Source organism: Miniopterus schreibersii (genome assembly GCF_964146895.1).
Source record: "Miniopterus schreibersii genome assembly, chromosome: 1".
NCBI classification, from domain to species: Eukaryota; Metazoa; Chordata; class Mammalia; order Chiroptera; family Miniopteridae; genus Miniopterus; species Miniopterus schreibersii.
Window position 1 is genome coordinate 51,930,353 of NC_138101.1, and position 138,261 is coordinate 52,068,613.

At 40.5% G+C, this 138,261-nt stretch overlaps 2 protein-coding genes and 2 pseudogenes across 4 annotated transcripts; 1 reads left to right on the forward strand and 3 right to left on the reverse strand.

The window, feature by feature from the left end:
- Positions 1–8,484: 8,484 nt before the first annotated feature.
- On the forward strand, positions 8,485–56,672 carry PKD2 (polycystin 2, transient receptor potential cation channel). Its single transcript, XM_081158210.1, has 15 exons — positions 8,485–9,193; positions 16,400–16,513; positions 25,735–25,868; positions 28,434–28,684; positions 32,583–32,807; positions 35,147–35,375; positions 38,374–38,541; positions 40,230–40,411; positions 41,541–41,661; positions 44,886–44,984; positions 52,596–52,717; positions 52,971–53,088; positions 54,343–54,506; positions 55,131–55,278; positions 55,869–56,672. Exons 1-15 carry the CDS (start codon positions 8,581–8,583, stop codon positions 56,079–56,081), a joined length of 2,901 nt encoding a protein of 966 aa, XP_081014336.1. The 5' UTR covers positions 8,485–8,580; the 3' UTR covers positions 56,082–56,672.
- A 4,736-nt stretch (positions 56,673–61,408) lies between these two features.
- Positions 61,409–110,569, reverse strand: LOC308560607 (broad substrate specificity ATP-binding cassette transporter ABCG2). Its single transcript, XM_081144652.1, has 16 exons — positions 110,100–110,569; positions 101,058–101,279; positions 94,119–94,178; positions 93,396–93,510; positions 92,645–92,797; positions 89,466–89,623; positions 85,312–85,463; positions 83,200–83,304; positions 82,023–82,270; positions 77,746–77,828; positions 69,752–69,841; positions 68,549–68,673; positions 67,203–67,357; positions 64,579–64,668; positions 63,627–63,709; positions 61,409–61,622 (listed from the first exon to the last, which is right to left on the reverse strand). The coding sequence occupies exons 2-16, from the start codon at positions 101,258–101,260 to the stop codon at positions 61,475–61,477; spliced, it is 1,968 nt and encodes a 655-aa protein (XP_081000778.1). The 5' UTR covers positions 101,261–101,279; positions 110,100–110,569; the 3' UTR covers positions 61,409–61,474.
- On the reverse strand, positions 85,908–88,647 carry LOC308562537 (male-enhanced antigen 1 pseudogene; annotated as a pseudogene). The gene is made up of 2 exons: positions 88,643–88,647; positions 85,908–86,397 (listed from the first exon to the last, which is right to left on the reverse strand). The product of its transcript is annotated as a male-enhanced antigen 1 pseudogene (transcript).
- Positions 105,084–105,552, reverse strand: LOC308564574 (ATP synthase subunit d, mitochondrial pseudogene; annotated as a pseudogene). The gene has a single exon. The product of its transcript is annotated as an ATP synthase subunit d, mitochondrial pseudogene (transcript).
- Positions 110,570–138,261: the final 27,692 nt, after the last annotated feature.

A 138,261-nucleotide genomic window follows, 5' to 3' on the forward strand; every position in this document is an offset into this window, starting at 1 on the left:
CAGATTCCAAGCCTGTTCATAAATACCATTCGCAGAGGCCAACTTGACATGATGTTCTGGTTGGCCAGCTCTGAGTTCCACGCTCACCACCTGGAAGCGAGTGGCGGTGTCGTCAGCCACATCTGAAGAGTGGAGTAGAATGGGAAAGGGTGGGTCCCCAAGAAGAATGGAGTCAGAGTGGGAAAGGGTGGGTACCCAAGAAAATTTCGCTGATGAGCTGCTAAACAACAAACCACAGAAGCCAGGTCTCTGCCCTCTAGGCACTTACATTCTTCTCAGAAAAATAACAATGTTAACAAATATTTTCAGTATGAGGTGGTAAATGCTGTAATAAAGGTTACAGGGTAGAGGGGCAAGTAAATTCAATCTGGGGGGTAGGATAATGGCTAAGAGAGTCCCCAGAAAGACATGATGCCTAAGTCTAGAAAGATTCATAAATCTTTACGAGGTATAGAAGAGGGCTCTGGAGTGACGTAAGGATGTTCCCAGATATCCTTGACTTACAAGATTAGGTTCCCTTGAAGGTAGGACTCATGTCTTATCTTTGCCTCCCTAGGATCTAAAATGGTGCCTGGAGACTACTGAACACTCTATGAATTTATTAATATTCCCTCATCATCGCTTCAACAGAAATTCTGTGGGAATTTGGAAGGTCGATATTGAACCTCACTGTTCAGAGAAGGAAACTGAGATAGAGAAACTAGGTCATCAGAATCACAGTGCCAGCCAACCAAGGGCCACAGGAACCCTCACAGAGGCAGGGACACATCCAAACCAAACTCCAGACATGAAGAACAGCATAAATCTTAGCCTCGTATTATTACAGCAGGAGAGTGAGAAATAAAGTAAAAGTTTTAGTATGATTAGCAGTTCTTATAAAGCCCCAAACACCAAATTTTCCTCTAATAATTTCAGATGTCAAGTGGTAAAACATTATTTTACAATGTCCTTGAATAAATAAGGACTGGGGGGAAAAATGATAGGGAAACATGTTTATTTGGGTGGGTTGCTAAGCAACACCACACATGCCAGAGACTCCTTCCCAAGGTGGAATCTGCGAGACCAACTGGTTCTTCAGCCCAGGTCTACTTCATTGGTTGACACTGGAAAATAAAAGCAAACAGGAAACAAACATGCAATTCTAATAATACAGAAGTCAGCCGTGTGGAGAATACTAAGTATTAAATAAGACTGGGCTATTTTTAAAGTTGTCTTTAAAAATAGCTTTTCTGCCCGGCCGGGAGCAGTTGAGCGTCGACCTAGGATCCAGGCAATCGGGGTTCAATTCCCGGTCAGGGCACATGCCCGGGTTGCGAGCTCAATCAATGGCTGTCTCATCATTGATGTTTCTCTCTCTCTCCCCCTCTCCCTTCCTCTCTCTGAAATCAATAAAGATATATTAAAAAAAAAAAAAAAAAAGATTTAAATAAAAATAGCTTTTCTGAGTGTCCACAGTGGCACTGAGACTAAGAGGTGGGGTTTCTATAGCATGTCCCCAGAAGGACCCACCACACAGATGAAATAAAGCCAAATTGCACCCATGCTGTTATCTATCCCACAAGGTGTTTCAGGCCCTATAGATTATTGAAATCTGTGCTGTGGCAATATGATTGTGGCAACTGGACGATGAAAAATATGAGTTTGTACATCTCACCTATCTAAGAAGGGAAAACTTAGCATAAGAAATAGTTTTAAGATGAATATTAAAGGAAGGAATTCTGTGGATAGGGAGCCTCAAGGCCTGCTTCAGCAAAAGCGAGGAGCTCTGAAGGGGGGAAAAAAACATGTCAAGGTAAAAGTACAAAAGAGAACATTAGTAAGCCAGAAAAAATCAATAGGTATTTGAGCATGAAACATATTGGGTGGTTGGTTTTATAAACACTAAGACTGAAATTAGTAGTGAAACTCTTGAAATGTAAGGTTTAGGACACAATGGACCAAATTATATTACACAGGTATTGCTGTGAATTTTTTAAAATTTATGTTTATTGTTAAAAGTATTACATATGTCCCTCTTTCCCTCCCCCCATTAATTCTCTCAACCCTGTACCCCTCCCTCCAGGCCTCCACCCCACTATTTTCTGTGTCCCTGGGTTATGCATATATATTCTTATGTTAATCTCTCCCCACCCACCAAACCCTTCCCTCTGAGACTGATCAGTCTGTTCCATCCTTCTATGTCTCTGGATCTACTTTGTTCATCAGTTTATTTTGTTCATTAGATTCCACATCTGAGTAAGATCATGTGACACTTGTCTTTCTCTGACTCACTTATTTCACTTAGCATAATACTCTCCAGGTCCCACCATGCTGTCTCAAAGGGAAAGGGATCTTTCATTTTTATAGCTGCATAGTATTCCATTGTGTAAATGTCTGAGATGATGCTTGATATGATTTCAATCTTTTTGAACTAGTAGAGACTTGCTTTGTGTCCTAACATGTGGTTTATCTTTGAGAATGTTCCATGTGCACTTCAGGAGAATGTATATTCTGCAACTTTGGAATGGAATGTTCTGTAAATGTCAATTAAATCCATCTGATCTAGTGTGTCATTCAGAGTCACTGTTTCCTTGTTGATTTTTTTATCTGGAAGATCTATCCAGTAAACTCAGTGGGGTGTTAAAGTCCCCTACTATGACTGTATTGCTGTCCATCTCTCCTTTAAAGTCCTCCAGAAGTTTGTTGTTGTTTCCAGCCTGTGTGGGTCTTTTGTTCTAAGGTGGGTCTCTTATAGACAGCATATATTTAGGTCATGTTTTCTTATCCATTCAGCCACCCTAGGTCCTTTGATTGGAACATTTAATCCATTTATATTTAAGTTTATTATTGATAGGTACTTATCTATTGCCATTTTATTTCTTTATGCCTATGTTTCTCATTCTCTCTATTTCAACTTATTACAGCAGTCCCTTTAACATTTCCTGCAATGCTGGTTTGGTGCTGATAAATTTCTTTAGCCTTTTTTTGTCTGGAAAGCTCTTTATTTTACCATCTATTTTGAACGAGTCTTGCTGGATAGAGTAGTCTTGGTTTTAGATCCTTGTTTTGCATTACCTTGAATACTTCATGCCAGTCCCTTCTGGCCCGTAGAGTTTCTGATGAGAAATCAGCTGACAGCCTTATGGGAGCTCCTTTTGTAGGTAACAGATTGCTTTTCTCTTGCTGCCTTTAAGATTCTTTGTTTTGAATTTTTGGCATTTTAATTATGATGTGTCTGGGTGTGGGCCTCTTTGGGTTCTTCTTGCTTGGGACACTCTGTGCTTCCTGAACTTGTGTGACTTTTTCCTTGATTAGTTAGGGAAGTTTTCTGCCATTATTTCTTCAAACAGGTTCTCTAACCCTTGTTTACTTTCAACCTCTTCTGGTGCTCCTATGATGCGAATATTATTACATTTCATGTTGTCCCACAGTTCCCTTAAACTGTCCATTTTTTAATTGTTTTTTCTTTTTGGATCTCTGATTTTTTTCTACCCTGTCTTCTAATTTTCTGATCTGATCCTCAGCTTCCCCTAATCTGCTGTTAATTCCTTCCAATGCAGTTTTTATTTCTACTATATCATTCTTAAATTCCTTCATAGTTTCTATATCTTTTTTCATGCTGTTGAGCATCTTTATGATCAGTGTTCTGAACTGCATAGCTGACAGATTGCTTATCTCCATTTCATTTAGTTCTTCTTCTGGAGAATTCTTTTGTTCTTTCACTTGGGGCTTGTTATTTGTCTCCCCATTTTGGCTGCCTGCTTGGATTTGTTTCTACATATTAGGTAGATCTGCTAGGACTCCCAGTCTTTTGGATGGTCTCTGGTGCAGGCCAATGTCAAATGCTATTTGTGACTGACCTTGAGTACCCTGTTTGAAGTTTTCCACACTCCACAGCTTGTGGTTTCCTCTGCTGGGACTGTGTGTATTCGGACAGGACCAAGATGTACACCAAGGTCTGCTTTACCAAGCCCTGGGTCCAGAAGCAAATCACGCAAAGATTAAAAGCACCCAGAGGCTGTTATTCAGCCTCTTAATGAGCCTCAGCCTTTAGAAACTCCACAGGGTGGGGCAGCTGATTATTATGTCTCTTAAGAAGGTTCAGGCTGTAGCAACTCCACCCGTGGGGCCAGAGGGTTTCCAGCAGGGTGGGGCAACTGCTTCCCCTCCCCTCAAGCAAAAGCTGCTTGTAAGGTAAATGTCTGCCTGAGAAAGATGTCCTCTGCTATATAGGGGAATGACTCAGCACCAGGATCCAGATGGGTGCCCTCTGGTCCCCCAGCGAGCCCCCCTGGATTCTCCTCACACTGTTCTAGTCCACTCTGCCTCCACTGGAGCCCAAGATGAGTGGCTGCACACGAAACTTTGTGCATTGGCCCTTTAAGAGGGTGCCTACATTTCCATGGCAGACAGAAATCCTGCTGCTTTTCATAGCCAGATGGTATGTGGGTACTTTTCTCAGTTCTGGTGCTCTGGGCTGGGAAGCCCAGCTTGGGGTTTAGACCCCCAGATTCCCCACAGCTAAGACATCCCTCCAGACCTTCAGCTGCTGCCTGTGGGAGCCCAGCCAGCCCTGTCACACCTCCACATTTCCTACCAGTCTCTGTGGTCTCCGCTTTTTGTCCCTGGTTATGAGGGTGCTCTCCAGCTAGTCTTCGGTTGCAATTGATTATTCAGGGTGGTTTTTCTATATTTTAGTTGTAATTCCAGTTTGGTGCTGGTAGAGTGTCAGTGTATCTTCAATTTGCCGCCGTCCTGGATCTCACTGCTGTGAATATTTTAAATCACATGTTTTGCAATGATTTGTAATTAGTTGTACGCACACAGCTAATTCTGAATTATGTATGTGTGGACACATTTTCAATCAACTCGAATTCTTTTCCAGAGAAGGGTACAGTCTTAGGAAGAATCTTTCAGATTAAAAAATAAAAATTTGATACTATAAAAAAAGGCATTATTATAAATTACAAAATAAAATCTGTACTTCTTAACATACATCTGGAGTCTTCCTTGATCTGACCCTACCTACTTCCCCCTCCCATGCCTTCCCTCTCTCTTCTCAATCCCCTCTTGTGTTGAAAACCTTCACTATGACTTAATACTAAGTTACATTCCGCCGTCTATTGTTATTTAGACTAAGCACATGTATCTCTCCAATGAGATTATAACTCCCCAAAGGATGTGTTCAAATAGTATTTTGTTTTGTCAAGCATATACTAACTAAAATAATGATGTTATTTTCTATGCACAGTAAAAGTGCAGAATTTGAACCGAATAAATAGATAGTAATTAAATTAACTTGTTTTATTCTATTATTCTTTGATATTATCGTTTTCTCATTCAATATTCTCTACCATAGGTCTCTGGACTGTAGACCTACTAACAAAAAATAGTAAGAACAAACAAGAAATGAACACACTAAGCAGCAGTCTGCTGTATTCTAAACCTTGAACTATGGAAAATAAAAAAAATCTTTGGGAACAAATATCACAAAACTGAAAATAGTATTTTGAGCAGTGACTTTGTCATAGCTTCATGTCATAGCTTAAGCTCCTCTCAGGGCCCTAGGAGCCCAGAGGAGCAGTGCTGGTGTGTAAAAGTTAAAAAGAGCTCTACGTGAAGACTTAGGAAACCCTGCACTTTGTCAAAGGTTTAGCTGTTTAATTGAAAATGATGGCACCTGACCAGATTTATTCATTCCCTCGACAAACCCTCAGAGAATGCAAGTTCCTTGAAGGTCGGGCTTTTTGCCTGATCCATTGATTGCACTCTCTCCTAGTGTTGTGCCTGGTGCATAGTAGTTGCTCAAGAAGTATGTTTTGTGGAATCCTGTGTGCTGGGCATGGAGCCTCTGTCCTCAAGAAGCTCATAGTCTGGTTGGGACAAAGACTTCCAAATGCTCGATTTTAACAGATGAAAATATTTATCATTATTAATATGTAAGAGCTAATAATAGCTAACACGAGCATTTACCATGTGCCAGACAGTATTCCATGTGCCTTGCCTGTATTAATTCACTCAATCCTCACAACAACCCTCTGACCTGAACACTCTATTTCCCTTTTTATAGGCTTAGGAAGAAAAACAATTTGCCCAAGGTCACACAGCTAGGATGTGGCAGAGGAGGATCTGAACCCAGGGTTTCGAGTTAGCACACTGTAGGCACAAGCCAAAGAATAAGTCTGACTCAAGGATCACTGGAGTTTCAAATGAAGCACTAGGAACATGGGATAAATGTTTCATGAAAGCCCATCCATTTGGGACATGTGGTGCTTCTGAAATTCAGGATGCCCCAGAATCCTCTGAAACCCTGGAGATTCTGAATCAATAAGGTTGGAGTGGGGCCCCAGAATCTGTATTTTTAACAAGTGCTGCAAGTGATGCTGATAATCCTGTGATCATGTTTTTAAAACACTGCACTAGATCTATTCTCTAGCAGAACCCTTCAGCTCAGATTCTGTGCTCTCTTTTCAGGCCTGGCGCTCCTCTGGCACGTGCTGGTTCGGAATCCACTGACTATGCAGTCAATAGTGCTGTGCAGGGCCTCGGCATCTCGGGAGAGTTCCTGTATTATAGGCATCATAATTCTGACAGGACAGTTACTTGTGGTTTGTCTGTCTCCTTTTGAGGGCAGAAGCTGTTTCCTATTCTGCTCTACATGCCCAACTTTCAATTCAGTGCACAGCAAATGTCTTCAGAATGAATTGACAGATAGCAGGAGCCATGCCTGTGCTCCAGACTCACAAGCCCTGCCTTAAGCAGAAGACAGATACCTAGCAGGATTAGGGGATAGGTAGCCACGATTACCTAAGAAGCCCCATATTATGAGCACATGGGGGACCAACAAAGGATGTTGCACGTGAATGTACAGGATGGGAAACCATGCTAGAAAAGTAGACGGGAAGTTGTCATGGGTTGAATCATGTGTGTCCCCATCAAGAGGTCATATGTCATATGTTGAAGTCCTAATCCCCAGTACCTCCAAATGAGACTGCATTTGGATATAGGGTCTTTAAAGGGTAACTAAATTAGGATAGGCCTTAATCCAATATGACTGGTGTCCTTATATGAAGAGATTAAGACACTGACGCAGAAAAAGAGATCACATGTAGATAGTGGAGGATAACTGCCACCTACAAGCCAAGGAAAGAGGTGTCAGAAGAAACCGACCTTGCCAACACCTTGAGCTCAGACTTCCAGGGTATAGAATTGTGAGAAAATAAGTTTCTGTTGTTTAAGTCACCCAGTCTGTGCTTTTGTTATGGCAGTGCTAGCAAACAAATACAGGGGCAGATTATGAAAATTTACTAAGCCAACTATGGAAATTAACTTTTATCCTGTAAACTATCAGAAGCCCCCAGAGGTGTCTGAGCATCAACGTGCCATGAGCAGCTTTGATTCTGAAGTATAATTTGGAAACAGTGGAGCCCCTGAAGTGGAGAAACGCAGTAGGATGGACAGATACTTGTTTCAGTGTGGAACGGAACAAGACACAAGGGCCCTGGGCTAAACCATTAACAAGGAGAATGAGAAAACAGAGGCCCTACCAGAGAGACAATGCTGGGGCAGAAATAACAAGATTGGGGGAAAATGAGGCGTGGGATGAGGAGAGATGCAGATCTCATTAAGTGTAGCTGGGGAGTGAGGACAACAATGCCACAAACCTGAACTGGGGACCCAGGGGGTGAAGCAGGCTTAACAGAGGAGGGGAAAGGTAACTAGTTTGGGGTAGGTTAAGTTTCTGACTATTGCAGAGAATAGACGTGGATGTGCTCCGTGGAGTGAGAAAAAAGCTCTGGACCTTGGGCCTGATAGGAGTCTATGTTACTGGGGGCCCCAGCAGGAGTGAGGGGGGCGGGGGGGGCGAATGAGCTCACGCTGGGGGCACCAGCGATCCCAGAGTCCCAAGGCCTAACCATGGGGAGCCACAATGGGTGGAGAGAGGACGGACCACAGACTGAAGAAACAATTCAAAACGCAGCCGAAGATGGAAGAGGGGGCCGTCGAGAGCCAAGGAAGTCAACGCGAGTAGTTTATCGGTAGTTTTCCAAGGAAAGAAAGCTCCGCGTCCCCGCTGCAGACCAGCTCAGGCTGGATCCCACTAGTTCGCACGGTCCCACCGAACGCTCCCCTCTCCGTCCCCGCACTTTGGTAAATCGAGGAAGAACCGGCTGGTTAACGGGGACCGAGCAGTAGCTCGGGGTCTCGCGGACTGTGACAGCCCCGCGAGCCCTGCCCCGCGGCGGCCGGCGGGCGGGCGGGCGGGCGGGTCAGGGACTCCGTCCCCGCCCGGGCCCTTTCACCCGAAAGGAATGCGGGCGCGCAGGACTCCCGCTCCCCTCGGAACGGGCCCGGGGCCGCTCGCCCAGCGCGCCGGCCGCGGGGCGGCTCCCTCGCGCCTCCCCCCGACGCGCGCCCCGGCCGCTGGGCGAGGCGAGGGGGAGGCGGGCCGAGGGGGCGGGCGAGGGACGCGGGGCTGCGGGGAGGTCGGGGGCGGGGAGCAGCAGGCGGCGGGCCCCGGGAAGAAAGGAACATGGCTCCTGCGGCGCGCAGCGCCGAGCGCCGCTCGGGGCGGAGGCGCGCGGGGCGCCAGTGACCGCGATGGTGAACTCGAGCCGCGTGCAGCCGCAGCTGCCCGGGGACGCGAAGCAGCCGCCCGCGCCCCGAGCGGCGGGCCCGGGCCGGCTGATGGCCGGCGGCGCGGCCGTGGGAGCCAGCCTCCCGGCCCCGGGCGGCCTCCGCGAGCAGAGGGGCCTGGAGATCGAGATGGAGCGCATCCGGCAGGCGGCCGCGCGGGACCCCCCGGCCGGAGCCTCGGCCTCGCCCTCCCCTCCGCTCTCGTCGTGCTCGCGGCAGGCGTGGAGTCGCGACAACCCCGGCTTCGAGGCCGAGGAGGAGGAGGAGGAGGAAGAGGAGGAGGAGGAGGTGGAAGGGGAAGAAGGGGGAATGGTGGTGGAGATGGACGTGGAGTGGCGCCCGGGCAGCCGGAGGTCGGCCGCCTCCTCGGCCGTGAGCTCGGCGGGCGGCCGCGGCCGGGGGCTGGGGGGCTACCACGGCACCGGCCACCCGAGCGGGAGGCGGCGCCGGCGAGAGGACCAGAGCCCGCCGAGCCCCGGCCCCGCGGGCGGCGGGGACCCGCTGCATCGCCACCTCCCCCTGGACGGGCAGCCGCCGCGCGTGGCCTGGGCCGAGAGGCTGGTTCGCGGGCTGCGAGGTAAGAGCGCGACCGGCGGCGGCTGGTGCTCAAACCTGAAGCGCGGGCGCCGGCCGCGGGCTGCTTCCCGGGCTCCTCCTCGCGTCCCCCGCGTCCCCGCCTCCCTTGGAAACGCGTCCCCCTCCTCTGCTAACTCCGCTCGGTTTCCGGCCCGGCGCCGAATCCCGCCGCTCGCCGCCGGTGCATGTTTACTGGATGCGTCCTGCTTCGTGCAGAAGAAATGTCAGCGTGTTTTAACTTATGGAAATAAGCGAAAGCCGCATTAAAGCGGAAGGATACACCTCGGCATTAATTTTATTGTAGGGGGAAAATGAATAGTGCCACTAATGGCGGTTGCACTGAATACTTGCTAAGTTAAAACGGAGGTTCTGCATGAGAATCCGTGGGCTGCCGCGGGGCCGGGCCCTCGCCCTCCGCGCCGCTCGCGCAAGGGCGGCCTTCCCCAGGTGGTGGGAGGAGGGCCGTTGGCTTGTCCTTGATGTTGTTTTGATGTGTGTGGTTGTTTCTGGGAGGGGTGCTGTAGAGAACACCGCGAATAGAATAAAAGATCTTTGAAAACAGTTATTTGGCCATTTCTAATTCTAGGCATTTTCCTAAAACAGTTGGGGGAGAAAGTTACATTGTTTAAAAAAACTTGGAAGTATGTTTTTAAATAACTAATGTTCTTTGAAATTCCAACAAAACAGTGAAGTCACCAGATACCAGCTGTGTGTAAATGTGTCAGTTGAGTGCACCCAACTCTCCAAAAGGCAGGAAAGGAATTTTCAGACTTGCCAGTGTCTATTAAGAGGACACAAATTTTCCAAGGGTAGATGGGGATCCTGTTTTTGCAAAGTTTTGTCAGAGGCATCCGTGGAAAAGAGTTGCGTTTGCTCTTACCATCCGAATTATTGTAATCTCCACTTTTAAGAGTTTCCATTCTTAGTTCTTTTGAAAATGTCCTTTCCCTTTTCTAATCTTTCTGTCAGTTTTGGAAATGTTGCACAAAAAACCACCCAGGTATTTTTATAGCAACCCGATTAAGAACAAGTCAGGCCTACATACAGACCCTAGTTCTATTACACATTGACTGTGTGATCTTGAGCAAATTGCTTAACCTCTCTGATCCCCAATTTTTGCATTAATTTTTTTAAAGAGATAATCATATTTGGTTCTTGACTTTGGAGAATTAAATGAGATGAGACATCTAAAATGTATAACAAGTCTCTCTTATGTTGTGAGAACTTTATAAATTAAATAAATTCCAAAAAGTGTACATTTTGCTACTTTTACATTAGTGCTTTCGCTAGTTAATTTGATTAAGAGCATGGAAGAGAACGAAAGATCCTTTTTGAATAACCTGTGTGAGTAGATTACTAAAAAACTAATACTTTTTAAGGTTTAAAACTGGATTCAAACAAATTATATACAGTTGACCCTTGAACAAGCAGGAGTTTGGGGGCACTGACCTTTTCTTACAGCTACAGTCAGTCCTCCCAATGTGTCGGTTCCCAACCGCAGAGTTGACATTTGAACAACTGGATTTAGAGCTGGATGGGTCAATTGGAAAAAAATCCCAGCATAAGTGAATCTGCTCAGTTCAAACTCGTGTTGCTCAAGGGTCAACTGTGTTATTTTACATCGTTTTAAATGTGCTTTTAAAAATATTCACTGAAATGAGGGTAAAGTTTCTTGTAAGTTAATATGTAATAGTAAATCATGATCCTTTTAACTCAGGTAAGCATTTGATAACACATTTAACCTGTGAATAAGCTCTAATGGAATATAATAAAAGGAAATACATATTTTTATGTGAATGTATATACAAGTCAATTTCTTTTAAATTAAACCTTCAGAAAATGTACAATGAATAAGCTCATATTCAAATCATAGCTTACCAATCAATGACCTAATTAGTAGAAGAGCAGACTCAGAAAAATCTTAATTATAGAAAATTTTAGAATAAATTTAATTTTATTACTTTTATGAAGAGCTATAATTGACATTCTTGTCACTTGTTAAATAAATAACATTTGTTAAATACTTAGCACCTACTGTGAAACTAGGACTCTGCTAGGTGCTACAAAAAAGAAATAAACTAAAATAGTGTGTCACCATTTTCCTATACACAAACGCAGAAAAGTAAAATAAATAACCATGAATGAGTTGTGATTTTATTTTTCCCTCTTGGGATACCAATGACAAAAATCTTATATGCATTATGTAAGTAGTGCCCTAAGATCAGAACAGAAAGTGCCTTTCAGTTTCTCAAGTTAGGAGAAATTACTCAAGGTTAGAGTGGTCAGGAGCTTCCCTGGAGGTCTCCTGTCTTTGTGACTTTATACAGCTTACTCAGACTTCCTGGGCCTAAGGTGCTCATTCATAAAATGAAAGAGTTGAACCTTCTAGCTTCAACATACTCTTATATTGTTGCTTAATGACATGAACCCGTGATGGACAACAAATGGTCATTTTTGCTACTTGAATAGTAGCTAAGTAGCTAGATCTGTCTTAGCAGAAGTGAGATAGTAAAGAAGAAATGTTTGAGGCCTGGCTCTAGGAAGCATGCTGAAGGCCTGGGCCAAAAGAAGTGAAGGATGGCTGAAAAATTTAAAGACTGCCCCAAACTTAAAGGTACCCCCAACGATCTTGTTTACTTTCATCTTAGCAAACTCTATTTAGTGCAGAGATAAAATTTGATACTCTACATGAGTTATCAAATTTTCTGAATTTCCAAAGTTGAATGTGTTTTATAGATGAATTTGTGTACCAACTGTTAAAGTCATTTTCTGTTTGTTATTTTAGACATATAAATCATGAAGTACTAGCTGTATTGGTCAGGGCAGGATAAGTTGCTATAACAAATAGATACCTCCCTTCCCATTTGCTATGTTGTTTCACCACTGTCCATTTCCAGAACGTTTTCATCACCCCAAACAGAAACTCTGCAAGCAATAACTCCCCATCCCCTTTCCTTCCTGCCCCTGCTAACTTCTATTCTACTTTCTGTCTCTATGACTTTCCCTATTCTAGGTACCTCGGGTATTAGTGGCATCGTACAGTGTTTGTCCTTTAGTGTTTGGCTTATTTTACTTAGCATAATGCTCCGAAGGTTTATCCATGTTGTAGCATGTATCCGAACTTCATTCCTTTCGATATCTGAATAATATTCCATTGTCTGTACCACATTTTGTTTATCCACTTATCAGTTAATGAACACTTTGGTTGTTTTCACCTTTTGGCTATTGTGACTTTCCCTTTATTATAATCCAAACCTCACTTCATCACTTCTTCCTTTTCCCTTTTTATTTGCACAAATTTGAAGAAATGAGATTTTGCATTTTCATTGCTGTGGGGATTCTTTTGAGGGAGGGTTGCTACTCTCTGATAAGGTTATGCTAGAAACTGAATTTGTGCAGTCAACAAACATTTATGGGGAGTCTCCTTTGTGCTTGGTACTAGCGATACAGAGATGAATAATACAATATCCCAACTTTCAAGGAGCTCCGAGTCTAGTAAGGAAAATAGAGATGTAAGTAAATAACTGCAGTGCCAGGTCTCAGGTGTGGGAGGGACTCAAAGAGGAGAGGACCAGCTCAACCCAGAAAGGCCAGAGGAGGTGAAACATGTTAGGTTTTGAAGGATGGAGGTGGCAAGGGGGGGAACGGACCAGGGTAAAATAGCAGAAGTAAGACCAAGCAAGCCAGTAGCTCTGACACTTTTTCTTGTGGACAGTTAAAGCCAGTGGGGCTTCAAGCAGAAGGCTGATGTGGTCACGTGTCAATGTGAAGATGATTCTAGCAAGAAAGAGAGTAGGGTAAGGTGGATAGCACTGGTTGCTGGGAGAGGTCTGACAGAGGAGGTGATAAAGGGTGCAACAAGGCCATGTGAGCTGAGATGGAAAGAAGTTAAAGACAGGCAGAAACCATCAGAATTGTGGACCATCTCTCTATGAGGGTTAAGAAAAGAGCCTCTTCTAGGATGAAACTCATGTTTTTGGCTTGGTACCATTAACCCAAACAGGTTTCTAGAAAAAGAATGAAAAAGGAAACACTCAGTTTGGGGTATGTGAGTACGAGTTGTCTGTGGAATATGAGGGTCAGAATTGGTGGGTAGCTGTGGCGTATATTGTCTGCACCTCAGGAGAGGGCTGACTAGAATTTGAGATTCAGGAGCCAATATATAAGGTAGCAACTGACTATTCTTTAGAAAATGGACCAATAGTAATAAAAAGTCACTTCTCTGTCTAACGGTGTCCCTGAGATTCAGAAGAATATTAGGGAAGATTATATTTGTCTTTCTAAACAAGGACACATGAATGCAAAAACAGGATTCTTTCATCTAAATGCAATGAGCATTCGGTCAAGCTATTCAGAATGAACTCAAAGTCCATATGGGTTTGGGTCTTTATACTACTCTGACATGTGCGCATCAGAAGTAGGACATTTTATAGACTTGTTTTCTGAAGCATGGACAGGCCTCTTCCAACCACTACGTGTTTCACACATATTTCTCATTCCCAGAGCAGCCCTGCAAAGAGGTACTCTTCTCCCATTTTCAGATGAGGAGTTGGAGGCTCATGACATTAGGGAAGGTCTCAGCTCATAAGCGGCCGAGCTCTCATTTGAACACAACTCCTGACTCCAAATCCCTTCATTGTATCTTGTCATGATCAATAAAATCATCGGGGTTTAGTGTACTTCAAATGGGACAGGGTTAATGTGAGGCAAAAGATCCACACTGAATCTTTTTACCATGGAACTGAATTATTTACAGATGAAATGATACAATAGCTGGGATTAGTTTTAAAATAATTGGGGAGATAGGGTGTGGGCTTAGATGAATCGAGATCGATGTTGAGTTGATAATTGTCGAAGCTGTGTGAGAGATACATAGGAGTTCATTATATTACTCTCATATTTTTTATATTTTGCAAAATAAAAAGGTGAAGCATTTGGATAAAATAGATGCACAGATGGCATTTTTTCAAAGTCAGTTATTTATGTTTGAAACATCTTTTGTGTTTTGGATTACCCATCTCTGATTTCCTCTGTATTCATATTAATAAGTAACACTGCACAAGGGAATAGAAAGACACTGTTTAGATGATGTGGCCTGACTTTGGGCTCTGGCATTAACTCAGCACCCTCTTGAACATGGATGTTGCCCAGTGTCCCCCTCATATCACGTTCTCCCTAAGAGCTGCAGACACCTTAGGTACTGAACATGAGTGCCTGGGATGCTGGGCAGGTCCTCCCTCCACAACTGGGACAATTATGGGAAAAGACAACAGTTGATTTTGAAGAAGGCTGCCCTTTTGAATGTGAACTCTGTCCTTAACCATCCTTACTCTATTAGTTCTGTAAACATGGGAATAGGTAGCAACAGAACAGCTACTTTTTCTATTTGTGGATAGAGCTGCTGCTTACCCGTCAGAATGTAAAGAGGTTCCTGTGCCCTGAGACAGACCCAACCAGTGGGGAAATTAGATGAAATTTTTAAAGCAAATATTTGAGGAGGAAGATAGAGAAATTTAGAAAAAGTAAATGCATAGAAGTATATTATATAAAAGTGTAAATAAAGGGACTGTGGGTTTTTTTCCATTTGAAATGTTTCATTCAAGGGCTAGAGTTTAATTGTCATAGAGCATTACAAGTTTAGCTTGAATAAAATTGGAAAGGAGTTTGGTTTTTCTATTTATAGGTCAAGCAGTACCATTTGTAAATATTGAGAACCGTGATTGTTCCTTAGTGTATAATTGTTTATAAACCATAGGGAAGAGTGAAATCACTGCCAAAGTGAGGCAACAGTCTTTCCTGATGGTTAAGAGACTAACCGTCTCTACTTCTGTGTATATCTTAGGCCTGGCCTCCAAAGGAAATATACCCAAAGAAACGGTGTGGTTGTGTCCAGGGCTACTGAGCCTAACATTTGGCTGCCTCTGTGTTATTCTGAGTTGTAATTTTCCATGTCATATAAATTTGTAATAATTCTTTAATATGATAGTTTCAGCGAACAAACATTCTGCTCGCTGCATTTCTTCTGAGTGAGTAATTCCCTGACAACTACCAGATCTTGGCAGAAGCACGCCTGGTCATAAGTTATGCTCCACTTTCAGTGTGGTGAAATCTATGATGCGTAACACAGTGTCTTTGAATTCAAATGCTGATTTTCCTAAAGGAAATTTGGGAGAAAAAAGGAAAGGAAATGAAATACTCCAATTTAGGAGTAGAACTAATGTATTATTATAAGACTTAAGAATACATAAACACCAGTGATGAAGTCATTTCTTCGAAGTGGAAGACCATGTGCCATTTTCCCCCTGTTCCCTGCGTGGCTGGATTGTGGTTTAAGTAGCTCTGTGAGCTTCAGTGATTCGAGGGGTTAAAGTCTGTGGGATAAAAGTGTGAGGCAACCAGGGACCAGGTTGGCTTCCATTAAAAGCCAACCTAATCTAACTGAAAGGATTGAGAAGCCTGTCTTTTTTGGAAAACATTAAGCTCTTCCGAGTAGCCAGCAATGGGACTTGACCACACTGTTCATTAATGGGAGTTTGGACGGCCACCGCGTCTGTCTGCCAGCCCCAAATTGAGGCAACTCTCTCCGGCAAGCTCGGGAGGGTTATGTCATCTTGGCTCAGCCGGCCCAACACTTTTTCCATCTGTGAAAATATAGAACATGGTTGCTGATTTTATTCTCTCCAGAGACAGAGAAGGGGACTAAGTTGTTGCTTTTAATTTAAAGAGTATATGTTAATTGGCACTTTAAAAATCCGTTAAGCTAAGCACGTGTGGTGTAGCCAGTTGCTCCAGTTTCTTAAAAGACAAAGATGGGTACAGAGCAGAGACCTTTTAGGCCAGTGTGTTAGAAGTTTCCATAGGGAGATGATGCTCCAACCAGGACTTCTTTTCCTCAAGGGTCACCTAGAAGGTATTATTTGCAATGTAGTTTCCTCATGTACTAAGCTTAGTAATAGGATAATTACCATCCAGGGAGAGCTGATGTGTATGCACAGTGATTTGTAGGCTGCACTCATTTCCTCTTCTCTTTCTGCATTTTTACTAAGGTACTCCTGCTAAAACAATTTCCCCATTACATTCAGAGTGTGCTAAAAACAATAATATGGGAGAATCTCCCTTAAAGCTTATACTATTTATTTTATGTGTTTTTCCTTTGCCATTCTTAAAATTTTTTAAAAATAAAGTGACATCTTTCATTATTTTAAAGGTCTCTGGGGAACAAGACTCATGGAGGAAAGCAACACTAACAGAGAGAAATACCTGAAAAGCGTTCTGCGGGAACTGGCCACATACCTCCTTTTTCTCATAGTCTTGTGCATCTGTAAGTAGAACGTTTCCTGCCACTAAAGGAAAGGTTTTGGAAATATTTGACCTGTCAAAATCATAATTCAAAGGAATTGTATATGCACCACATATACAATTAGTTAGTTTAGAAGGTCTCTTCCCTGTTTTCAATTCCAATTTAGAATTTGGTAAAGCTCTCTTCTTATTAAACATTAGTTAAAGCTCAGCATTATCTGATTGGCCAGTTCATTATCATTTGTGACCATGAAACTCTGACATGCATGTGGCATTGCTTTTATGGAGGGGTGTGTGTGTGTGTGTGTGTGTGTGTGTGTGTGTGTGTGTATATATATATATATATATGCAGTCCCTTTCTTTTGGATTTAAATGTGTTGTGTGAGTGCCTTCATTCTTCGGTAATCACTAGATTTTTTGCTCTACAGGAAACTTACTGCAGACTGATCTCTTTCTTTTTTTCTTTCTTCTTTCAATAAGTCCCTGCATCCTCTGTGAGGGGATGGGAGGGAAGCCTTAGCCAGAAACGAGTCTTAGAAACTATTTGCCTCAAAGTCCAGAAAGTCCTGGGCAATGGATTTATCCTTTGAATTAAAAGGTGTTGGATGATGGAGTTCCATTGTGTCCCTTCTAAAACCCTTTCTAAGAATAGACAAGGAAGCAGATTGGTGACCACCAGGACCTCTTACTGTATTCCTCTGTAAAAGAAGTCCTTTCTTACAGTATATACTTCGAAATGCTTAAAAATCCACACCAACCGTAGAAAGAGTTCCCTTCTCTGTAGATGGAGAGAATCACTACTTAATACTTTAATAACGCCATTCTTATTACATTAAAATTGACCTCCTTGAATTTAATTGGATAAGCGCTAAAAGCTTCCTTAAAAAACAACTTTTTATTTACTAGATTTATCAAGAGAATAAAAAGATTTGTAAGTTACTATAAAAAATTAAAGAAACATCAGAGTTTCAATATTTGTAATTTTAAGGAATTGAATATTGATTTATTTCATTTCCCCACACTGGTTTGTACTAATACTGATACGCTCTTAATGAGCTTTAGCAGGGTGTGACTTCTTTTTACATTCTCTGAGACTTCGTCTATCCAAGTAGGAACTTAAGAAAAAAATAAGTTATTTAAGCTAAGAAGTGTATCTATATTAACAACATCCATCGTCTTGGTTTTTTCTTACTAATTTTTGAAAGTTTCTGTTACTAGTTTAGGAAAGAGTGTCTCATTACTTTTTAAAACATGTTATCTAAGACAGAAATGCTGAGAAGTTTAAAATGATCTGTTCATTACATGGAAAGTTATAAAGCAGGAGATGTGATATTTTTAACTTCTTCTAAGCTGGTAGAGCTTAGAAAAATAAAGTTGAGTTTGTTCCCTGCGTAGAAATAGTGCTTAAATACTAAATTACAGTGGCCTTAAATATTAACAAGTTGATTATAATTGTTATTTAAAAAGTTTTAAAGCATGACACAAACATACATACATATTTCTTTTGCAAAATATAAGGGGCCTATAAGTATGTCTAGAATTTTAGTGGTCCTAAAACTGAGCATCACAATCACCAAGATAGTTTTTTAAAATATGCTTTTATTGATTTTAGAGAGAGAGGAAGGGAGAGGGAGAGCAAGAGATAGAAACATTGATGAGAGAGAAACATAGCAAGGCAACCAATAGGTATGTCTCTCTCACATCAATGTTTCTCTTTCTCTCTTTCTCTCTCCCCCCTTCTCTCCCTCCCTCCCTTCCACTCTCTAAAAGTCAATGGGAAAAATATCCTCGGGTGAGAATTTAAAAAAAAAGGAAAGGATCTTAGCAGCCATGTGACCAAACCTCTATTGAATGCTAAAATTCCCCCTGCAGCATCCCTCTCAAATGGTCAGTCATCCTGCCTCTGATTGAGCACGAGTTCCAGGTTAAGAGATTCACTTTCTTGAAATAGTTCAGTACATTGCTCTATAGCTATGTAAGACAGTTCTTCCTTATAGGAAGCCAAAGTCTAGTCCCATCTAACTTCCTTTCTTAGTTCCACTCTCAAAGCCCACATATACCAAGTATCTTTTCCATGTCTCTTCTCCAATTTAGCCCATCAGAAGTTTGGAGACAGACATCCTGTCTCCCCTAGGTTTTCTCAAGGTTAAATCTTTCTAGTTCCTTTAACTTTTTAATATTTTCTTTTTTTTTTTTTTTTTTTAAATATATCTTTGTTGATTTCAGAGAGAGGAAGAGAGAGGGAGAGAGAGCTAGAAACATCAATGATGAAAGAATCATTGATCGGCTGCAGCCCGCAACCCGGGCATGTGCCCTGACCGGGAATCGAACCCTGATCGCCTGGATCCTAGGTTGATGCTCAACCGCTGAGCCACGCCCGGCTGGGCCAGTTCCTTTAACTTTTGATCATGTGGTTGGAGACATGCTTTTGAGTAACCCCCATGATAGAAACTCCCTCTGGCACAGGTTTGTGTGTCACAGTCCCTTTGAAAGCACTGCAGAAGCCTCACATGACAGAGTGGAAAAGTGGGGCCATGAGCACCCTCCTCCAGATACTGCGCTGTGATTCATACACCCTCCATAGCCTGACTCTTCATATAATTCATATGATTCCTTGGTCTCTTCACCCGAAACAATAAAGCGCTGTATTTGAGCACCTCTTCCTGGAACACAGTGGAAGACTTCCCTGTTAGCGCTCTTAAATTTTGTCGGATTAGGATTAGCTCATCAGTCCAGTCTGTTGAAATTGTCTTGGATCTAGATTCATTCATCTCATATATTAGCTTCAGAGTATCAGCAGAGTTGACATCTCCCTGTTCTTATCCTGGTAAATTAATAAATAAATAAAAATTGATTCAAGAACGTCAGTCCATGAGTCAAAGCTCTTCGGGTGGAGTTCACTGAATTACCTTACCATCTAGCTCAGACCGTTCATGAAACAGGATAATAGGACTTTTTCAAATGCCCATCTGAATAACTACCATGTCTGTGGTCTATCAGCTGCTGGCCAAGTGCAAAAGGAAGTGAGGATAAGCGGGCGTGATGAACCCTTCACAAAGTCTTACTGGCTCTTAATGAGTCCTTTCTCCATTGCTCAAAACCATCTTTCTGACTGCTAGTTAAAAATCTTGCCAGCAATATCAATATCAGATAACTGAGGGGCCACTTAATTGTCACATTTTATGTGGTCTTTTCAGCCTTTGTCTGGCATTTGGTCCCATGGCCTTTGACATTCTAGAAACTTCCCTCTTACATATCTATGACTACTTACCCTCTTCACTCTCTGTTTTCTTCTTTCTGAAACATGTTCAGACAGTGATCTTTTCCACAGCTTTCACTGGTGCTTGCATGCTGGTGGCTCCCAAGTCATCCCTGTAGACCTCTCATGAAACTGCATACCTTGTGCCAACTTTTACTGCACATCTCCAGTGGTGTATCTCACAGGTGTTTCATCCTTAACATTCCTAAATTGAACACATCATCCCTCTCATCCAAACTTGCTTCCCTCATGCTCTCTATCTGGGTTAATATTAATTAGCATCACCACACAATGCCCCACCCAAAACCTGGGCATCATCCTAGACGCTTCCCCTTACTCTTCTCATCTGATCATTCCACCTAATTCTTCCTTGTTAGTGCCCCTCAGATCTGTCGTCTTTCATATATCACTATTGTTCCTATTTTAACTTTTATCATCGTTATGTTAGAGTAGTCACTTATTCATTGGACTGTTCAGAAACTTAATTCAAAATTGATGTAGGCCCTGTCCTTAAATGTGGTAAGCGATCTGAAAGAAGACAATTGGGGGAGACGATTTCCCTACTTGGAAGCCCGAAGCAAGAGTGGAGCCAGTCAGCTGAAGAGAGAGCTGCATGAATGAAGAATCTGAAACAGGAAAGGGTTTAGAATATTTCGGAAGCTAAGTAAAGGCAGTTCCTGGAGAAAGTGCCGTAAGATGAGGATGGGAAGGTGGTCAGGGGCCAGACCCTGCAGATCTGGTAGGTGTTGGTAAAGGGGAAGCCAGGATTTTACATAGGGGAGTGACAAGATTTATTTAAATTTTAAGAAGATGACTCTGGATGCCGTCGAACCACAGACTGGATGAGATCTGGCATCTGGACTTTTAGGCCCCCCCGGGCACTGCTTCCAGACTGCTGTGCCTGAAATCAGGTAAAACCAGGTCACTCTTCCATTTAACGGGCTGCAATCACCTCACCTTCAAGGTCAGGCTGCAAATGTGTACATTAATAGACTAGCATTTCACTGCGCGTTCTTTGCTTGCTGCTTCAGACCTACCATTCCCGGTGAACACCTGGCACAGACCACATCTAACCACCTGTCAGCCTGACAGAGGCCTATGCTCCCGCCTTCCTGTTGGTCTAATTCCCCCCTCGTCCTTCAAGATCAGCTCAGAGCCAGCTCCCTGGGAAGCCTTTGTCCACTAGCCCCCCGCTGAGCTGCGCTGATGTTCTGGGGCACCTGCCACAGCGCTCCTCACATCGGATTGTCACACTAGGTCACGCATCTGCCTGTCTCCCTCACACAGGGGGGAGACGGGAATGCTGTTCGGTGCATCTCAGATATGGTACATGGATGTTCTCACCAAATGCTGACAACTCGCCCACTTTCCTTCTGTCTTATCCCCCAGTACTTCCTGCTCACTAACAACTTCCCCTGACACCACAACCAAAGCAGTTCAAGTCTAATCCCGGTGTGATTTATGTACAGCACACTTTGCGGTTATAGACGGCAGTTTGGGTTGGTAGAGCCCCTTTCTGATGTCTTTGTATTTTATCTCCACTGCGCCCCCTTGAGGCTATGGCACAACACGGAGCTGGCAAAGAAGCCGCGTTTCCTGTTCAGGCTGATGGTGCCACTCTGTGGTGGATGGCCTGGAATCCTGGGCCAGGCACCTTGGCTCTACTCTCTTTCTATCTGGTGTATTTATATATGTGTGGCAGTTTTTATTTCGTCTTTAGCCCAAGCATTATTAAGAGAATTTTTTTTAAAAATTCTAAATGGCTTGGTTTTATCTGTATTTTTTTTTTTTTTTTATGTTAATACTCTGCATATGTGGTTTGAAAAATGTTGGCTGGTTGGTTTTTGGTTTTTCTGAGGAGTTTTTTGTTTGGTTTGGAGGTTTGTTTTGTTTTGTGCCTTAAAACAACAGAAATTTACTCTTTCACAGTTCTGGAGGCAAGAGGTCCCAAATCAAGGTGCCTGCACCATAGTGCCTCTGAGACCTGTCGGGGTACCCTTCCTTGCCTCTTCCTAGCTCGTGGCAGTTAGCCGGCAACCCTTGGTGTCGTGGCCTGTAGCTGCCTCACGGCCATTCTCCATCTTCAGAGGGCGTGCTCCCTGTGTCTGTTTCTTCACATGGCCAGCTGCTTATGAGGACACCTGCCTGGTTGAGTCTTAAATTTAGGGATTTACTGATGTTCCCTTTGGTAACCTGGCAAATTACTAATTTTTGTAAATGTTTCCTGGATATTTGAAAAAAAATGTGTGATCTCTTGGTGCAGTATAAAGTTTGATGTATATACATTAAATCACATTTTTAATTAAAAACTCAAATATCCCTGGTTAATTTTTGTCTACTTTCTCTGTCCAAGATTGAGAGAATATAAATTTAAGTTTCCAACTACGATTGTGATTTTGGTAATTCTCCTTATATTGCTAGAAGGTATTGCTTTCTATATCTTGATGTTGTTACTCAGTGCCTAAGAGTTCATTGTAGTTAAGTCGTCATGTATGGTATTATTTATCAGTATAGAATAATCCATTTATTTAGCTCAATACTCACTTTATGATCTTCTTTGTCAGATGATTATGCCACTTAACAAGTTTTAAAATATTTTATCCCTAATATATATCTAATACGTCTTTTTTCATTCCCTTATGTTTTGCTTCATTTTGAGTGGGTCTCATAAAAGTTCTAGAGATGCAATTTTCATTTTTTTTAACCAATATTTAATAAGATTTTGCCATCTAGTAAGTTTAACCTCTTCACATTTCATACATCTGTCAAGTTTTTGTCATCTTTTCCCCTCTCCTTTTATGCCTTCCTGCTAGGTTTCTTTCTTTCCTTTTGTTACACTGGGACACTTTTCTTTGCTTTTTATTATAATGATTTGGGGTTCATTCAGTACAATGTCCTTTATTTTTTTCCTAGTTGAGTTTATATTTTTACAATATTAGGAATACTATAGTACCCACTGCCTATTTTGAAATGAAAGCACGTTTTTAAGACAGTTTTGTTTAATTTACATGCTGATTAGCTGGTGATGCTGTGATGATATTTTTTATTCTGGCTTATTTTATGGAAATGGAACTTGGGAGCTAAGTCAAGGACTAAATAGCAGAAGAAATATATGCGTGTGGGATATATATGTGTCCTTTACATTATATTTTTAAATATTCTCCTTTCTAGTCCTCACTTAAGGTTACCTATTTTATGCTGTAATTATTTTTCTCTCACCATTTAGTTAATTTAAAGAGTGGATGCTACCTTCCAAGTGGGCTTTCTTCATCAGGGACTGAAAGGATATAAGTCTTATGCAAAGATATACATTTCTTTACATAATTTCTCCAGTTGAGCTACACAAAAGCCCTAGATGTTATTATTCCCATTTTCTAGATAATGAAACGGAAGCCCAGAAAAGTTAAGTAGTGCCCAGCCTGTGTGGCTCGGTGGTTGAGTATCCACCCATGAACCGAGGGCACTGGTTTGATTCCCATTCTGGGCACGTGCCTGGGTTGCGGCCTCAATCCCTGGTAGGGGGTGTGCAGGAGGCAGCCGATCTATGGTGTTTTTCTCTCATCGATGTTTCTATCTCTCTATCCCTCTCCCTTTGTCTCTCTAAAAATCAATAAAAACATATTAAAAAAAAAAAAAAGTTAAGTAGTTGCCCAAGATCCCAAGACACTGAGACCAACAACATAGAGGCAGACATTCAAGATGAAGCAACTTGGAAACTCAAACCCAAATCATTCTGACTCCAAATGCAGGGGCCCTTTAGGTACAGCCTAGATGTAGTCATGGTGCATCTGACTCCTGGAGTGTGTGGAGATGTCACTCAAAGATATCCCACGGACCAGCCCAGGGCCTGGCACAAGGGAGGGACTGAATTAATGTTTGCAGATTGGTAATTGAATAATCATTCCCCTCAAAGCTAGATGGCATTGTTTCTCTGAGTGTCCAGCAGGTGGCGCTACATAGCCAAGGGGATCATCACTTCCCTTTTAGTGAAGCCATAAAATTCCATACAGGTCTTGAGTGTTTCAAAAGCAAAACCAAAATTGAAAAATAAGAAATTAAAGGAGATATATTTTTAGATCATTTGCTAAAATTTATGTTTATATGTAACTATACCATTTTTATAAATAAAAAAATTTAAATAAGTTGTCAAAATTCCTTTTAGCAAAACAAAAAGACTCCACAGGTAAAAAATTCCAGAATGATATGCATTAATCAATCCAATACAGATTCCAATTTCAAGTTAACTGAGAAAAATAAACTTATTTAGTTGGCCTTGGGGGGCCTTCACTACTACTCTCTAGCATCATGTCAGCTTTGTTGCCTTGACTGACTGTGGTCTACAGAAGACCTTTGTAGAATACATTTTACCCCACCCATCCCTCTGTGGGGCTGGGTAGGCAGTGTTCTCCCCAGGACTCTGAGCTCCTGTTCTTCAGGGCAGAGATCACATCTTACTCATTTTCATGCCCAACACCTTGTTCCGTAACTGTGAATGGATTAAAAGCCTAAACCCTTAACTCTGCTCCAGTACAGTGTTTGAAAGGTGGCAGGTCATGTAACACTTAAAGAGGACTGTTCCTGTCCTAATTAGAGGGCCATAGGATGACAGAGGAAGAAACCTAACTGAGGAAACTGGAAACCCCCTCTAAATATAGCACACATGTCGTGTGGATTAGGTGTGTTTATGCTCTATTGGCTGCTCGACGTGGACTCTCAGACATACTTCTGTTTCGATCACTATTGTCTACTCTCTTGATAATCTTAATTTTCTGTGATGCTCGGTTGGGAAAGGGGATTATATGAGAGAGATTTTACTAAATAGCATTTAATCCCAAATAATTTAAAACAAGATTTTAAAATGCATTTTATGAAGCCTGAGATTACTGTAGAATCAGCTAAGTATTAATCACCTGCTGGGTGTTGAGAACTATGGCCAAAAGAAGTATAAAATGTGTTTCTTCTGGAAGCTTTTTGTCAGCTAATTATAGGGATTATACATATTATACCTGCAATCATCAGAGTCCAGCATAAGATAGTACTCATTAAAGTGCTGACAGTTGTAATAGATATGTTATAGCAATCTGATTAAGAAGGATGAACCACCATTATTGGATATTTAAGTGTCAGCCACTGAATTGGATAATTCTTAGTTTTTATTTCTATTTAAGCACCAAAAAATCCTATGGAATAGCTAATAATCCTCACTTTACAGAAGAGAAAATTTAAGCTCAGAAAGTTTCAGCAACTTGCACAGATTATATAGCAAGTAAGAGGCATAGTCAAGATTCAAACCCTGACCTGTGATCTATTAAAACCTGTGAATTATTTTCCCACCTCCCTCCTGGACTTTTCAGAATGCGCTGGTCTGATCAGCCAGTCTTCATGGCAGGGGTGGAGCTTGAGTTTAGAGGGTTTCATAGGAGATTTGATAGGTGGGAGGAAGATGTGTCTGTATCTGTCAGCATCCTGAAGGGGAAGATATGAAAAACTGGAAGTGGTAACTAAAGAGAGTTTTAATGAAGGGACATTTATAGAGGTGTGGCATGGTTACGGAGACCAAAAAGGGGAGAGTGGAGAACTGATCTGGGAACAAACAGAGGATGGCCTGCACGTACCATTGTAGGGAGAGTGAGCAGCACCTGCACCGCTGTGGGCCGGGGAGCTGGGTGTGGCCTGCCCTGGGGCCTGTGCAGAGCAGCCTCCCGGGTGCAGAGGGTCTGACCTGGAGGCGCTGGGAGGTGAAGGTGGAGAGGCCTGTTGGAATTCCCAGATGTCGAGGAAACACGCCTGATCTTAATTCAGTACTCAGTAGTGAGCCAGTTCTGTTTCACATATGTCAGTGTTAACGTATTTCCTTTAGAAACCAGGGAGGTAGGGAGCTACCCTAGAAGAGTGCCGGGGAGGGGGAGAGGGCGAGAGCGCAGGCCGGCGGCCGTCTGCCCTGGGCCGGGCCGCGTGCAGCTCACCGGCTCTGTGTGTTCCAGTGACCTACGGGCTGATGAGCTCCAGCGTGTACTACTACACTCGCGTGATGTCACAGCTCTTCCTGGACACCCCAGTGTCCAAAATGGAGAAAACGAACTTTAAAACGCTTTCTTCAATGGAAGACTTCTGGAAGGTATTTACTAATAACTTTGAAAGTACCTCTTTGTCACTGAAAATTGTTCGTTTTGCTTCCTAAGTTCCATTTGGCAGTACCTGCAGGGCCTGCTGTGTAAGATGTGAACGTTATAGTGAGTTGTTAGAAGTATGTAACCTTGCCCCATGCTGAATATTTCAGACCTTAACTTACTTAATCCCCATAGCAGCCATACAAGGTAAACACCGCTATTCCCCAGGTTGTAAGTGAGTCTCAGGTTGATTCAGAGTGATTCCACATGGCCAGGGAGTGAGAAAAGCGGGCTGTGGTCTAGCCCGACGGACACTTCCACACCTGGTTTATAATTCACACAGCCATTCATGATGCAATAACTATCCTGAGTACCTCTCAGGATGTAAGGCCCACAGGGTAAAATTTAGCTGTTTTGTCTTCCTTTGGTTTTTTTTTCTTTTTTGTGTCTGTTGACCATGGCAGGTACCCTAGACCAGTGCTTGCTACAAGGCACTTGATACGAAGATCTCTAATGTAAAATTCAACCCAGCCCCTTCCCAAATTGCCAGATTCCAGCACGGTAGCAGAGGATGAACAATGAATGATACCATAGGGAAAACATGCAAGTAATGTGGAAGATATGGGCTCAGCACCTACAAAAATGGGGGGGAGGGCAGAGGGGGGTTGGAAAAGAAATGATTGTTTCTTCCTGAGGAGATATTTTCTAAAATTCTTAAAAAACCCAGGGATCAGAGCTGTTGATTTAAAAGATAGAGGAAACTGGATTACAGGAACATGTTCATTCTAAAGCCTAAAAATACTTGCCATCCAAAATTGCACTTGAGTAATATGAACATTTTCTTACCTCAGCTGGGCAAATCAGCTTATCTCTGTTGATCATCTGATAAGACACAGAGAATGGCTTGATGTCTTTCCTGTAGGCAAACTAACAAGGAACTTTTCACGCATACACACAGTTCTATGATAATAAATGCCAAGCTCTAAAAGCAGGTGGGCCGGGGTTAGAGAGTTCACCGTATGGAAAAAAGTCCAAACAGTTAAAAGATCCACCAGATGGCAGACTGTTTATCAAAACTAGAGCCTTTTCCTTTCCAAACAAGTTTCAAACCCTGATTATTATTAACTATTTTAATAAAGGAAAGTGAAGTTGATCATGGCTGTGGGTTTATGTAAATAGCCCCCTCTACCCCAGCCTTCAGTCCTAAGGCAAAAGTCAGAGTTTCCCTTTAGTAAGCGCCTACTGTGTGCCTATTATTCTGTGGAGTGATACAGAGAAAATTAGCATGGCCCCTACACAAGGATGACATGCAAATTTGTGAAGTGTTCTATATTTTTTTTAGAAAAGAAATGTACTGTTCATTATTCATTTGAAATATCACATGCACTTTTAAAAATTAAAAGTTTTAAACAATAGCATCCTAGCAATTAGGTGGCAGCAAACAACACACTGCCACAGACAAATATTTTGAAAAGCATTTACAGAAATACATTACACAAAATTCTATCTTGAATCCCTAAAAATAAATTAATACTCAAAATATTACTACCCCAACTCTCAAATTTAGTGGTATATAGGAAATTTTGATTTATATATTTATTCTATAATATATGAAACATCTTTATACATGTTATCCATGTTAACTGCATAGGCATTAGTTCCAGTTTTAACAAGACTGAAAAAATGCTACTTTATGTAGTTTTTGTATATTTAAGGACTATTGTGCAATATGCATAAAACTTCAGAAAACCAGTCAGCACCATTGTTTTACCTTTTACTGAAAATACAGTATTTATGGTATACAAAAAGAGGTCTTAACCCAATAAAACTTAAATAATTTTAAGTTAAAACATCTGTAACACTTTAAGTGCCTTGCAGATATCTCATGTATAAAGTCTGCTCAGTAAAATCGTCTAAATATTAAATAATAACTATAACCAAAATGCGTCTCACAGGAATCTTAGTGAGAATGGCCAGCAGTCATAATAGAAGGCAAATCCCAACTACAGCCAGTAGAAAGTGCTGCTGTAAGAAAAATTGTAATCATAAATTGTAATGGTTTCATGAATTTGCCTCACTAGACACTCTCCTTTGGTAACCATCGGTGGAATAAAAGCATAAGCCTCCGAAAGAGTTAGAGCATGTTAGTGTTTGCTTTCCAGCAAAACTAAAAACAAAACCTGAAAATATCAAAAGATGAGATTTCTTGGTTTCTGTTCATACTGTGAAGTGAAAACTGCAGGGTAATCCCAATAGGTTGAACCTCGTTGAGATCTGAGCACTCTACCTGTTTGTTGAGATCTAGACCATTCTCTTTCAAATCAGATGTAGTAACCATGCAAAAGATGGACATTACAGGTGCAGGAACCCAGGCTCCAAGGAGGATCCTGCTCTGGGCCTCACAACTAGCAAATGATGGAGTAAGAGCCAACTTAAATCTCTCTGACAGCAAAGCCACCCTTGTCACTCTGCTATGTTCACAGTGCTACCCTCTTGGTCATGCAAACATTCCAGGAAGGAGCAAGGCAGCCGCTGAGCTTGGAGCTTTTCAAAAATGTTTTCTGTGCTTTCAGTTCACAGAAGGCGCCTTATTGGATGGGCTCTACTGGAAGACCCAGCCCAGCAACAGAACTGAAGCTGACAACCGAAGCTTCATCTACTACGAGAACCTCCTGTTGGGGGTACCACGGATACGGCAACTCAAAGTCAGGAATGGATCCTGTTCTATCCCCCAGGACTTGAGAGATGAAATTAAAGAGTGCTATGATGTCTACTCTGTCAGTAGTGAAGACAGGGCTCCATTTGGTCTAAGAAATGGAACCGCGTAAGTGTATGTGGCTCATGGCCTTGTGTCCTGGCCTCTCACTGACATTCAGTCATTCATTCATTCATCCATCCATTCTCTGGCTCCTTCATCTAAGAAGATGCTTTCAATGCTTATATTTAAGGTCATGACCAAATTGACCTTTGATTTCTCAAGTTTTCTCTGCTTTTTACCCCCTTTCAGCTTCTACATACATATTTTTCAAAAGGCTAAATCACTGACCAATGGTCCACAAGAAAGAAGCTACTGGGCCTTCAGAGGTTTCTTTTAAGATGCCTGGATCTTATTTTTATATAACCAGTGATATCATTCACTAGGTTATTACTAGGCAGTTTTCTGGTATAGAAATTTTTTGTGAGCTCTTACAAATAAATTTTTGTTCCAAGTGCAGTTATTTAAAGTGGATAATAAGCCTGTGGGGGAGTTTTTCTATCTGGTCTAAAGTCCATGCTTCTCAAAGTGTGTGTATGGTTTTGAATGTATATCTATAATGTGCATATTTACAGGGATTTTTTTATGCTCTTTGATATACATACTTAAAACATTTCGTATATTAAGGGAGGACAGTCATTATTTTTAGAATTATGTAGTTATTAGAAAGAAATGAGAACTCTCAGGCTTTTCCACAGTGGGCCTCTGGGGGTCACTGCCATGGTTAAGTTACTGTGGTGAGAATTGCCATCTGAGCTTTACTAAGCTAATTCTTTCCATTCATCTAGATTCCTTTTCTGGGAGCGCAGGCTCCCAGAATTCCAGATTTGTTCATATACCTTTTCTATGATCAGATTCATTGTCATCTAGTACATACCCTATTTAATGCCAGGCTCCACAAGAAATTTAGTAAAAATCAGAAGATTTAGAGTAAAGAGACTAAACTTAAAAGACTTTTCCCCCCAGGTTATGATAGTGATTTTCCTTTCCAGTGCTCCTTTTTCTAGTTCCCACAAAGCATAAGCATGCCCTTAAACTGTGGAACCTTGTCAAATATTTTACTTTATCTCATATCATAAATAAGAGAATTATGTAGCCACTGCCCCATGCCGGATGCTGTTTAAGAAATGATTTTATCCATTGTCTCATCTACTCACCACGAAACAACTCTGAAGTAGGTAACACCTCCATTTTATAGATGAAAAAACAGAGGCTCGCTTATCCAAAGTGCCACAGGTAGTAAATGGATCCAAGCTGGGATTTAACCAGCTTGACCCCAAAACCTGTGTTTTCTTCTTTCCTGTCAGTTATGTTAAGGTGGCTTCCTGCCACCCTCAGCTCCCCATCATTCTTCAAGCTTCTTGGGGGCAAGGACTCTGTTTTGTTCACTGCCCTGTTCTCAAAGCCTTGAACAGTGCCTGGCCTGGAAAGATGCTCAGTAAATAGCTATTGGGTACGTGGATGAATAAGCGATTTCCATTGAGGGCGGACTGCTGAAGATCTTTCTTGTGTGTGCCTAAGCTGCCCCGTGATCCTACCATATTCTCAAGTTACTCCCATTTCTCCTTCCCTTCAACTCTAGACTTCTTGAAAGAACAGTCTTCACTTGCCACCTCCACTTCCTTACCACCGATTCACCCCTTAAAGCTTAAAATCCTTTCTGTGGAGATCTCTCTTGGAAGCTCCCAGTGACCTCTAGTTAACAGATGCACTGGACAGCTCTCCGTCTTCCTCCTAGTCAGCCTCTGCAGAGTGTGCGGCGCTGATAGCTTGTTCTTTTGACTTCTGTGAGTGACACTGGACTCGGGTTCTCTTAATGCTGCACCCCCTTTCTTTCCTCCCCCCTCCTGTCTTGCTCCCAGGTTCTATATTCAGATCTCTGCCTTTTCTTTCTTTATATTCTTTCCCTTGAAATTCAGATGCCTTCCCCTGTCATCTCTATTTGATGACTCACCATCCCTGAGTGTCCGCATGTGTCTGCATGTTCCCGGTGAGGTCTTCATTTCCTAGCAGGGCCCTGGGGTGGCAGCAGCAGTCAACAAAGCAGAGTCCAATGCCGTGTCTTCACAGATCTTACATTCTAGTGATAGAAGGTAAATTTGCATTCTCCCACACGTCCCCCCAGCTCCTATAGTTCCGTAATCTCCAAACTGAACCTATCACTTTCTTACTGGATTTGCCCTTCCTCCTGTTGCTGGCACCACCATCTTCGCACTATCCCAGAAGAGAGAGCACAGAGTCGTTCTTGAGATATCCCCTCTCCCTTGCCCTAGTTTCCAAGTCAGTTGCCAAGTCCTGTTGACAGTCACTGCAGTGGAGACACTGTCTGTCCTTCCGTCTTCCCACCGTCATTGCTCTGGTTCAGGCCTCACCACCTCTTGATTATTGCAGGGACTGCTGGCTGAGCTGTGTCAGGGCCCCCAGGACCACCCCCAGGTCCAGTGATTCTCTGGAAGGATTCACAACACTCAGCGTATACTCATATTCATGGCCAAGGTTTGTTGCAGCAGAAGGATCATAGAGCAGAAGCAGCAGAAGGTGCGGGCACATGGGGCGACGTCCGGCTGAAACAAAGGGCAGGCTTCCCAAAGCCTTCTCCCAGTAGCCTCACATGGGATAGGATTCATTCCTCCAGTAACCATTTGCAACAGCATGTGTGAAATGTCATCTGTCAGGGAAGCTCATTAGGGGCATAGTGCCCTAGTGTTAACAGGGTGCTGGTCAAATAGGTACCCTCTCCTGGCATGTACCACAATCCCAGGGTCTTAGAAGGAAAGCATGCGTTCAGCCTAAGCCACCTTGTGTGTGCAGACAGCTTGGGCAGGGTAAGGCACTCCTGCCAGTCAGGGAAAGTTATATATCAGTGTAGAGAACTATTTATCAGTCAGGTTCCAGATTCCAACCAAGTCCAACCCTGCAGGCAGGAAAGGCCATCTCAGACCTGCTCTGTTAACTCCTTTCTGCGCATGGGCTCTCTGCTGCTCACCACACCAGTCTTTCCTGCCGCCGCCAGAGTAACCCAGTTCTGAGCCTCTCAGAAACTTTCCCTGTGGTGACTCCATGCTTGCCCTTCACAACTGACCAACTGTCTCCCTTTTGACCCTCTTTTCTTCAAACTACTGGCTGAGTGCCTTGTACTTCTCTGGCCTTGCCTGGCTCCAGCTTGAAGATGCCTTTCCCACCCACCTGTCTGAGCAAGTCCGAACCCTACTCACCTTTCACGGCTGGTTCCAATGTGACTTCTTCCCAAAGCTTATGTGATCCCCCTTTCCCATCACTGGACCTCCAAGCAAAGACAACTTTCTTCTGATCTGAAATTTCTCTATACTGCTCTTTTTATTCTTGTTATCATTTATCTTGTATTTTAATTGTTTAATTACGACTCATCTCTCCCTACTTGTTACAAACTTGGGAGGAAAAAGATCCTGGTTCATCTTTATATCCCCATAAATACCAAAGAAACATCTGGCTCCTAAGTGAGCCTCTGCAAATATTTGTGGATTAAATTCCCAAATGCCGTGTGGAGTCGTAGTTAGTTCATTTGCCAAGAGTGGCACTCGATGAACTTGTACCTCTTTTGGGTGAAGTCTTCTTTGGGGGCCTAGGGTCGTCTAGTCCTAGACTACAGTTACCCACGGAAGGCAGCCATAGGAACTAACGGCTAATAGCTCAGGGTATGGAGCCAGACAGTCCTGATCTGTGTTCCTGACTCTGCTCTCAAAGGTTTTGAGACTAAGTTGACCTCTCTAAGCCTCAGGGCCCTCCTCCCTAAAATGGCAATAATAACTCTATGAGAATTAAGTAAGAAAACACTCATGAAGCACCGTGCCAAGCACATCACCCAACTCGGTAAGACTTACATATTTTTAATTACATACTCTCTCTTACCAGGAACCAACTATCTTTGTAATTACCACAAGTCTTCTACTGATTTTACCTGTTTGTTTTCATTTTGTTTTTTAATTAGTTGGATCTATACAAGCGAAAAAGACTTGAATGGGAGTAGCCACTGGGGCGTGATGGCAACTTATAGTGGAGCTGGCTACTACCTGGATTTGTCAAGAACAAGGGAGGAAACAGCCGCTCAGATTGCTAGCCTCAAGAAAAATGTCTGGCTGGACCGAGGAACCAGGGCAACTTTTATTGACTTTTCAGTGTACAACGCCAACATTAACCTTTTCTGTGTGATCAGGTGTGTACCCAGCGCACACATTTTCGTGTATTTGTAGGTGCATCCCAATCTAGAGGTAGGCCAGAAAACTGCTGCCTGCAGTTGGCTGACTGAATGTCAAGCATCAGAGCTGATAGCAAGGGAGGGGTGAAAACTGAAGGCTTATTGGGGTAAGGATATTGGAGGGAACGGATTTAGGATCCTGAATTCTAATGGGTTGGGAAAACCTTAAGTCTGGTTCAGATTCCTCCCAACAACACTGTTTTGCTAACATCTATTTGTACTCATTGTAAGGCTGATCGGTGCTCCATGCTCCATGACTAAGGCCCCAGCCATCAAATCTTGACTCATTTCCCTGAGTTTCCCAATCCTAGATGATGCCCCTGGTATTAGAACATGAGCACAGTGGTCAGTAACATTTCTGGGTTCAGTAGGATACCCAGGTTATCAGCTTGTATTCAAGATTTGCCACAGGCACATCAAGTTCCTTCTTACAGATCCTGTGGCATTGCCATCATAAGCACTCAAGTGACAGTGAGGACACCAACAGAGATTCCACTCATTTGTCTGGGGCCTCTTATTCATTCATTCACTCAGCAAACATTTATTTAACATTTAATATGGTGCCAGGCACTATTCTAGGTCCTTGGGACACATCAGTGAGCAAGATAAAGGTCCCTGCCCTTGCAGAGCTTTGCATCAATCAGGAAAAGATAGATAGTAGGCAATTAACAAACAAAAAACCCCAACAAATTAATTAAACTATATATTAGAAGGTAATGTGTTATTTAAAAAGAAAGTAGAATAGGCAAGGAGGTCTGGAGCTCACCCACTTGAATCATCCTGGTGACCATTTCGCCAACACCTAAACATCGTCAACATGAATTACTTGCACACATATTTACCTACCAAATAAGGATAAATTTTCATAATATCTTTATTTTGTGATCATTTTTGAGGCTAAACTCAACTTTGCTTTACATGGCCAGTTAGATTTTTCCCAGTCCTTATATTTAACAACTTTTGCAGAAAGTAATATCACATTAAAACAAATAACAATTATTACCAGAAATGAATGAAAATCTATTGCAATTTTTATTGAACATTTTAATGATTCCAGCAAGGATAGGAAGAGGGTAGAAACAGGCTGGCAGTGCTGGTTGACTTTTAAGGAAATGTCTATTTATAGAAGGTCTTGAGTATGTCTTTCTCTTCCTCTCCATACTTTAGGGGTGAATACTGTCAAGGCAATTACTTCATTTCTCTACACTGTTGTCTGAGTTTCTGGAAGGGGTTGACAGATGTAGGGCAAGACAGCCCAGAGAGAGATGACTTGGCATAAAGGCTACTTCCTGACCTTGTGAGTTTGCACTGAGGCTGTCACGAGGCTCTTCATTTCAGTGTTGCTCTCCTGATTTTCTTATAAAAAAGAAAAAAAGCAGGAGAAGAAAGCAGAGACTGACAGTAAAGAGGAAGGAAATATTTTCACAGTTCTGTGACCAATTCTAATTTGCTGTGACCCCTGCCTATATTTGATTACTGCTCATGCATGGGTCTTAGATGCTCAGGTTCTAGATGGAGCTACCCATCCTGTAATAGGAGAAATGGTATGATTAATAGCTGACTAAAGGTCCTTTAAAAGTCTTACAGTTAAGGAGGTAGAGATTCTATTTCCAGTTTGATAGAAAGACTATACCATTGAGTGAATCATTTAACTTTCTCAGTGGGACACCTATAAAATGGCAATTTGACAAGAAATGTCCTCAGTTTAATTGTGTTACCACTAGAGATCAATGCCATCAGTAGAAATGGGGGAAAAATGAGACATTTACTGAGCACCTATTAACTGTAAGGCTCTGGGAAGGGAAGCAGAAAAGTACTCCCAGGGTAAATTATTCGATTCAAATGAGTGTTACCAAATGAATGAATGGGAAACTCTGACCCTCTCTTTATATATGTACAAAACATACAATTCTCAACCAGATTATACATGTTTTGAGTGCATTGACTTATATTTCTTATTTCTTCATTGCCTACTAGAATGACTTGCATTTAATAAAAGGCCTAGAAAGGCTTGTTTGTTGATTAACTTTTACATTACAAAAAAAATGTATATAGCATTTTCCAAGTAACCAGAAGTAAAGGGGAGACTTATCTTTTACCTTTTGTTATATAAAATTCTTCAAGTCTAGAGTCACTGGCTTTGATTAAAAAAATGTTTTGCGACTAGTTTGGGGTGACATGTGGTTATGATTTTATTACCTCACAGTGCAGGGACAGAACAGATGGACGTCCTGTCCTGGACGCATCTGTATGTTGTTGTTATTGTTACTGTCTTAATTGTTCTTATTACAATGCAGGTTATTGGTTGAATTCCCAGCAACAGGCGGTGTGATTCCATCTTGGCAATTTCAGCCTGTAAAGCTGATCCGCTATGTCACAACTTTTGATTTCTTCCTGGCGGCCTGTGAGATTATCTTTTGTTTCTTTACCCTCTACTATGTGGTGGAAGAGATATTGGAGATACGCATTCACAAGCTACACTATTTCAGGAGTTTCTGGAATTGTCTGGACGTTGTGATCATTGTGGTAGGTTCAGGACCACCAAATCCCACCTCTGTTATAAAAACTTGTCAGTGAGAGTCTCTGCCTCCTCCGCAGGTGCACCTGAAACTTCTCTGTCACACCAACTCTGCTGTTACTAGTCGTTTCCTCAATTTGCATGAGTAACCCTCTGAATATGGAAGTAAAGGGCCATTTACAGTAACCTCTCAAGTAGCCACACTAATAACAAAAACAATAATAACTCATATTTGCCTTTGTTGTGCCATGAGATATGGGGGGGAAAACAATGTTTTGTGTTGTTGATTCTGTTTTTTGTTCATGATATTTTTCTTCAACTGCTAGTAAAAATTGATGTATATTTTTCTACACGTGTGTAACGTTACAGCAAGAAGTATCCTGAAATAGTTTGGGTGGCAGAGAAAGTCTCTCACTATTTACATTTTTCTGCAAAAGGCCCACAGTGTACAGAATGTATGGCGAGCAAGATTTTCTCTATGAGGTGCAAGAAATCGTAAGAGTTATGACAGAGTCAAGGCTATGACACCTGCAAACCCCCTGCCTGCCCCTGGCTGTATTATAACCTCTAACATTTCGTTCAAGATGGTTCCCTTCAGCATCAGCCACTTCCTTCCAGAAGCCTCAGGGTAGAAACGTATGTTTGCAAGCTTTTCTCCCTTCTGCAATACCAGTCTGTTGCTAAGCCCTGTTACACAGTTAAGCATCTAATAACATGCGTAGTTGTCACATGTTAAAGGTCGACCAGCAGAGGTGCCCCTCTGACACCTCAGGAAGTGATGCGTCACTGCTGTCTCATCCTCTCTTCTAGTTTTCTACTCGCTGGTCAGTGTTCTTCCCCCGCAGCCAGAAAGTCATTTGTGAAGCATTTACATCAAGTTATTATCAAATCATCCGTAGGATTAGTTTAGTAAAATATAGACAATATGTTATCGAATATTATCAATACGTTAACATATTATGTTATTAAATGTAAAAAATATTAATATGTGAATAAAAGAATACTTAAGACATAAAAAGAGCTATAAGACATAAAAAGGAGCTATTATTGCATGGCAATAATAATATGGACAGGAGCAATAATAGTAACATTTGGTATCACTTTAGAAACCATATGTGCTGAGCACAGTCCCAAGAGCTTTTCATATATAGAAGTTCATTTAATCCTCACAAGAACCATCTTAACCACTCTGTCACTGCTCATAAACCATGTACATGTGTACTTGAGAAGAGCTTTTAATTCTACAGAACACAGTGGAACTGATCCAACCCTGATGCGGTTAGAAGTGCATCCCTTCTTTCACGACGGTCCTGTTAACATCACCCAGTTCCTGTGGGTGAACTCTTGATCCTGACATTCTCAGCGGATTAATAATGAACACGGTTACCAAAAAATGTGCAGTATTCAAGGAAGCTGGAAAGCTGATGATACTAGAAATAATTTTCCAAAATATTTTGTACTGTGGGATGGCTGACAGTAGTCCGTATACATTAAAAATTATTCCAGAAGACAATTATTGTTTGGAACTCTAAAGATGCTAAACCTAGTGATTTGGTTTATATGAATTATTTATATTTAGGTCATTGAGGATAATGGTGAAAAGATGCATGTAATTTATGCTAATTAATAGCAATCTTCTTTTTAACTGCATTACTTCAGTATCAGCAAAAGGCTAGTCAGTGGTATTCAGCTTTTTGTGATTATGGACGCCTGTCAGAAAACTTTGATGACACATCCTAATGTATTTGTTTATAAAGTGTGTGTGTGTGTGTGTGTGTGTGTGTGTGTATTGGTATAACAGGTACATTTGTAAGCAGTACACAAGATAGAATGAAAGATTGGGATAAAAATAAATAGAAATAGAATTCTAGCACTTTCTCATCAACTGCCTAGAAGCTTTAATATATTCTTCCCACACCCCAGTGAATTGCCTCCTCCCCCATTTGGAGACCACTGGACAAAGCAGCTGATGATATCATTGGAGTTGAGGATAGTTTCTTTGGCTCAGCAGCCACAACATTTTGCAAGTATTTCTTTGAAAACTTACTTCACTGTGCTGTTCTTATTATTTTAACTCTTAGTGCTGCCAAGACAACAGTTCAGACGGAGTGCTTTTAAAAAGAACAAGGAAGGACCACTGGAATCTCACTTCGTCAAACCTTCCTGGCCCAGTGGGAATAAAGGCACTTTCTGCTCACCCCCCCTCATTGCCCGGTGTTCCATCAGACCTTGAACCCTCGGAAAGGAGCCAGAGCTTTTTTGTTTTATCTGGCCCAAATTTGCTTGCCCACCTGACTTGAAAAAAGTCCAACTGAAACTTAAAATGATATCCTAAATATAAATATAACATCTTAGAATCATTTTGAAAATATTTCCTCTATTTTTGTGGTTTTTTCTAACACTCTGAAGTCTACAGGCTTACTTCAGTCACCCATTTGTCCTAAGCAATAGTCTTTCAAAACTAGCAGAATTACTGAAAAAAGGAAGACTACCTTCCTTAAAGACAGAGTTTGTGTGTTTGACTTCTGTTGCTTCCTCTTGGCCCCCAGCACAGTGCTGAGCACATAAACGTCCACTATGTATTGGTTGAATAGAGGAAAGAATGGATGGCTAGAAATGGAAGAAAAGATCATAGACAAAAACAGAAAGCAATATGAGGCAGAGAAGGCAGAAGGGTAGAAAGTGCTTTAAATGAGGGTGGCAAAAAAAACAGAAGTCATCCGTGTTTGAATTTAATTTTGAAACATGGCAACATCTTGTGTGTGCACTCATTGAAGTCCTATTCCTAACTTAGGGAAATGCAAAAAGCCAACATATTGTTTTACTTGTTTTATGACAGTGCTCAACACTTTCCGTGTGTGTGAGTGACTTTTGTGGACGCCATTAGGAGAGCAGAACGTTGAGCCCTAGAATTAATACAGTGCAAAGAGAAATAAACTAGTCATTTTAGGGTAAGTTACATATTTCTAAAACACTGTAATAATATATAAATCTTTTGTTTTCCAGCTATCGGTGGTAGCTATAGGAATTAACATACACAGAACATCAAATGTGGAGGCGCTGTTACAGTTTCTGGAAGATCAAAATACTTTCCCCAACTTTGAGCATCTGGCATACTGGCAAATACAGTTCAACAATATAGCTGCGGTCATAGTCTTTTTTGTCTGGATTAAGGTAATTTATACATACCATGTTCTGCATTTTTAATATTTCCCTTCTTTTTATGAACATGAATTACACAAAATGTTGGCGAAGTTTGCTTTTGTGGCCAAATTCAAGTACCCAGACAAAGCTGCTCCATATTTTAAGGTAGAGTAGTGGGACTCATTTGATCATTTATGTCCCTGTGCGCTGCTCCCTGCTCCCTGCACTCTTGCACGGCCTGTCCCTGCAGGTGTTGTTTAACAGGTGCAATAAGACGCCTTTTCGGCACATCAGCTGGGCTTGGAGTCCCAGGCTACTGTAACTCAGGGACAGGTCACCTGGATATGGGTCACCTAGATGAAGGAAAAGGAACTGAAATAATCGGGGGGGGCAGAGATGACTGATTGGAAATGTTCTCAGGAAAGATGGCCTCTTTTCCAAGTACAGGGCATAGGGAAGCTTTACCTAGAACTGAAGCTGGGATGGGCACCTCTTCCAGGCAGTTCCTTAATGACTCATTTCCTTCTTTTCCCAAGACACAATGTGCATTTTCATGTATGTGTAAGGTTAGGGCATTTCATCAGCAGCAGTAAGCCTTACTTCTGGAGATGCAGGAAATTTCAGTCATTCCGCCAGCCTATCACCAATCAAGGTCTATGATTGTGCCATCCAGACAGTAGCTACTCACCACAGGTGTCCACCTGTATTTAAATGTAAATTAATTACAATTACATACAGTTAAACATTCAGTTCCTTGGTCACTCTAGCCACATTGTAAGTGCTTGATGTGTATATGTGGCTTGTAGCTACTGCATTGGACAGTGGAAATATAGAACATTTCCATCATCACAGAAAATTCTATTGAACAGCACATTTTTAAAAGGCACATGCAACAGTTACTTGTTTTTCTGAATTGGTATCCACACCTGGAATGCCTGAGATTTATCAGAGCACGTAGACCTCATCCTGTATCTCTCATACCTTTTATTCAGTCACATGGTTGTTCAGGAGAAACCATCACTAATGTACCAAACCTTTTTCATAAGATAGTAATAATAATACATATCTCGTAGAAATACAAATAGAAATTGTATTAAAAATGTGATTACAACACCCTGAAAAAAATTTTGGTGTAGCCAGAAACAATTTATAAGAGATCTTCAAGTAAAATTCTAGGTGGCTTATTTAGTGCTTCACTTGTAAACATATATTGTCCCCAAAACTTTAAGAACCATTACATTCTTTCAGGCAGGGTCGTGACTAGACCTGTTTGTATCTCCCAGGGTTCCTCCACCAAGGCTTCTAGCTAGAGCTGTAGGAGTTGTCACGCCCCCTGGGCTGTGAGCAGCTCCAGCTGAGCAGCTGTCCTCAGTGCCTTGTCTACAAAAAAGCTCAGTATGGTTTTGCAGTCAGACCAAACTGGGTTTGAATCCTGACTCCAAGCCCCAGCTGACTCCCGAGATAGAATATTCCCAGCTCCAAGAGTAGTGCCTGGCACATGATAGACACTCAACAAATACTTTCTGAATGAGAAGTAGAAGTTGCTAGATTTGAAAGAAAGCAAGTCATTTTTCTTTCACTTAGCATATTTTCAGGGTTAATTCAGGTTGCAAGATGTATCAGAATTTCATCTGTAAGGCTGAACAATGTTCCATTGTATGTATATACCACATTTTGTCTACCCATTCATCTGTTGCTATCTTCCCTCTCTTTTACAGCTCTTCAAATTCATCAACTTCAACAGGACCATGAGTCAGCTGTCCACAACCATGTCTCGGTGTGCCAAGGACCTCTTTGGCTTCGCAATTATGTTCTTCATTATTTTCTTAGCTTATGCTCAGTTGGCATACCTTGTCTTTGGCACTCAGGTTGATGACTTCAGTACTTTCCAAGAGTGTATGTAAGTATATATGAAACTAAGAAGAAAAATTTAATCAGAGATGTCACTGCCTTCTCAAGAATAAAGGATAAATCTTCGTGGTTGCTATTTAACCACCAAGTGTTTAAAAGTAATTGCTTAAAATGAGAATTAATTCTCTTTCCCAGAAACATTGACCCACCAATGCAAAGATGACCATACACTCTGAAATGCTGATGCTTGAGGTAACAGCCGGAAAGGAGTTAGACATAGTAGATCAGCCGTAGTAAGTCAACACTGTTCCAAGATCAAGGTCTTCTTAGCACCAAATGCAAATGGTAGCTTTTAAGATACCATTTGCCTATATTTTTATTTCTATGCAGTATTGTTGCCATATGTTTTAAACGTCAAGTTATTTTCTAAGGAAGAAATAGTATTTCTAATATTCTAGGAGAAACTCAAACCAGTACAGGATTTTTCAGTCTTTTTCCAGAGTTCTCAAATATAATATAAAAACAGGAAAAGTAGCCAGTATCACATTTCCATTCCATTAGAAAGGAGTTAGTTAGGAAAGGAGATGATCATGATAATGGAAGTTAATAGGACTTTGTGCATGGGGATCCCTAATTAATGTTGCTGTTTGATAAAAGTCAGAAATGAAAATGATTTTACTTGATTTTATTAATTAAGACCCAGCATTGGTAACACGTGGCAACTCTAGACCCCACTTTGAGTTTGTGTCAGAATATTGGATTTTTGAGACATACAATTTTCGCTCCTTCAAAATCTTTTTAAAAAAAGATTTTAAATTCAGACCCAGATGACCATTGTGAAGGTTTAGGGTTACCATGTTTTACCTAAATTATGTATTACATTCTTATAGCCTATTGCTTTATAAGTTATCCAGTAATAATCATCATTATATTTTCTTTTTAACCAAATTGGAATAACATTTAGCATGAAAGAATATTATTTTATTCCAGAAAGCTTCAGTTACTCATATAAGTAAGTTTTCCAAAGGGAATGACAATTTTCTGTTATTTGATAGCTGTCTACACTGAAAAAAAAGTCTGAAAGTGTGAAATCATCTTTTAAGAAATGCTGCCTCAATGCTGGACATTCTTTGTTTTTGTATTGTGGTGTTGTGTTGTGTTTTGTTTTGTTTTTATAGCTTCACTCAATTCCGTATCATTTTGGGTGATATCAACTTCGCAGAGATTGAGGAAGCTAATCGAGTTTTGGGACCACTTTATTTCACTACATTTGTGTTCTTTATGTTCTTCATTCTTTTGGTATGTACGCTTTTATTTAGAGTGAGGTGATTTAAATTTCATAAATCACCATCTTTTCTTTTCTCTACACTCTATTCCCTATCATTTTTTAAAAGACCCAGGAAGTAGAAAAATGTGGATATTATAAATCATATTTTATTTTACTTCTCTTTGATTTACAGTTTTAAGTCTTCATCAAATATCTTTTCCATGGACTTTCCTTTATCTATAGATGATAGATAGATGATAGATAGATAGATGATAGATAGATAGATGATAGATGATAGATGATAGATAGATAGATAGATAGATAGATAGATAGATAGATAGATAGATAGATAGATAGATAGATAGATGATAGATAGATAGATGATAGATAGATAATATATATTCAATGCAAAAAGATAGATCGAGTGCAGTTTATAAAGTTACTTAAAATTGTGCTCTGCCAAAAAAGTAGACTATGCCTACATGCTTTGTTAACACAAACATCAGCACTTTCATGGTCATTTGCTAGCATGACTTTGCATTTCTCCTCTTCTGTTTAAAAAAGAGGAACTGACAAAGCAAGCTAGATCCAGGATATCAAGAGTAATACTTGAGTGAATTATTGCTTGTCAAGATTAAGATATTTTGTCTTCACTTACTCATATTTAGCATACCTAGAGATTAAATCTAACAATATATGGAAATTGCTTTAAAATTACATTAAAAATATTTGTTTATTCTCTTGATTTGGTACAAATTAACATTTTTACCATTTGGCCTTGTTAATTAGGATTTTTTAAAAGGCATTTTGTTCTTCATCTTAACATTTATACATTTATGTGTCTGTTCCACTAAGAAAGTATTAATTTAGTTTAACCTAGGCAGTAGGTATTTTTTTCATTTAAACATTAACATTTAAGAATTCCTTACATCAACCATCACCTTAAGAAAACAACAAAACTGTTTCCATTTTCAATGGATTTTATAAAGATTCTTTTGTATAACATTCAGTATTTTAGTGTATTATCTCCAGAGTTGGTCCAGGTATTTAGTGGTTAAGTATATGGTATTTACTGAGTGAGAATTAGATATTTTTTAATAAGACCGGAGAGTCAGAAATATCATGCAAGTTCATTTGCATCTTGCTGTCTGCATGTTTCATGATCACTTTTAAACTTGAGCCTCTGAAATTTCTTCTTCCTATCATATGTTAAAGAAAAAAAAATGGAGGAAGAAGCCTTTGTTACTCTCCAACTTTGGGAGTACTTTGAACCCTGGCGCATCTGAATCCCTGAATGTCTTCTGAGAAAACAAACCCTAGGACCTGAGAGTTCTGCAGTGACCCATAGCTGATTTCAGGCCACCTAAGTCGTCTTCACATGCCAGTCGGCCGAGTGAGGGGCATGACTGTGGCAAGTGCTCAAATGTGGACTTGTTTGAATGTTGTCCTCCAGGAGACAGAACCTTCTAAATTAGTAATTTTTTCAGATCAATCACTAGAACATGAAAAGTTCTGTCTTTAGAGTTTCTGTCTTTATACTAAAATAATGTTTTGTATTACTACACAAGAAGGAATTGCTCTCCCTGCACCACCCCCCGGGGGAATAGGGGAGGCTACTGTCAATACAAACCTTTTTTTTAGGGAAATGACAAGCCAAGAGCATTGTTGGCCACCTTTCTGAGATGATTGCCAGGTGTTAATTTATTGCCTCTACTTAACAAGAAGCTTCCAGCTGAGACAGGAAGCAAAACCCCCATCAACTGGGAAAGACCTCTAACAATTGAGTGAGCCTTGTGAGACAGAAGGGAGAGGAGGGTGAACTTCCTCTCCCCACACCGTCAGGAGCCTTTCTCAGCCACTTTCCAATTTTTGAAAACTCACACTTTAATCCATTTCAACTAACGCATTTGCAGACGTTAGGTAACAGCCATTTGGAAACAAAAATAAAACGTTAGACGCCTGGATTGAAAAGGAGAGGTGGGAGAGATTACTCGGGCTACAACTGCCTGCTCTTGGAATGGAGCATTAAGCCAGGAATTTATGTGTATTCCATATTCCGTTCTCATTTCTGCTGCAGAATCTTAAACAATATTCCTCCTTAATTCATAGCAATTTAGTAGCCCATTAAAACCATTAGAATAATAATTGAGCTCTCATTTGTTCATCAATCATTCAGTAAATATTTACTGCGCCACTGTATTCCGGGCAGTGTGCTGGATACTGGGGATGCAGTGGGAAGGAAAATAGAGCCAAATCCTGCCATCGTGAAGATCCCATAAACTTGTAGGGAAAACAGACACAATCGGATACACAACTCTGTAGTTAAGTGCTAAAAAGGAAAAACAAAGGAAGAACATGTTAAAGAAGGGTGTAGTGTTTCCAGAAAAGCTGTTGGAAATGTAAACTATTATACTGGGGAAGGGGAAAGTCAGGAAAATGGACTGACTATTACTGAATAACAATAACTATAAATTATGTAGCACCATACATTAGGCCGTTTTTAAGCACTTTACATACATTATCTCATTAATCCTTTCAACAAATATGTCAGGGAGGTACTATTATTTCTCCCATTTTATAAATACAAAAACAAATAAATACATTTTTAAATGAAGGTTAGGAAATTTAAACAATATAGTCTTGGCAGTGACAGAAACCCAAGTTTGCTTGACTCCAAAGTCTGTGTCTTGTCCAGTAAGCTTTTCTTAACTATCTTCTTACTACGCCTACCATATTCCTATTTGCAGAGATCTTTTTACTCTTTTATGTTCTGTAAATCTCAAATAATACTATGTAACAACATTTGGTATAAGCATAGAATTCCATTTGTCATAATATATGTCAAATGAAAAAATGTAGAGAACATAGATAAGCAAAAATAATAAAATAATTTTTATTATTCATTCATATAATAATTGAATTAAAATTATTCATTCAAATAATTTTTATTATCCATTCATAGTTGAAGAATTAATATTTTATTGTATTTCATTCTTGTCTTTTTTTGCAAAATATATCACAATATATGGTTTTGTAGGTAAGAAAATACGTCACATTTTCCTTTGGCATGACTTCATTGAAAAAATAATTTTCCCAAACAGTATGGTAGCAAAACTATTAATTTATGACTTCCTAAGACATCAAATTGTTTTAAAAAATGGTGAACAAAAATGCATGTATCAAAAATTGGATTGATGTTTACAAAATATATTTAGGCTGCTACTTTAACCCCAACCTTCCTCTGATTTATGAACAGAATATGTTCTTGGCCATCATCAGTGACACTTACTCGGAAGTTAAATCTGATTTGGCTCAGCAGAAAGCTGAAATGGAACTGTCGGATCTTATCAGAAAGGTATGACAAGCCCTCATTCTCAGAATTGTTTTATTCTCTACATACAATAAGCACTGTTGCAGCCAGATTTCCCAATCAATATTAATCAATTGTCATTGTTTAGGATAAAGAGTAGATTGCTGTATCATAAGAATAATGTAAGTGTTCTTGGAGCTAGAGATGGACTTAGATTCTGGGAATACTTCAATGCCCTGGAATTAAATTCTCAGTGAACTCTTTCAACTCTTAGAGCTGAGCTGCTGGTTTCACCCCTTTGTTTGGATACCTCCTCGAGTTAGCTCTCCCTTCCAGATTCAGAGTTCAGAATAAACTGGAAAATTATAAAGACACTTCCACTTTTTCTATCTCAATTACAGTGTTTAAAAAGAAAAAGTTTCAGAGGCAAGTACTTTGTAGTTCATTCGCCTTGACCTTCCAGGGAAGTTGTAAAATAGTCTAAAGGAAAGGTCCTTGGAGTAAGGCCACAGCCTAAGGGCATGAGAACCCCCCCTTACCCACCTTCTCAGGAAGTGTTTGATTGTTAGAAGGCAGGACGGGAAAGTTGGGCAGCTTTGTTCTCAATATGACTTCTTTATTTGGTTTGAAGCAACAACAAATACATGTCTAAAGTTCACAGCTTGTTACCTAACTTCATTTTGCTAGGATACAGTGGCTCCTTTTCTGTCATTCAAGCCACAGGACTATGTCGCTTGTGAATCACGTTGTACAGAGAACTTCCCCTTTTCAAAACAGAGTCCAAGGAATGGGACCTAACGTTTTCATTTCCTGAATTTTGCCTAACAGTTGATTGTATTTTAGCAAATCTCCAGGGTATATACAAGCAGTCTTCATTTTACACTTTGGTTCTGTTAAATAACACCAGCCTCTCAACACAGTTCAAATTTCAGTTATCACAGTACTAAGAGCATAAAGTACAAACTTCGCTTTCACTTATCATAGTATATTAACTGTGAGTAATAGTGCAAAGTGCAAACCTCACTGTGGATCATTGCGTAACTAACAGATGTGCAACCTTGTCAGTGACCAGTTGTGGCACTTTTTGCAAAGTCTCAGCTTGATCACTGAGGATCTGCTATTCGGTTCACTCACAAAACACGTAGTTATGTTGCTTCCTTGTCTCCCGGTGATAAATTGTGTGACCTTTTACAAAAACAGAACACCCGAAAGACAGAATGAGCCAGCGAAGGTGAAAGTATAGCAGAAAAACGAAGAATGATGGCACTGGGCGTAAAGATCAAAACAAATGTATTGGTTTGGAGAACCAATACAAAACAAATGTATTGTATAGGAGAAGTAAGTAGCTGGCCATGGGAGTATCACTGCTGCCATTTGAGAGATCTAGAGGTGCAGCCGAAAGAACTTACTGAAGGCATTAGTCATAGAGTAGAAGAAGTGATTTGTAGGAAAAATTTGCTTAGGAGACAAGTTATAGAGGCAAAGGAAGGGCCCTTGGAGCTTAGGAATGAGGACGGGAAAGGTAAAGCTTCTGGGGGAAACGGAGGGGAAAGCCTGGGCTTGCTCCCAGGAGGGAGAGCACTCTAGGTTCTCCTGCCCAAGGGTTTTAAGGGTGGAGATTTTAGGGGAGGCCGCAGGGGAAGATCTTAATAGAATATTCAGCAGCTTTCCAGGTGTGTCCTTTCAGGGTCAGGGTCTCCACTGATTGATTGGTCAGCGCAGGGGGCGGGGGGGGGGGGGGGGGGGATTGGGGGGGCCATTATTCAATGCAGCTAGTCCTGAGGTGAACCTTGTACCTGTGGTTGCTTGTCTGGTTTTGCTGCTTTTCTGGGCCTGGAGCTGAAATACAACTGAGGTCTAGATGTTATCTCTAGGGAGGAAAGGTCAGGGGGCTGAAATTGCACAACCAGAGATATGCTAGGGAAGGAAAGGCCACCTTGGGGTTGAGGTCCCACCTTGTCAGTTGCTAGGCACCCAGGGCTTTCCACCCTGGTGACCTTCTGTACCTGGCCCATCGTCCTTGCTCTGCTCATGTCTGTCTAACTGCCTACCACAAGATGAGCTGTTGTGGTGATATCTCTGAAGTCTACATCAAGTTGTCCCACTTTAGCTTGCATGGCGTTGGAAAAGGGCAGTTTTAAGTCTCAATAATGCCAAGTCAAAAGGTGGGAAAGTGAAAATGATAGTTTGGAGGATTACAGCCAAATATTTAAGAAAACTGATAATGTTTTTGTAGCCACTCAGCTGGAAAAGAAAACAAAATTCTAGATCCAGTCCAGTTTATAGGTAGAAAATTTTAAACACTCAGAAGTCAGTGAGCGATAGGGTGGTGAACGCACAATACAATATACAGATGGTGTATTATAGAATTGTACCACTGAAAACTATGTAATTTTACTAACCAATGTCACCACAGTAAATTCAGTTTTTTTAAAAAGTCATTGAGCAGCACTAGAAGCTAATATTCACAAAAGTATATCATAATTTCTATTGCAACATAATTTTTCTCTCTAAAATCACTCTCATTTTTACCAAAGGTAGCCAAATTAAGACTAATTTATTTGCAAAATTAGTCTAGTTTCAATAAACTTGGCTTGATTATTTGTGTAAGCTCAGCAGCAATAGCAATTACCCACCCAGACTCTCTTAAATTTGCTTTGCTGGAATTTTTCATGAGGAATCTTCAGGTTGAACTTAAAAAGACCTCTCAAGGCCAGAAAAGCCAAGGCGAAGACTTGCTGTCAGGTTTGAGTGAGTTCCTCTCTTCTCAAGGTCCCCCAAATATCCAGAGGTATTTTATCACCGCTGAGAAGTGACACTCTTTACTCACATGGCAGTGCTGCTGGGAACCGTGTAAGCAAGGTACCAGGCCAATATTTTCAGGTGCTTTTATTGGCTTCCATATGTCAACCTTAAATCTTTAAAGCAGTCTGGTCATGTGCATGTTCCTCTCAAATAATGACATTCCAGTCAAAGCCTTGGTAATAAACCCAGTTTCCATTTGTGCCCTGTTTATAAGGAGAACAGATTCTTATTGAACTTACGCTAATAACCATATTATAATGAAAATAAAAATACTTATCAAGAGTTTCCAAATTCTGGAGGGATCAGATACGGAGAGAAGTATACGTGTTTCAATACTGCTCACAAAGGCACAAGTTACCAAATGTTAAGTCATGGCAGTTTAAGAGAAACAAGTTTCCTTTCATCTGGAAAACAAAAGATTAAAACATATTGGCAATTTCAAAGAAAAAAGTCATAAAAATTGTACCCGTTTTCATCAGTTTATTCAGTCCTGTGCGATTAAACTTGTTCTGCTTGACACCAGTTTTTTCATTAGTTCTGTCAACCTTGCCTGATAATCTGATCATTCATAATTCCAAGAAGTTTACAGCCATTGTTTACCCATCATAATTTTTCTGATTCAGGAGTAGACTATTGCCATGTAACGACATCAGGATGGCAAAGGTTTGGCAATAAGGGGTCATTTTTGCAGAAACAGAATGGACTTCATCCCCATGTGCCACAGCCTGATACTCAGGTTCGGTCATTTTTGGCTGTCCCTCAATTTTGATCACAGACATCTTATGTCAGGACCTCTTAGATTTCCAGGAAATTCACATAATTTCCAGAACACTTATAACATGCACAAATATAACATAAAGAAGGCTCAAGTTATTTCTTATTTAGCAGTGCTTCCCAGGTAATTTCAACACACCAAAATAAGCCTAATTCGTTTAAGATTTCTCTTTGTAAGGGAAGAAAACAAATATTTTGAGGTATTCCAGGGGCCCTTCTGGAATACCTCAGTTATTCCCAGGCCAAGAATCTATTTATAACTTAAATTTTGGAACATTTACCAAAATGTATCAAAAGGTTTGAACATTTGACTAAATACAATCATGAGTCATTATGAAGCAGTACTAATTATCCATTTAACCAAAGTTACCATAAAAGATTTCAAAGATAAGTACAGAAGTTCACATGGTTAGCATAACTTAGTTCTTACTATTGAGGAGATTCCGTTTTCTTAAGTAATCAAGGACCTGATTAAGACAGTGTAAAACACAGAAGATTATTCTGATAAAACACAGAATCTTTGCATTCTAGGCAGAAAACTTTTTTACAGTATCAGTATCAGACCAATAGTTCTTTTTAGCAGAGAAAGAAAACCTAAGTCTAATTTTGCATCAGCTTACTTTCAATATTAAAATTCACTTACTTGATTTAATTTATTTCTGTCTTATTCAGCTTGACCACACATGAAATATGATTTCTCAAGATTCCTTTTTACATTATAATTTCTGTTCTGTTTTTCCTCTTTTCCATTCTGAAACAACTGACCTCACTTTAGGGCAAGATTATCTTCTTTTCCTTCAAAAATACATCTCCAAATCTCATACCATTTTTTAAAGCCTGTATATATACTATTTTTCTTGTATACACAGTTTTTCCTATTGTTCTTAATTTCTGTTAATTACTTATATGAGAATTCTTAACTTTGAAAAAGCTTAATTTCTAGTAAAGACTAAAAAGTAAGCAATTGTGAACCGTTATACCAGTATTTTTTTAGATTGGTACATTTTTGAACACTTCAGTTTCTCTCTTTTTCATATAAATATATATATATATCCTTGTAGCACAAAATTTTTAATGCGACACAAAACATGTTTACTGAAACTCAAGTATGTTTAGCTCCATTATCATTAGAAGCAGAAATTTGATAAAGGTATGTTCACTAATTAATATTTCTTTATTCTATCTTATTTGGAAGTGGTCTAGACATTCCATGAATATTCATCATTTAGTTAGTAAAACTTTAAAGTTTCAAGTTACTGAGATTTAGGAAACTGTTTTTAATAATATAATTATTGCTAAATAGTTCACCTAAAAGGAAAGCTTTTATCCTACTTCCATAGCAACTCAAACCAATACTATGGATGTAAAAGGCCTTTCCAAAGGAGAGTGGAAAAAGATGCAACCTCACAAGAAAGTTTATTCCCAAAGTTAGCCTCAGAAATATAAGGGTGGGGGGCTGGGGGGGACACCGTCTTTAAACACCTGTTCCAAAACACAGGGAAGCACCTGCTTTCCCCTTCTGAGCAGACTAGGGCTTTAAGCTTCCCTAAGCTTGTATCCACAGTCTGTTGGGCTGCCCACCAGACACATACGCATCGTCCAGCTGGTAGAGATGACAGACCGTGTCTGGGAGGGACAGGATAGACACAGAAAACTCCCTTGAGAGCTTGTCTTGGCCGGATGGAGAGCTCTGTGCATCCTGTGGATGGTAGGAGCCAGAGAGAAAATACTCTCACTGGTCATAAGGCCAAGTTCTCAGGACAAATAACAGGACAAAATGAGAGAAACCCGACAGAGACAGAGAAAAACAAAACCATGAGTTCTCACCAAATAACCCAGAGTCATTTTGCTAAGAAACTAGCTTCACAAATATTTTCTCCTGCCAATCCAAATTTAGAAGAGAGAAAAAGTTTCTCACCACTTTTGCTTCCACCAGATCCTACAGAAGAAGATCCGCGGTGGGTGCTGACATGGTTAGAACACTTGCCTTCTGCTGGGCTGTGTCAGACACCCCGGGGTCTCCTTATCTGCAGCAGCTCATGGGGAAGGGCAGGGTTCCAGCCAGTGAGTCTGTCCTGCTCACAGCACCAACTGGGAGGGAGGAACAAACTCTCCTCTAGCCTCAGTTCTTCTGGCTGGTCTAAGAAATAGGCATGAGACAGATTGCAAGAGAAAAGAAACAAATGCAATATATATACATATGTGTGGGAACCTCTCATACATGAGAAAGTCAGAGACCCCACAAGCAGGAGTGGTTGTGAGCTAGAAAGGGAACCGGGGCTTATGAGACATCCAGAGCTAGGGATGAGGTCAGGTGCCTTGAGGGCTTCAGCAGGTCATTGCAGGATGATGCGAAGAGCAGATGCTTAGTAAATAGAAGCTTGTGCTGCCCTATGGACAGGTCAAAAGCGGTTATCTCTGATAATTGCTTATTATGGGCAAGGCCCTAATTCAAGTTCTAGGTAGTTAAGGGAGGGGCAGAAGTTTCTCTTGCACCTGTGGTTAAAGTTGCCTTTAACTCAAAACAATCTGTATACCACAGAGGTACATCTTAGGGTCACCTGTTCTGAACCCCCACAATACAATGCTAAATACTTTGCATAGGTATTGTTTTATTTCTCTCTGATGACAGCTTTGTGAATTGATTGCTGTTACACACACTCTAGGGATGATGTCACTGAGGCATGGAGAAGGTACACATGTCCAAGGTCACAGAGCAGTTGGGCTGAGCCATACATAGCACATGCCCTTAACCCATTCAAAAGACTTGACATATGGTAAAAGGAACTTGTTTTATTTGGATAGGAAGAGACAATTCTAGTGCATTCTTTCAATAACTTAATATGAACTGTCCAAAGTGAACAGTTGAGATGCTCCTAATCATGTGTTACTTGATTCTTTTGGATCCCAGAGTGCTGTTATAGAAATAAGTTGCAGTGTAAATCACACTTTTCTTCTAATATATGCAGTTCATGATAGACACTTCTGAGATACTCAGGGTGGTCAGCTTCTTTCCTTGCCCTTTGGAAAGAGTAAAATTTTAAGTTTGTTTTATTTAGAGCTTCTCTGACTTTTAAGTGATCAATCTTTATCTTGGTCCCCACTGACCTGGCTTCCTAAATATTTAATAAAAGTTACTTGGGGGAGTAACTCATCATATTTGTTTGGGGGAAATATTTGCCATCATAGTCTATGGAGCTGTCACACACCCAAAAGTCTCATAAAAATTGCACCATATTGTCTCTAAGAAGAAACTTACAGTCAGAAAAGTGGCCTCTTTGAGAGAGATCATTGAAACCCCAATATTTAGGTCCACTGGGTAAGAGGGCGTTGCATGGTGATGTGATTTAGAAGGTCTTAGGATAAGTTTTTTACAAAGAAATAAAACACTTTAACTTTTAAGTTTCTAATATTTTAAATTTGAATGTAGTAAATAAACATTCATTTTACTACTTTTAAAATTTTACTATGACTTTATAACCAACACTACGGGAGCTTTTAATGTTTGACAAAAGGATTTAAAGGTCATGGAACAATCGTAATTTTTCCTGTTGATTAGTAACATCACCTTGTACAGTTTAAGCCTGTGTGGTCATTTTACAGTCCTGCACTTCAATGGAAAGCAAGGTCTGCCTGTAGTTTATTAATGAAAACTGACATCCACATTGTACTGAAATATATACTAACATATTTAAGGAAATTACTCTGAGATAATATAGAAAATAAACAGTTTATGACTTGGGATTCTCATTATTCTTAAGAACTGTTGCACATTCTTACCTGTTCTGAGGCAGACAGCTATGAAACATGTACTGATTTTCTTTCCTATAACCTAAAGTTGCACTCACATACAAGCAAAAGCCTCTTAGTTCTTCTTGATTTACTGAAGGAGCCTGACTCTTTCCATATAGCTGTGCCCATAAGAATTTTATGGAAAACTCAAGATACATCCATTATTTGTTTCTTAACACATTTGTTGAGTGCTGTTCTGGGTTTACAGTAGTTACTACTGTAAATTGAAGGTTAAAGCAAATGCAAAAGGAGAATGCACTAAACTAAGTCTTGTCTTTTCAACAGGGCTACCATAAAGCCTTGGTCAAACTAAAACTAAGAAAAAATACCGTGGATGACATTTCAGAGAGTCTGCGGCAAGGGGGAGGCAAATTAAACTTTGATGAGCTTCGACAAGATCTCAAAGGGTGAGAATCGAACTTTCTGTGGCCCTGGAAAATTCCTTATGTAAAGATAAATTCTTGACGGTAAGGGATTTCTGGCTCAAGTACTTGTAGAGACACCTGTTTTTCAGAGGTGGATGGATGTCTTTCTGGAGTGTACTGTAAGGAGGACTGCCCCGATTCAGCACCTTCTCTTTCCCTCCTGCACTTTGATGTCGTGTGTGGGGGTTGGACGATGTATGTGAATGCGCTCACTGTCACCTCCCGATCGTTCCAGGAAGGGCCACACTGACGCGGAGATTGAGGCCATATTCACCAAGTACGACCAAGATGGAGACCAGGAGCTGACTGAGCATGAACATCAGCAGATGAGAGATGACTTGGAAAAGGAGAGGGTGGGTCTAGTTTAGGGGAACATGATTTGTCTCAGACACCGAACTAAGCAGTGGGTCGCTAAGAGTCATTCTGTCCCTCTCATCAGTTGATGAATTAGTACCCTGCTTATTCCAACAAGGACATACCACACAATAATATATAAAAATCCAGTAAGTTAGCATAAATGTAAAAACAAAAATGAAGAATGGAGCAAAACAAAACCAGGAGTAAAACCAGACTATGAATGAAGCTAAAAATGCATTTCATAAAAACGCATATTCTTATTACGAATGGACTACAAATTTGGCCCTAAGCTTTCCAGTAATGAACTTGAAAAGACGAAACCAGATAGTTACATATTTCACAATGTCATGAGAGTGGGGGGGGGGATTTCTTAGGAGATATAAAATTACTTTTGAAATTAACATTTAAAACAAAACAGCTGCCTTCCATTTGAATATTTATTAAACTATTAAAAGTAAACTTACATGGGCTTTTATAATCAGAAAAAAGATAAGTAAAAACTTTAAAAATAATAGTTAAAAAATACATGGTAATTGAGGTACAGAGAATAAAGATGCATGTTAAGCATAAAAGTCATTTTCCTGTGAGGAGATAGTATAGAACAGCGCTTTCTGCACGCTGCTCCACAGAACAGTGCCATTAGGGAAAAAATGAAAAACATCAGTCACAGTGCAGTGTGAACAAGAAGACAGTGAGTAACACTTTCATGAGGCTTTCCTACTTTGTAGCTATTAAATGGGTTATCTTTTATGAAAGGGTGTATATTTCTTCATTTACTTTTTCTTTGCCTTGTGGTGGTTTTTTTGTTGTTGTTTTGTTTTTATTGATTCCAGAGAGAGGGAGAGAGAGGAAAACATCAATGATGAGAGTCATTGATCGGCTGCCTCCTGCACGCCCCCCACTGGGGATCGAGCCTGCAACCCGGGCATGTGCCCCGACTGGAAACTGAACCGTGACCGCCAGGTTGATGGGTCGACGCTCAACTACTGAGCCACACTGGCTGGGCTGCCTTGTGTTTTTAATGTTCTTTCTTGTCAAAACCATAACTTAGTAACTCCTTGCTGGTAATTAAAATCTTGTCTTGAAAATTTGCCAATCCATGAAATAAAAAAGTGTGGGAATCACAGTCTGGCATTAACCACAAAAAAATCCGAAGTAAACGGCACGCAGCCATTTCTCATTGGCCCCAGCCCTTGGTGAAGCGTCTGTGGGGTCCAGGTGCCCCTGCTCAATGACCATGTTTTCTTCAGGAGGACCTGGACTTGGATCACAGCTCTTTACCACGTCCCATGAGCAGCCGAAGTTTCCCACGGAGCCTGGATGACTCTGAGGAGGATGATGACGACGACAGTGGGCACAGCTCCAGAAGGAGGGGAAGCATCTCCAGTGGGGTTTCTTATGAAGAGTTTCAAGTGTAAGCATAAGGAATTGCAGTACAACTTTGCTTTTACCCACCTCCTTTGTCCCATTATTATTATTTACTTAGTATATATTTATTCAAAATAATGGGATCATAAGTGAATATACTATTTTTAACTGCTTTATTTACTTAATATAGTATGAGTATTTCATAAAATATTCATTCACAATATAATTTCTGTCTCCTTAGGTTCCATTGTATAGATGAACAATAACATATTTAAATAATCTCCTCTTATTTAATGTAATCTTTTTTTTTTTTTAATGACCCACTATTAATAAGCAGAACTGTAGTGAATATCCTGGTAGCCAAAAATCACACATATGCTTAATTATTTTCTTTAGAAATTTTTCAAAACAGGTATATCTGAATAAAAGGCAGGCATACATTGTTAAGGCTTCTGATACAATGTCGACTTGTAGAAAATGTGTGCCAGTCAGCACTCCTACCACCATTGTGTGAGAGTTTAGCTTTAAAGTTTGAGACTATTTGGGAAAAGTTTCAGATTATCATATTGTTGAAGAAAAAAATCTTACCACTTTCATTTGAGAAGCCAACTAAGCTGAAAAGACAACATCAGAAGGTGGCTTTGTCCCTCCCAACTGTGGTTTCCTGCAGCCTGGTGAGACGCGTGGACCGAATGGAGCACTCCATCGGCAGCATTGTGTCCAAGATTGACGCTGTGATCGTGAAGCTGGAGATCATGGAACGGGCCAAACTGAAGAGAAGGGAGGTGCTGGGAAGACTGCTGGACGGAGTGGCTGAGGTGAGTGGTCGTCGGCAACAGAAACACTCTGGTGCGTAAAACATTAGGGCAGTTATCATTTACAACCCTTTTAATAAGAGAGGTTTTTCTGTCTCCATACTACAGGTCAGTGCATATCAAATGAGAATCTAGAGGTTTTACTTTCCTAATAATCCACACACTCATGGTCCTGCCATCACTGGAGGGTAAAATTAGGCAAAGAAGTTACTGTAGTAACTATGAATTGTTATTATATGCTTCAAATCTCCACACTTACCTAATTATGAACAGACTATTTGCCACATTTCCTAAGACAGTTTCTAAGTACAAGAATATGCATCAGTTGCTCTGGCCAGCGTGGCTCAGTTGGTTGGAGCATGGCCCTGTCCACCCAAAGGTTGCAGGTTTGATCCCCGGTCGGGGCCAGTAAGGGAAGCGACCAGTCGATGTTTCTCTCTCACATTGATGTTTCTCTCTCTCTCTCTTTCTCTCCCTTCCTCTCTCTCTAAAAAGCAATAAAATAAAATAAAATACCTTTGGGTGAGGATTGGAAAGAAAAAGAACATGCACCCGTCTCTGCCTAAGTTCCCGGTTTCTTTTTTCTCCATCAGGATGAGAGGCTGGGCCGGGAGAGTGACATCCACAGGGAGCAGATGGAGCGGCTGGTGCGCGAGGAGCTGGAGCGCTGGGAGTCCGACGGCGCCGCCCCGCCGCGCCCCGCGCCCGGCGCCCCGCGCCCCCGCAGCTCGCGGCCCCCGTCCGCGCAGTCGGCCGACGGAACGGAGGGCGCGGGGGGCCGCGGGAGCCCCGACATGCGCGTGTAGGGCTCGGGCTAGCAAGCGCGGTTCCGTAAGTGAGAAGGTCCTGAGTGGCCATTCCAAGGACACGGCGCAGGAGGTCCTCGCTCTGCGTCATCGACAGGCTCTTGGGCCTGTGGCGAAACAAAAGAGAATGGAGCCAAGTTCACCGCAGGAGCTACGTTCCTGCGGCACAGACGTCAGTGATAAAGCAAGGCTACTCCAGGCCCTGACCACCACATGATGTTGGTCTTTGGGACCAACCGTTAATTCTTCTGCACTTTAATTTATTTTAGATCAACTTCGCCCATGGATCAAAAATGATTTTTTTTTACTCATATAAGTAATTAGGTGTAAATATTGAGTACATTAAAAAAGTCTCTGTAAAATACAAGAAGTGGTACACTCACTTGGTACCACGACTGAGTCTTCTCAGTTGACAATGAAGTTGCCTTTTAAGCTAGAAAAGAACTGCTTAAAGGCTTCTGAGTTTTATTTTCAATCATAAAAATCAGTATTGTCATTTTAGCCCAGTGTGTGAAGGGAAGGGAAGGGCATTCCTTCCCATTCAGGCTTGGGTCATGGGCTTAATATATAGCTTTTTAAAAAAAAAGAAAAGAGCCTTTTATTTCAACTACCTTCCTGGGGTAAACTTTTCTAAAAGACAAGCTGGAAAAGAACTCCAAACCATAGAATGGGTATGTAGTCATTATGCTAGAATTTGTATGAATGGTTAAGATAAATGTTGAATTATGTACTTTTTTTTAAATCATAGCTAATATGTCTGTGGGAATAACTGTTTTACTTAATTTTTATACTATTTCACTCTCATTTGAAATGAGCTGTGATGAAACCACCAAAGATCAATTATGGGTTAAAATTTTTGACTAACATAGGAGAATGGGAAGGAGCCTTTTCACTAAGTTCAACTGTTTCTAATAATTAGTTTAGCATAAAGATTTTCTATAGATTCTCTTTTCCATAAGGCTCAACTTTTTTGCAACTGAGTGTAATGTTGCAACTAATCTAGGAAGAGCCACTTACTAAATTTTTTAAAAGGTACTGAAAATTTTAGCAAATATGTTCATTTTAAACAAAATTTCAAGGGAGTTTTGAAATTCAGATAAAAATATTCAGATAAAAAACTAAAGTTTGTGTTTTGTACTGTTTTAAGAATACATAACTCAGATGTTCTTGACCCTGCATTTCAAACCTAGAACTTATACTCTAAATGGAGCTCAATTTTATGAAAAGGAATTTTGGGTATTGAAAGTTAATCCATTATTAGAAGGTATCAGCCAAAGTTTGAGTTTGCAGCAGTTTTTTTGTTTGCTTGTTTGTCTTTTCATTAGGAGAGTGTCTCACCCAATTTATGGGAAAGAAATCATTTCTCAGTAAAAAGTAAAAATCTTACTTTTCAAAAGTGTTGAGTAAGATGACCTTTTGAGAGCTAATGGGACAAGCAGAAGAGAATACAGTGTTGGTGAATAACTCACTTGGAGAATAGAAGAGAGGCCTGTTTTTAATTCTGTATTTTAATTCCCATGTTGTTCATTTAATCGGTAGAATGTGTCAGTCAAATCTTCAATGAAAACATGAACAAACAGACCTTTCTAAGCTCACTGCTATAGAAGTGATTCACATTGGGTTTCTTTAACAGTTATAGCCCATGACTTCATCTTCATCTTCATCTTTACTTTATTTCCATATGCTACCCAAAGTCCTTTGTTACTAGGTACTAAAGTTTGCGTTCCAGGGATAGCGAGTGTATGTATTTATGTATGTGAACCATGTTGTTACATGTAAACAAACTTCAATTTGAAGTGCAGCCGTTATGTGGCATCCATGTGTACTGACTACGTGCCATATATCAATTATGGTCACTAGAAAATGTTTTATGATACTTATTGTTATACTGTTTTTCATTTCATCTGTAAAATTTTGCAAAATTCTTTCTTTTGACTCAAATTACAATTCTTATTCTTCTTTAGTCATGGAGAATTCAGTCTCATTCCTCTGCTGTCATCTTCCCCTTATATTGTTATTCAGAAGATGTTACTTGTGCAGGTCCCTCTTAGCAGCCGAGACTTTCATTAATGTATAATACTGAGCACTTTATTTCCTAATAAAGACCTGATATAAAAGCAGATCTAAGAGTTGTCTGTTTCCTAAGTAGAAGCAGTGGGTCATTTGCCATGTACGATGAGGCTAATAGTAAAGGCCTAGACTTTGAAAGAGGCATCTTCCCTTTTTCTGTCCAACAACCACATGATTGACACATTACTGCTTTAGCATATGCCTCTAATAGTTTATTCTGACGCTTGTGTAGTATCTCCTAATAGTATCTCCACATTTTACTTTTGCATTCCTATAGTGAATGGTTGGCTCTACTATCACTGCTATTTCAAAATCTTTGCACATAATTTCCTTATTTACTTTTCATGATTCCTCAGTGGGTATGTAACAGGAGTTGGAGTGCTGAGTCCCAGGTATACAAATATTTAATTCTACCCAGAAGAGGTTGCCCTCCAGAATGACAGCACCAGTCTGTCATTGCACTGCATGCACGAGAGTACCACTTTGATCCACACTCTCACCAGCTCTGGTGCATTCAGCTTCCTAATCTTTGTAAATGGAACGGTTTTAAGTGAGGTCTCATTTTGTTTTCCCTTTATTTGATTCCTAATGAGGTTAAACATCCCCTCATAGTCAGTCAACATTTGGGTTTCTCTTTTTGTAAATTTCCTATTAAACCCTTTAAAACCGTACACTTTGATCTAATGGGAAACAAGTATGTTTTTTGTTCATTGCCTATTTTTCCACTGAGTCAAGGTCCTTTTTGTTGATTTGCAAAATTTACTTGTATGGTTTAAGTATTAATTCTGTATCAGTTGTGGATTTCATTAATATCTCTCATCCAACTGATAACTTTGTCCATTTTTATATAGTAAATTCAATCAATTTATTCATTTTACTTTATTGGGTTTTGGAGTGTTACAGACTTTTGTAAGATCACAACTTTTATTTATTAAATTTATGGTCTTACCTTTCACATGTACTGTAATACATTTTAGGAGTAATTCTGCATAAGGTCCATCCATATTTTTCTACATATAATGAACCAGTTTTATTAATACTCTCTATAAAATAAGTCTTTCCCTTACTAGTTCCTGGTGTCACTAATAATAGTTCAGGTTCATATACATATGTATCTATTTTTAACTCTTTAGTCTGTTACACCAATTTCTGAATGTTGATGCATAACAACTTTTTTTATTATGTCTTTGTATGTCATCATATGTAGTAAGTTCTTCATATGTGCTCTCCTCTTAGGCCCTTTTTTTTTTTTCCCAAAATTGACTAAGCTATTTTTGTGAACCTTTATTAGTCCAAATAATGTATTAGAATAAATTTAATGGGTTCCTAGGGTGGAGAGGGTAGAGAAAAAAGTCCCACTGAAACTTAATTGGAATTACACTGAGTTTATTGATTAGTTTGGGGAGAACTGCCATTTTACAATATCTGAAACATGACTCTCCATTTATCCAGAACATCCTTAATGTCCTTTAAATGTTCCTTAAAATTTCTTAAAGATCTTATATATTAATATAGTTTTATTGCTGTTATGCACAGAATCCTTTTTCCATTATATTTTCTAGTTGGTTATTGCTGATATAGAAGAAAATTACTAATTTTTTATAAAGTAATTTTACATATCACACTTGTTGAATTCCTTTGCTAGCACTGATAGATTCTGTATTGATTCTGGGTTTTCCATGTAGGAGACCCGCTCATTTGTACTTAAGGACAGTATCATGTCAGAGAGTAGCAGTGATAGTAGACATGCTTGCCTTGTTTCTGGTCTTAATGGAAATGTGCTTTAGTTTGTGTTCCTTTAAAAGAAAAGCCAAGGACTTGAGTTGAGGTCGTTTATTTGGGAGGTGATGTTAGGAAGCTGGAGCAGGAAACCGAGGGCCAGGAAAGGAGGAAATGCCCATATGCAGTTGCCCTGTAGGCAACAAGAGCTCAAGCCCACCTCTGACAACACTACAAAATGCCTCCCATGATCCCGTCTGAAGAACATAAGCCTGGGGCATTGTCCACTGGCCCCAATCCCTGTTGGTTGAGGGGTGTCCCTGCGGTGTTGACACCTGCTCTTCCAGGCTATGCCGCCCTCAGGCCGAGCAGGTTCTTTCAGCTTTGGAGAAGGCCTCCCAGCAGCAAAGTGAAGGGATTTCTGTTGCTTGAGGAGGGATGCTATCAACACGATCTGGGCTCACATGGAGCTTGACCACAGCTGCCATCGAAGTCAGAGGTGCAGAGGAGATGTGACCCAGGGCACCAAAAGCATCTACTTCATCCACCCTTGCCCCACTCAGACCCACTCATGCCCACACTAAGTCCACTCTGGGCTTTTTGAGGGAGGCCAGCTATACTCTCCAGAAAACAGAGGACACAGGAAGGTTAGTGGAACTAGCTAGTCCCATTGCCACTGCTTGTCACAAGGCCATAATTATGTCACATCTCCCCTCTCCGTGACTTTCCAGAGCTCCCTCGCTGTGGCCAATAATTCAGCTGTAGGAAGCTGCTCTCTTATAATTCACACCCCCTTTGCTGAGGGCTCAAAGTCCCTTGTCGTTTTCCAGGCTGCGGTTGTTTGGATTGCCCGTTTACTATAAACTCAGGACATGGAAACCCCAAGTTACCTCTGTAAATTCTGTCCCTTATAAAATAGTAAAGTCTAGCCTCCTGACAGCAATGACCAATGCGATAACTGATTTCTTTGGCTGCTGTCCCACCAGTGTGCAGATTTCAAAGTGACTCAGTGGCAGACAGTTTCAGGTAGAACCCGACAGAGAAATCTCTAAGTTCTGCTAAGCTTTCAAGGTTTAATCAAAGCTTTTTCTATCATAATGGGTTTTTTACCCTATAAATAACACTGAGTTTTTCCAACATAGTTTAGATTTCGTATTTCCACCTCAGCATCAATACAGTTGTTATTTCTTATTTATTGAATAAGGGCAGATCATAGATTCATTTCATATTGAAGCTGGAAGGCAACTGGCACACTTACTCAGTTTAAAGACGAGGAAACTGCTAACAGATATTAGTGACTTGTAATGCGTTTCTAGAATTCAACCTTTTTTCCCCATCAATTAATTAAACTAGATTTCTCCCCCGTAGTTACCGTCTGACTAGATGAACTAATAAGCAGTACACAATAGCACTAGATAATGACTTGGGTTCTTTCACGTGTAATTCAGTTCATTGTGATTTCTATGATGGTTTCTGTGGGAAATAATTGTGGCTGAACAATAATATGATGGCAAATGAGAAGACACCAAAAAAATTCATTGAATATATAGATCATGATACTCTGTTTTTAATGTGTAGATAAATCATGTAAGTTCAAGAGAAATTTAAGAAAATTTTTTAAGGAATAACAATTTTAGGTAGGCAATTGTAAGGAAGGTAACAGTCATGCATGCCAAGGCTACATGATTCTTCCACAGGCCCCAAGGTGAGAGGTCAATGCCCTGGTCTCTCAAAAATTCTTCTCCAGTACATCTGAAATTCAACAGAAAAAACACGAATACATTCTTAGCATCTGTCCAATTTTACTCAATACATTCGCTCTTCCTCAAAGAAGTCAACGAGTACTTACAAGTCTGCTTGATACCACACTAAGCAACCTGCATATAAGTTTAGTTAATCAGTCCCTAAAACAACTCAATGGGGTGGACACTGTACACATTTAAAAGACAAAGAGACAAAAGCTTAAGGAACTTGGCCAAGTTCCCAGACTCGCACTTTGAACCAAGTTACTATCCTCTCCTCTCCAGATTCATTTGGCTCCAAATCTATGAAGCTGCTCACTTCAAAGGGCAGAAATGTTATCAAGCAAATTTTCACTTACTCCTGAAGGGGAAAACCTCCGCTTTCACAGGTCACATCTAGGTCCTTACAGAACTGATCCAAGCTCTTCATAGAACTCATTACCCACAAATCAGCCATGAAAAGAAAGCAGGCTGAGAATCCCAAAACCAGAAAAAGGGGTGAGGAAGGGCTTCCTCACAGTCGCAGTCCGTCAGCTCTGGCGCCAAGACCGGAATGAGCAGGGCAGACGCTCGGCCACAAGACCTCACCAGAGGCCCAGTCACCAGGTGAGGCCTCCGTGGCAGCTGGAGTGGAGCAGGATGGAGGAGCCCTGCCCCGGGTTAGATCAGCACCTGCTACTAAAAATACTGGGCACAGCCACAATTATTGTCTGGTACTACTGTTGTATGACTCTTGGAATTTAGCAGTTCCAAAACAATGTCATACCCGGATCAAAAAAGAGGGGTAGTGGTCAAGATAAAGAAATCTTCCCTTCTTAGAGGTTTCCTGGCAACACAGTTGACCCTTGAACAGCGTGGGGGTTAATGCACTGACCCCTACACAGTCAATAATCCACAAGTAACGTTTGATTCCCCCCAAATTTAATTACCAATACTCTACTGTTGATGGAAGCCTAACTGATAACATAAACAATTAACATTTTACATTACATGTATTAAAACTATATCCTTGCAATAAATAAGCTAAAATATAAAATATTAAGAAAACCATAAGGAAAAGAAAGATTTAGAGTATTTACTTTTTTAAAGTCCCTGTATAAGTGGACCTGTGCAGTTCTAACCTGTGTTGTTCAAGAGCCAACAGTACTTCAAAATAGCAATTTGTGCTTTTATTAAGTATTATTTCTGTTCTACATGAATGGTCATGATATTTAGGATACCAGCGTTCTCTTTTCTTCCATTAATGTATCAAAATCAAACCATTAACAATCAACAAGGAAAGTGTCATTTAATTTTTAAAACAATATCCTCTTATTTTATTACAATCTGCATTCCTGTTTTATTGACATTATGCAAAAAATGAGATTTCCTTCTCAGCTTACTGAAAGATGTGTTCCTTTTTAGAGGATACATCCCTCTATTGGCAGTATTCCAAGTCAGTTTAAAAAACAAACAAAAACTGTGCAGACTTTGATTTCATGGTGTCTCCTAAATGTAGGAGACAAGTGCCAGGACTGTGGCAGGAAAATGTTCACTCCTTTGCCAAATCTGCTGCCCTTTCAGCCCTTACTCCTGGCCACGGGTTGGAGTCACAGGAAGCCCTAAGTGTATGGACCATACACATCACATAACCTATACGGTGCACACACTGTAAGGCCTTGTTAACATATCAAAGCAGCTCATTTCAAAAGCAAATGTTGAAAATCAAATCTCACACCCACAATCAAAACAGCAAAATGGTCTTTTAAAAGGGTCAAAACAAACAGCACATAGGAAACATTTTTCCAACTTAAAGCCAGTTTTGACCACAAAGACAGTTTTGACCACAGTAGAATATCCAGGAGTTGTACTGTACTTTCATATGCATTAATGGACAACAACTCACGTACAGATAAGAAAAGTCTCAGAGAAGCCAGTGTCCCTGAAAGGAGTCACCTCAGCTCAGCCCAGTGGCCTTTCTCCATCACACCACATAGTAAGCAAGCCCATTTATGACACTGAATGTAAAACTTACATTGCAAAGCTGCAGGTATTGTTTGCTGTGACATTGAGTCCCGGGCAGAAGTTCTGTCCCAAAAATTCATTGTGCTGCAAAGCCTATAACGCAAGGTGGAGTGGGCAAGGTAAATAGTTTTAGTTTGAACGTTTCCAAAAAATTATCACAATCCTGTCCTCCTAGTTTAATCTTTATGATTATTTCTGAAAACAAACCAAGCTTCACATTCACAGTCTTTGTCATACCACAGCAACTAAAATGATTGTTCCTGGCAATCAAGAGGCCTAGGGTTAAAATTTTGGCTTCTAATACAAAGGAAATAAAGTGCTTGGCAAAGAGGGAAGACCTCTGGCTATATTACAGCACAGCATCTTCCTCCTCTCCCCCCAATGTTATAACTTCAAAACACTATAATTAAAATGATACAATGGTTCTCAATGACTATTGTTAATTGATGGTAACATTTTTTTATACGGTTCTTGTTTGTTTTAATCAAAACCAGTTGTAATTCTTGGGATTTGAAATTCAATTTTACTATATTAAGACACAGACAGTTTTCGCTGGAGTTGATTAGATTCTAACGCCAGTAGTGGCTGTGAATGTTATATGGTCTTGGTTTTCCTAATTTCCTCTGCAATATAAAATATGTAGTCTAGGAAAACAAGATGTAGCCCAGGCTCTCATCCTCTCATGTATTTCCTTATTGAACTGAAAACCAACTACATTTTTTATATCAATTGGTTAATCTTCCTGCTTCACAATGAATTATCTCCCCACCCTTCACCTCCACCACACAATAGTGTGATGGGAAAGCCAAATTAATCTAAGGCTTAATAGGAAACACTCCTTCACTGCTCATAAAAGAAAATCCCTGGGAGCTCATGACTGGGGACATGAGGTGGTCAGGCTTTAATCTGATATTCCTAGCTTGGAAACAGACTGGTCCCAGGGACAAAAGAGGACAACTTACCGCATAGCCATACCGAGGAATGCTCAAGTACTGAAGCCATGAGAGCCAAGGCACAACGGTTCTGAGGTTGACCAACAGCCCTGAAAAAATCTACAAAGAGCAAATCCCAGCAATCAGAACTGGTGGCCTGGTGGCATGAAGAATTCTAAAGCTTACCCTCTTTAACTCCCCTACAACCTTGCAAACATTTCTGCTGAGGACAACACGTTCTTGAAATTCCTCTCACTTCTCTAAACACCATATCCTCTTTGCATGTGTATTCCTCTCTTAGCTGAGGCTGTTTGTGGTTTTAAAGGAATGACAGTGTATTTATATTTCATTTAATTAGAAGATTTGTAATTTTCAAGGCTTTTACTTTCTCTGTAACTGCACACAATGGAAGGTCCACAGTCCTGACTGTTCTAAAGACACAACCACTGTATGTTCCCACCAACAGACACACCAGCACATATCCTGAGCACCTCATGTGCCTCTATACTTCCTTAACACAGGAAGCTTTGTGATCTTCAAGGGTTTGCATTCTATCTCCAAATGACCTTAGGAATAATTTGGGGTTTAGAATGGAAGCTTAAAATAACCCAAAGCCTAGATATAAAGTGGCAAACTGCAGCATAAAATATGGTCAATACCTTCATTTAAAGTTACCAAAAGTAGTATTGCCATGGTGACCCAGGAAGAACCACTCCAGGAAGAGGCTCATACAAACTTCTCCTAACCGGCACACTGGATACTGGGATGGGCAGAACAAGGACAGGGTGGTAGTGGGAATACATATTTTTTAACTTGATCTAACCAAGCATTTAGTATATAACATCTCCCAGTAAAATATGGTTTTATGTGTGGTTTTAAAAGTTCTATGTATAAACCATTAAATAATAATAAATCAAAACATCTAATATATCAAACAAAACATTTTTATATATTGAAGTATATATGTGTGTGTGTGTAGATATATATAGGTGTGTGTGTGTGTGTGTGTGTGTGTGTGTGTGTGTGTGTGTGTGTGTGTGTAGTTAATCCTCACCCGAGGATATTTTTTCCACTGCTTTTTAGAGAGAGTGGAAGGGAGGGAGGGAGGGAGGTGGGGGGGGAGAGAGAAGGAGACATGGATGTGAGAGAGACACATCGATTGGTTGCCTCCTACACATGCTCTGACCAGGCTCAGGAATTGAATCTGCAATCCAGGTACATGCCTTGAACCAGGATTCAAACCGGTGAACCTTTGCTGCACAGATCGACGCTCTAACCACTGAGCACACCGGCCAGGACAAAGGATATTTTCTTAATTGGATGACATTATAGGAAATTTGCAAAAGGTTTATCACTTTCTCAATAATGTTTAGATGGTAGTTTTCAATGGCAAGAGTGTGCTGTTTACAAACTTTTAAAGACATCTACTCTAGCAGAAAGGACATGTGTAGTAACTAACTGGGCTAAGCATTCCTGTTTATTTGGAGTATGGGGAAATGTGCTAACTCAGCACTTTTCAACCATTTTCATCTCATGACATACACAAATTACTAAAATTCTGTGACACACCAAAAAATACATTTTTTGCTGATCTGACAAAATCAGGCATGATTATGATTCATTCACAACAGACGGCTATGGTTGCGTTGGCTGTTGTCATTTTTTAATTTGACAATCTATGGGAAAAGAGGTCAACGCCCCTAAGTAGTCAGGTATTGCATGTTTTAAAAATTCTTGCAGCACACCAGTGTGCCTCTTGTGGCACACCAGTTGAAAATCACTGTACTAACTGGTTCCCTTCACCTATTCATTCATTAATCTATGTGCATGCAAAAGATAGGGGCATGCAAGTTGCAGGTCCAGCCCCAGTAGGGGACATGCAGGAGGCAGCCAATCGATGATTCTCTCTCATCACTGATGATTCTCTGTCTCCCTCTTCCTTCCTCTCTCTGAAATCAATAAAAAAATATAATAAATATATTTTAAAAGTTAGGGGTATGTAAGATTAGGATTATTTAACCATTAAAAAACAAAGGTAACCAGAAATATATTGATAGAAGAGAATGTCAGGAACCCAGAAAAGAGGGAACTTAGTATTATGTGGACATTGGAATTTTTCAGTATTTTAAAAACACTCCTTTGTAAAATATAGGAAGAACCAAGATAGGCTACCCATGCCACACACTGTTCTACTTCTAATGGAGCTTAACTTTTCCCTTAGAAAGTATTTGATCCAACAAACCAACTCAGCTGCAGGGGAAATAACCAACAGTGCTCTAATACCAGCGCAGAAGTGAGACAGTGAACCTGGCATTTTTATAAGAGAATCTTCCGGTTGAAATATTTCTGGCTTTGAAGTCCCCAGTCATCAAGTTTTCACTGAATGTCACCAAGAAACATCTTTTAAAATCTTATCTGTAAGAACATGTTAATTGAAGTTATAGGAATTATATTAGACCAGTACAAACAAGGCTGGGTAAGGTCGAGAAAAAGCTCGTACCATCTCTAATGTAAGTTATATTTTAATATATGGCTTCTTTAAAGTTAAGATTCTCATTGACAAAATCCTCAAAGCAGGCTTTCCATGACAGGTAAACTTGTGGGAAGGAACAGAGGAAATAATTCCTTCTCAGAGAAGCACAGTTCCCACTCACCATCATAAACACAAAAGAAATGGTCATGAGAAGTGATGCTACGGATACCACACTCTGCCCTGCTGCTATGGCCAGTGCCATGGAGCTGGCCGTGTAAGCCACCATCATCAGGGTGAACATCATGATGAAGAAGGCCTCCACCTCCGGTTTCAGTCCTTAGGAAGAAAACGGGGGTTAATCCAACTGCCAGGTCACTGTGTACTGGGGATTGTTTATTGTGCAAATATTTTGAGAAATGAATATGAGATTATAAAAATTCATCCTCTATTGAACCACCCCAACTCACCAATTTCATTGCCCCCCATATAACTGTATAAAAATATCATACTGTTTTCTTTTTTATACAACTGCATAAGCACTTTTTCACGTAACCCCCATGCTCCCTGTTGTGTGATTATTACCAATTTCTGAGTGCCTGAGATGGAGGGCTGGAGGCAACACACTGGCCAGAATTCTACTGCCTTCTCTCTAAGAAGGAAATGTGTCGAGAGCACATGCTTCCCCCAGACATCGCCACATCCCTCACTGTTCGCTGTAACTGTCAGTGAAGACACTGGGAGATCAGGGTCACGTGACCTCCCAGGAGTTTCACTGTCTGAGAAAGTGTTTCCAGAACCAAGGCTCTGAGACAACGTACCATAGAGGTTGGGCTTGAGGATGGGGTCAAATGAAGTTCACAGAACTACCGTGTAAACTATAACGGGCACTTATTATGGGTCATACACTCTGGAGGTTTTGGAGCAGCCATAAGAACACCAGTCAGGAGCTGAGGCTCCAGGTTCTATGGCTAATTCTCTATGATGCACCCCCCTTATTTGTAAAGTGGAGGCTTAAACCAAATCAGTGGATCTTGTCCCATAGTGCTTTGCCAAAAATATATATTTATTATGAGTATCTGTGTGTGTATATCAGTGAAATATATGGAAATTCCAAGCAAGGAGCCTGGAGAGAAGCCTAAACATGATGCATAAATGAATCTGTCTACATTTATTTAAAAAGTATTCTTATTAAACCAATAAGCCCCAAAGTCTCATTCTTTCACTATATATGCATATAAATAGCTAGGTAATAAATACCCCAGCTCCAGCTCCTTGAGCACAATCTCAAATATTCTCTATATTCTTTCCAAAATATAGCCCTATAAGTAGGTGTAAAAATTAGTTTAGGGAACGTCTCGACATAAATGTCATCAGAGAATAGTTATTTCAGAGTGTGCACAATAGATAGATGCTTCCTTATCTCATGGTTTGGTTTATAGTTTTGGGAACCAAAAACATGCTTGCCAAAAAAATTACTTCCCCTCACATCCAAGACTACAGGCACAAACTTTTTGGCATATTGCTTACCTAACAAGAAGTATGTTATACAAGTAAATATGATACTTGGTAACATCCTCATGGGTAGTAAATCAGATAGCAGTTTCCCAAAGAAATAAGATGACACTCTGTAGTATCCACTGATATATTCATGCCTAAAAAACAAAAATTCATACCATGCATCCCACATTAGTTTAAGAAGGCACAGAGCAGGTGATTAAGCCATTCTGCTGCCAGAAGGGGTCTAAACAACTACAGCTCCTCACATCCTCCAGGTTGCCCCGCCACCTTCACCCGGTCAGCATCAGGCACCATCTCAGGTGCACGCTTCCCCGAGACGTCATTCCCAAGAGCTCTGTGCGATGACCCCTCGTCTCATTACATATTCTCTCCTGGTGCCGCCCACTCTGCCTCAGAACCCCCACTCCAGGTGGCCGATCTCAGTGGTCACACAGGCTTTGCTTTCTCCCCACTGCTGATTAGGAAGAAGGTGGTGCCACTATTCTGCACGCCCCCCACTGCAGCTCCAGATAACTGAGGCTTCTCACTCCTTCCATTCTCGGCATGAAAAACAACATGGCACTTCTGCCTTCAGTGACTGTGCCTCCCAACCATACACCCCTGTCAGCCACCAAATCCTGTTCTCTCCCCAGTGAAGACCTCGGTCCCTCCTCTTCCTGACATCCTCCTCCTGCGATTCCAGACTCTTCCACCAACACCTTCATTCTTTCCCTCTCTGATGGTTCCTTTCCCCCAGCATGTAAATATGGGCAGATCTCTTCCAATTTCGAAAAGCACAGAAGACAAATCAGCTGCCTTCTGGCTCTTCCCATTCTCCCTTCCATTGAGGGCTAAGCTTGACCTATATTCTTTGTCAACTTTATTTCCCCACCTTCAATTTACAACTTAACCACTACTTTCTCTCTATAGAGCCCCTCAATGTTTTCTTGTGAAGGTCCTCATGACTTCTTATTTGCTAAAACAAAAGACTGTTTTCAGCCTCCATTGCTTGCATTCTCTGCCTTTGGGGCTATGCCCTAATCCTGAAAACCTTTTTTCCCTTGGTCTCAGGCCCCACATGCTCATGACTTCCTTCCCAGGCCCTGGCTGCTTTTTCTCAATGAATATTGGTGATCCCCAGAAACCAATCCGTGGCCCAATTCTGCATGTGACCAGTTTGACCAACAGCCTTGACATTGGACAGCCCCCTTCCCAGAACAGAGACGTACTCACATAAACAGCTTCTTCTCAACCACGAAGAGCTCCACGGATGTCACACTACTGAAACACTGGTTGGTCGTCAGGAAGAAGAGCACCCCAGCTCTGTGATGAGAAAAGGGGAACAAAAGTACTGCAGTGGATTAAACATTCTTGGATAAATTCTTAACTGCTAAACCCTTCCCTCAAATGGTATCTTAGGACATTAAACAACTGTTCAGGTTAAAATAGTGAGGGAAGGGAAATGTGAGTCCTCTCAGGCCTCTCCTCATCCCAGTGTCTCCTCCACAGTGGTGCTCCTGGGACTCCACAGAGCACAGTCTGAAATTCACAGTCCTACATTGCCATAGATTGAATTGTGTCTTCCCCAAATCCCCATGTTGAAACCCTACCCCTCGATGTGATATTTAGAGGTGGCAACTTTGGAAGGTAATGAAGTTTAGATGAGGTCATGGGGGTGGGGAGGCTCATCAGGGGATTAGTGACCTTAGAAGAAAAGGGAAAGACATCAGAGCTCTCTCTGTATTCAAGAACACAGCAGGAAGGCAGAAAGCCAGAAGGCGGCCCTCATCAGAATCCAAACATGTTGGCACCCAAATCTCCAGAATTTAACAAATAAATTTCTGTTGTTTAACCATCCAGTCTGTGGTTGATTACACAGGTCATAAAAATGCTACCACCTTTAATTTTAACAAACAAAAACACAAGTACCATTCGCAACGTACAAACAGAGAAACAGCCAAATAAAACCTGCAAAGGTTAAAGCCTCTATTAGCCACTTTGTCAAAGTTGAATAAAGAAGAAATTAAGACATGAGGAGTCAAAATGAAAGAGTGGAGGGAAACCTCTATTGATACCTTATAATATACATTCACACAGTCATCAGAAGAACCTTCATAGTATCGTGGACAACCCTTTGCCAGCAAGGTTTCCAACGTGCTCAAAATGAAAGCAAATCCTCTCAGTAAAATAATTAAAGTCTAAAAAGGAAAGTACTCAGTTTATCTGCAGTTTGATAAAAATATAAATTTTATGAAAGCATGCCAACGTACCTGAAACAGGGTTGGGCTTCCCTGAACAACCAAACAATTTAATTGACACTAAGGATGCGAGTTGAAACTAAGAGAGGAAGTGGCACATTATGTAAGTCCAATGGTACAACCCCAGAAACAGAGTTCATAGATACTCAGTAATTGTTTTTACCACCAATAGTAATGATAATAATACAGAACAGAGCTAAGGCAACAGCCTGATTTAAAAGCAAATGTTTATACAATAATGAATAAATGGAAAATAGCTAGGCCCAGTACACAAGCAGCTATGCAACTTTTTAGAATTAAAAAAGCCTAATATCATAAGAAAAGCTAATTTCAGAAACATGGGACATGGCAACATTCAGCTCAGTTTGTTCAGTCTTTCATTTAACAGTGCAATAATGTTCATAATGATTCTGAACTAGTAGACAGTGAATTTCCTTCTAAATCATAAGATAATTTATTTTATAGTAAACACAGTTTTTATTGTTAAACAATTTATTCTAATTCCTTTTAAGGTGGTCATACATGTCATTAATATCTATTTCCAGATCCAAATACATTTTTAAAAGACCTTTTTTCTTAATACACATTAATTTATTTAGCTATCACCACAACTCTGTAAGGTAACCAACAGAACAAAGAAGCTCATAATCTACACATGATGAAAACCCAGCTTGTCCCCTGTTTGAGGAAAGCATCGAGGACGTGGTTTAGGAAATGAGAGTTTTTTAAAGGAGTGCAATAACCATTCTGCCTGTACACTTTTCCAGCCCGCTGTCCTACCCCAGATCCTGAACAGGAGCTGCACCCACCAGCCGGATTTCCGGCCTCCAGGCGGCCCTGTGACCCCTTATTCAGAATGGTGTGTGCCAATAACTTAATCTACTCTGCTGCTATGTCTCCTGATTAATAAAGGCCATAGTCAAGGGGAGATTGCTGATGGTAACCAAGACCTCAGTTCAATCCTGAACAGGTTTTTTCCAACAATTGCAACTGAGTTTTACTTCAGTCTTTAGTTTAGTTATGCCACTAAATGAGTAGACAAACTATATTGCTTAATGTATAACATCACATCCTTACAGCTCCTACTTTTCACAGCTCTGGACATAAAGAGGTCAGCATTTAATGGTGATTTTTTAATTTTATTTTTTAAAAATATGTTTTTATTGCCCGGCTGGGCGTGGCTCAGCAGTTGAGTGTCGACCTAGGATCCAGGTGATCGAGGTTCGATTCCTGGTCAGGGCACATGCCCGGGTTGTGGGCTAGGCAGCCGACCAATGACTCTCCCATCAATGTTTCTCTCTCTCTCTCCCCCTCTCCTTTCCTCTCTCTGAAATCAATAAAGATATTTTTTAAAATGTTTTTATTGACTTTAGAGAGAGGAAAGGAGAGGGATAGAGAGATAGAAACATAGATGAGAGACATCCATCAGCTGCCTCCTGCATGCCCCCTACTGGGAATTGAGTCAACAATCCATGCATGTTCCCTGACAGAATCAAACCGGATACCTCTTGGTTCATGGGTTGATGCTCAACCACTGAGCAACACCAGCTGCGCTAATGGTGATTTTTTTAAAGTACAATAAGTAAAGTTTAAAAGTAAAAAAAAACAAAAACAAAAAACCAGCTTGTCAGTTATATAGGTTAGAGAAAAAACAGAGCACCTCCCTGGGATAATTCATTCCTAAAGAAGAGAAATAAAGCACTGGCGCCTAGAGAAATTTCAAATGATGAAAAACTGGTAGCAAGCTTAAGTCAAAAATACAAATTAAAATAAAGGCAATGCTCTATTTCTACGGAAAATACTTTTAGAAACAACAAGAGCTCTCCTTTATTTCTCTGGATTCATCTTCCAAGATATTTAACGGCTAGATTTCTAGTTCCTCTTTAAAATTCCAGTTAAGAACAGGTGCCCAAATACTTTTTTCCAAATACTTCCCACTGCACAACACAAAAGGTCCACAGGCACTAAATCCTGTGATAAGTTAAAATATGGCATCTATAAAGGCACAAGTCATAAATTACTATCAAGTTTTGAAACCGTGCAGATAAGAGCACAGCCCCCAGGTAAGGATAGAGAAAAACAATGGCATAACTCTGGAAAGGAGTTACCATAATAATCTAACTGTAGAGTGACACTATCTGATCCATACTGAGAAACTGATTTTTATGCTTTTTCTTTCTTTCATAAACAATCATCCTTTTCCATCAACATAAATTCAACTAAAGCCACTACAGCTCTCCCCAATAGTAAAGTGTGGATAATACCACCCACCCCTCTGGGCAGGAGGGTAACCTGAGACCATGGGTAGAAAGAAGAGAGCACAGCACCTGACACAGGGCAGCTCTCACTACACAAACCAAAGAACCCTGCTATCTTCAACTCCCTGAGAACCTGTATACACACCTGTAGTGAGCCCATTAAAAAGTCTCATCATGAAACAATATTTTTAAGGGCACACTGTGACTGAAACTCAGAAAGGTAAACTGAGTAAATGATAATCATATACCATAACCACACACAAAAAAAGCCTTATATATATGAGTAAAAACTAATTTAAAAAGTAAAAGCTAATTTTAGAAACATGGTATCTGGCAATAATTCAGATCAATTTGTTAAGTCCTACATTTAACAGTACAGTAATGTTCATAATGATTCTGACTAGTAGATAGTGAAATTCCTTCTAAATTAGAGAAATTTATTTTATAGTAAATAGTTTTGTGTTAAATAATTTAATGTATTCTAATTCTTTTCCACTAGTACTCCATGTTACAGTTAGAAAAAACTGAGTCCAAATCACCTCGCTATATAAAACAAGTCAAAAAACCGAACGGAGGAGATTAAAGATGGCAAAGTGAGTGGAAGTTACACTGACACTCTCCCAGGACCAAACTGGAATTACAACTAAAATATAGAAAAACAACCCTGAATAATCAACTGCAACTGAAGTTGAGCTAGAGAGCGCCCTCATAACCAAGGAGGAAAAGTGGAGACCACATAGAGACTGGTAGGAAGTGCAGAGTTGTGAGAGGGCTGGCTGGGATCCCATAGGCAGCAGCTGAAGGTCCAGAGGGAGATCTCAGCTGTGGGAGGTTCCCACTGAGGACTCTGGGGCCTAAACTCCAGGCTGGGCTTCCCAGCCAAGAGCACCAGAACTGAGAAAGGTGCCCACATAACACCTGGCTTTTCACAAAAGCAGCGGGGTTTCTGTCTGCCAGGGAGAGACGGTTGGAAATGCAGGCACCCTCTTAAAGAGCAAACACACACAGTTTCATATGCAGCCACTCACCTTGGGCTCCAGCAGAGGAAGGGCAGAGTGAACAGGAGCTGAGTGAGGAGAATCTAGGGTTGTGGGCTCTGGAAATAGAGCTCAGAGGGCATCCCTCTGGATTCTTGTGCTGAGTCATTCCCCCAGACTGCAGAGGCAGACATTTACCTGCCAAGCAGCTGTGCCTGAGGGGGAAGCAATTGCCCCACCCTGCTGGAAAACCTCTCACCCTACCCTGTGGAATTTCTACTGCCTGTGGCTCATTGAAAGAATCAGATTAATCAGTCTGCAAGAAGAGGCAGACTTCAGAGTACTTTGAGTCTTTGCCTGATCTGCTTCTGGACGCCAGCCTTGGAAAAGCAGATTTTGGTGTGCATCTTGGTCCTGTCCAAATGCACCCAGCCCCAACAGAGAGGACCTGAAGCCATGGGTTGTTGATAGCTCCAAACAGGATACTTAAGGCCAGTCACAAACAGTATCTGAACTGGCCTGCACCAGAGACCATGCAAAAAGACTGAGAGTCCTAGCAGGCCTACCTAATACATAGAAACAAACCCAAATAGTCAGCCAAAATGGGGAGACCAAAAAACAAGCCCCAAATGAAAGAACAAGAGAAGTCTCCAGAAAAAGAGCTAAGTGAAATGGAGATAGCAATCTATCAGATAAGATTATAAGGATGCTTAACAGCATGAAAAAAAAATATGGAAACTATGAAGGAAATGAAGAATGACATAGTAGAAATAAAGAATACATTGGAAGAAATAAACAATAGATTAGAGGAAGCTGAGGATCAGATCAATTAATTAGAAGACAGGGTAGAAAAAAATCAATCAGAAATCCAAAAGGAAAAAAAATTCAAAAACAGGAGGATAGTCTAAGGGAGCTATGGGACAACATGCAACACAACAATATTCAAATCATAGGAGTAGCAGAGGAGGTTGAAAGTAAGCAATGGTTAGAGAAACTGTTTGAAGAAATAATGGCAGAAAACTTCCCTAACCTAATCAAGGAAAAAGTCACACAAGTTCAGGAGGCACAGAGAGTCCCAAGTAAGAAGAATCCAAAGAGGCCCAGGCCCAGACACATCATAATTAAAATGCCAAAAACTCAAGACAAAGAATTTTAAAGGCAGTAAGAGAAAAGCAATCTGTTACCTACAAAGGAGCTCCCATAAGGCTGTCAGCTGACTTCTGATCAAGAACTCTACAGACCAGAAGGGAATGGTATGAAGTACTCAAGGTAATGCAAAACAAAGATCTGAAACCAAGCCTATTCTATCCAGCAAGGCTATCATTCAAAATAGATGGTGAAATAAAGAGCTTCCCAGACAAAAAACGGCGAAAGGAGTTTATTATCACCAAACCAGCATTGTACACAATGTCAAAGGACTGCTGTAATTAGAAATAGAAATAGAAGCATTGTAGGAAATGTTAAAGGGACTTTTGTAATAATAAGGAGAAACAGAGAGAGAAACATAGGCATAAAGAATTAAAATGGCAATAGATAAGGACCTATCAATAATAACCTTAAGGACTTTAAGGGAGAGATCAATAGCAATACAGTCATAGTCGTGGACTTTAACACCCCACTGACTTCACTGGGTAGATCTTCTAGACAAAAAGTCAACACAGAAACAGTGACTAAATGGCACACTAGATCAGATGGATTTAATTGATATTTACAGAACATTTCACCCCAAAGCTGCAGAATAGACATTCCTCTCAAGTGCACATGGGTCATTCTCAAAGATAGACCACATTTTAGGACACAAAACAAGTCTCTACAAGTTCAAGAAGATTGAAATCATATCAAGCATCTCAGATCACAAGGGCATGAAATCAGAAATCAACTACAGTAAAAACACTCAAAAACGTTCCAACACATGGAGGCTAAATAGCATGTTATTAAACAATGAATGGGTTATCAATAAAATCAAGGAAGACATAAAAAACTTCCTGGAAACAAATGAAAATGAACACACAACAACCCAAAGTCTGTGGGACACAGTGAAAGCAGTCCTAAGAGGGAAGTTCATAGCACTGCAGGCCTACTTCAAAAAGCAAGAAAAATTTTTAGTAAACTAACCTTACAACTGAAAGAATTCGAAATCTCCCCTGTGAAGCTGTCATGACCAGGGCTTTTGTTTGCTGGGAGTTTTTTTTTATTACTTCCTCGATTTCATCAGTTGTTATTGGCCTACTCAGGTTTTCAGATTCTTCCTGATTCAGTTTTACATGATCTCATTCACATGTAAAATCTAATAAACAAAATAGACTAAGGAAAAAAATAGATCCAGAGACATAGAAGCATGGGACAGACTGAAGAATCTCAGTAGGAAGGCGGGGGTGGGGGAGTAGGTGGGGAGAGAGTAATCAAAGAACTTATATGTATATCTGCATAACCCATGGAAACAGACAATAGTGTGGTAAAGGCAGATGTGGAGTTGAGGGGATCAATAGGGAAAAAAAGGGGGGATATCTAATATTTTCAACAATAAACATAAATTTAAAACAAAACAAAAAATAGAATGGAAATTAACTCACAGGCAACAAAGAAAAAATAGAAAACCTGGACTATGTTTATCAAAGAACACTTCAACAGAATGAAAAGACAATCCACAGAATGGCAGAAAATATGTTAATTTGTATCTGATAAGGGGGTTAATATTCAAAATATATAAAGAACTCTTATGGCTCAACAACAAAAATATCCAATTAAAAAATGGGGAAAGAACTTGAAGAGACATTTCTCCAAAGAAGATATTCAAAAGGCCAAGAACCACATGAAAAGATGCTCAGCATCACTAATCACTAAGGAAATACAATTCAAGACCACAGAGATACCAATTCACTATTATAATGAAAAAGAGTGAGTGGTGCCCAGGTTGGGGAAAAACTGAGCCCTTGTGCACAGCTGGTAGAAATGCTGCTGTAGGAAAACAGGATGGGAGTTCCTCAAAAAAATTAATAGAATTACCAAATGATCCAGTAACTCCACTTCTGGGTGTATATCCAAAAGAATTTCAAACAGAAGCTCAAACAGATATATACTTGTACACCCATGCTCACAGCAGCATTAGTCACAACAGCCAAAAGGCAGAAGCAACCCATGTCTCCATGGACAGATAAAGGAGTGAACAAAATGTGGTGAGTAAAACAAACACACAAAATGTTACAAAGGAATATTATTCAGCCTGTAAGAGGAAGAAATTATGACACATGCTACACATGGATGAGCCTTGAAGACATTATGCTAAGGAAAACAAGCCAGTCACCCAAGGACAAATGCTGTATGGTCCATGTGTATGAGGGGCCTACAGAAGTCAAACTCAGAGCCAGGAAGCATCACGGTGGTTTCCAGGGGCTGGGGAAAGGGGGACAGGGAGCTGTTGTTCGATGGGCAGAGACTCACTTTGGGAATAAGTGTCCTGGAGTTGGATGGTGGCGACTGCACAACAATGTGAGTGTCACTAATGCCACCGAAGCGCACAGCTAAACCTGGACAGGAGGGTACGTTTTATGTTCTGTGTATTTTACCACCATATATATAAGAAAATAACATTTCCATGCAGCTTTCAATCCACTGACTTATTCTAGTCTTCAATTCATCCTGTACTTGTCTGAAATTCAAAGTCTTAATGAATTTTCATAACCTTGAAAAAGTAACAGCTTTTTTTCTCAAAATCAAGATCCAAATGTACTTACCTATTCTGGATTCCTGAAGGGTCATTTTTTAGATCATAGAAAATGGCACCTATAACCAGTCCCAGAATAACTGTTACAATTACCTTTTCAAAAAGAAAAAAAAAGTTTCAATTAAAGGTAAAAACACAACATTTATTCTTACAACTATATATGGCTACATAAGCAAATCACTTCATTGAGATAGATACTTTAAATGACTTGACCAAAGTCCTTGGGAAAATATAAAACAGTGTATGCTATTAGACTGCCTTCTAAATTAAAATAAAAGTAATTTATCTGTTGCTGAGGAGACTGAAGGAAAACAAAGTAGGTGACTGGAAAAGTAAGATTCCTCCAGGGGCTGCCCAGGCACTGCCAGTTCAGGGTCCAGCTCAGGCTGCTGGGCCTGGGGATGCCACAGAGAGCAGGGGAACAGTGCTGGCACTGAGCAAAGTTGTTGGGGGAGGAAAATAAAATTCAAGTGGCTAAGAGCTCTGTCCTGAACTCTCAACCTTTGTACTTGTGAACATGCATTGTTTTATAATAATTCAAGAGGTTCAAGTGAAAACAGGATATCTTTATTCTTAACATTAAAAATAAATGTAACTCCTAAAGCACACATAACAAAATTTCTAACAATGGAATTTTGCACAATTAGGAAGTAGGAGTAATCTGGGAACCGCCTATCCATCTCCAGGGAATCTCCATGCCTGCAAGGAAAAGCACATTGTCACTGTCACCAAAGCACTCAGCCAGCTTTCTCTGAGGGCACAAGTGCTTCCATTTACCCACTCTCCTGTCACTGCTTCTCCAGCAACCTCAGCCGTAGGGTCTACAGCCCACAGTGTAGAACTAAGCTGCCGATTCTTTCCCAGTCCTACTACCTTCACTTAGTCTATTTGATGAGTCCTAGGAAGACTGGATAAATAAACATCACTACTGTTCTTAAGATTGATAAAATGTCTCATAGGGACACTTCTATAAGCAAAGGGTAAAGGGTTTTATTATGATATAATTCATTTGAGGATATTCTAATTATTGTACTTTAAAATTGTATTAAATATAAAATATAACAATAATCAAAAGAAAATATCCCACCATGTACCTTGGAACCTTCAAAGTTAAAAAACAAATCTCAGTACTACAACTGTGCAATGGTATCAGATTTGAAGTAACTTGTCAAGCGCTCTTTACACATGAGCAAACCAAGTTGGAAAGCAGGACCATGATCTGTGAAGGCTGCTTTGTGAAAACCACAGTCTGGAAACATGATCTGAGATGGCCTTAAAAATTCCTTTGCTAATAAGACTGTAAGAAATTTGACAAAAACATCTATTACCCTTGCATATTTTAATTACCCTCAGAAAATACAGTACTTTGTGTTGACAGATCAAGCTTCTGAGTGAGTGATGATGCCTCCATCAATATGTATACTAGTCTGTGTTTCCCATAGTAAACTTTAAGAATATTTAGACTTTTTAAACTGGACACTCCACATGCTTTGTTTCTTTTGCATTCAAACTTGCTATTTTATACTAACAGTATCAGCATTATTATTAGGATGTTTCCTAAAAGATTCAGTTTCTAAAAGTATTTCCCAAGTCAGCTTTCAAATATATTGACAAAATGATTGATCCAGGAATACTGTCATGTTTTTACCAGGTGTGCCTATGTTATTCATTCTTGTGTTAAGAAAAAAAAAACAAAGTAAACACTGCACAATGAAACACAAAGAGACCCTGTCTGCGTATCTGTGTATCTGGCCTCTGTTTTGTACAGGAAAAAAAAATCCCCTAAATGTGAGATTCCATCTTTGTTCAAATGTGTTTACCAACATTTCTCAAGGTGAGTTCTCAGGGATGTTTATGCCCAAACTATAAAAATTAACCCAAAGTCAAAGATTAAATATGCTTATAAAAATGATGAATCTTTAAGAGATATAATAATGTTTTCCAAATTGATTTGATCAGAAAACTCTTGACACATTAAAGGAACATTAAATCTTCTTATACAGACAATCTGTTCATTCTAAGATCTTCCAAATACAACATCTGGTTAAGTGCATTATCAGAGGCAAAGTCTGAATCATGTAAATGACTAGTTCAAACCTAAGTACAGCTGTAAGACAAAAGATACAAGATTTATCAGCAGAAAGCCATAAAACATTTTTATAGCTAAACATTCAAACACTTTGAGAAGTAAATGACATACATGCAAGTTTAAGAACCCAGAACCAGGGGTCAGAGAGCTATGGCCCACAGGCCAAACAGTGCCCATCACCAATTTCTGTTCAGTCCAAGAGATAACAATGATTTTTACCATTGTTAAAAAAAGAAAAATATTTCTTGACACTTGAAATTTATATAAAATTCAAATTTCAGTGTCTATGAATAGTGTAATTGGAGCACAGCCATGACCATTTGTTTATGTATTATTATGGATGCTTTCTCCCTAAAATGGCAGAGTTGACAACCTGACACAAAGACCACATGGCCCGCAAAGCATAAAACATTCACGATCTGGCCTTTTATAAAACAAGTTTGCCTACTCCTGCCCTTAGCTAATATTCCGGTATTTTAAAATCTAAAGAAGAGCTGTACCACCCACCACCCACAATCAGATGCTCAGAGATACAAGGTTCTATCCTTGTTCTATGAGATTGCCAGGGCTCTGATCATTGTCGGAATTCCTTTTGTGAAACTGAGTTCACTGAGGAAGCAAATCGGCTGAGATATGACCTGGAGGTACCAGCCTTGGGTTTGCAGCTGAAGGGAGTCTAGCACCAAAAGATGCAGAATCGTGTTGTAGAAGAAATAGTTCCAAACTCCGATCACACCCTGCCCAGAACTACAATATGTGTGACTTGGATAAGACACTTAAAAATCACTTTCAGAGTCAAGAGATACTGAAGTTATTTTCCAAGTAAAAAAAAGGTGATGCATAAATCACACTGAAGAATGAACTCCATCCATTACATCGTCTCGCTTTTGAGCAATGGGTAACCAGACTGACCCGATGCACCAGACTTGTTTCCAAATGACATCAAATCCACTCTAAATTAATAGAAACTTGCTCTTGAATGAGAGTATACAAAGTTCTCATGTTCTCATGACAGAAATGCCAAATAACCAGTACCAAAACGTCTGGAGCAGTTCATCTCAGAGAGGGACCTAGACTCTCGGTATTAATACTCAGAGGGCAATAGTACTGAAGTATGAAACTTCTGGTGCTCATGGTAAGAAGTCAGCAATGGTTCATTAGAGCCAACTACGTACCATCTTTTAGCAGTCAACAGAAATTCCATGATTGATGATAAAAAAAAAAACACCACAAAATATCCTTAGAAATGATGGGCAAACGAACTGGAAATACTAGGGTTTTGTACGACAGAGAGCTTGAGGATAACAGAAAAACCACAAAGGGCAACAATCAGCAACTATCAAAGGACCAGCCCAAAGGTGGAACGAGCATTATTTCATCTCAATGAAGAGCAGTTTAATGTGACAGTGAATAGCCTTATTTAAGGGAAGTGGAGTCTGCTCACTACCTTTGTGTCCACGGCACATTGACTGAGGTGCCCACTGCTCTCCTGGATTAGAGCCCTAAGTGCACGAAGGTCCCTGATGAGGAGCAGCCCCGGGACACAGGCTCTGCCCGCAGACAGTGGCGGCCCCTCCCACGTTCAGGTCACTCACTGACATCCAGTGAAGGCCTCTCTGACCACCCGATTTAAAATGCAACCAACCCTCCTTTCCCCCTCCACTTTCCATTTCCTTCCCTTCTCTCTCTCTTCCTTTCTCCTCTAACCTGCTTAAACTTTCTCCATGGCCCATTTTTCCTTCTGCCACGCTATGTAATTTATTTCTGTATGAATTTATCAGCTGTCTCTCCTCAAAAGAAAGTATGCCCCAGGAGAGCAGGGATTATTTTTACCCATTTTGTTCACTGCTATGTACAAGCTCCCAAATGCTGCATATGATCAATAAGAACTTGTTGAATAAATCAGGAAATGAACATGTGCAGCTACCAGAAAACCACAAAGCTAAACAATTCCTTTACTTCACTCTTTCAGAAAAATAAAATAAATTTCTTCTATAAATAAAACCCCAAAACTACAAAATGTTATCCAGAGTTAAAAACTTATTTGTTTTCTTTGTTCTATTGCCTGTTTCTATATCCCGAATGGAGTGAGGTGTGAGTGTGGGTGGAAGAGAAGTATAATCTACAATAGATCATATCAGAATCTAATGATTTCACATGAGTATTTCACAGCATACTTACAAGAATCTGTAGGTTACCTGAGCTATGGAGGCCTGGGGATTACCCAGTAAATTTTTGAAGGAACGCTTGGAAATCCATCTGAGTTGATGACAGAAGGAGGTGGCATAGGTGATGTCCTTGAAGGCTGTGCTCTTCTTTTTCTCAACCCCTGAGAGTTTATCTAATTCAACTTTTGTGTCTCTGAAGAAGGTGGAGTTGACATAAAACTCAGCTAATGTTTCTATGAGTGGCTTATCTCTCTTGGAAGGCTCTTCATTCTCCTTGGCTTTGGAATAAAAGTGGACAGAGGGAAACATTAACAAAATAAATGATTTAGCATGTCTTTCTGTGACCCTTTTCTTGGATTCTTCCCTAACACCTAAATTCTATAGATTGAGTATAAAAAATTATTAGATCTGTCATTGCTTTACATATTAGAAAAACATAGTTAATTGCCTGATTACTTTCATAAACTTATAGATACAGCAAAACCACTGATAACTATAATATTTGTGCTATAATTCTTTTAAAATAAAATCTTACCATAGAGAGCTATATTTCTTAATATAAAACCTGATCCTTGCTTTCTACTATGTGAAAATCCATAAATAGCTAAGTTTCTTATTTCAAAACACTGTAAAAAATAAAAATGAGCATATTTTTTATGAAAACTTCCCTTAGAACTTATATTATCATATCACAGCACTCATGGGCAACAAAATCTGTGTTGACTGATGCAAAAACTGAATGTTTATGTCCCCCCAAAATTCATATGCTGACAATCTCCAAATGTGTTGGTATTTGAAGATGGGGACCTTCAGGAGTGATTAGGTCATGAGGGTGGAGCCCTCATGAATGAGATTAGTGCCCTTTTAAAAAGGCCCCATAGAGCTCCCTTCCCACTTCCACCATGTGTGTGGCAGGGAGAAGATGGTTCTTCACCTATGAACCAGCAGTGGGGCCCCAACAGACAACAACCTCTTGGCACCTGACGATGGACCTCCCAGCTTCCAAAACTGTGAGAAATGACTGTTGTTTAAGCCCCTTAGCCTGTGGTATTCTTGTTACAATAGCTAAAATGGACTAAGACTACTGCTATCAGAGGGTAGCATTAGTTATATAAATTCACAAAGCCACATTTTAATGAGCTACCACACTGCTACACTTCAGTCAGTTCAATTAGGTGACAACCTGTGACTTGACAGATGCACATACCTTCACCATCTTGGTCCTCTCTGTTTAATAGCACAGCAGAGGAGTCTCCATTAATGACATCCAGGAAGAAGTCTGCAGGGTTATTATAGGGCTCACAGTGGTGACCTTCAAAAGAAGGCAAATCAGGTACACAAGAAAAACAATACATATGTTGAAAAGAAAAAAAAAAGCTGCAACTTGGACTAATGCTCCTCAAAGCAAGGCAATGTGCAGAGGCAGCTGAGGCACAGCAGGATGGTGTTTGGAAGACGCCAAGAGTGTGTTCTGTTCTCCGCGTTCTGCTAGCGACTGCCACAAAGCCAGTACCCACTTTAGCAATGTTGCTTCTCCACCTACTAAATTCAGGTCCAAATTATCATCCCTTATGCTGCTGTAATTCCAGCACAGGGAACAAATCACCAGAGCAGTACTCTCAAGAGAAGGTGAGCAGCATGGCACACCTGAACTCTGTGCCTTCCCTTCTTGTGCCTGGTCATCTGAACTCAACTTGGCCTGTAGTCTTCTCTTAGATTCATCTTCCCTACACTCCCCAGACCCAAGTATCCTTGATTATTTTCAGTGACAGAGATTATACGAAAACAAATTTTAAAAGATAGCTAAGAAATATTTAAAACTATAGTTAGGGTCATAGAGCATCATCTATCATAATATCCATATAGCTCTAAAATGAAGCAGATTGTTTCCAGATCTTAGCTATTGTAAATTGCACTGCTATGAACATAGGGGTGCATATATTCTTCCTGATTAGTGTTTCAGGATTCTTAGGATATATTCTTAGAAGTGGGATCACTGGGTCAAAAGGCAGTTATATTTTTAATTTTTTGAGGAACTTCCATACTGTTTTCCATACTGGCTGCCCCAGTCTGCATTCCCACCAGCAGTGCACTAGGGTTCCCCTTTCTCCACACCCTTGCCAGAACATGTCATTTGTTGATTTATTGATGGAGCCATTCTTACAGGTGTGAAGTGATACCTCATTGTGGTTTTAAATTTGCATCTCTCTGATGATTGTAGATGAGTGGATGAAAAAGCTGTGGGACATTTACACAATGGAATACTACGCAGCTGTAAAGAAGGATCTCATACTGTTTGGGATAGTATCATGGAATGGAGAATATTATGCTAAGCAGAATAAGCCAGGGAGAGAAAGACAAACATCACATGATCTCACTTATATGTGGAATCTAAAGAACTAATAAACTGATGGACAGAATAGATTCGATGACAATGAAGCATGGATGAGACTGAGGAATCCCAGAGGGAAGGAGGGGGGCAGGTGAGTGGAGGGGGAGAGATTAACCAAAGAACTTATACGCATGTATGCACAACCCAAAGACACAGACAATGGTGTGGATGGGGGAGGGGGATGGGGTGGGGTGGAATGGGTCAAAGGAGAGAAAAAGGGACACCTGTAATTTTTGAACAATAAAAAAAAATTTTAAAAATAAAATAAATGAAGCAGGCTGCATGAGCCATAAAACATACATATGTATATATACCTTTTCATCTGAAACAGAACCAGGCAGCCCAGAACTGTCAGAAATGTTGGCCTATTAAAATCAGACTCAGGAATAGCCATTCTATTGACTGCTAAGTCACTCATATCCACTCAAGGACAAAATCTTTAATCAAATGTTACTACAAAATTAAGCAACATCTCCATGAATCCTCATAAAAGCAGACCAACATCTCACACAGAGGAAAAAAATGATACAGCCTAATCTATTATATGGTCAAGAAGACAAATGATTTGGGGGGAAGGGCAGTATTAGGCCTTTCCAAAAATGTCCAATTAAGCTCATAACTGACTATGAGGCCAATAATTTATGAAACTATTAGAAAAAAAGCAATAGAGCTGGGAAGCAGAATAGTATAGGCCCAGTAGAAACAGTCCTACTCATACAGAGTATGCATGCACACTCAAACAGGGCAAGAAAGTGATCTAAACAATAAGCCAGTGCTGCAAAATGAAGACAAATTCTAGCACCAAACTGGAGTGGTGGAGCCCATGTTCTCTCTACTCGAAGATCAAGCAGTATCCCGTCTACCTCCTCTGCCCTCTTTCAGGATTCTATGAATGAAGGATCTCACTGCATGAAAAGGCAACCATACCAGCTGATGCAAAGTACCCCAAGGCCTCCTGAGCAGGCCCATGGAACATTAGTCTTCCTGAGGCCAATAAGGTGAGGCTATCGAACAACTTGAAGATGGAAAAACGAGGTTGATGAATGGAGAAGATGATGGTTCGTCCCTGTTTAGACATCCTAAGGTAAAAGTGAGAAAATAATGAGTCATTAAACATCTGAATCTTGCATTTCTTAGCAAAAAACTTCATTGCTTTTAGCACATTTCTTCCTGATTCAACTTGATTTTCTCCTACTAACATTCTATCTCATATTATCTCTCTGATAGATAAGGGACCTAAATTCAACCCTGTTATGAAATACAAAAGTTTCTTTTCTTTTTTTGGCTACGTACGTATGGCGCTTTATTCTCCAGAGTGATACATACTGTGGTGGGTTGGGCTTGGACCAATGTCCCCGAATGTACAGAATTGAATGAAGTGGGTCTCTGAGAGGAAGCCTCATTTGCCCTGATGTGGAAAGGGAGATGGGGAGAATGGAGATGGCCATTATAGCCAGGGATGTGCTCAGTCCTGTGCTGGCTCCAGTCTGGACTGCAGGGAGATAAGGCAGCTCTCAAGACGGTCACTTCCAGTCAGGGGATGCCTGCCGGGTTTGGAGAGCCTTCCGTACCACATCTTCCAGTGGGCATCTGGTATCTCCCGAGCCCAGGCAGGAACCCCTGGTGCAGGCAGGCTTACTCCAGCCATTGTCCTTTTTGCCTGCTCTACATGTACGGGGTCCATGGGAATAGAGCTGTGGTTGCTCAATGCTGTACCTCCTTCATCAGCCTTGCTCTCTCATGGTGGGTCTGGCAAATGAAGCCCCAGGGTCTGGATCCCATTCTGGATATCAGCACTGGTGCCAGTTCCATCTCCTCTGGTTCAGGATCTTGGTTCAGGGGCTGGTAGGAGTGGCCAGCTGGGCCTGCCCCGGTTTCCTCCTACTTTTCCTCAGGCTCCTCACTGCTCCAATCTCTCACTGCATCCCTAGTGCCTCATTCTGATTGCAGAAGATATGCTCAGGGCCCAAGGTGTCTCCCCCTAGAACCACTCTGCCACCCGGGCAGGGTCCGCTAAAAGCCCGAGGCAGAACCCACACCTCCACTAAAGACTAAAGTTTCTTAAAGTGTGTCCCATGCATGGTCTAGAATCTGCTAGAACATTAATTAAAATTGCAGATTACTGGACAGTCTTCCCAGACCTACTGGGTTTAGGGAATCCATATTTTAACAAGCACCCAGGTAATCTGAAAGTACATCAAGTATGACAGCTTATTATGGACTAAATATTAAAACAATGGTTCTATGCCCCATTCTCATCAATCACTGAAGTCTCCTGGTTCTACTGAAATTGGTGTTCATTCTCTATCCTAATAGTAAAATTAACATTACTGAATACTTACTATGTCTTTGTTAAATATTTATAGATAACCACATCTGAACTCTTACAGTATTCTTACGAGACAATATGGCAATACTGACAGTACCAACAGTATTATAACCTTCATTTTATAGATAAAATCTAGAGGGTTAGAGCAATTGGTTGGTAAGGGGCAGGGCTGGGATTTGTTGGCCCATGGCCAAAACATTACTAAACAACCTTTACACAGGATTTACTACTTATGGGTCAAAGAAACAAAGGCCAAAAGCACTATCCAAAAACTGTTATCATTGGAAGTATTTTATCACCCTGGCGTGGTGGCTCAGTTGATTAGAGCATAGTCCCAGACACCAAGGTTGCAGGTTCCATCCGTGGTCATGTGCATATGGGAGGCAATTGATTGATGTTTCTCTCTCGTGGTGATCTCTCTCTCTCCCTTTCCTCTCTCTCTACAATCAATAAACATATCCTTAGGTGAGGATAAAAATTTGAAAAATAAATAAGTAAAAACTAGAAGTATTTTATTAATACTCACTTCAACTGAGGAATTTTCTGAGCACCTACTATTTGCTAGCTGGGTGTCTAGGTTTGTTTTGACTCAAAGAGGATCCAGGCCAGTAAATCAATCATTTCAATACAATGTGGAATAAAGAAGCTGAGGGTTCCTCGTAAGCAAAATAGGAGGCTAGAAGCCAGTCTGAAGATGATATAAGATAGTGTCAAGGGGGCCAACAGGAATAAGCCACAAAGAAAAAGCGTCATCAAGGTGGAGGAAATATGGAGAACAAAGTTTCTGATGACAGGGTGTATTCAGGAAACTGCAAGTAGTTCAGTGTCACTGCAGAGCTGAGTTGAGAGGTGAAGAGATGGGAAGCTAACAAAAGAGACTGAATCAAAAAGTAAGCCTGTGGGCTCACCCTCCTTGGAGCTGGCCTGTGCCCTTCTTTTGGGCACATGCTTTTTTTAAAAAAACTCTGAGGGCCCCCATGGGACTTGCAACCAGGGGAACAGTGGGCAGCAAAACCCTTGAACCTGTCTCCAAGGCCTTTCTTCTCTGACTCTTCAGTGAGCCAATAGCAACCCCGCTTTGGCTCTCTCCTGTTCCTTTTTCTATCCTAAGCCCTTGTTTCACTGTCACCATACATAAATGCATTCTCAAAATAAAATAAAATAAAATAAATAATAAGCCCATAATGAATCCCTTTATTCAGAAGCAGGAACTTTAGTCAGCAGGCAATAAGGAGCCAGTAAAGACTGGAAGCTGGGAAGTAGGCTGTTGTGAGGGTCTTACTGCTCTAAGTGTGTTCTGAGCACCAGTGGCATCAGGATCAGTGCCTCCCATTAGAAGTGGAGAATCTTGGGCTCCACTCAGAACTGTGGAAACAGAATCTGCATTTTAACAAGACCTAGGTGATCAGTGTGCACAGTGGAGCTTGAGAAAGACTGCGTTAGAGCTCCAGCATAAGGAGAGATGCTTGTGTCCTATGAAAAGTACTCTACTCTGGAAGAGAGGCAAGAACATGAGAGGCAAGGAAGACTGAGAAACCAATTAGGCTTAGGAAACAGTGTTTCTGCAGAGGAATCTAAGACACAAAGGAAAAAGAGACACTTCTGGGACAGCTGCTGAAGACTGATTGGAGTCTAGAGTCTGTGGATTGGACAGTGGGAACAGCATCGATGTGACTTCCTGGCTGGGAAGGGTAGTGCCCTTGTTTTTTGGACTTATACTCCAGAGTATAAGAATTAGTAGTGATAAGAATAGATTGAAATTCAAAAAAATTAATGTAAAAAAAGATGTTAACAACTTAACTTTTGAAATTTCTCCTATTAACATGATCCTCCCACAGCCTTTCTTGGTTAAAGGAAATGCCATTCTTTTTACTCCACTCTTTCATTGTACAGGCCCTAAATTTTATAAGTCATTCTCAATAATCACACCCCATGTCCACTTCATGAGCTAATCCTATTGGTTCCACCTTCAAAATAAAGACAGAATCCACCCACTTCTTACCACCTCACCCCCACCATCCTAGTCAAAGCCACAATCATATCTCAGCTGAGCTGCCACAAACAGCCTCCTGCTTCCCTTGCACTCACCCTTGTCAACTGGATAGTATCTTCTCTATACAGCTGCCTCTCTTCTAAAACTCTCTAAAAGCTTCTCATGTCACCTAGGGGCAGGAAAACCCAGAGATACCACAGCGGCCTACAGAAGCCCATATAATCTGCTGCACACTCAATTCCATATCATGTCTTATTCTAACTGCAAGAACTCAACTGTGTACTCCCCCAAAAATGCATATGTTGAATTCCTAAGCCCCACTAACCAACCTCCCACTCCCCTTAGGTCACTGGGTTCTAGTCCCTCTGGCCTCTTGAGTTCCAAACACATTGGGCATGCTCACCTCAGGGCCACTGGCTGTTCCCTCCAACTAGAGCTCTCTCCCCCAGATATCCAGATCTAGCCCATAGCTCGCATGGCACATCACTGAGGTCTTCCCTGAGCATCCTGCTATGGTCCATAATATGACACCCCCCACCCCCACCACATCAGCCTTCCCTATATTCTTACTCTGCATCATTTTTCTTGAAACACTTATATTAATTGACTGTTCCCCCTCCACCCAACTCCCAACAAAGAAGGGAGAAATATTTGTGTGTTGTGCTCACTGCTGAATCCCCAGCACCAAGATTAAGACCTGGTACCCAGCAAGTCATCAGATATTGTATGAATGTAACATAATGTTCCCATCGCATTTACCTCTTCAGGAGAGAAAGGACAGCATTCGCTGTGCTTGAGTCTAAGCCAGTTGTGGGCTCATCCAGGAACAAGATGGATGGATCAGTAATAAGCTCCATTCCAATACTACTCCGTTTTCTTTCTCCTCCAGACACACCACGAGTAAACTGAGTTCCAACCTAACACACAAATATTATCATGATTAACAAAAACCACCACAGCCACACTATCATTTGTTGAGCTCCTAACATGTGCCAACCCAATAAGAGGCACTCTAATTCATATCCTCATTTATTCTGAACAACAAATAAATGAGAATCTGGGAGAAGAGGTAGGTTTCTCTCTAATTAGACAAATAAACCAAGGCTCAGTTCAGAGTTCCCATGTTGCTTAGCCTGATATGACTCCCATGCTTTAAACAGTTCTATGTGTTCTTTATCAAGCCAAATATTTAGTTTTAAGATCAGAATTTAGAACTTAAAGACACAGACCTAACAAAGTAAAATCACAGTCCAAAAAGGGATAAAAATAGGAGAGGAATAGGTGAAAGCATCTGTAATTTATTAGTCTTTTTATGCACTTCCATTTCTGTCCTACCAAAAAGTCCTTGAGTGGACTCACAAGAAGAGCTGGGCCTTGGTAACTAAGAAAGTGCACTTTCTACCATCCACATTAGCACCTCTTAAATTACCAAATCCAGCGAAATCGACCCTGTCTCTACCCTACTCACGGCAGAATTCCTGACCCCTTCTTTCAGGCAAATTCAGAAGGCAGAACACTCTACAAGTGACTGGCTCAGTCTTTCCAACGAGTCAGTGTCACTGAGTGTGGTGGGGGAGCAGGAAGGTTTGGGAGGAGGCAGGAGGTGGGAAACAACTCTTCTACTAAGAGTCTTCAAAGAGAGAATAGTCAAAGGCTACTCATGCCCTTGATTAGATCCTATTAGCAATTGAGCTATAAAGTACATTTAAAGAGAACTGGAGAAATATGAATCAACATGGGCTCTACATAGTTCATATTAAGAAGTTAATTTTGTTAGTTGATGATGTAATGCAGTTAAGTAGGCAAATGTCTCTCTCTTTTTTTTTAAACATATCTTTATTGATTTCAGAGAGAGGAAAGCAGTTGGGAGAGAGAGATAGAAACATCAATGATGAGAGAGTCATTGATCGGCTGCCTAGCCCACAACCCGGGCATGTGCCCTGACCAGGAATCGAAACCTGATCTCCTGGATCCTAGGTGGATGCTCAACCACTGAGCCACGCCCAGCCGGGCCAAATGTCTTTTTTTAAAAGACACATAGCCTGGCCAAAGTGGCTCAGTTGGTTGGAGCGTCATACCATGCACCAAAGAGTTACTGGTGCAATTCCCAGGTTCCTGGTCAGGGTACATACCTGGGCTATGGGTTCAATTTCCAGTTGGGGCACATACTGAAGGCAACCAATTGATGTCTCTCTCTCTCTCTCTCTCTCTCTCTCTCCCTTCCGCTCTCTAAGCATGTCTTCGGTGAGGATTAAAAATAAACAAATTTTAAAAATGCATAATAAGAATTCAGGGGTCAAATATGATATTTATAACTTTCTTTAAAGTACTTCAGAAATAAAAAGCTAAACCTATTCCTGAAGAAGATGTTAACAGCTGGGAACTCTAGTTATTGGTAATCACATCAGTATATTAATTATACTACTATCATGTCATAACTACAGTAATCAGACCATTCTCTCTACATTTCTGTTGTGTTTAAAATTTCATAAAAAGTAAGACATTTTTAATGTATTGTTTCAGTCAATTTGATAAACTTATCCTAAGGAAGTGAGCAACTGCCTTCAGCTTCTTTTCCCTGGAAATATATGCAAGGAACTCGGGCGATGACGGTAAAGGTAAGGAATGAAAAGTAACTTACTGGAAAGACAAAAATGACATAAACAGAGCCTCAACAAAATAACTCAATCACTCATAAAACAAAACTAAGTGGTAAATGGTAGCAGCTCAGACTTACTCTTCCAAATTACATATAGCAAAATACACTTTTTTTTAAATTTTTGAATATATCTTTATTGATTATAGAGAGAGCAAAGGAGAGGGAGGGATCAATGATGAGAGAGTCATTGATCGGCTGCCTCCTGCACGCCCCCGACTGGGGATAGAGCCCGCAACCTGGGGATGTGCCCTGACCCGGAATCAAACCCCAATTGCCTGGATCCTAGGTTGACACTCAACCACTGAACCATGCCCGGCCGGGCAAAATACACTTTACATAAAGACTATCAGAAGCATCATATGAAGCAGCAGCCAGCAGAATATCCCATCATCTCTGAGTAAGGCGTAGCACGGGGAATTAAACTAGAGCTGTGAACATCTGAAAAGCTCATCTTCACCCAAAGCTTCAAATGTCTTCCCAGAAAATCTGCCACGTCTACTCATCAACTGTAAATCGTTCCCTCACTCATCTCATTTCCCCTTCCTGATCCTGCACAAACCACACAGGGAGCTACTTTGGTGTCTCTTGCCCACAGCTGTTACCTGTAACACCCAAGGGAGCCCGGCACATGGCAGTCTGTAAGCTACACTGGCACAAGAGAGGGAGGGAGGGAGGATGAGGGGGGAGGGGTGGGAGACAAAGTGCCCTAAGAAGGGCTATAGGAAAACAACTTGGGCGCTACACAAATTAGAAGCAAATGCTAATTGGACTGAAAATAATGTTGGAAGCAAAATTACAGCAAAGTGAAACATATAGAGCAATAGCCATGGGATTTTCCTCATTTATGAATTCCAGAAATATGCTTCCAAAGTAACAAGACAAAGTCCCCTGGAGGAAGAGAGGAAGGCTAGCTAGAAAAGGAAAGAGAAAACAAAAACAGGAAAGTTAGTGAACAGATACTGAATGAGACAGGACTTAACACAATTAGTGTGGGGGAGGAGCAAGCGCTGTCATCACAGGGAGGTGGCGCGTGGTCTTTGCAAGAACATGTTTACTTACCAGGCCACACTTCACCTCAAGGATTCGGTCATTTTTTAAAGTTTTCTTTTCCTGGTTAATTTCTACCTTTTTATTAAATAACTACTCACTTTTCTCATCATTACAGAAAGCAACCACTTATGACCACACACATTATAGAAACTGCTGAATAAGAGGAACACCACCCGCCCAGGGGAGGGCCTAATGCTGGTGATGACACCATCAGTTGTTTGCACATTACCTTGGAATCTGCCACTTTAGCCAGACCTAACTCTTGAATAACCATGTTTATCCGTTCATTTTTTTCACGATTACTCATGGTTGATGGAAGGCGAAGAGCTGCTGAGAACTGCAAATTTTCTCTCACTGTCAGCGTTCCCATCACAATATCATCCTTAAGGCAAAATGGCATTTTAACAAGGTCTTTTCAAGTAACATCAGTCTTTCAGCATATACTACTTAATCCCCAAAAATAACAGCCAAGGGAAAGTTCTAGCTAATGATGAACTCGTAATTATACAAATTATAAAAATAACTCCCATATACAGATAGCTACAAAGCCTGGAGGAATAATTCTCATTCCCTATCTGTACACCCAAATAGAACACAGGTAATTAGGATTACTACTAGCAGACATTTCCAGACTGCTTTACACAAGGATTTGCCAAAACATCTTTCTAAGGTAAGGGAAGGAGAGAATTAAAGGTAGGGGAGAAAACGTAAAACAGTAGTATCTTTTGGGAATATGACAACTAGAATTGGTATCATTGTCCCTACAAGGGTCATATTCTAGATTCTCCCTGCCTTTTCATTTAACACTATTCTATATCTTATGGGAGATTATAAAAAGCTGAGGTAAAGAGAGTTGTTTCTACGCTCATACTGTATAATCAATAGGAAACACACTGAACAGTGAGATTATGAGATCTGGCCAAGGCACTTGTCCAGATAGAAGCAGAAGAAATCTAAACTGCAAATTTATGAATACTTACTTGTACCACATAACCAGAGTTACATTTGAAATTCGCAGATCGAGGTGCTCCGTTTATCAAAACATCTCCAGATAATCCCTGTGGATCTTTCCTTGCAGCTAAGATATCTAACAACCTATAAAAGGACATATATGGTGTGTGTTTTTCTCCAACTCAGGTTATATCTCTCAGCCACTCTTAGTACAAATTCTGTTCAAGTTAGAAAATTAGCTGATCAAGAAATTCTATGGTTCAACTATAATTACGTATTTTTTTAATCCCCAAGTTCCTTTTTTTACTCTGTGCTACAATAAAGCCCCAAAATGTGAAAACACAGCACTGTTGGCTGATCCAGTGCAGAACTCACAAACAGCCCTCCACTCTGCCTGACCTCTGGGATCACAACACAGGCAATGTGCTCCTTTACTGAGGCTCACTCCATGATTACTCTGCTCCATCTCCCACTTTCACTGTCATCCCCTTCAATTTCCTCCCCATTAGCTCAAATCATAGCTGACAGCTGTATGTCAATCACCGATCACATCCTGGTAGTAAAGCTCACCTAACAGGACTCCCCGCTCCTCAGGGCAGAACCACGGCTGGATGGCTGCATGTGATCCATAGCGCCTAGGCCCAGGCCAGACATGCAGCAAAGATTCAACTACTACCTGCCCCGGTAAAAGCCAGCTTTGAAAGCACATTAAACTGCAAGGGGAAAGCTTACTGATTCTCTGTTATACTCACGAAGATTTGCCTCCCCCTGTGGGTCCCAGAATGGCGTTGAGGCCGGGTCTCATGATCCCACTGCAAATGCAGAAACAGGCCGGTTTACTGGTTCTGGTTAAAACCAGTTCTAAACATTTAGGGTCTGCATTTAGTACACTCAATGCAAGTTGAAGAAATTAGACAGGAAATAAGCACAAAACAACTTTTAAAGGAAGAGAGAAACCAAAATGTCAATTAATACAAGTCTAGTATACAAAGGATGTCATCACTAGTCAGCACCTATAGGAAAAATGGCTCAGGTCTCTCTAAATTCCTTTCCATTATTTTCTAAACCACTTACACTTTTTGGAAAAGGGCACACAAACTTTCAAGGTTCCCTGAAGTAAAAGATTCTCCTGAAACATCTGTTACCCTTACTTCTCTGACATAATGTAAAGTGCACCGCAGGTCTTGAGTAGCGATTGCTGAGAATTACTTCAGGCCGCCTGATCTGCCGCCCAGTCAAGTTCTAGATAATGAGGCAGTCGACGGGCTTCTAGAGCCACCAGCATTAGTGCTCTCACCACTCAATCTAGTCAGACCAAGGAACAATACATCTGAAGTAGAAATTCAATGACTGAAAAAAAGCACCTTGGGCATTAAAAAGAAAACCTCACCAGTTCCTAATGCTGACAAAATTCTTACTCCAGTTGTAAAAGTAAAACATATGCCCTGGGAAATTCTGTTTCGAAGGGGGAGACGCCACTTTCTATTGGGGATGACCTTTAGGGACGTACACACATGGCGTGGACACTGCATGTTCCAAACAAATTCCGTAGATGACAGTGGGTAGAGAATATTCAGATAGAGGAGGAAGGTAGGAAAAAATTAAGGCAGAGTTGACTGTGCTGAGACTCAGGAAAAATGCAAACATGAATTTGAATTTCACCCCGAAGGCAACTGCTAGAATGGTTAGGAGAATGCGCTGGAGTAAGGAGAGGAAAGGGTGGCCCACCGCAGCCACAGGGGCCTGATGCAATGGAGGCCTGAGGAAGCCCCTTGGAAACCCCAGCGTCCACGCCCATCTCTGTGGAATTGGGAGGTAAATCCAACTTTACTCCCCAGAGGACACAGGACCCATTCCCCTGGAAGGTGCAGAGCAGAAGGCTATTCATTCCCAGACAATGACTTTCACGGGGGCAACTACTCGGATTATACAGCTGTGGTGAGTGACAAACTTCACAGTGCAGTGTCTGTACACAGTGCTTCCGTCCAGGAGGAACTTAGCATTGACTGCCTGTTATGTTGAACACTCATGAGTGTAAAATGCCTGGTGGGTGCTAGGGTGAAATATACCTTCCACGTTGCTCATTAACTTAGGGGCCTCTCACTGAAACACTGGACATATACAATGAGTTAGGTAATTCAGGCATGAGCTGTAAAACAGGAAAATATCTTAGTCTTTCAGTGGCCTTTTCCCCATGATGTAATAAGACTCACTAATGGTTGGATGAACTTTCAAGATGCATTCATCTATAGCTCTTAATGTACCTTCTGCAGTAATAGCTACCTACTGTTTCTAAAATGATCAGAGATAAACTTGTTATTCACTAACACCTCACTGCCAGAAACCCTTTCCAAGTTCTAAAAATATGTACTCAAAAAAAGACCAAAACTGAATGTGAGTGTTCTAGGACAAAGAATTTTGCAGGTCCCCAAGTCAGGCTTCCTTTGGCACTAACCCCTAGCATTACAGAAAACAATAATGGGCAATCCTAACTGCAAGATTTCCAGTTTGGAGCAGTGGCTAACTCTCCCTCCATTCGCTCACCACAATTATTCAGTGTCTACTATGTGTGAAGACATTCTTCCAGGACATTGGTCAGAGCTGAGAATAAAATTCTAGCCATCCCTGGCCGATGTGGCTCAGTTGGTTGGGCATCAGCCCATGTACTGAAAGGCTGCCAGTTTGATTCCCAGTCAGGGCACATCCCTGGGTTGCAGGCTCAGTCCCTGGTAGGGGGTGTGCAGGTAGCAGTTGATGGATGTTTTGCTCTCACATTGATGTTTCTCTCTCTCCCTCTTCTTTCCTCTCTCTAAAAACCAATTTTATAAAAAAAAAAAAAAAAATTTAAGTTCTAGCCTTCGTGGATTCTACATTCTAGCCCAGGATCAGCAAACTACAGGTGGTCATGTTTTCTGTTTTCAAAAACAAAGTGTTATTGGAAGAGAGCCACACTCACCTGTTTATGTCTATGGCTGCTTTCCTGCTACAGTGACAGAGTTGAGTAGTTATAACATGGACGTGTGGCCCATAACGATGACAATATTCATTATCTGGCCCTTTATAAAAAAAGTTTGCTGACCTCAGTTCTAGTCCATAGTCTATAGTTCCCTTGTTGCCTCACCCTACCCTCCCTCAGAACCTATTCCCCACCTTTACTGATTGATAGCCTTTATAGGCCTGAAAGTATCCCGCAATGTATTGTAAAACCTTGCCAACAAGAATTGTCATCTTCTTTCACCACCACCCCATAGCATGCAGCACAGTGATCTACAATGGGTAGACCTGAATAGTGAATACATGAAATAAAACCTAGTGACAGGATTCCTGTCACATCTGCTACATTTTAGTGAATAATGGTAAATGTCATTTAATGGGTAAGAAGTCAATGCCATCCCCAAAGCTTAAAGCATTGTTCCTCCCTACCCTGCCTTGCGCGCGCGCGCGCGCGCACACACACACACACACACACAGTCTTCAATTTCTCTCTTTCCATGCCCCTGGCCCTCCAGTTTAGGGAAGGGGCTTCCATGTCTCCTATTCCCTGTATCCCAGTAGAGCAACACAGTGAAATGCTCTAGTCATCCGAATCCCCATTAGACTAGAAGGTTGCGGAGAACAGAGGGCACATCTCTGTCACTAGAATCTTGCACAATGTCAGGCTCCTAGCAGACATTCAAAATTAGCTGGACAAAGGAGTCTCTACACTTTCATAAATAAATACTTATAGGAAAACCAAATGTTTAAAACAAGGGACCAAAAAAAAATTGCGGAAAATAGGCATAGCTGACTAGGAAGAAAACTCATATGCATCCTCCACCTATTACAGCATGTTCAAATAATGCATCTGTCATTTCTATTAGGCTTTACCTCCCTTCTTTGTGCAAAGGTGATGGGAGTGCTGGGTGGAGGTGCAGCAAAGGCCAGCACCCAAGATCACAGGCTGCAAAGGGAGGTGGGAGGAAGAAAGGAGACAGCTGGAGGGTGGGGAGATTGCTTATATTAAGGAACAAAAAAGTTGATTGAGCCCTGGCCAGTGTGGCTCAGTTGGCTGGAGCATCGTCCTGTATACCAAAAGATTTCGGGTTCAATTCCTGGTCAGGGCACATTCCTAGGTTGCAGGTTCAAGCCCTGGTTGGGGTGTGTACAGGAGGCAACCGATCGATGTTTCTCGTTCTCTCTCTCCCCCTTCCTCTCTTTCTAAAAACCAATAAAAACATATGCTAGGTTGAGGATTAATAAAAAAAGATTAACATCACCTGGAAAGAAACAGGAAAATACCAGGTCGCATGAGACTAAGGAGACATGATGTGGTGGTCAGTCAACTATGTGAAGAGCATGGTGACCAACAGCCCCTTAGGACCCACCAGACCCATTGTGAGGCTTTGCAACCCCTGGGTTGCTCCCAGACAATGACTGAGTGGTTCCATAGGAGAGAGTCCTTATTTCTGAAAAATATACAGTGGAGGAGTTAAGGGTAATTGTGGGGAGCCGTTGTGGCCCCAGGCACGGAGGAGCTGCCTGGGTGAGCTGCAGATGTGCTCCCCTGCTCCCAGGGAGATGTGGGTGAGCTGCTGTGGCCCCAGGCCCAGAGGAGCTGCCTGGGTGAGCTGCAGATGTGCTCTCCTGCTCCCTGACCCAGACCTTGAGGCACCAAAGCGATATTAATTTAGCTTGCGGCCATAAATTCTAGAAAGGCTTATTAGGAAGCTGGCCCTGGCCTGAAGGGTTAAGGGACAGTCAAGTCACATACCAAGCCAAGGACTCAATCCTTCCCAAAAAGTTCCCATTAGAAGCCGAGACAAAGATAGTTACCAAGGTCTGAGCTCCTGCAGGAGGCAGGATGTTTACCTGAAAGTGTGTTTGTGCAGCCTGGAAAGAACTACTTTGTATCGGGCAAGGGGAAGGAATGTGGGGCAGGGTGCTATTCAGCAAAAACAACAGCACCGGTATAAATTGAGCTTGGAAAATAAACTCGGGGCTGCAGCCGTCACGAGCTGCAGTCTTCCTGATCCCATCTTTTTTGTGTCTGTCTTTTCTCCATCCTCACCCCTACTCTTAGGACCGTTCGCCTCTGCCGGCGGGCTCCGGCAGGTAATAGAGCATAGTATGAACCATTTGCTCTCAAATGGTTCAGAAAATGCTAATGATAATGAATTATCTAAAAATACAAAAGGACTAGCAAATGCAGTGAAATGCTAACAGGTGGGGTGTCTGTTATGTTCCCACAAGTGTTAAGTTTGAAATTATTTCAAAATAAATTATTAATTTTTAAAATCTCCAAATAGTATAATGAATTTCCCTGAAAATTATATGATCTACACATGTACTGGAATGGATCATTTAGTCCATACATCTTCAGTGTTGGTGAGGAAAAGCCTAAATGCTAGGTATGGGTGCAAACTAAGCATAACAGAATGATTTCTGATAAGATAGTAAAAACATGTTTTCTAATTCTCGTTGTCAGATTTTATCTTCTTACCCCCCACAGAGAACATCAGGTTCTAGTTACTTAGTTCTAAAAATAAAATTACAAAATGTCCAAAGGGAAAACAAAGATCGAACTTCTAAAAAGCTTTTTTAGAATATTATTACTATTGTGAATGGAGGTGGTGCTATCAAAATTAAGTAAAAATAAGATTAATGAGAACAACCTTTCTCCCATCTCAGTAGCTCTGTTTAGTGGGAACCAGCAGATAGTAGAAAAATTAGAAACACAACATTGAATGAAAGGGATGACCTTCCACATGGACACCTGAACCAGAACAATGAGTAAGCAGAAAACTCTGGTGTCCTATGAGACGCATATAGGCAATAACTTCTGAAGGTATATAAATGTCCAATCACAATGTTGTACACCTGAAGCTGATACAATATTGCATGTAAACATTAATCGAAAAAATAAATGTGTTACCTTCCACTTAGCACAAAATCTGAAGTGACCAACATTTTCTTGACTGTTATGTTCCACAAAAACCTTGTCACTTTCAAAAAGGTCAGGCACTTCTATCTAGGCATGTAGCAAAAGATAAAAGTTTTGTGCCTACCTTTCTCTCCTTAATTTCCTGGTCAGGGTTGCTTACCCAATTAAAGAAAGCAACAAGGAACTAGGCATGACTGTATGTGTTGCTGCCTGAAGAAAGTTCTATCCAATTCTACACAGTCCCTGACCTCACCACCACCCAATCAATCCCAGGTCCTTGTTCTTTCTTCCCCATGAGATGCAAACATGTTTTCGTCTATTGGTCATTTCCTAGCCTCCTGGGAGCAGTTAGTTGCTACTAACAGAAAAGAACAATCACCTTAACTGGTTTGGCTCAGTGGTTAGAGCGTCGGCCTGCAGACTGAAGGATACCAGGTTCGATTCTGACCAAAGGCATGTACCTCGGCTGCAGGCTCGATCCCTAGCCCGGTTGGGGCACATGCGGGAGGCAACCAATAGATATGTTCTCTCTCACATTGATGTTTCTCTCTCTCCCTCTCTCCTTTCCACTCTCTCTCTCTGAAGAAGCAATGGGGGGGAAGAACACCCTCGAGTGAGGATAAAGAAAGAAAAGACCATAATCACATAGAACACATCAAGAACAAATGGGAAGCATCTGATTCTATACAGGTTAGAGGCCATACCTGGCCCAAGAGCTCTTACAACCACTCCTCCAGGCTCACAGAGCTAGAAAAAGTGTTTGTTGCACCCAGGAATAATTATTTCCCCTATCAAATGAACAAATTAACTAAACAAAACACATAGGCCATGCTGTCTGAGAGACCTAGACACACTCCCCACTGCACATAGAGGAGGAATCAGGCTCACTTTTTTAGAAATCAGAAGAACATGAAAAATCCTAGTGGCTGTCATCTGTGAAAGAATAGAGATATGTGGTCCCAAGTAGATTCTATTCTCATTTCCCTCCTCGCTCTACTGCCCACTCCAGTGCCAAGTGATGAAAGAGGAGAATGAAATGGAAGAAGAGAATGAAAATCATAGTTTTGTATTGATTTGGATCCTGAATTCTCTCACGTTGGACTTCCACTCCATAACCTGAGCTTAAGCCACAGTTTTCTTGTATTTAAGTAGATTCTGTCTGTCTATATAATGTGGGAAAGCATGAGGTAAATTGTTATAAATGATAAATGACTGTATAAACAGCCCACTCATTTAAAAGAAGTCTATTTGAAAAGCAAAGGACTTTCACAGTTCATTGTCTCTTCAACCCCCTGACTCTTGCTTCTAAAACATAAAGGATATAAATTGCATACCTAAGGTGTTTGGCTCATAAAGTACAGTGAGTGATCTTGTATTTCACAGACTAGAATAATGAAGCTCACAGGTTACAATTCTGTCCCCATAATTGGGAAGCTGTAAGTCACACAACCAGTCCTCTTTCCACTAAACCAGAAGGCTTAGCCCAGGAAAAACTAAGTGACACATTAATTATTCAGTTTCTCAAATAAATGTTGATGCACATGATATAACCACTTTACAAACAGTTTGGCCATTCTTTTAAAAATTAGGCTTATACCTAACATATGATCCAACCATTGCACTCACAGTTGAGGTAAACAAACAAAAGTATGTGTCTATGTACCTGTACAGACATGTACACAAATGTCCATGCACCTGTACTTGGAATAGCAACACCTGTGAAGTTCACTGCTGTCAATAAAGTTACTGAAACAAAAGTTCATGCACATACTTGATATTCATCAGTATTTCTTTCTCAACTGTTTTCCGACTAAGTAGAGAGCCACTCTTCACTTTCACTCGATAGCAGACGTTATGAAAACTTAACACAGCTCCCTCAGTAAACATCTTCTGGTCTTTGGAGGTCATCCCGGGGAGGCCATCGGTGTTTGTTTGTGACATTGGGATAAAAACTTGGTCATTACTGGAAGACATCTGGAGAGCTTCTGCCTTTCTGTAGAGGGAAAAGCAACAGTAAGTTGACAGTTGAATAAATGAAGTTGTAAACAAAACAGTATGTTTAAAAGCAGTCCATTTTGATACAAACTTCCAGTTATGAAAGAAATAAGTCCTGGGGATGTAATTTGCAGCATGGTAAGTATAGTTAACAACACTGTATTATCTGTTTAAAAGAGGCTAAGAGATCCTTAAAGTTCTAAGCATAAGAAAAATACTTGTAACTGTGTGGAGATAAGACTTATTATGGCAAGCATTTCATAATATATACAATCTTTTTTTAAAAAAATTATGTTCATTGTTAAAAGTATTACAGTGGTACCTTGGTTTTCAAATATCTCCACTGATGAACAATTTGGTTTACGAATGCTGTAAACCCAGAACATGCCTTCGAAGTTGAGCATGCCACAGGGTTTCTGCTGAGTCCAACACTCTGAGGCTTAGCTGTCTGCTGTTGATTCCTTGGTTTTCAAATATTTCAGAACTCAAACAGTCTTCCGGAACAGAGTACATATGAAAACCGAGGTACCACTGTACAGATATCCCTCCTTTTTTCTCCCATTGATCTCCTCCACCCAGAATCAGCCCCCCCGCACTATTGTCTGTGTCCATGGGTTATGCATATATGCATACAAGTTCTTGGATTAATCTCTCCCCACCCATTCCCCCACCCCCGCCTTCCCACTGAGATCCCTCAATCTGTTCCATGCTTCTATGTCTCTGGACCTATTTTGTTCCTTGGTCTATTTTGTTTATTAGATTCTACATATGAATGAGAACATGTAAAATTGAATCAGGAAGAATCTGAAAACCCGAATAGGCCAATAACAACTGATGAAATAGAGGCAATAATAAAAAAACTCCCAGCAGACAAAAGCCCTGGTGGCTACACAGGGGAGCTTTCTAATCCTTCAGTTGTAGGATTAGATAGTTTACTAAAAATTTGTCTTGCTTTTTGAAGTAGGCCTGCAGTGCTATGAACTTCCCTCTTACAACTGCTTTCACTGTGTCCCACAGATTTGGGGTTGTTGTGTGATCTTTTTCATTTGTTTCCAGGAAGTTTTTGATTTCTTTCTTGATCTTACTGATAATCCATTCATTGTTTAATAGCATGCTATTTAGGCTCCAATGTTTTTAAGTGTTTTTACTGTAGCTGACTTCTAATTTCATGCCCTTGTGATCTGAGATGCTTGATATGATTTCAATCTTCTTGAACTTGTAGAGATTTGTTTTGTGTCCTAATATGTGGTCTATCTTTGAGAATGACCCATGTGCACTTGAGAGGAATGTCTATTCTGCAGCTTTGGGGTGAAATGTTCTGTAAATATCAATTAAACCCATCTGATCTAGTGTGCCATTTAGTCACTGTTTCTGTGTTGACTTTTTGTCTAGAAGATCTACCCAGTGAAGTCAGTGGGGTGTTAAAGTCCACGACTATGACTGTATTGCTGCTGATCTCTCCCTTAAAGTCCTTAAGGTTATTATTGATAGGTCCTTATCTATTTCCATTTTAATTCTTTATGCCTGTGTTTCTCTATTTCTTCTTATTATTACAGCAGTCCCTTTAACATTTCCTGCAGTGCTGATTTGGTGGTGATAAACTCCTTTAGCCTTTTTTTGCCTGGGAATCTGTTTATTTCACCATCTATTTTGAATGTTAGTCTTGCTAGGTAAAGTAGTCTTGGTTTCAGATCCTTGTTTTGCATTACCTTGAATGCTTCATGCCATTCTCTTCTGGCCTGTAGAGTTCCTGATCAGAAGTCAGCTGACAACCTTATGGGAGCTCCCTTATAGGTAACAGGTTGCTTTTCTTTTACTGCCTTTAAAATTCTTTGTCTTGAGTTTTTGGCATTTTAATTATGATGTGTCTGGGCATGGACCTCTTTGGATTCTTCTTGCTTGGGAGTCTTTTTCCTCCTGAACTTGTGGACTTTTTCCTTGGCCAGATTAGGGAAGTTTTCTGCCATTATTTCTTCAAACAGGTTCTCTAACCTTTGCTTACTTTTGACCTCCTCTGGCACTCCTATGATGCGAATACTGTTATGTCGCATGTTGTCCCACAGCTCCCTTAGACTGTCCTGTTTTCGAATTGTTTTTTCTTTTTGGATCTCTGATGGAGTGATTTTATTCTACCCTGTCTTCTGATTTATTGATCTGATCCTCAGCCTCCTCTAATCTGTTTATTCCTTCCAATGTATTCTTTATTTCTACTATGTCATTCTTCATTTCCTTCATAGTTTCCATATCTTTTTTCATGCTGTTGAACATCCTTACAATCAGTATTCTGAACTCTGTATCTGATAGATTGCTATCTCCATTTCATTTAGCTCTTTTTCTGGAGACTTCTCTTGTTCTTTCACTTGGGGCTTGTTTTTTGTCTCCCCATTTTGGCTGCCTATTTGGGTTTGTTTCTATGTATTAGATAGGCCTGCCTGAACTCTCAGTCTTTTGCATGGTCTCTGGTGCAGGCCAGTATCAGATGCTGTTTGTGACTGGCCTTGAGTACCCTGTTTGGAGCTATCAACAACCCATGGTTCCAGGACCCCTCTGTTGGGTCTGGGTGCGTTTGGACAGAACCGAGATGCACACCAAAGTTGGCTTTTCCAAGGCTGGTGTCCAGAAGCAGATCAGGCAAAGGTTCAAAGTACTCTGAAGTCTGCCTTTGCCTGAAGACTGATTAATCTGATTCTCTTAATGAGCCTCAGGCTGTAGAAACTCCACATGGTAGGGCAAGAGGCTTTCCACCAGGGTGGGGCAATTGCTTCCTCCTCAGGCACAGCTGCTTGGAAGGTAAATGTCTGCCTCTGCTGTATGGGGGAATGACTTGGTACAGGAATCCAGAGGGGTGCCCTCTAAACTCTATCTCCAGAGCCCACAACCGTAGATTCTCCTTACACATCTGCAGTCCACTCTGCTCTCCCCTTGCTGGAGCACAAGGTATGTGGCTGCACACAAAACTTTGTGCATTGGCTCTATAAGAGGGTGCCTGCATTTCCAGCTGTTTGTTCCTGGCAGATAGAAACCCCACTGCTTTTCACAGCCAGATATTATATGGGTACCTTTCTCAGTTTTGGTGTTCTTGGCTGGGAAGCCCAGCCTGGAGTTTAGGCCCCAGAGTCCTTAGTGGGAACTCCCTGTGGGAGCCAGCCAATCCCCTCGCGCCTCCACACTTCCTACTAGTCTCTATGCAGTCTCCACTTTTCCTCCTTGGTTATGAGAGTGCTCTCCAGCTCATCTTCAGTTGCAGTTGATTATTCAGGATGGTTTTTCTCTATTTTAGTTGTAATTCCAGTTTGGTCGCGGGGGAGTGTCAGTGTAGTTTCCACTCACTCCACCATCATCTTTAATCTCCTCCAATTATTAATCATTATGTTGTACTCCTGAAACTGTTATATGTCACTTATATCTTAATATAAAAAGAGTAAAAAGAATAGAGATCTAAATGTTAAAAAAAGAATGTAAAATACCTCATTAATCATTTTTATATTAATTACATGTTTTGTTAAAAATATTTTGGATTTATTAGGTTCAATAAGATGTATTAACATTTTTGTAAAAGTCCATTATCTAGCTGCACATGGTGGGGTTTGCTCGGTTCTTAACACTTCTTATTGCACTTGGATAAAACACTTCCTGTGAAGCAGAGATGAAAGTAGATAAAATCCAGGCAAGGACAAAAAGTTAAACACAGATCCCACTGACACCTCACAGTCCTTTGATATCTTTTTTTTTTTCACTATAAGTTATTTTTAACATACAGGGTTTATAATGTGAGGGCCAGAGCTTTCTCCCAGGCTCAAATTTATAAATTCTCAATTGGCTTGTGAGGCCAGTAGGAATACTTTTTTGTCTAATTTGGATTCTGGGAAGACTTCATTTAAATCCTCAATGGACATCTGATCAAATGGAATTCTGTTCTTCATTTCCTCCAGCTCTTTCTCATATTGCTCAATCCTGGTCTTTGAAAGAGACAAAAAGCACAACTTTTCACATCTTCTTTTTATTCAGCATCCACCAGAGCACTATATTTATCCTCTGGCACAGGAATCTTCAGGGCATTAAACTTATTTTCAAAGTCATCTACCAAGCCAGCCTTCGCTACATTGGCCTTGTAGTAAGCCCAGTCGATAGCAAGGGGATTCTCAGGAAGAGTAGCCAACCTGGAGATAACGTTCTCATTCCAGGATTTTAGGGAGTTAGAAATGGCCTTCTGGTTTGGGGGTGTGAATCTCTCCAACAACTACCCATTCAAAGGCTTTTAGAGCAAGTTTTCACCCAGTCATCCTGAGATCCTTCACCGAGCCCAGCAGCCCACAGTTCTTTGGTATCTTAAGTTGGCTGCCCTCAGATATTGCCTCCTGGTTTAGACCTATTTTCCAAATTAAACTTAACATTTTGTTTATTATAGGCATTTCTGCTGTTATAAAACTTTGCTTGTTTTGCATAGCTCGATGTTATAAAGACACCACTGAGATAACGATGCTACCCATTTTGAAATGATTGCCAAGAGTTATGAGACTTCATATGAGAAACCTGAAGAAACAACAGAAGATGTTTGCCCTTAAAGGGACATGACGAGAAAGTCTTCCTCTATCACTGTATCAATTATTGCACCTATACCTGTGCTACTCTATTCTGCAGCCACCAGCCACATGTGCCTGTTGAGCACTTGAGATGTGGACAGCCCTAAGTAAGATGTGCAGTGCATATAGGATAAACTCCAGATTTTGAAGACTTAGCATGAATAAAAGGTAAAATATTTCATTAATAATTTTATATTAATTATACATTGAAATTATACCTTGAATATATTGTTTATATGAAAAGATAGATATAGGCAGAATTTAATAGTTTCCAAACAATACTAGGCTATATGATCTCATTTGATCCTCACATCCTGTGTTGAGTCATTCCATTTTACTGAACAACTATGAGATCAGATCCTAGGTCTTTAGACTTTTACTGAGTGATGATTCCACTAGCTGAACGCTTGTGTAGTAAGATCGCTTGAATAGTATTTATTAATTATAAGATAATTCCCAGTGACGGGTCAGATAAGAATATACTAAGTGTTCTCAGCACACCTAACACTCTTCTACTAGTCTGGCACTTTCAACTGACCCATACTCTACTTCTTAGCTCCTTAAAAAAAAATATAGATCCCTCCCATCCAAACTTATGTTTTCTGGTCCCATGAAGGAATTATGATGCAGAGAGATGAAGTGACTTTATCAAAGGTAGAAAATGAGGAATGACACAGCTTATCAGACCCAAGTGAGGTCTGGGCCTCCCCACTCCTTATCAACTCATGCATTCTTCTCTTGCATTCTCCTCTTGTCCCTGCATGACTTCACAATGTGCTGCTGTATGAACATGTAAGAGATGTACAAAACAAGTTACCAGGCTAGATTTAAAAAGAGAAAGCCAAAAGGAACTTTAATTAAGTGCAATATGGTCTTTTTGTGGCAGCTCTGAGTGACCCTGTGAACTCTTAGACTCCTCTTCTATAAATAGGAGACTAAAATATTTCCCTGAAAGACTTAGTGTGAGCACAAAATGACAATGGATGTAAAAAACACCGGGATACAGTAAGCACTCAGCTGACCTCTTTGTCCCCCTTCTAAATGGCCTCTTTCTTTTATTTTTCTGAGGACCTATTGATCTTAAGGCATTCCAAACTAATACGAGACAGTTAAGAAAAAGGGGTAAAATGTATGCTTTACCCTTCTTCCTCTCTAAGTATCCTATTGTCCCTCTTTTCTATTCCTTCTCTCCTTGATCCTGGGGTCAGGGTCAGGCCAGGGTCGGGCTGTGCAGGACAGGAAGCGGAGAGGCATACCTCTGCGGTGTCTAAAGTTTGGGTGTCTCTCAGCACACTCTCCTCTTTCCCTGTAAGATACTCACCTCAAGTGGCTTCAGAGGGAAATCCTAGGGCTTGTGGCTTTCTAGAGACTTCCATTTTTACCCTTCCAGATAACAACTTAATGCTAGTGAAAAGACAGCTACCTAATGCTGCCTAAGAACTAGCCAAAGGGATTGGGCTAATGATCAGTGTGAAAGTTCAGACCAAGTCACATCAAGATGTGCCTCTGTCCCACCAAGATTGTTTTGAGCTAAAGGAAACTTTAGCATTGGGCTGAAGAGAAATTTCTCCCCTCCATTAACTACCTACAAGAATTTGACCTGGCTGGGTAGCTCAGATGGTTAGAGTGTTATCCCAATACACCAAGGCTGTGGGTTCCATCCCTGGTCAGGGCACATACAAAAATCAACCACTGAATACATAAATAAGTGGAACAAATAGATGTTTCTTTCTTCCTTCCTCTCTCTCTTAAATCCGCCAATCTTTCTTTTGTTTGTTTTTTAAATAAAAGGATTTTGAATCAGGGGCTTTGCCCATGCTGAATAAGAGATTATTAGAGATAACCCCTTTTAATCTGTCTATAGGGCAGGACAAACTTCTATTTACTAAACATCTGCTCTCCCTGCAATGACCCTCTGAAGCCCACAAGGTATCGTACTTCTAGGGATCTAGCTCAGAAAGTCTTATATACCCATGTTACCTTCCTGTCTCTGAACTTCTCCTGCATGTGGGATCTCTGACTCTCTAGTGTATATGAGGTTCCCACACATATGTATTAACCGGTTATTTTTTCTTGCTAATCTGTCTCAGGTCCATTTGATTATTAGACTAGCTGAAAGAACCTTGAGGGTAAAGAAAAGTTTATTCCTCACCCACATCAGAAAAGTGCAAGAAACCCTGTTTAAAGGGGTTTCTACTTTGCTAAGATTTTATTCTACCTTCTCGCTGAAAACATAACTTCTTCAATGAAATCGACAGGGGCAGCAATTCTGCTTTACACACACCTATCCACCCCCAGTTTAAACTACTAACTTTCAATGTTACAATTCTCTGAATATTTTATCTATCTCTATAAATAAGCTGTGTGACCCAAAAATTATATATCCACTTTCTAACAGTTTCTCAGTGAAAAACTATGGGGTGGGGGAGACAATCAAGAGAAGGAAGAGTTACTGCTAATGAATTTTTAAAGAGGAAGATGATGGAAATGTGCTGGTTGCACAAATTCTGTACTTTAAATGGGAGAGTCATATCGTCAATAAACATCCCATGAAACTGTTATTAAAAAACTAAGAGGGCAAAGTCATCCAGACACATTATCAATTATTGAATCACACCTTGGAGTAAACTGGGAACTATTTCTTAAAGGATATCCTTTGACTTCCTGTAGACCTATATATACATCCTATATCCATTAACTTTTACTAAAAGTTCTCAACCATAACCCCAATAAGCAACACAGAATAAACCTCCCCACTTGATATCTTTCAACTGTTGCCAAACTTCTATCAAAAACTCTTGACAGAGAGAAATACAGAGTATTTGAAACACATGAGGTCCACCTATCCCTCTAGAAAATCTAGATTTATCCCCAAAGCAGCCCCAAACTATCAAACAGCAGCGTGTGTGAGCACAGGGTCTTAACATCCAACAGGTGTTTTTCATAGCACATAGAGTAAGGAAAATTACAAATACAAGCAGTCCTAGAAAACACACCATTGCATGTACTATCAGATGGGCACGCAGGATGCTCTCCCACTGCCATGGTTCAGTCTCCTCTACATCCTTCTGTGACACAAGACATTCCCTCAGAAGTAAGTGCCAGAGAAAGTTTCTCTAAGGACCTGGTATGTTTCTCCCATTTATCCTCACTGAATTGTATGACCGACAGCCTCCAGGATGCAACTTAATTTGCATAGGGACCTTCAGTCTGTCCATGTCCATTGGAATGTGCCTCCCCACAGTAACTCTCGGTTATATTTTATTTTTTGTTTGTAACATGTATGCTTGCCTCAAATGCTTCATGTATGCTTAATGCATAAATGCAGAAATAGATTTTGTGTGTAAGTGTATTTTAATACCATCTTGATACAAAAGAACCTGTTGCCTAAGGGAGCTCTTGCTGAATGCGCAGGGTGACCAATAAACATTCGTTACTATGAATCTACTTTATTTTCTCAAAGTAGAATGAGTTTTTATATGAATGTTCTTAGCCAAGAAAATGAAACTAGGCAACATTACAGGTATTTTAACTGTTTGCTAGATTTGCAACCTAATATTTTTGGTCTTCTCTTTTTCTGTTTGATTCTAATTTCTTCAGTATCATTTTTAATCAGTATTGTAATAAACTAGTTAACTCTTTGAAGTTAATCATTAAACTACCCACAGAAAAATTACACAAGGGAGCTCAATAACCCTAGCAAATCATCCAAGTTCTGATCAAACTCTGGAGATGACAACACAAGGGGATATATTGGTTAATCCCTTTTAAAGTACTAATATTAACAACTTTTTCTCCCACCTTGTAATAACTTCCATGCTCAATAAATTTTTATCTATCCTATATGGACTCTAATGTCACACATTTGGGAAACGGCAACAGTTTTACCAACTGGCCCTTAACACACACTACCACACACAGATTCTGTTGCACCAACACATCATCTTCCGAAAAATCGGTCTGAATTTTCAGTTTGCATTTCATCTTCACTTTCAAATGAAACTGGGGGAAGGAGGGCTAACTAAAACCTAGTCATCTCAACTGAACAGTTTTCTATTTCCTACCAAATGTACTCCCAACACCCATCGACCTTCCAAGCCACAGGCGTCCCAAAGGGCAGTCACCACTCACTCAGCAGGTCAAGGGCTCGGGTCTCAGGTCCATGTGGTCGGCGGCAGACACTAAAATCAGCCCTATGAGCGCGGAGGTGAGTCCGCCAGCCCTTCCCCACCTACCTAAGGAAGCAGGTCCTACTTCACAAGGACCGCGAGCATTTGTACTGTGCTTTCCGACGTGAAGAAGCTTCTCCAAATCTCCCGGCTCCTTTGCAGGGGCCTCCTTCCTGCGTCTCCCAGTCTCTGGCGGACCAATGGTCCTGGGTTCCCTCTTCCCTCCCGTGCGCTGGTGACTTAGTCTGTGAGGATGGACTCAGGACACCGCCCAGGGCGGAACAGCCCAGCGGCAGGCGACCTTCCGGGACGGGCGCGCACAGCCCCGCGGGCAGCCCACCGCCGCACCGCGCGCTCCCCGCGGGCCCAGCGCTCACGGGCCTGCGGAACAGCTGGGAAGGTGCGGGTCTGGGGTCGCAGTCGGGGTCAGAAACGATGGGCAGCGGCCCGCGATCGGGGCGGCCAGGAGCAGAGCGCAGAGGCCCGACGCGGCTTCCTAACGCGTGCTCGGGGCTGAGGGCGGAGGGGGGCGGCCCAGCCGGGGGCGGCCCCGCCCCGCGTCCCTGCGCCGGGGGCAGCGCGCGGGAAGGGGGGAGGCGTGGCGCCCCTGCCCGGCCGCGATAAGCTCCGGCCCGAGCCTGCGCCCGGGTAGAGCAGTTACGCGCTGGATCCGTCGCTGCTCGCCCGTGGGCCCGTGTCACCGGCACAGCTGTTCCCAGGGACAAACCGAAAGCTCTGTGTCCAGGGCTCGTTAGAAATGGACAATTGGCAACAAGCCCTGGTAATCGCAGGACCCACCCCAGCTCATCAGTACTTCCTCTGGCCTGGATGGATTTGGTCACCGCGGGTGGCCCCCGCGCCTGAACACCAGGGGGCGCTCACGCCAAGGCTTTTTTCAGTTTCACACATAGCGACCCAGAGCTAGCGGCGGTCTATTGCTTCTGAAAAATTAGGTTCCTGCGCTCCAGGGCCAATAAAATCAGGGGCTAAATCTACCCGCTGGGTGAGGGGTGGGGGTGAGGGCGGCGGAATGGAGACAAACCTTTTGAATGAAAAATACTGGGAATAGTTTAAATGCATTCTTCACAGGCCTGTAATAAACACTTCTTTGCAAGACATTGATCGTTTGGAAAAGCTGGAAAGCGATTTGCAGATTGAGGAAAAGGGTCGGCTATCAGGCTTTATGAGTGTGTATGGCTGTGCCAAAATCCACCTGCTACATCTCCTCAGAAATTAGTATTTGCCTCTAGATAGTTTTTGGTTTGCATTTACAAACAAAAATCGTAACATCAGTTAACCTGTTTAAAGCAACACAAGGAATTACTGTCTATTCTTTACCCCATGCAAGAAACTTTTAGGCAGGAGGCCTAGATAAGAAAATGGGCCCGGCTGGCGTGGCTCAGTGGCTGAGTGCCCACCCATGAACCAGGAGATCAAGGTTGGATTTGGTGGTGGGTAAGAGCACATGCAGGGTGCAATTCACAATAGCTAAGATCTGGAAACAGCCCAAGTGCCCATCAGTAGATGAGTGAGTAAAAAAAACTGTGGGACATTAACATCATAAAATACTAGGAAGGATCTTGTACCCTTTGGGACAGTATGGATGGACCTGGAGAATATTATGCTAAGTGAAATAAGCCAGGCAGAGAAAGACAAACATCACATGATCTCACTTACATGTAGAATCTAAAGAACTTAACAAACTGATGAACAGAATAGATTCAATGACGTGGAAGCATAGATGAGACTGACGAATGTCAGAAGGATGGAGGAGGGCGGGTGGGTGGAGAGGGAGAGAGTAACCAAAGAATTTATATGCATATATGCACAACCCAAGGACACAGACCATGGTGGGGAGAGGGACTGGGGAGGGGGAAGGGATGGGGTGGAACGGGTCATTGGGGAGAAAAAGGGGCATCTGTAATATTTTAAACAAAAATTTAAAAAAAGAAAAAATTTGAAAGAAAAAAAAGAGCACATGCACCGGTGCGGGGCTTTGGGCTCCATCCCCACCAGGGGGCATGCAGGAGGCAGACAATCAATGACACTCTCATCATTGATCTTTCTCCCTCTCCCTTAGTCTCTCTGAAATCAACCAAAAAGAAAAAAGAAAATGGATTACATATAATTTTTTTAGAATGTTAAAAATACCATACTGTAAACTTTTAAAGGACTTAAAAGTATATAGCTATTAACTTGCTTACTGGTCATGAGATAACTGTGTCTGCCCTTCACTGCTCAGCAGTTATTTCAGCAGTCCCTAGTTTTCCTCTTCCTTATGTGTGCCAAATAAAGATTCCCCATTCAGATTATCAGGAAAATTATAAGAGCATGTTTTACAAAAAACAGCAGTAAAAAAAAATCCCACTAGTGCCTGTAAAGTATGTTCTTCTAAGGCAAAGTGTAGTAAACATGATATGTATGTAAAACTTGGTTAGTGCCATTGCATGTAGATACATGTTATACAATATATCACACTCAAAAAAATATTTTAAAAAATAAGATATTTAAAAATATTTATATGCAATATGTTTAATTTTGACATATGGTAATATAAATATAAGATATGACAAAATAACATGTATTTAAGTTTATTCAGATGCTTTCATTTAGTTCTGGCTCAAAATAGCCTGCCAGCAAGGTGTTAAGTGCCCAAAAACTTGGGTGGAACTGTTTGTTTGGGGGGTTTTTTTGGATTAAATTTCTGAGTCAGTTTAAAGACCCTTAAAAACCCACATACAAATACATTTGTCATTTTAAGCCAACGTTGGGAAAAATTCTTCAGAGCAGGCTCTTTTTTTTTTTTTTTTTAAATATATATCTTTATTGATTTCAGAGAGAGGAAAGGAGAGGAAGAGAGAGAGAGAAACATCAATGATGAGAGAGTCATTGATTGAGCCCACAACCCAGGCATGTGCCCTGACCGGGAATCGAACCCTGATCGCCTGGATCCCAGGTCGACGCTCAACCGCTGAGCCATGCCCGGCCGGGCAGAGCAGGCTCTTAATAACTTTGAAAAATTGAAAAACACCCTCTAACAAATAAAATGTATTGATATCAATAGAGGTGAAAAAAATTCAAGCAAATTCTAAAAGCAATTCCAAGAGGTGACTTATAAAACAAAGGCCATAACAAGAGACAAAGAAGGTCACTACATAATACTAAAATGATCAGTCCAACAAGAAGACATAACCCTTGTAAACATATGCATACCCAACATAGGAGCATCTGAATATATTTCTAAATTTTTGGTGGACTTCAAGGGAGAGATCGATAGCAATACAGTCATAGTAAGAGATTTTAACACCTCACTAATATCACTAGGTAGATCTTCCAGACACAAAATCAATAAGGAAACAACAACCTGAAACGACACACTAGATCAGATGGATATAATTGACATTTACAGAACATTTCATCCAAAAGCTGCAGAATATACATTCCTTTCAAGTGCATATGGAACATTCTCAAAGATAGACCACATGTTAGGACACAAATTAAGTCCTAACAAATTCAATAAGATTGAAATCATATCAAGCATCTTCTTGGATCACAATGGTGTGAAACTAGAAATCAACCACAATTAAAAAACTCAAAAACATTCAAACACATGGAGACTAAATAGCATGTTATTAAAAAATAAATGGATTACCAATAAACTAATATTTTTCCTTCTACTTTATAGAACTCATGTTTTTACTTATACTTTTCAAAACGTTCCTTACCTTAAACATGGCTAAGATGGTTCAATCTATGTACATGTTTCTTAACATAATAATCAAAAGCAGAATTATATAAAAAGATAATTGTAATAAAAAGGGAGGATACATATGATAGGATATATTTAAATTTCTATTCATTTTAAAAGTAAGTACTATTAATATCTTTGGCTATTTTGTCTTTTAAGTATATTTTGTGTGTAAGGTATAGATATATATTTCTCTACATATCACATGCATACATATATGAAATATATATCCCAGCTCTCTGTGTAATATATTTCTCATTGCGTGAGGAACAGTATTAACAAAAAGCTGTGGGTATGCCAGAGTTATGTAAAAAGAAGGAATTGTACCAAGAACAGAAAAAAACTGATTAACCTTGATGGTTACATAATAATCGGGTAAAAGAGAGTAATAATGTGTTTTTTAAAATGATGTGTTAATCAAATGTCATTTAAAAGAAGAAAAATGTTCCTTAACGTTCAAAGATAAAAATTTAATGCTATGACTCTGGATTGATGTTGCAACAACATGGCAGGGCTCCTGGTGCTGCTAAATGACATTCCCAAAGGACCAGTCACAGGGGCGGACACTCTGGTGATCCTCAGCTCACTTAATTCTTATAATACTGAAAAGGATTTGCTTTTAAAAGGGATGATTAAATGTAATGTGGCTCCTGAACTGGATCCTGGAACAATAAAAGAATATTAGTAAAAAAGTGAAATCTGAAAAAAGTGTATAGTTAAATTAACAGTAATGCACCAATGTTAATTTCTTAGTTTTGGCATGTACCACAGTATATAAAACGCAAACCTTGAGAGAAACTGAGCAAGGGGTACATGGGAACTTTCCACACTACCTTTGCATATTTTCTGTAAATCTAAAATCATTCCAAAATTAACAATTTATTAAAAGGAGGGTGGAGACTTCATTTAGGACCTACTTATGCACACAGGGACAAAAAATGGAGCTGTAGTGATACTCTGATAATAGCAACAAAGGGGAGCATAAAGTCTTTGTTTAAAAAATAACCCAGAGAGCAGTGGGGAAGCAGTGGTTGGGAGAAGGGCATGAGGGAGGCTTCCCTGAGCTGTAATGTCTACTTCTTGATCTGGTTGGTGGTTGCATGGAGTGTTCCTTGCATGATAATTCACTGAACTATACATTTCCCTACATTACCCTTTAATAAGAAATAAGTTAAAAAGCACTTTCTTATTACTGGTAAAGGTTAGAATGAAGAGAAGATATGTAAATAAGTGAGATGTATATGAGGGAATAAATAAACTGATACAGGGCCACTTATATCAGTTATTATGTCATAAGGCTAAAATATTCAGAGTTGGGAAGGCTCTTGGAAGCTACCACATCCTGGCATGACAGTTCCTTATGGAGGTGCCCTGGAGATGCTGATGCGTCAGGGCTCGCAGGGCCCAGACACCTGTATCTGAACAAAGCTCCCAGGTGATCTCCTGCCCATAACCACTGAACTGCCCCAGAAAGGGAAAGTCACCAGGTCCTGGCTCTCTGCACCTACAGTCCAAAGGCACAGTCAAGACCCCTGAGATACTCTAATTCCACTACAGAGAAATCTCAGTAAGTTCTACTAACTTTACAAGGCTTATCCAAGCTTTCCCATCATAATAGCTTTTTTACCCAATAAATAACACTGGGTTATTCCATATATACACCACAGCATCAATACATTTGTTATTTCTTATTTACTAAATAATGGCAGATCATACAGTCACATAATATTGGAGCTGGAGGGCAACTGGCATACTTATTCAGTTTAAAGATGAGGAAACTGCTAACAGATACTAGTAACTTATAATAGGTTTCTAGAATTCAATTCTTTTTTAGGTCAATTAATTAAACTAGATTTCTCTGTGTGGGTACCGTCTCACTGGATGAACTAACAAACAGTACATAATAGCACTAGTTTATGACTTGGGTTCTTTCATAATTCAGTTCATTGTGATTTCTAAGAAGGTTTCTGTTGAAAATAATTCTGGCTAAACAATAATATGATGGCAAATTAAAAGAACAAGAAAACTTCATTGAATACTTGCATCAAGATGCTCCTTCTTAATATGTACACAAATCACATAAATTAGAGAGGAATTTAAAAAAATTTTTTAAGGAATAACAATTTTAGGTAGGCAATTGTAAGGAAGATAACAGTCATGCCTGACAAGGCTACGTGATTCTTCCACAGGCCCCAAGGTGAGAGAGGTCGATGCCCTGGTCTCTCAAAAATTCTTCTCCAGTACATCTGAAATTCAACAGAAAAAATATGAATACATTTTTAATATTTGTTCAATTTTATTCACTATGTTTGTGGCTTATTTAAATGCCTATAGGTTTTTATGGACCCATACACATCACAGAATCCAGATAGTGCAGACACTGTAAGGCCTTACTAAAATATCAAAGCAGCTCATTTCAAAAGCAAATGTTCTGAAAATCAAATCTCACACCCACACTCAAAACAGCAAAATGACCTATTAAAAGACTCAAGCCAGACAGCACATAAGAAACATTTCTCCAACTTAAATACAATTTTGACCATAGTAGAATATCTAGGAGTTGTACTGTACTTTCATATGCATTAATGGACAACAACTCACATACAGATAAGAAAATTTAGTCTCAGAAAAGCCAGTGTCCCTGAAAGGACTTACACCAGCTCAGCCCAGTGGCCTTTTTCCATCACACCACATAGTAAGCAGATGCATTAGAACACTAAATGCAAACTTACATTGCAAAGCTACAGGTATTGTTTGCTGTGACATTGAATCCCAGGCAGAAGTTTTGTCCCAAAAATTCATTGTGCTGCAAAGCCTATAATGCAAGGTGGAGCAGGCAAGGTAGCTTTGGATTTCAAAGTTTCCAAAGAATTATCACAATCACATCCTCCTAGTTTAATGTTTATTATTATTTCTGAAAACAAACCAAGCTTCACATTCACAGTTTGCCCCACCAGAGCAACTAAATGATTTTTCCTGGCAATCAAGAGGCCTAAGGTTAGGGTTTTGGCTTCTCATACAAAGGGAAAAAAAATACTTGGCCAAGCTGGGACACCTCAGGCTGTATCACCCCATAGCACTGCCCTCCTTCTCTCTCCAATGTTACAGCCTCATAAACATTGTAATTAAAATGATAGTGATACTCAATGGCTATTGCTTATTTATGTAATAATTTTTTGTATTATACTTGTTTGTTTTAATCAAAAGCAAATATAATTCTTGGGAGTTAGAAACTCAATTATACTATATTAAGACAGACAGTTTTTAAAGTTGATTAGATTCTAAAGCCAATAGTGTCTGTGAATACTAAACGGTCTTCATTTTTCTTCAAATTTCCCTTTCAAAATAAAGCACATATTCTAGGATCCCATCCTCCTATTTCCCTATTTACAGAACTGAAATACAACTACACTGTTTTCACATGAATTTGTCAAGCTTTCTACTTCACTATGAGCTAGACCCTACCCTTCACCTCCCTCAAACAACAGGGTGACTAGGAAAACCAGGTGATCATCAAGTTGATCCAAGGTTTAATAGGAAACTCTCCTTCACCGCTCCTAAAAGAAAATTCCTGGGAGACCTCCACAGCTCATATCTGGGGGCATGAGATGATCAGGCTTTACTCTGATATTCCTAGCATGGGAACAATAAACCAGCCACAGGGACAAAAGAAGACAAGCTACTGCATAGCCATGAGAAATGCTCAAGTACTGAAGCCATGAGAGCCAAGGCACAATGGTTCTGAGTTTGACCAACAGCCCTGAAAAAATCTACAAAGAGCAAATTCCAACAATCAGAACTGGTGGCCTGGTTTCATGAAGAGTTCTAAAGCTTACCCTCTTTAACTCCCCTACAACCTTGCAAACATTTCTCCTGAGGCCAACGCATTCTTGAAATTCCTCCCACTGCTCTAAACACCATATCCTCTTTGCATGTGTATTCCCCTCTTAGGTGAGGCTGTTTGTGGTTTTAGAGCAAGGGTGGGAAACTTTTTTCCTGCCAAGGGTCCTTAGGATATTTATAACACCATTCAAGGGCCATACAAAATTATTAACTTAAAAATTAGCTATGAAAAAAAGCTCCTAGATTTATCGAATTTTGAGTCCCATCTACAGTTGCCTTGGCAGTGCCAGACCAAATGATTTTGGCCTGTGATCTGGACATTCCCCACCCTTGCTTTAAAGGAATGACAATGCATCTATATTTCATTTAATTAGAAGATCTGCAGTTGTCAAGGTTTTTACTTTCTCTGTAACTGCACACAATGGGAGGTCCATAGTCCTAACAGTTCTAATGATGCAGCCACTATATGTTCCCACCAACAGACACACCAGCACATATCCTGAGCACCTCATGTGCCTCTATACTTCCTTAACACAGTAAGTTTTGTGATCTTCAAGGGTTTGCATCCTATCTCCAAATGAATTTAGGAATAATTTGGGGTTCAAAATGGATGCTTAAAATACCCCAAAGCCTAGAACTAGTGCAACATAATGTTAAGTGTAGCATAAAATATAATCAATGCCTTCATTTCAGGCTATCAAAAAGCGGTACTGCCATGGAGACCCCAGGAAGGACCACTCCAGCAAGAGATGGCTACATAAGGAGAGGTTCATACAAAACTTCTCCTAATTGGCACTTCCCATGCTGGGATGGGCTTAACAAGGACAATGGTGCTGGTGGGAATACATATTTTTCAACTTGATTGAATCAAGTGATTAATATATAACATCTCATTAAAATACAGTTTCATGAGTGGTTCTAAAACTTCTATATATAACCCATAATAAATAAATCAAAGCATCCAACCTATCAAACAAAATATTTTTATGTACTAAAGGACACATTATTTATCTCCCCACCTTCAATTTACAACTTAACCCACTACTTTCTCTCTATAGAGCTCCTCAATGTTTTCTTGTGAAGCTCCTCATGACTTCTTATTTGCTAAATCAAAAGACCCTTTACAGCTTCCATTGCTTGCATTTTCTATAGCATTTGCCTTTGGGGCTATGCCCTAATCTTGAAAATCCTTTTTCCCTTGGTCTCAGGCCCCACATGCTCATGACTTCCTTCCCAGGCCCTGGCTGCCTTTTCTCATTGAGCATTGGTGATCCCCAGGATCCCATCCGTGGCCCAATTCTGTATGTGACCAGTTTGACTAACAGCCCTGACATTGGACAGCCCCCTCCCCAGAACAGAGACATACTCACATAAAGAGCTTCTTCTTAACTCCAAAGAGCTCCATGGATGTCATGCTGTTGAAACCCTGGTTCATTGTTAGGAAGAAGAGCACCCCAGCTCTGTGATGAGAGAAGAACAAAAGCACTGCAGTGGATTAAACATTCTTAGATCAATTCCTAAGTGCTAAACTTATTTTCCCCCAAATAATAAGCATTAAAAAACTGTTCAGGTTAAAACAGTGACAGAAGGCAAGTGTGAGTCCCCACAGATCTCTCCCCATCCCACTGCTTCCACAGTGGTGCTCCAAATTCACAGTCCTGCATTGCCATGGATTGAACTGTGTCTTCCCAAAAATTCCTATGTTGAAGCCCTAACCCTCAATGTGATATTTAGAGGTGGCATCTTTGGAAGGTAATTGTTTATTTTTTATTTTTTTTAAAGAATAGTTTATTGATTTTTAGAGAGAGAGGAAAGAAGGGAGAAACATCAATGTGAGAATATAACATCTATGTGAGAGTGTAACATTGATCAGCTGCCTCCTGCATTCCTCCTACAGGAGAATTGAACCAGCAACCCAGGCATGTGCTTTGACCAGGAAATGAACCAGCAACCTTTCAGTGCATGGGACAAAGCCCAACGAACAGAGCCACAGGGGCAGGGTGGAAGGTACAGTGGAACCTTAGTTCTTGAACTTAATTCATTCCGGAAAGCTGTTCGAGAAGCTATTTATTGGAAAATGGAATCATTTTTTCCCATTAGAAATAATGTAAATTGAATTAATTCATTCCAGACCCCCAAATGATTCTGTTTTAACCTTTCTTGTATACAGTACATGTCTAATACACTGTTTAATCTATAAACAAACACTTCTTTTCTTAAATTTATCGAACTACTCCCTACTAAAACGAATCGCTCTCAGCGCTTTTCCCGGGGGTCTTTCAGGAGGTCATTATGCAGCATGTTTGCTTTTTCACATTTCATTGCCTCCAAAATGCTATCACCTGCTAACTGCTTTTTGTTTACTCAAATAAACAATTTTTCTACTTCTTCAATTGTATGTACTTGTTTTGTGAGCACTTTCACACCCTTAGCATCATCAGCACTCTTTAAAAAAATATATATATATGTCTTTATTGATTTCAGAGAGAGGAAGAGACAGGGAAAGAGAGAGCTAGAAGCATCAATGATGAGAGAGTCATTGATCAGCTGCCTCCTGCATGCCCCCAACTGAGGATCGAGCCCGCCACCCAGGGCATGTGCCCTGACCGGGAATCAAACCACAGTCACCTGGATCATAGTATTTCACAGCATACTTACAAGAATCTGGAGGTTACCTCAGCTATAGAGGCCTGGGGATTACCCAGTAAGTTTTTGAAGGAACGCTTGGAAATCCATCTACGTTGATGACAGAAGGAGGTGGCATAGGTGATCTCCTTAAAGCTGCACTCTTCTTTTTCTCAACCCGGAGAGTTGATCTAACTCAACTTTCATTTCTCTAAAGAGGGTGGAGTTGACATAAAACTCAGCTAATTTTTCTATGAGTGGTTTATTTGTCTTGGAAGGCTCTTTAGTCTCCCTGACTTTGGAATAAAAGTAAACAGAGAAAAACATTAACAAAATAACTGATTTAGCCCATTTTTTTCTAGAACCCCTTTCTTAGATTTTTTTCCCCTAACACCTTAATTCTAAGCTTGAATGTTAAAAAAATATATTAGATCTGTCATTGCTTTACACATTAGAAAAATGACTTAATTGCTACTTCCATACACTTATGGATATAGCAATGTGACTCACCATTTCCTAGCTATAATATTTGTACCCTGGCCCTTTTAAAATAAACTTCTTACTGTAAGGAGTTATAATTCTTAACAGAAAAACTTCTGCCTTTCTTTCCACTATGTGCAAATGCATTAATTGCGAAGTTTCTTATTTCTCTTTTAAATATATCTTTATTGATTTCAGAGAGAAGAAATGAGAGGGCGAGAGAGAGAGATAGAAACATCAATGATGAAAGAGTCATTGATCAAGCACGTAACCTGGGCATGTGCCCTGACTGGGAATTGAACACCGATCACCTGGATCCTAGGTGGATGCTCAACCTCTGAGCCACGCCTGGCCGGGCAAAGTTTCTTATTTCAAGACACTATATAAAACTGTGTATTTTTTCATGAACACTCTACTCAGAACTGACACTATTATATCAACGTGCAATTACAAATTAAAAATACAGCACTCATAGACAACAAAATATGTGTTGACTGATGCTATAAACTGAATGTTTATGCCCCCTCCTCAAATTCATATACCCAAACCCCAATGTGATGGTATTTGAATGTGGGGCTTTTGAGGAGTGATTAGGTCATGAAAGTGGAGCCCACATGAGTGGAATTAGTGCCCTTATAAAAGAAGCTCCACTGGTCCCCTGCCTGCTTTCTACCATGTGAAGAGGCACTGAGAAGATGGTGGTCCACCTATGAACCAGAAAGCAGGACCTCAACAAACACTGAATTGCTGGTGCCTTGATCTTAGACTTCACAATCTCTAGAATCGTGACAAATTGTTGTTTAAGCAACCCAGACTATGGTATTCTTGTTACAGCAGCCTGACAAACTAAGGCAACTGGTATCAGAGGGCATCATTAGTAATATAAATTCACAAAGCCACGTTATAATGACATACCACACGGCTCACCTTCAGCCAGTTCAATTAGGTGATAATCTGTGACTCTTAACAGATGCAAATACTTTCACCATGTTCATCCTCTCTGTTTAATATCACAGGAGAGGAGTCTCCATTAGTGACATCCAGGAAGAAGTCTGCAGAGTTACTATAGAGCTCACAGTGGTGACCTACAAAAGTAGGCAAATCACATATATATAATCTTGATGGTCTTAAAAAATAAGACTTTCAGGGGGTGAGGGAGGTGAGGCTGAAGAAGACAGAATATAATGACTTCTCTTTCATCTTTCTCTCTTCTCCTATCACTAAGTTACTTCTTTTATATATTCAATCACACAGCATGTCAACAATTCTCTGTCTCTTGGCACAAAACCTACTCCCAGATATGTTTACTTATTTTAATTCTTGAAACCTGAAACACCCCCCACCTAACAATATGCTCTGGTTCTTATCAGTGCTTCTTCAATCAAAGCCAACTAAGGCACAGCAGAACTGTGTTTGGGAGAAGCCCAGAGTGTGCTGTTCTCTGGCTTCACCTAGGGTCTGCCAGAATGTGAGTACCAGTGTAGCAATGGTTCCATCTCCATCTACTAAATTCAGGTATAAATCATCATCCATTATGCTGCTATAAATCCAATGCAGAGAACAAGCCACCAGCCCAGCATTCTCAAGAAGATATTACTAGCACAGCACACCTGAACTCTTATCTTGACTTTTTATAACTAATCATTTGAACTCAACTTGGCCTGGAGTGTAATTCTTAGAATCATCTCCCCTATACACCCCTGGCTTATGTATGCGTTATTACTTTAATAGATATAGATTCAACAAAAACAAATTTTAAAAGAGAGTTAGAGATTATTTAAAGGTATAGTTGGAGTCATGGAGCATCATCTCTGTTAATATCCAAATATTGCTAAAATGAAGCAGACTGTATGAACATTAAAAGAAATTACTCCTTTATATCTCAAATAAAATGAGGTAGCCCAGAATTGTCAAAAATGTTGGAGCATCAAAGTCAGATTCAGAAATAGCCACTCTTACCCACTCAAGGACTAAATTTGTAATCTAATGTTACTACATAATTAATCAGCATCTCCACAAACCCACATCAAAGCAGACCAACATCCCATGCAGAGGAAAGACTGATACAGCCTGATTGTTACATGGTCAAGAAGACAAATGATTTCAGGGGAAGGACAGTATTAGGAATTCCAAAAATGTTCAACTGACAGATAACTGGCTAAGAGGCCAATATATTTATGAAACTATTAAGAAAAAGGAACTAAAACTGGGAAACAGAACAGTTTAGTCCCAGTAGGAATAGTCCTACACCTACACAGAGTAGGCATACAGACTCAAATGGGACAAGAAAGAGACCTACATAACAAGCCAGTGCTGCGAAATGAAGACAAATTCTAGCACTAAACTGACCCAAGATGCTCTGGCATGGTAGAGCACATGTTATCTCTACTCGAAGATCAAGCAGTACTCAGGTCCACATCCTCTGCCTTCTTTCAGGATTCTATGAATGAAGGATCTCACTGCATGAAAAGGCAACCATACCAGCTGATGCAAAGTACCCCAAGGCCTCCTGAGCAGGACCATGGAACATTAGTCTTCCTGAGGCCAATAAGGTGAGGCTATCAAACAATTTGAAGATGGAATAACGAGGCTGATGAATGGAGAAGATGATGATTCATCCCTATTTAGACATCCTAAGGTAAAAATGAGAAAATAATGAGTCATTAAACATCTGAATTTTGCACTTCTTAGCAAAAACCTTTATTCCTGCCTTTAGCACATTTATTCCTGGTTCAACTTGATTTTCTCTTACTGACTTCTCATGCCACCTTATCTCCCAGAGAGTTAGGGGATCTAAATTCAATGCACTTATGAAGATTAAAGTTTTTTAAAGAGTGAGCTGTCCAGAATCAACTACAACATTAATTAAAAACTCAGATTCCTGGACAGCCTTCCCAGAAATATGGGGTCTAGGGAATCCATATTTTTAACAAGCGCCCTGCTAACTTGTAAGGACATTCAACTATGACAGTTTATTATGGACTAAATATTAAAACAATGTTTGTAATCCCATTCTCATTGATCATTGAAGTCTCCTGGTTCTGTTGAAATTGGTGTTCATTCTCTGTCCTAATAGTAAAAATTAACATTACTGAATACTTAGTATGTCTTTGTTAAATATTTATAGATAAATGCATCTGAATTCTCACAGTATTGTTACAAGACAATAGGGCAACACTGACAGTATGAACAGTATTATAACTTTCATTTTACAGATAAAGTCTAGAGGGTTAAGCAATTGGGCCAAGGTGTCACAGTTGTTGGTAAGGAGCAGGGCTGGGATATGTTGGCCCATGGCCAAAACATTGCAAAACTACCTTTACACAGGACTTGCAACTTATGGGTCAAAGAAACAAAGGCTATAATCACTGTTCAAAAACTGTTATTATAAAATATAGTTTATGAAAAGTGATTTACAAACACAGAAAGAGGAAGGCTAAAAAGAACACTCAGGTGTTACTTTGGAATTGAAAATATTATTATGGACTCATGGATTTTTAATATATACATAACATAACAGCAATAGTTTCAGATATGTGTTTATGTGTTTTTCTATTCAAACTACATATACACGCAATATATTTATATTGAATATATGTTTTCAAATAAAATATAATTCAATATTATATATACATACAAAAGCACACATACCTGTGTATTTCCCTGGGTCTGTCTCTAAATGGATCTAGAAGCAATGACACTCCACTAGCAGTGAGCATACTAAGTAATCAGATCTTAGTTTCTAAATCATAACTACATGAGATGGAACAAGGGCTCCTTAAAGAATCATCTGCCCTGGCCAATGTGGCTCAGTGGTTAAAGCATCAGCATGCACACTGAAAGGTCATGTTTTTGATTCCCTATCAAGTGCACCTACCTGTTTGCAGGTTTGATACTGCCTGGTTGAGGTGCATGCAGGAGGCAAAATCAATGGATGAGTCTCTCTTACATTAATGTCTCTCTCTCTCCCTCGCCCTCCCTCCCTTCTACTCTCTATAAAAATCAATGGGAAAATATCCTGTGGTGAAGATTAACAAAAAGCAAACAAACAAACAAAAGAATCATCTGACCCAGAAAAAGTTCAAGATAAACTGGGAACATCTTCTTGACCATAAAGTAGGGAAATTCTTGAACAAGAATTTGCTGAAAGGACATAAAAGCCAGATTCAGGGATTCTAAGATGGTGGTAGATTAAGCGGAAGCTACACTGACATTCTCCCAAGACCAAACTAGAATTACAACTAAAATATAGAAAAAGAATCCTGAATAATCAACTGAAGACTAGCTGGAGAGAGCCCTTATAACCAAGGACATAAAGTGGAGACCACATAGAGACTGATAGAAAGTGCAGAGTAACAACAGGGATGGCTGGGCTCCCACAGATAGCAGCTGTAGTTCCCTAGGGATACCTCAGCTATGGGGGTTCCCACTGAGAACTCTGGTGTCCAAACCCCAAGCTGGGCTCCCCAGCCCAGAAAAACAGAACTGAGAAAGGTGCCCACATAACATCTGGTTCTGAAAAGAGGTGGGATTTCTGTCTGCCAGGGACAGAAGGTTGGAAATGTAGGCACCCTCTTAAAGGGCCAACACACAAAGTTTTGTGTGTCACCATTCAACTTTGGTTCTGGCAGAGGAAGGGCAGAGTGAACTAGAGCTGTATGAGGACAACCCAGGGTTGAGGGCTCTGGAGATAGGGCTCAGAGGGCGCCATAGGGATTCCTGTGCTGAGTCATTCTCCCACACTGCAGAGGACATTTTTCTCTGGCAGAACTTTGCCATTCATGCAGCTTTTGCCTGGGGGAGAAAGCAATTTCCCCACTTGTTGAAAACCTCAAGCCCCACCCTGTGGAGTTTATGCCTTGCTGTGGTCTACAGCCTAAGGCTCATTAAGAGACTTTGATTAACAATCAGCCTCTGGATGCTTTAAGTCTTTGCTTGGTCTCCTCTTGGACCCAGAGCTTGGAAAGCAGATGTTGGTGTGCAGCTGGATCTTTTCCAAGGGGACATAGCCTCAGCAGAGGGAGCCACAAGCTGTGGAGTGCTGAAAGCCCCAAACAGGGTACTAAAGGCCAGTCACAACACAGTGTCTGACATTGGCCTGCACCAGAGACCACCCAAAAGACTGGGAGTCCTGGTAGATATACCTAATACATAGAAACAAACCCAAACAGGCAGCCAAAACGGGGAAACGAGAAAACAAGCCCCAAATGAAAGAACAAAAGAAGTCTCCAGAAAAAGAGTTAAATGAAATAGAGATAAGCAATCTATCAGATATACAGTTCAGAATACCAATTGTAAGGATGCTCAACAGCATGAGAAAATATATGGAAATTAAGAATGACATAGTAGAAATAAAAAAATGCATTAGAAGAAATAAACAGCAGATTAGGGGAAGCTGAGAATCAGATTGGCAAATTGCGAGGTAGGGTAGAAAATATCACTCAATCAGAACCAAAAAGAAAAAACAATTTAAAAACAGGAGGACAGTTTAAGGAAGATGTGAGACAACGTGAAACATAACAATATTTGCATCATAATAAATCCAGGAGGTGAAGAAACTCAACAAGGATTAGAGATGAACCTGTTTGAAGAAATAATGGCAGAAAACTTCCCTAATCTGGTCAAGGAAAAAGTCACACAGGTTCAGGAGGCACAGAGAGTCACAAGCAAGAAGAATCCAATGAGGCCCATGCCCAGACACATCATAATTAAAATGCCAAAAATTCAAAACAAAGAGAGAATATTAAAGGCAGCAGGAGAGAAGCAGTCTGTTACCTACAAAGGAGCTCCAATCAGGCTGTCAGCTGACTTCTCATCAGGAACTCTACAGGCCGAAGGGAATGGTATGAAGTACTCAAGGTAAGGAAAAGCAAGGATCTGAAACCAAGACTACTCTATCCAGCAAGGCTATCATTCATAATGGATGATGAAATAAAGAACTTCCCAGACAAAAAAGGGCTAAAGAAGTTTATCATCACCAAATCAGCATGCAAGAAATGAAAAGGGGACTACTATAATCAGAAATAGGAATATATAGAGAGAAACATAGGTATAAAGAAATAAAATAGCAATACATAAGTACCTATTATAATAACCTTAAATGTAAATGGATTAAATGCTCCGAACAAAAGATATAGGATAGCTGAATGGATAAGAAAACATGACCCAGCCCAGTGTTGAATGTCAACCTATGATCCAGGAGATCTCGGTTCAATTCCCAGTCAGGGCACATGCCCAGGTGTTAGGCTGGATGCCCAGTAAGGGGCGTGTAGGAGTCAGCTGATCAATGACTCTCATCAATGATGTTTCTCTGTCTCTCTCTCCATCTCCCTTCCTCTCTCTGAAGTGAATAAAGAATTTAGAAAGAAAGAAGAAAGAAAGAAAGAAAGAAAGAAAGAAAGAAAGAAAGAAAGAAAGAAAGAAAGAAAGAAAGAAAGAAAGAAAGAAAGAAAGGAAGAAAGAAAGAAAGAAAGAAAGAAAGAAGGAAAGAAAACTAGACCCAAATATTTGCTTTCTACAAGAGACTCACCTCAGAACAAAAGACTCACATAGACTGAGAGTGAAAGGATGGAAAAAATTTTTCCATGCAAATGGAAATGAAAAAAAAGCTGGGGTGGCAGTACCCATATCTGACAAAATAGACTTCAAAATGAAGGCCATAACCAAAGGCAATAAATATGAGTAAACAAGAAAACTCTGGTGTCCTATGAGACTTATCAAGGAAATAACTTCCTAAGGTATATAAATGTCCAATCGCAATGTTGTACACCTGAAACTAATACAATCTTATATGTAAACAGTAATCGAAAAAATAAAATATTTGTTACCTTCCACTTAGCACAGAATCTGAAGTGACCAACATTTTCTTGATTGATATGTTCCACAAAAACCTCATCAGCTTTCAAAAGGTTCAGGCACTTCAATTAGGCATGAAGCAAAAAATAAAAGCTGTATGCCTACCTTCCTCTCCTTACTTTCCTGGTCAGGGTTTCTTAACCAATACCAGAAAGCAACACGGAAGTAGCCAAGACAGTATGTGTCGCTGCCTGAAGAAAGTTCTATCTAATTCTACACAGCCCCTGATCTCACCACCACCCAATCAGTCCCAGGTCCCTGCCCTTTCTTCCCCAACCACATGCAAAAATTTTCTCCCTTACTGGTCATTTCCTAGTCTCTTGGGAGCAGTTGGCACCTACGGACAGAAAAGACCACAATCCACAGAATGCATCAAGCACACATGAGAAATATCTGATTCTATACAGATTAGAGGCCATACTTAGACCAATAGCTCTTACAACCACTCCTCAAGGCTCACAGAGCTAAAAAGAGGTGCTTGTTGTATCCAGGAATAATTATTTCCCCTAGCAAACAAACAAATTAACTAAACAAAACACATAGGCCATGCTGTCTGAGAGACCTAGATGCCCTCCCCACTGCACAGAGAAGAATCAGGCTCACTTCTCTAGAAATCAGAAGAACATGAAAAATCCTAATGACTGCCATCTGTGAAAAATAAATATATGAGGTCCCAAGTAGGTTCTATTCTCATTTCCCTCCTCGCTCTACTGCCCACTTCAGTGCCAAGTGATGAAAGAAGAGAATGAAATGGAAGAAGAGAATGAAAATCATAGTTTTGTATTGATTTGGATCCTGAATTCTATCATGTTGGACTTCCACTCCATAACTTGAGCTTAAGCCAGAATTTTCTTGTGTTTAAGTAGATTCTGTCTGTCTGTATAATGTGGGGAAGCATTAGGTAAATTGTTCTATATGATAAACAACTATATAAACAGCCACTCATTTAAAACAAGTCTATTAGAAAACCAAAGGACTTTCACAATATGCTCTTTTCAAACTCCGGACTCTTGCTTCTAGAACATAAAGGATATAAATCACGTAAGTGCCTAAAGTGTTTGGCTCATAAAGTACAGTGAGTGATCTTTTATTTCACAGATTAGAATATTAAAGCTCAGAAATTACAACTCTGTCCCCATAACTGGGAAGTTGTAAATCACACAACCAGGCCTCTTTCCACTAAACCACAAGACTTACCCAGGAAAAAATAAATAAAACACTAATCATTCAGTTTCTCAAAGAAATGTTGATGCACATGATACAACCACTTTAAAAACAGTTTGGCCATTCTTTTAAAAATTAAGCTCATACCTAACATTTGATCCAACCATTTCACCCACAGTTGAGGAAAACAAATGAAAGTATGTGTCTGTGTATCTGTACAGACATGTACACAAATGTCCATGCACCTATCCCTGTGATAGCAAAACCTGTGAAGTTCACTGCTGTCAATAAAGCTAGTTAAACAAAAGTTCATGCACATACTTGATATTCATCAGTATTTCTTTCTCAACTGTTTTCCGACTAAGTAGAGAGCCACTCTTCACTTTCACTCGATAGCAGATGTTATGAAAACTTAACACAGCTCCCTCAGTAAACGTCTTCTGGTCTTTAGGGGTCATTCCGGGAAGGCCATCAGTGTTTGCTTGTGACATTGGGATAAAAACCTGGTCATTACTGGGAGACATGTGGAAGAGCTTCTGCCTTTCTGCAGAGGGAAAAGCAACAGTAAGTTGATAGTCCAGAAAATGAGATTGTAAATACTAGGTAACAATATACTTAAACCAAGTCTGCTTTGTTACAATCTTCCAGTTATAAAAGAAGTAAGTCCTGGGGATGTAATGTGCAGCATGGTAAGTATAGTTAACAACACTGTATTATCTGCTTGAAAGTGGCTAAGAGTAGATCTTTAAAGTTCTCAGCACAAGAAAAACTTGTAACTGTGTGGTGATGGATGTTAACTAGACTTATTGTGGTGATCCTTTCACAATATATACAATCATTGACTCATTATGTTCTGGACCTGAAACTAATGTTATATGTCAATTATATTTCAACTAAAAACAATAAAAAAAAAAGATCTAAATCTTAAAAAAAAAAAAGTAGAATAACTCATTAGTCGTTTTTTATATTGATTACATGTTTGAATAAACATATTTTGTATTTTTTGGGTTCAATAAGATATTAACATTTAAAAAAACAAGCCAATTTTAAACTTTCTGCAATAAATAGCCCTATTCCCAATGATCCGCCCATATCACTGTGGTAAGGAAAACCTTGGAACTCCTATCACAGAGTCAGACACAACTCAGAATACACAAACTCCAATTAGATATCAATTACATATTGAATAAGTAAATAGAAAGAATGTAAAAGTTACCCAAAACTCATGAAACAGGAAAAAGATGAGTGGGAATTTAACCTGCCTAGCTTAAAAAGAATATCATGATAAGATTCAAGATCAGGGTCAGACTACATGATCACCTTCACCGACTATTATTGTTTTTTACTTTTTGGGTGGTAGTTTTGGAATTTATGACATAGGTATTAAAAAAACAAAAACAAAAAAGGCTTAACTGGGCAGATTAGGACAAGAGAAATGTTTCTGAATTTATAGCTCCAGGCTTTATATCACTACTTATAATGCTCCTTCAATCAGCTAAGACAAACTTCAAAATTGTTGAGATGGCACATTACTTAATGGGTGAACATATTTAAATTGCAGGAAGATTTAGAACTAAGTGTAAAACTGATTAAGACAATCAAACCAGCCCTGCCAGTGTTGCTCAGTTGGTTGGGTGTCTTCCTGTGCACTGAAAGGTTTGCTGGTTCCATTCCCAGTGAGGCACATGCCCAGGTTGCAGGCTCAATCCCTGGTAGGGAACATGCCAGAGGCAGCAGATCAATGTGTGGCTCTCACATCAATGTTTCTCCCTCCCCCTTCCTCTAAAAATGAATAAAAAATCTTTAAAGAAAAGAAAAAGAAAATCAAACCAATATATAAGCCATTAAAGAGTTTAAAACAAAAACTGAGTATGAAATTATTAAATAAAATTTAAAATGTTTCATTAAAGAAGTTACAATAAGATCTTTGAAAAGATTTAATTAGGGTAAGACATTAAGGTAAATTTAACAGCTTGTGAATAGATTTAAAATATAAAACTTTAATTAACATAGGTTTAATTTTTAAAAATCAAAGTAATCTATAAAGAGCTTCCTCTCTGGCTATGATGGAGCAGCCGTTCAAAACCAATCACCCTCCTAAAAACAACTATGAAAGTAGATAAAATATAAGAAACAACTGTTTCAAGAGTTCTCTCTGATGAGAGCAACCAAAGCAGCCAGGACTTAAGGAGCCAAATCCTTGAAAGGAGGAAACTGCACGAAGGAAACCCAGCATGCCGTGCCCTTTTCTCTCCAGGCAAATTGCACACGCAAGGCAACCCTCAGAAAAAGGGAGATTAAACCTGATGGCGGCGTAGGTAATGGTGGTCCCCGCGGCCTCCCGCCACCACATCAAAATGATAACTCAAATACAGAACCGCCATCACGCAGAGCCTCCTGAAACCTGGCTGCACAGAAGCCCCACAACCAGGGAGCTGAAGGACCATCGAGACCGCGAGGAGGGGCGGAGACGCGGGCGGGTCGGAGCTGGATCCTGGACACAGCCTCGGGCCCACACCCGGTGCCGTGGTTGAAACCTGGGAGGGAATCTCCGGGTGGAGGTTTCCCGGAGGAGTGAGGGGCCCAACCCCACATCAGGGCCCCAGCCCAGGGCTCCAGGCCAGGAAGAGATGTCCCCACACCTTTGGGCTGTGAAACCAGCGGGGACTGTCCCTGAGGGACGCAGAGGCTGAGGGAGCCCCAGCAGCTCCTCTTAAAGGGCCCGGCACGGACTCACTCGGACGCTCCCTCTGAGCCCAGCACTGGGCAGCAGCCTGAAAGGACCCGGGACACTCGGGGGGAACTAACCTGCCTAAAGTCGGGGTGAGAGGTGGAGGGGCGGCTTCCTCCTGGGCAGAAGGGCTGGAGGAGGCCGTTGCTCCTTTGGCGAGTCCTCCCCGCACAGCCGGCAGGCAGGCGCCATGTTTGAATCGCCAGCACCTGACTCACACCTTTGGCCCCGCCCCGTGATTCCCGGAGGCCCCGCCCTCCCCACCTGCAGCTCATCCAGGCCATTTCCAGGGGCTTTTCTGTGCAAGTGGCCTCTCGAGCCTCATGCTTAGGACTTTCCTAAAATCTCTCAAACAAGAAGCAGCAGGCCCCATACGGCTTGATAAGCAACCCCACACCTGGCAGTAGTGGCAGCCTGCACTGGCTCATAGCTTGGCCTCTCCTGGACACCTCCATGCCCAGCACAAGTAGCAGCCAACTACGGTTTGCTGTGTAGCTCGTGCTGGGTGGCCCTGGGCAAGGCACTGGCACAGGCTGACTTTGCACCTCCCGGGAGGCCCCAGGGACAGTGCACCTGGTGGTCAGACTCCACCACGCTGGGTTACAACCCTACCACATCCACGAGTGACACACTCAAGGGGCACACTCCATGAGCACCAAAGCTCCACTGAAGTAAATTCTGCTCCATAGGGGTGTCTCCAGCACAACATCTCTGTGGCTGTAGTTGTAGCTGGTCCTCACAGCTGATTGGCCTGGGGGTCAGTTCCTCCCAGTGACACCAACAGCAACCAAGGCTCAACTACAACAGGACAGTGCACACAGCCCACACAGGGGAGCACCTAGAAGGCCCAGCTCAGGGGACTGGGAAGGCTGAGCCATTGGACCCTACAGGACACCTACTACACAAGGTCACTCTACAAATTCCAGGAGACATAGCAGCTCTACCTAATACATAGAAACAAAAACCTGGAAGCAGCCAAAATGTGGAGGCTAAGAAACATGTCACAAAGGAAAAAACAGAAGAAAGCTCCAGAAAAGTAACTAAATGAAATAGAGTCAAGCAAGCTACTAGATACAGAGTTCAGAATTATGGTTATAAGGAAGCTCAAAGGATCTTAGTAAAACTATTAAGGAAACTATTGAGATCATCAATGACATAATAAAGTACCAATCACAAATGAAGGCTACACAAACTGAGATGAAGAATAATTTACAGGGAACCAACAGCAGAGTAGAGGACGCTGAGAGTCAAGTCAGCAATTTGGAATATGAGGAAACAAAAAAACACCCAACCAGAAGAGCAAACAGCAAAAAGAAACCCGAAATATGAAGATAATGTAAGGAGCCTCTAGGACAACTTCAAGCAGCCCAACATTCCTATTATTTGGGTGCCAGAAGGGGAAGAAAGAGATCAAGAAATTGAAAACCTATTTGAAAAAATAATTACAGAAAACTTCCCCTATCTGGGGAAAGAAATAGACTTACAAGCCCAGAAAGCAGATAGAGTGCCAAATAAGAGGAACCCAAAGAGGCCCACAGCAAGACACATCATAATTAAAATGCCAAAGGTTAAAGACAAAGAGAGAATCTTAAAAGCAGCAAGAGGAAAGCACTTAGTTACCTACAAGGGAGCACCTATACGACTGTCAGCTGATTTCTCAACAGAAACTTTGCAGGCCAGAAGGGAGTGGCAAGAAATATTCAAAGTGATGAAAAACAAGAACCTACAACCAAGATTATTCTACCCAGAAAAGCTATCATTTGGAACTGAAGGTCAGATAAAGAGCTTCACAGATAAGTAAAAGCTAAAAGAGTTCATCCCCACCAGACCAGTACTACATGAAATGTTGAAGGGTCTTCTTTAAGAAGAAACTAATGGACAAAAGAATCTGACAAACTAAATAGTTCCAGAGACATTGAAGCATACAACAGATGGTCATATCTCAGAGAGAAGAGGGAGGGGGGGTGGAGAGTGGGAAGAAATTAACCAAAGAAGTTATACTCATGTATGCATAACCCATGGACACAGGCAATAATGGGGTGAAGCCCTGGGTAGGGGGTGGGAGTGAGGTGGAGGAGATCATTGGGGGGAAAATGGGATACCTGTAATACTTGCAACAATAAAGATAAATATTTTTAAAAACTCAGAAAAAGCAGGCATAAAGAGGCTACTAGAGGCTAAAAAGCTGAGCAAGCATTTCAGCAGTCTCTCAGTGCTGGGCAGACAAAATTTGGAAGTTTCAAGAGTACCATAGAGGAGTGGCCCTGGACACCCAGAAGGGCAATGCCCTGGCAGTATGGGCAACCCAGAAATAGACTAGCCTCAGTCTATTCAATCAAAGTGATCTGCTCATAATTTATTTGTCTAGTAGAAGAAAGTTAAATCCACTCTATGCAACAGAGTAGGTAACATAAAGAAATTTTGAGTTGTAACAAGTTTTTTTTGTTTGTTTGTTTTTTGGTTTTACCCTTTTTTTAAAAAAAAAAAATATCTTTATTGATTTCAGAGAGAGGAAGGGAGAGGGAGAGAGAGATAGAAACATCAATGATGAGAGAGTCATTGATTGGCTGCAGCCCACAACCTGGGCATGTGCCCTGACCGGGACTCGAACCCTGATCGCCTGGATCCTAGGTCGACGCTCAACCGCTGAGCCGTAACAAGTTTTTTTTATGTGCTATTTCAATTCTTAGTAGCAAATGTGTGTATAGGCATCTTATTAAAATTTGAGGCATATTAAAAAAAATCTGCTCTAAAAGATGTCATCATCCAAATTTTCAAACAAAAATTACCAGGCACTTCAGAAAACAGGACCTGCTATTCAAATAAAACAAGAAAAATAGAAATAGAATCACAGGTAATGCAGATCAGAGTAATCAGACATTGGCATTGAAATAACTGATTAATATGTTTTTAAAAATAAATGAAAAAATAGACTATTACCAAACAACCAGAATCTATACTTAAAAAATTAATAGATGAATTTAACAGCAGTTTAGATGGAGATTAGCAAAGAGAATTAGTGGGAGACTGGTATGTAGAAAACACCCAAATGAAAGTGTGGATGTAAAGTACCACCTTGTAAAAGAAGCACAAATCCCACACTGAAAAAGATGAAAACTACATTTTAAAAAGCCTCATAAACATATGGGACAGGACGAAAAATGCCTGGCATGCATGTAACTGAAGACCTAAAAGGGGGGGAAATGGAGCAGAATCAATATTTGAAAACATACTGGCCAAGCTTTTTCCAAAACTAAGGAAGGTATCAAGGCACAGACTGAACATGTTCTAGGATCACCAAAGCAGGATAAGTACAAGAAAATCACACCTGGGCACACAGTAAAACTGCCAAGAAACAAAGTGATCTCTCAACAGTTGTTTCTACCCCAAACTGCTCTAGTGTTATCACATTTACAACACTGTATTCAATATTGGAAATTGGAAAAGTAGGAAACCATGCAAATATTAGGCCCCAGGAAATTAAAGGTAAATACCTTACTTTAATTTTTAATTTTATTATTTTTTAAATCCTCACCCGAGGATATTTTTTCATTGCTTTTCAGAGAGAGTGGAAGGGGGAGAGAGAGAGAAGAAGAGAGAGAGAGAGAAGGAGAGAGACAGAGAAAGAGAGAGAGAGAGAAAGAGAGAGAGAGAGAAACATCAATGAGAGAGACACATCGATGGGTTGCCTCCCGCACTTGCCCTGACCCGAGCACAGGATTGAGCTTGCAACCGAGGTATGTGTCCTTGGCTGAAATAGGAGCCGGGATCCTTCAGTCTGAGGGCTGATGCTCTAACCACTGAGCCAAACTGGCTAGGGCACAACCACATTTCAGAAGTGTTTGAAAGAGTTTGGCTTCACTCCGATAGGATTTAGTTTGTAATTCTGTCGCTGCTAGGTTCCTCACTAGTATCCCAATACTCTTTCTCAGACAGACAGCAGGGCCTTGGTAATTTATGAGTTATGAATCAAATGATTAGATGGATGTAACCAACACACACCATTCAGCTGAAGCATATTATACCAAAACCCAAACTTTTTAAACTTCTAACATCAATATGGAACAAAGCACTACTCTAAGCTGAAGCAAAAAATATATAGTAATAATTACAAAACACAGAAAACATAACACCTCAGCACCATATCAACCTCCAAGTGCTCCATCTCTAGTTAATACAGTGCGCTGGGTTTAGATGACTCACTAAAAGTAACTGCCTCCAAGTAAACATTAATCCAGTCTTCCCTATGGGCAAACGCTTTCTGGGCATAGGTGCTGCTCTCATGATTAGCATTATCTTTTTTTGATATTTAAAACACCTAAATCCCTTCAGGGCCGGTGTGGCTCAGTTAGGTGGACATCTTCCTGTGCACCAAAAGCTTTCTGGTTCAATTCCCAGTCACCTGCCTGGGTTTTGGGCTCAATTCCCAGCAGGGTGCATGCAGGCAGCCAGTCAATGTTTCACTCTCACATCGATGTTTCTTTCTCTCTCTTCCTCTCCCTCCCTCTCTCTGTAATCAATAAAAATATATTTTTAAAAAATTTATGGTATATGTATTTCAATAAAGTAGCTTTTTAAAAAGCCAGAAACAACGTGTTCATTCTAAATACAGAGAAGTATTTACTTATTTATTTCTTTTATTTAAGAAATATACAAGAACATTTTGTGCCCTTTCATGTGCTGTCTACCAAACTTTAACATATTGGAAGCTGGTGTTCACTTGTGCTATTTTTATATGTATTTCAGAATAAATCTTCTCTTGGCATCTCTGTTTAATCAGAGAATATCATAAAATTATCAGATGAAAAAAACAGCACAAAAACCTGAAACTATTTTTGACTACTTGTCTAGAAATAAGATTTTCTTGATACTCTACAACTAAAACAGATGCAGAAATAAATTTATTTCAGAGACCTTTTGCAACTACAAAAAACTTTTTTCCCAACATTTTTGGGCTCATTAAAAATACTTTGTTTTCATTGACTAAATCCCTACTATATAAATGCTATAACACATAAATAATAATAAATACATTTTTGAGTATTGGAATTGTGCATTTATTTTTCATTTTTAAAAAGGTTTCCGTTGCTAAAGCAAAAGAAATCTAAAGTTTCCTAGACCATAGATATGTGGGGGGGAAATGTACAGACAAGTAACCTCACAGCGTGACCTGACCATAAATTCCAAACTGGACAGTCATGATGGGTAGTCACTGCCTAGGAATATATGACCTTTTTAGTTAAAGGTATATCTTTGCCTTAAGCAAGCTCTGATCATAGTGCTTATGCATCTAGGTTAACACACCTTTGAAATAAGGGTAACCACCCTCAAGAGCGCACATATTCTTGTTAACTGTCCTGTAATCCCATCCCCACCTTGCTTTCACCCACCTTCCTGTAATATTCCTATTTTTCTCCCACCTCATGTAATCTTCTTATAAATTCTCTCCTTAATGTAAAATGCATAAAAGAAACTGCAAAACTGTCCTTCTCTGGAGCATTAAAGATCTTGCTTCCAGGCAATTGTGGAAAGTTTTGGCTCAAATAAACTCTTACAATAATTCTCTACAGCTTTGAACACTCTTACATTGACAGGTGGTGCAAAAAGATCAAGTTCAACTACATTTTTACTGGAAGGGTCATTAGAAACAAGTTCAGTTTAAAAGAACACCTTACTATTGTTCTCGAAGGCTCCCAGAAGGCAAATGGGATTTTATTTAGACAGCAAAGGGTTAATTTGAAAAAACCTTTTAAAAAACTGAGATGTTCCATTTCCTCCTTTCCCAACATTTCATAGAAACACAGGGTGCTCTTTCCTTCGTCTTTCCTGTTGACTGGAATCCAAAAGTGATGAGTGGTCTCCCTATGGCTGCTGTGGACTGTGAGATGTCTCATTAGAGAAGGGAAGCCTCATGTGGCAAAGCAACAAGATAGAAGGAATGTGGAAGGAATATATTCAAATTATAAAAGAAAGTTTATTTAGAAAGTTTCAGAGGTAGTAGAAATGAGGCTGCTGGACAGCGTAGGCCCAGGAAACAAGTTACAGAGGCAGAAGCTGATTTATATTTTTAAAGAATCTCTTTGTAGAGAACTGACTGATGCTCATGGTTAAAATCCTCAGAGTGGGCACATAACTATTTATTACAATATTCTCTACATTTCTTATATATGTTTAATATATTCTGGTTATAACATTTCATGGAAAACTTTTCACTATCACCTTTATTAACTGGCCAAAGCTAACACTAAATCATATATAGCTATTTTTACAATAACCTATCAGAATAAAGAATGTGTTAACACAAAGGGTTTGGTTTATATGGAAAGAAAAAACAGTCCACGATTTCTGAGAATCCATATGGTGTATGGTCAGCTCAGAGAGCTCTGCGTCTAAATCCCACCTCTGAGTTTCACTAACTAGATAGTGACCTTGATTAAATTGACTTACCTAACCTACCAAAGTGTAATCATCTTTATTTCCAAGGAGTCTGTGAGGATTAAGTATTTAGCATACATAGTTCCTGGCACAGAAGGAGCATCCCACTGGTGTCTTTATTACTATCAGTCACAAGTATTAGATTTTGAGAATACTTCATCATACTTTTGTTCATTTTTTAAAAAACATTTATTTTTCAATTTTTCAATTACAGTTTGCTTTCAGTATTATTTTGCATTGGTTTCAGGTGTACAGCATAGTGATTTAACAACCTCTATGTACTTACACTTAAGCACACTTTCAGCATAGAATAAGGGCAATATGAAATTTCCAGATCTTCAAGAGGC

Excerpts from the sequence above, each read along its gene's own strand:
- PKD2 (XM_081158210.1), top strand. The coding sequence starts at position 8,581 with ATGGTGAACTCGAGCCGCGTGCAGCCGCAGCTGCCCGGGGACGCGAAG. Across the intron at positions 16,514-25,734 it reads TCTCATAGTCTTGTGCATCT|TGACCTACGGGCTGATGAGC; the intron begins GTAAGTAGAACG and ends TGTGTGTTCCAG. Across the intron at positions 53,089-54,342 it reads ATGACTTGGAAAAGGAGAGG|GAGGACCTGGACTTGGATCA; the intron begins GTGGGTCTAGTT and ends TGTTTTCTTCAG.
- LOC308560607 (XM_081144652.1), bottom strand. The coding sequence starts at position 101,260 with ATGTCTTCCAGTAATGACCAAGTTTTTATCCCAATGTCACAAACAAAC. Across the intron at positions 94,179-101,057 it reads GAAATACTGATGAATATCAA|TGGGATCATGAGACCCGGCC; the intron begins GTATGTGCATGA and ends CTGCATTTGCAG. Across the intron at positions 63,710-64,578 it reads TTCCTCGGTATGGCTATGCG|GCTTTGCAGCACAATGAATT; the intron begins GTAAGTTGTCCT and ends CTTGCGTTATAG.